Source organism: Gobio gobio, assembly GCF_949357685.1.
Source record: "Gobio gobio genome assembly, chromosome: 2".
Classification (NCBI taxonomy): domain Eukaryota; kingdom Metazoa; phylum Chordata; class Actinopteri; order Cypriniformes; family Gobionidae; genus Gobio; species Gobio gobio.
The window spans coordinates 70,196,619-70,306,198 of record NC_137098.1 but is presented as its reverse complement, the minus strand read 5'-3'; the positions used below and the strand labels follow the sequence as shown (position 1 = coordinate 70,306,198).

At 43.7% G+C, this 109,580-nt stretch overlaps 1 protein-coding gene across 1 annotated transcript; it reads right to left on the bottom strand.

Moving 5' to 3' along the window:
* Positions 1-16,481: 16,481 nt before the first annotated feature.
* LOC307120715 (uncharacterized protein) lies at positions 16,482-84,988 on the bottom strand. Its single transcript, XM_079807858.1, has 11 exons — positions 84,943-84,988; positions 69,845-69,899; positions 56,515-56,584; positions 45,115-45,239; positions 44,832-44,922; positions 44,487-44,593; positions 26,427-26,516; positions 26,272-26,339; positions 25,621-25,698; positions 25,429-25,483; positions 16,482-20,685 (listed from the first exon to the last, which is right to left on the bottom strand). The coding sequence occupies exons 2-11, from the start codon at positions 69,857-69,859 to the stop codon at positions 19,654-19,656; spliced, it is 1,731 nt and encodes a 576-aa protein (XP_079663984.1). The 5' UTR covers positions 69,860-69,899; positions 84,943-84,988; the 3' UTR covers positions 16,482-19,653.
* Between the last annotated feature and the right edge of the window lie 24,592 nt (positions 84,989-109,580).

Sequence of the window (109,580 nt, the reverse complement as noted above, 5' to 3'; positions counted from 1 at the left end):
AAGTAGACAAGACAACAATCTCCTACTTGGAAATTTCTTCTCTTTACAAGCCATTTCTGCCGTTCCTGTAGCTGAGGTAGGTATTCCTTTAGGCATCTCCTCCAAAACAGGTCGGCCATATAGTGTACTTGTCGCCATCTATGATGAATGTATATGTCTTCCTTCAGAAATAAACCAGGGGGTAAAGATGGTTGGGTTCTCAGGAGTAGCAGATGATTGGGGGTTAGAGCCTCTAGATCGTTGGGATCCATCCATAGATGATCTGGTTATAGGACGGCCATTGATAATTGACTCCACTTCGCACAAAAGCGTATGAAGACCCTCTTCATCTATACTCTGCCCTCTTAAGAATTCATAATCTTCCTCTCCCAGACACCTCCATGATGAGATCCAGTAGGAGGATTAAATATCCATTTGATACTCTTCTGGATTAGAACGTCATTGATCTTATCAAGGTTTCCAGTTTTTTATGGCTTCTCTCAATTCTCGTTCAGCTCCAACAAAGTTGGTTCCATTATCTGAACGCAACTCTTATACTTGACCACGTCGTGCTATGAACCTTCGTAAAGCGTGAATAAAAGAATCGACATCTAATGATGCAACCACTTCGATGTGTATGGCTCTTAAAGACAAACAGGTAAAAATGACACCATATTGCTTCACAGTACTTCGTCCATGTTTGATCTCAAATGGACCGAACCAATCAACTCCAACTCGAGTAAATGGTGGTTCATCTGGTGAGACTCTACTTGAAGGTAAATTTGCCATCTGCTGGCAACCTGTTGTTCCTTGAAGTCTTTTGCAGATTACACATCTTGAGAGAATTCTCCATATAGCTGAACTTGAATAATGCAGATCCTTTGACAGAATTATTGGATGCTTCGATTCTTCAGGCATGACTGCATTATCCAGACGTCCATACATTCTTATTACACCTGCCTCAAGTACTGGATTGAGACTATACAGAGGACTACTCTGCTTGACTTCTTCACCTCTCTGTAAAGATATCAATTCCTCTGGGAACCTCATCCTTTGAGAAAAGCAGACAATCTCCATTTCACTTTTGTCTAGCTCCTCTACTGATAGATGGCCTTCACACATACTGGACCGTAGTTTACGCATGGTTTCATCAATGGTAACCTTCAGTGGTTGATTAGATTCAGTACAATCGAAAGATTCCTTCAGTTGTTTTCTCTTCTTACTTAGAGCTAGAAGGATTCTCTTCAGCCTAAGAATCCAGGCCACACCCTTTTTCAAACGTGTCCATGATGAGTAATGATTGATAAGCCGTGCAACAGCATCATCTTTCTCCTCAGTTTGAAGCAGTAGTGTGTTAACCCCGACTTCTCGCTTGATTTCTGGATCTTGAACCGAACTCCTTTCCAAATCAATTGGGTTGTTTGGCCACTCTTCCTGTGATCTAGTAAGAAAGGGAGGGCCAAATGTCCACATCTGCTCCTCCAGTAAAATATCCACTTTTAGCCCCCTTGAGGCAAAGTCAGCAGGATTGTTGGCAGACTCTATATATCTCCACTGAGCTGTGCTGGATGCTCTCAGGATCTCTGACACTCTGTTGGCAACAAAACACTTAAATCTGGAAGATTCATTTTGAATATATTTTAAGACAGCAGTGCTGTCAGAGCAAAACACTGATTCTTGTAGCTTCATCCTTAGATCCCTTTTCCATAGCCTGTCCATTTGGCTGGCGAGAGTGGCAGTTGTAAGTTCCATGCGGGGAATGGTGGTAGATTTCACTGGTGCTACTCAAGCCTTATCCATCAAAAAGGCAGAATGTACAATGCTCTTACTGTTATGTAGAAGCAGGTAGGACACAACACCATAGCCTTCTTCACTGGCATCAGAGAAGTGATGCAGCTGAGGCAACGTGACCTCTCCAAACTCTACAGGTTTCAAACATCTTTTCTTCTCGAATTTCTCCAAGCCATGAAGGTCTTCAAGCCAGTTTCTCCATCTCTGTACATATTTAATGGGTATAACACTATCCCATCCAATCCTTTCCCTACAAAGATCTTGAAGAATCTTCTTTGCAGAAAGAACTATTGGAGACAAAAAGCCAAGAGGATCATACACTGCACTAATCACAGAAAGTATTCCTCTTCTAGTAAAAGGTCTGTCCTTGATTACTACTCTGAATTTGAAGGTGTCAGATTTGGCACACCACTGTACACCCAGTACTCTCTCCATTGGAAGCACATCATGGTTCAAGTCAAGGTCTTTCACCTGTTCTTCTTCTGGTATGGCATTCAACACACCACGACTATTGCTCATCCATTTGGTCAGATGAAAACCACCTTTAGCACGCATTGCATGGAGATCCTTATATAGTTGGATCGCATCAGATTCTGTGGGAACTGAAGCAAGACAATCATCAACATAGAAGTGATTTCGGATTACCTCTGCTGTCCTGCAATTAAACATGTCTCCATGGTCCTCTGCACATCTCCTGAGTGCATAATTAGAACAACTTGGGGATGAGGAAGCTCCGAACAAATGTACAACCATTCTGAATTCCTCCAAGTCCTTACCCAAGTCACCTTTTGACCACCACAGAAACCTCAAAAGGTCAGAATCTTCTGCAGGAACCTTTACCGGATAGAACATGGATTCAACGTCAGCCATTAAGGCGACAGACTCCATTCTAAATCCTGTAAGGACACTTATTAAAGTGCTTGTCAGGTCTGGTCCCTGAAGTAGTTGTCCATTCAGTGATACTCCCTGGAAGGAGGCACTACAGTCAAAAACCACCCTGATCTTTTTCTTTTTTGAATGGTAAACCCCGTAATGCGGTATATACCAAATTTGGCCATCATGCCTTTCGAGTTTCTCTACAGGTATCTTTTCCGCATATCCTTTGGAAATGACCTCTTCAATGAAAGCAGTATAATCTGCCTGAAACGTTGAATGGTTCCTGAATTTCCTATGGAGGTTCAAAGCCTGTTGTTCTGCAAAAATTCTGTTGTTTGGAAAGACCACATCCTTATTCTTAAGCGGCAAACCAATGCTGTTATGACCATCTATTATTCTTAAAGACTGAGACACAAGATCCATGAACTGATTATCTTCATTAGACATCCCTACCATCTCAATCAGGGCATTTTTCGGGAAATCAGTCTTAAACTGTTGTTTTCAAAGCTCATCCAATTTTGAGACAGAGATCCTGTTTACAGTCACATGAGGTGGATCATTACAGGAAGTTCCATTCTTTTCCATTCCTTTGAGCGGTCCATTTACCGTCCATCCAAGTATAATTTTTACCGCATATGGTCCGTTCCTTTGGCTAAGAACAACCTGCCATGGCTCCATTGCCTCTGGTACATTTGCTCCAATCAAGAGTTCAACTCCTGATTCAATTGAAGGTAAGTGTAGGTGATTCAAGTAAGGCCATCGAACAAGATCACTCTGCATGGGAATATTAGAATTGGATACTGGCATACTTTTCTGAGTATATATTTCAGAAAGTGAACAATAATGTATCTGGTCCAATCCCGCCACTTCTAGATCTTTAAAAACATAACTGGAAACCAATTTATCCTGATTCATTATTTTAAGCAGAATATTCACTTTTTTACCGGAAAGGTTCAGTTTATTCATGAGACTTTCCGTACAGAAGGTCGCTGAGCTGCCCGGATCTAAAAAGGCATAAGTTTCCACAATCTTGTTTCCATTTTTAGATTTAACACATACCGGAAGAATGGACAAGGCACAAGCATCTTCACCGGCCCCGGTAAGACTACTGGACTGAACTGAGATCAGAGCACTACCTACTGCTTGCTTTGGTTCCTCTGATTTATCTCGCTGGAGGACATGAAGGATGCTGGGATGTTTAAAGCCACACACTTTACATGTAATCCGTTTCTTACAATCTCTGCAGATGTGGCCTATACCTAGACAGCCAAAACAGATTCCTTTCTTCTTCAGAAAATATTTTTTTTCTTTATGGGGTTTTTTGGTAAGCACAGTACAGGAATTCAAGAAATGTTCTTCGCCACAATAAAGACAAGACAAACCTTTGTTCGTTTTCCTAGTGTCTTCCAATTCTGCTACCGAGACAGTGGTAGCGAAACTACTTCTGTTAGGCTTAGAACGGATCAAGCTTCTACCTCCACCAGGAGGAGCCTCTACAATTTTTCTAAATGTCTTTAAATGTTTTTTGTTCATTACGGCTTTCCTGCAAATCACACGCCACAGCTCTCCATTTGTCTCTGAGCTTAAATGGCAACTTGGAAATAATAATTTGCATGTTAGTAACCAAGTTTAACTCTTTCATGTAACAAACGTCCTCCATGGCATTACAGCAAGCTCTAAGACAAAGAATCTTGTAAGGCCTTTGTATCCTCAGGTTTTACGAACTTCCAAGAGAGCACTTTATCCATATATGCTAAAGATATTTGAACTTCATTTACAAAGTGTTCCTTGAGTAAGGCTTTGGCCTTCAAATAACCCTGTGTAGAAGCAATATGTTGACAGCTTCTTACAAGTTGTGAAGGAAATTTTACATTTAGATGTGTTTTACTATTAGATGTGTTTTTATTTCATCTAGATGTGGTTTTAACTCTTAGAAGTGTTCATTTTACTTAGAGGTGTTTTTACTTAGATGTGAACCTTAACCTTTTATTCCTAGATGTGTATCACTTGTTAACATTGAACTATTAACATTGAACATGTATTTGTACTAATCATTATTAAAGAAATATAACCAAGCTTTTAGAAATGCATATATTAAGTGCAGGAACATATTGTTCTGAGTGACAGAGTACTCAGTTGCAAGGAAGCTGGGTAGTGCAAGAGGTCAAGATGACATATCGTACTTTAAGTGTGACAAGTATGTGCGCGGCTGTAATTAGACTAGGAATAGACAGGATACGTGAAAATAATGTAGCTTAAGAACAGGAACTTCTGCAGACATGGGTAGTGTGATGTCTAGTTAGAATTTATGCTGAACAGGGGTTTTGAATAAAGATGTTTCCTTTTAAGGCAAACAAGATTGGATGCAACCCACTCAGGATGTATGAAGGGTATATAATGTAACCCCGGAGAGCAAACTTTGCCCTTCTCATGACAGACATTCTCTGTATGTGAACTGCCTATTTCTTGCAAGAAATAAAATCATGTTTGATACTTTGACTTTTCAAAGGTTTGAATTTGTGTTCCTTCCTCCTCATTCTTCGAATAGAATTATTTCCACAACAAAGTTCTCTTGGTTGACCTCGGGTATACTGCTCAAGAAAATAGAAACAGTCACCATAATTATTTACCCTTCTTTCCACAATCTCCTCAAACAATTGTACTTAGCTTTGGTATAGCAAATGATCTCCATCAAAGGATACAACATCTCTGTTAGGAAGTAATGAAATATTGCGTTGCTGAACCAACATGGCAGTGATGTCATTTTGTTTTTCCATAAGACGCAATATACTTTGTTGTTCTCCATCAATTAATAATGGTCTTGAAACAGATGCATCACAACTATGATTGCAGGGTAACTGCCCATTCATTGCTGTAGCTGACTGTACTGGTGTTATGTAACTTGTAGCACAGGAGGCTGAGAGCTGCTTTGTAGCGCGGGATAAGGCTGAGAGCTGCTTTGTAGCACAGGAGGCTGAGAGCTGCTTTGTAGCACAGGAGGCTGAGAGCTGCTTTGTAGCACAGGAGGCTGAGAGCTGCTTTGTAGCACAGGAGGCTGAGAGCTGCTTTGTAGCACAGGAGGCTGAGAGCTGCTTTGTAGCACAGGAGGCTGAGAGCTGCTTTGTAGCACAGGAGGCTGAGAGCTGCTTTGTAACACAGGAGGCTGAGAGCTGCTTTGTAGCACAGGAGGCTGAGAGCTGCTTTGTAGCACAGGAGGCTGAGAGCTGCTTTGTAGCACAGGAGGCTGAGAGCTGCTTTGTAGCACAGGAGGCTGAGAGCTGCTTTGTAGCACAGGAGGCTGAGAGCTGCTTTGTAGCACAGGAGGCTGAGAGCTGCTTTGTAGCACAGGAGGCTGAGAGCTGCTTTGTAACACAGGAGGCTGAGAGCTGCTTTGTAGCACAGGAGGCTGAGAGCTGCTTTGTAGCGCAGGAGGCTGAGAGCTGCTTTGTAGCACAGGAGGCTGAGAGCTGCTTTGTAGCGCAGGAGGCTGAGAGCTGCTTTGTAGCGCAGGAGTCTGAGAGCTGCTTTGTAGCGCAGGATAAGGCTGAGAGCTGCTTTGTAGCGCAGGAGTCTGAGAGCTGCTTTGTAGCACAGGAGGCTGAGAGCTGCTTTGTAGCGCAGGAGGCTGAGAGCTGCTTTGTAGCGCAGGAGTCTGAGAGCTGCTTTGTAGCGCAGGATAAGGCTGAGAGCTGCTTTGTAGCACAGGAGGCTGAGAGCTGCTTTGTAACACAGGAGGCTGAGAGCTGCTTTGTAGCGCAGGATAAGGCTGAGAGCTGCTTTGTAGCGCAGGATAAGGCTGAGAGCTGCTTTGTAACACAGGAGGCTGAGAGCTGCTTTGTAGCGCAGGAGGCTGAGAGCTGCTTTGTAGCGCAGGATAAGGCTGAGAGCTGCTTTGTAGCACAGGAGGCTGAGAGCTGCTTTGTAGCACAGGAGTCTGAGAGCTGCTTTGTAGCACAGGAGTCTGAGAGCTGCTTTGTAGCACAGGAGTCTGAGAGCTGCTTTGTAGCACAGGAGTCTGAGAGCTGCTTTGTAGCACAGGAGTCTGAGAGCTGCTTTGTAGCACAGGAGTCTGAGAGCTGCTTTGTAGCACAGGAGTCTGAGAGCTGCTTTGTAGCACAGGAGTCTGAGAGCTGCTTTGTAGCACAGGAGGCTGAGAGCTGCTTTGTAGCACAGGAGTCTGAGAGCTGCTTTGTAGCACAGGAGTCTGAGAGCTGCTTTGTAGCACAGGAAGCTGAGAGCTGCTTTGCTTATTTCTTGCACCTCTTGTCGAATTGTTAACAGGCAGAGACTGTGATTCAACATGTGTGTCAACTTGAACTGATGCAACTGCCATCGAAATTGAAGAAATAATTTCATAATTTTCTTTTCTTTCTTTTCTTGCTTTCAAATGAATACTTTGTTCTGATGCAGCAGACCTGTACACATTAGCTTTAGCCATAGACAGAGCTATTTTTGTTTGAAGATACATTTTTTCCTTCTTTTTCCTTAAACGCTATTCTTTCTCTTCCACAGCATGCTTCTGTTGCAGCATTTGCTGACTGGCTAATAAAGCCGCCACTTCAGCTTCAGCTTGAAGACGAGCAGATGATGTAGATGATCTACTAGATCGTGAACCAGAAGAGGAGCTCACTTTATGTGATTTTTTGCATTTGCATTTGCATTAGAGGTTGCAACAGGCAATGGATCATTTAAAGCAGTTTGCACTTGAGCAGCCATGGTCATTGACTGTATTCCATCTATTGCAGAATGAGATGACAGAGGACATTCATTACTCTGTTCGGACGCTACTGCTGTAGTTTGAGTCAGTGACGTTGTCTTACATTTAAGATCACACAGCCATTGCTCCACATCTTCTATAAACCCTTTGTTGAACCGTACAGTTGAGCCATACCATTCATTTAGCTTAATTTGTTCCTCAACAGGAAGTAAGGGAATCACATTCTCATGCAACACATTGACATCATCTCTTAAAAGCTTCAGTGTTTCCAGTAGAGGACGAACCTTTGATGAATTTATCATTTTGCATAAGCTTTTTTGTTGAAGCAACCACATCTTTTATTTTGTTCACTTTAGATTTACGGTCCCTCAGAAGCGATTCAACCTTTAACTCCAAAGCCTTTGCGGTGAGCTTACACTCCCATTTGCTCTCCATAACCGCGTCACCATCATCCTCATCCATTTTCCTTCATCAAAGAACTCAACGGCACATACGACTCCCAAAGCAATCCGTTCAATCACATGCGAGAATGCACAAATCCCAACGCTGCATGTCACGCAAGACATAAACTACGTGCTTCCAGTCTACCGTAGTTTATCCAAACAACAGACGCTCCACGTCAAGCACAACCAGCTATAACTCCTCCAACCGACCGGCAGCAAACAGCATAACAATAAACTGATTCACATACCGGTTCAAGTGCTGTGCATCTCGTGTCCATTTCCACTTGCAATCCACAACTGCTTCCCTGTACAGCGCATGAATGGAATCTCTTTGAAACGAAGCGCTGGTTTCTGTTGACTAATATTAGCGGCATCCAATAGCCACATAGTGGTTAGGTAGCGGGCTCGTGACTCTTTCGCACTCGGTCATCTTCACATTAAAGGAAGATGATTTAGTTTGCCTTTTGTGGTTTTATTTTAAGCACATAAAAAACATGAGTAGACCGGTACAGATATGGTCAACAGAAAGTTGGCCCCGCTACTCGCCCCTTCCAACCATAACAAACAATTCCAAAATAGGAAATAATAAAGGGAAAACGGAAGTGATCACCTATGCCCACGTGACTGTGAATAACCAATGAGAAATAACAAAGAATCAACGCACTTACATAATTATTATTATTTAAAATGATTATCCGGCTAACTGAGTTAGCGACGTACGAAGAACGGACACCCGGAGTAAAAATAATCATCACAAACATCTAAATAGCTAAAAATCCAACAGTTAATTTGAACTAAAATATACTTTTAGTATACACACAAATTTTCTGTTTAAGATATGCATAATATTTTTATTTCAAACAACATATGTAAGGACACAAATACTCAGTATATACTCAATATTATTCATAATTTCGACACAAGTTGGACACAATTAATCATACAAATAGGAAAATATGTTTTCCCAGCATTCTTTGCCACATATTTAATGAGTTATTTTTGAGTATTTGTGTTTTACTATATGGGAGATCTGTTACCTTTTAAGATGCATACTGTTTAATTTGAAAAGCAATAGTGCAGTGCTAGATGTTTTGCTAGTTACACATGTATACAGTATGTGCTTTTAGTGGATTTTAGTTAGTTAAATTGTTTTTTTCAAATTATTTGAGTTATCTCTACTTCAGTTTATCAGTTGTATGGGTCATGGTATTAAAGGTGCCCTAGAATGAGTTGAAACAATATTATAAATTGTTCTCTGATATCTACATAGAGGGTATGTGACTTATTTAAGGGCAAAATTGTCCAGATATGGTTTTACAGGTCCATTTATAACCCTATAAATTATCCCTAGAATGAAATGGTCTGTTTTTGCCTTATTTGGAAGGGTCATGAATATTAATGTGGAGTTCTGCTCTGATTGGCTGTTTCTCTGCGCTGCTAATTTCAGTAGCTTTAGTGACAGAAACAAATCTACACTGTTCGTAATGAAAATGGAGAGATTATGCATCCAACCTTATGTTTGATGTTTCTGACAAAGATGCAGATTGAGGAACAACCAATTGTTTAGAGATTGGAAATGAATGCTTCTGAGTGGTAAGTTTGGTCTTTATTTTCAGTAAGACTTGCAAAGCATAACGTCAGTACTGTAACTTCAGCCTACATGTGAACTAGCATATAACATTAACTTTACACGTTAACTCATAACGTCAGCAGTCACAACTTTGTTTTTAGCATTGCAAAAATATTATAATTATAGTAATGCATCACCGTTTGATTTTACAATTGTAACGAAAGTCCACTGGAGGCAAGCTTCAGAACCCATGTGCAGTCTCTTTAATTACAAACTCAAAATACAAAACATTAAACAAAGACTTGGCAAGGCACGGCACGGCACGGCAAGGCAAGGCAAGGCAAGGCAAGGCAAGGACACTCACCAAACGTGGGTTACACATTCACAATAACAGACAAGGACGCATGGCAAACATGAGGGCTAAAATACACACAGACTAATGACAAGAAAAGTGACACCTGTGAACAGTGATTAAACAATGAACCAATGACATGACACAACACAAGATCACATGAGGGCATGGGAAATCACATGACAAGACCAGGAAACCTGACAGAACATGACAAACTTAGAAACATGACAGTAAACATGACATTGAACATGATAAACTAGATGCCTTGTCAAATGACTATTGTTTCAACTGAAGTGGTGGAGAAGGTGACGTTACCTAGAAGGATTGAGTGAGCTGCATCTAAACTAATGTAGTTAGCTCCTGAGTTATGTGTTGTTGATGAAATATAGGAGTATAATTCTATCCGACAAAAGGGATTGCCATATGTATCTATGATTGTATTTTGTAGATTTATATGACAACACTGGCAGGAAATAATATTAACCTTTGACATTTGTCATACTGTTATGTGTGCTACTTGTTTCCTACTGCCCTAGCATCTTGCGTTGATATTATTGTTAATGTTGTCTCACTAAGAAACTGTCAATTGAATCAGAAACTGTTTAGACAGTCAAAAAGTGGATAAAATCACTACTTACTGCTTGCGGGAATATAGTTTGAATTGCCGCTTCTCCAGTATCAGATGCTGAGCGAAGCCTGTTTGATATTGTCTCAGGTTAGAAAAACTGTCCGTGGTGAAATGGGCTGAGCAAACGAACAACTTTGAATTAAATTGTCGCGGTATCCGGTTATAGATAAACATCAGCCATGCCTGTTGACAGTTTTGTTCTGTGGGAAGGGTATGAAAAGTCCTCACGTCTCCTGCACAGCCTGGAACATAACATTTATTTCTATGATCTGCCATGTTCGCTGTCCTCGTGTGACGCTTGTTCATAATACCTGCAGAACTCCCGATGATTCGGCTGTGCAGTTCCTCCTGGCTTTGAACATGTGCTGGCATGAATATTCCTTAGTTCATTAATGATCCTGACTGTTGCGTAACAGTTGGTGTTATGTTGAGATTCGCCTGTTTTTCAGTGGTGTTTTTCACAAACGAGATTTACATATGAAGGAGGAAGCAGTGGTGTTTGAGACTCACTGTATGTGATGTCCATGTACTGAACTCTTGTTATTCAACTATACCATGGTTAATACATTTTTTCATTCTAGGGCATGTATAGTTGACTATAGATGATAGTTATGAAGACATGATCATGTTGTAGTATTTTAAAGGCGGATGCTAACCGCTAATCCTAACTTTAGCTATTTGGCTTAAATTGATTTGGCGTGTGCCTGTAATTACTAGTGACTGTTTAAGTTCATGTCTCAAACACATTTTTAATCTTTACTTTTTTGCATTGTGGATGAATAACTTATCTTCAATAAACTCTTTATTTTGATGGTGTCTCTCTGTTTCTACTGGACCAAACCGTCCATCTCTAACATGCTCTATAAGGTCAAAATGTTCTCAAATTAAACAAAGCAATAATCAAAACTCTATAAACCACAGCAGTAAGTCAGTACGGTGACATGAGGACATCTGTTGAAATGACACTGTTATCAAGCTCATTTGATCAAACAAGATGGACGTTTTCAAGAAAGACAAATCAACTGACAACATAAACGGATAAGACTTACTGATTTATTTATATGAACAATATCAATTTACAAACTTAAATAGGGAACAATAATATGCATATGAAAATAGACACTAATTACTTGTAATTAAATAATCTACACTTGTTTATATAAGCCTATGGTTCATGTGTAAAAAAAACTGCATATTTAGTACCACAAACAAAAACATAATCTTAAGAGGTGTTGCAAGGAGGAAAAAGATAAAAATAAATAAACAATAAAATAGATAAATAAAAAGAAGCATGTACACAATCTTAGAAAGAAAGAGACTCATACATGACTTCATACAATTCACCAAGGGATTGGTTACCTTTGGATAAGTATTTTATCATGATGTTTTATCATTTATCATGTCATGAATATGAAGGAGTTTGTATGCATGTTTATGACAACTGTCATTAAGTGTCTTTCGCTCAATTATGTCATTTTTTTAATGCAAAGATGACATTATTTGAGATGTCTTTGTTATGACAACTTGATATAAGCCAATACATCATAACCTGTCAGTAGGGATGCTCCGATCAGGATTTTTGCAGCCGATACCGAGTACCGATTTCTTGTTATGGTGATCGGCCGATACCGATCCCGATTCCAATGCTTCACTAATTTGTAAGCTCTCTGATCACTGTTAACCTTTTTTCAGATAAAAACAAAAAAAAGATGTTGCCTTTATTATATTTTTGTAACATTGTTATGGCAATTATTATGTAATGTAACTATTGTTTTAACAGGGTACTAAATAATCACAAAAATTATTCATTATACAGTGAACATTTTAATTGTAATCATTAGCATCGTATCACTTACCAAAAACCCCCATTACTATAATGGGCTTTTAGATGGTAGTGTTAGCATCTGCTATTAAAGCAGCACTAGGTAACTTTTCAACCTTTATAATATATTTTCAAACCTCTTGTGATGATACATCGACTTACAATAGGTTGAATGACACGTCTGCCATAGCCTGATGGGGTCTGTATCGTTTTTAATCGTACTTTTTGAGAAAAAAAAAGAACTACAAAATTCGACTGCTTTACAGCATATACGTCACTTCCACCCCCACCCCCACTTCCTTAAACTCGGACGTGCGAGAAAAACTATCATTTGTTTGCCGGATGTTATAGTCATGGCCGAAGCAGCACAGAAAAATAAGAAAGCAAAAGTTTTGTCGGAGGAAAGCAAAAAGAGGAAACGAGAAAGTGATGGGATTAAAGGCAGGACGAGGATCAACATTGGCCAGCGTTTGCTCGTTGGCGTGAGCTGGAGGAGGAGGGGCTACATTCTTGCAAGTAAATACATAAGACGTACAAAATCATATTTTAGGATACCTAACATGTCTGTGATATTGGTTTATTTGTCTTGCCTCAAGCTATAATGCAAATCGATTTTTCAAATTTGCAGATTCATCTAGCTTGATATTATAATATTGACAATATATGGTTATTACCTACCACTCAAACATTGAATTGAAGTATCATAGATTCTGTAAAACGGGAACCAATAGACTAGGCTACTATAATGACGCTGGCTTGTAAACGTGAGCATCGCGATCATTTGGTGTTTGAAAAAAATAAACCCCATGAAATGATATTCATATGACATGCTGAAACATATGCCACTGTACCTGGGATGAAGACATTTCACACGCGACACAAGCAGAACACCTGCATGTGAACTCCATAGACAGGTGAACTCCTCCTGCAGTGTTCAGGGCTATCATAGTTGTCATGTCAACAAATGCACGTGCGATGCATCCACTGATGAAGGATGACAGTTTACGGCAGTAGTAGAGGACAATACTGTTTCCCAACTGTAGGGGGACCCGATAGCAAAAACTACCTAGTGCTGCTTTAATTTGAATAATGCTTCAATTGCTTGAATTGACTGGTGTGAATGACTTAGCCCACATAAACCTGCCTGTTAGCATTCCTGAATTGAATGTGATGCTACTTAATATTCTTAATCTGAATAATTGAAATTCCTACTTAAGTAAAAGTATAAAGTATCCGTAGCCATAAAATGTGTGTTATAAGTCAAAAGTAAAAGTATTTATGAAGGGTTTAATGTACATGATTTTTTATTTTTTAATGTAGTGAAGTAAAAGTAAAACGTATTCATCATAAAATGTACTTCAGTAAAGTAAAAGTACCTATAATGTACCTACAATAAATTCTGATATAGGTGACAAGATGCCTGTTAGCATGATGTTAAATGTTTTTTTCTCTCTTTTTTTTCCCCTTTTTTCAGCATTGGCAGTGACTGGGGCAAGACCACGTTTGAGGAAGAAGCACTCACTGCCACGTCCACCAGCCAGGTTCATCAGCCCTGAGGATATCAACAGAGTTGTGGACTTCATAAAAAACTATGCAGAAGACATTGCCATCATGCTGCCTGGCCGACAGCCTGGGTATGAGGATTGGCATGTGAAGTTGCTGCCAACTCATGTGTCCAAGGCCTCAGTGTGGCGTCTCTACGTGAAGTCTGCTAAGGAGCTTGGTATGTGTAAACATTGATTTAGAATCGAGTGCTTATAATGTCAAATAATGCAAAGCACTATTAGCAATTACAAAACAATTAACCATAAGCAATATCTGTTTTTCAGGTGAGCGTGCAGTTTGTAAAACCAGCTTCAAAGCACTGTGGAACGGACTTCTCTGACTCACCACTTCTGTAGACTCCCACATATCAAGAGTTATCAGCACTTCAGGTACTTATATTGAAACTTTCACATTGTGTACATACAATATAATATAGAAACAACATACACATGACAGTATTTTATGAGAAAATACTTTGCCATGTTTAAAATGTCTTATGTGCTTATTCTGTCACAGCTTTGACGCCAAGAGACCAGGTGTGGTGCTTGCAAAAACTCACCGTGATGCACAACCTGTCGAATATCAGCTACTGCACAATGGAGCAGATCTGCTCCCTATCGACGGTCTTCCTGTCCTGGCCCCACCTGGACTGAACATTGACAGGCAGACCTATCTGTATGAAAAAAATCAGGCCATTCTGTGCAGACGAGGCAAGAGACATCACATGCCCAGCGCCAAGGGCCACAACACAGAAGAGACCACAGAAGAGGATGCGAATGTGATATCATTGACTGTGTCACAAAGACCTTTGTCTTATGCTGCTATCACCAAGTAAAAGTGGTACTTTTGGTACATACTTGGATTCATACTCATATACTGTATATCAGGGGTCTCCAACCTTTTTTCATTTGAGTGCTACTTTTTAACAATGAAAGTGGCTGTGAGCTACTCGCGTAATACAATAATTAAATATCGTAAATAATGTCTCATAACTCTCATATTAACAGGGTTCCCACGGGTCCTTGAAATCCTTGAAAATGTGTGAATCTGAAAAAAAACATTTCAAGGCCCTGGAAAGTTTTTGAAAATAAACATACATACATACAGGTTCTTGAAAGTGCTTGAATTTATTTTGTGCAAGAAATGTTCTGGAAGAAATTCCATATTATTCTCTCCGGTCCGATAATGTGTTATTTCGCCAACACTTCGTGGACTATGCTTGATTTACGTTTGTCACTTGCATTTATGCATTACATTAAGTGTTTCCCGCATGAGGAACTTTGTGTTGTACATTGCCATGATGTTCACACGCGCACAAAACTATAAGGTACCTCAGCGTTTCACAGACACACTGTGAAATATTGCAAAAATAGACTGGTTACATGAGCCTAAGCTCTTTTCAATAAAATCTGTAAACTTCCATCCATTAGCCCAAAACCGGATGCTAATGGCTTGGTCAAAAGGAATTTTTTGTGTAAGCCTTTTCAGCATTTTGGTGAAGTTCTCTTAATTTATTGAAATCTCGTTTTAAATCTCCATTAATAATTTTATCTGACTCCAATTTTATGTGACTCCAGAAAGTGTGCTACATTTAGAGTTTATCAGCTGATTTTAAGATTAGTTGCGATTTAATTTAGATCGTTGATTTTCTTTGTATCTTCCTAGTTTTCAAATTCGTTCATCAAGAGACCCTAAATCGCAGAGAGACATGACGCGTCCGGACCGCGCATTCCCGAGCACAAAATGTATTCTGATATTAGTCAGAGGATGCAGAGTGAATATTTTACCTTTAAGTGGTTGCACATGCTCACTCAACAAAAAGTGTAATTTTAGTAATATTCACGGACTACAACTTGCCAATCCAGCGATAGTCAGGAATCGGAATATTGCGGACGCTGCGCCCCATGCTTCAGTCGTACCGTCATCGGTATGATCTATCATAACCCTAGATTTTGCGGTAATAAAGGAGTATACATCGATCCATACTAGAATAATGATTTCAGAATAATACAAGATAAATCAAGATTAACATTTATTTTGGCCAGACAGGAAAAGTAAATAAGTAAACAAGAATCCATGGTACACAACTGATCAGCGTAAAAGCATAAAACACAATTGCAAAGCAATATGAAAATAATTTAAAAGAGTCATCTTGCCTGGCTCATAGTCTACATGCAGTGTGTGTGTGTGTGTGTGTGTGTGTGTGTGTGCCCCAAAGACACTGACCCCACCACATGGGGGTTCTGGCTACAGAATTTTCTCCCACTGAAAGCTCTGTTACCCTCCCTTAAATACTCCAACTAGAACAAAAGGATTGTAAATATTTGCAACACCCCCACCTGGTTTTGGGGGAGAGGATCAGATATCTTTGAAGAAATTCCTCAAAAGGAGAACTGAATTCTCATTAGTTTTCAATCTTTCTAATACTACCAGTGACTGCAGTGAAACTGAGACCATTTTACCATTCGCACTGAGACCTTTAAAAAGACATCAAACATGAAAGGGATAAAACAATAGATTTACAAGATACATCATCACTGGTATATCTGCATTTGGTGACTTGAAAACAGGGCAAAATGGGGAGGGGGGAGAAATGTTTGTCAGGGTGGTGTCACACAGTTTCTGTGAGATCTTCTCTCAAGATTAGTGACTTTTATTGTTCTATTGTCGGGGTGTGGATCTAAGATTTTATCTTAGCAGCAAAACCGATCCTTACAGCTTCATTTAACTAATTTGCAAAAACAACAGACTCCTTTTTAAATTTGCTTAATGTTTATTAAAGACAAATTTTACATTAAAATTCTAATCCAGTGAGGTACAGTATAACAATAAAAAAAACTAATTGTGTTAAGATGATTAATTCAAGAACAATTAAGAATACAGTACAATAAATGAATACAAGTATAGAGGAATAATAATTTTCAAAAGTGTAGCAGATATACATTTATCTGAAGTAAGAAGAATATTGTCATCTATTGTTTATATCAGATAACCAGAATATTTATTTTGGAATTAATTTGATTCATGTTTGACGTTTATACAAACCAACAAATTACTAAAACATAAGTTTAAAACACACCAAAAATGTATGCATAAACAAACAGTAACAAAAAAAAAATGAATCCATAAAAAACATATAGCTACTAATGAGAGGTGAGTAATCTTGGCCAGATTTACTAAACAGGACAAATTAGCATGAGAGTGGACATTTCTGTACATGATCTACTGACAACATGCAAATAAAAGAACACAGACACAGCCAGATCATTTCCATAATGACCAGCGCAATCTACCAGTTAGCGTCTGGTTTAAGATGTGCTTTTTTTTGGGTGGTAAATAATGCTACAAACACCAGTAAACCGACAAGAAAGCCTTATTATTATCATGTTGCATATGTTTAATGCAAATTAATAATCGCAGGTGTGCTGTCACTCATTCAAAAATATTTCAAATTAATTACCAGAATCAATTCATCCATTAATTATCAGAATGAGGTTAAGAACAAAAAAAAATATGTATGCACTAGTTCTGTCAATCGATAAAAAATAAAATAAAATAATGAATTGCTAATTCATTCTGTACATTGTGTTTTTACTATTTTTATATTGTAATAATTTCAGTTACTCTCCAAATTAATGTAAAAAAACAACTTAAATACAGTATTGATCTGATAAATATTTAACATTTTGCAGATAAAATTTGAACTATTTGTTGTAATGACATCTTTTTATGAAGGCTAGTATCACTGATACTAAAACAGCTACTGATGACTGTGAAATACATTTTTTTTTACATTAATGATACACATTCAACATTACAGTATTAAAAGCTATAATCAATTCTAAGTTAACATAAAACAATCTTCACATAAGCCCATTATAATAAATGTCATATTTACCTGTGGTTTACCAGTCTAACAGAAATTGAAAAGTTGAAGTTAAAATTGAAGCTATCAAACTGTCTGCACTGCATAAATAGAATGACTCATTATTAAAGCTAAAGTTTTCTCTCTTAACTTTATTCTGGGATTAACATTAATGACAGACATCATTAGTCGCTGCTGTAACTTTAGGATCTGCCGAACATGATGCCGATCTGACGCGCCTCTCATTTTCTCATCAACTCTTAAGTTAATTTAAGACGTTATTTAACTAATTTAAGACTGCTCTTGTGAGAGTACTCAACAAAATGGGCATTTTGGCATAATTCTGTGTGTTATTCGTTCAAGTGCGAAGAGAACTCGATTCTGGCGCGTCTTTCAGTCAAGGGGTGCGTCTCAATCTGCTCCCTATTTCAATAGTCAGGGCACTGATCATGGCTTCGAAAACATTCATGAACACGATACACTGATTCACCACCTAGCTTTAGACGGTTCCTGGCTCTTGGCTGTGAAAAAAACGATTGATCTGTGTGAAGTAAATCCCCAAAAGTTATCAGCATCTCCATCCCCTGAAGATCAGGCACACATTCAAATTTAAAAAAATTGCCACCCGAAGAAACGTTACGTCAGCTTTGATAGTGAAATGTCATTAGCTGTCGTATGTCTCGTGACCGATTGCGTCATGCTCAAGTCGTGTGTATTCTTTGAATGAGATATGTATGAGTGCATTCACGGAGCGGCGGGATCATCATTTCAGCGATTAAAACATTAAGCTCAACTCTGTTCTTCACATGAAGACATCGTATGACTTCAGAAGACTTGGAATGCAACATGAGTTAATACTTTTATACTGTTTTTGGTCAGTATTAATTGCAAAAACCTGACATCCGCATCATTTGGCTGCTTATGCAAAGATTATGTTTTTTCCAACCCATTCTCACTCCCAAGGCGTCAAAGCAAATCATGTCTGCTATTACAAATGCAAAGAATTTAATTTGTCTTGATCTGATGCATTGGGCAAACAACTGAAATCAATGGAGCACCTGCGTGTCAATATAGTGAAGCCTGGGGTGCCTCTAGTGTCTTTAGCACTTGACCATGCTTCAGGTTTAGATGCATTAGGAGTGAGAATGGGTTGGAAAAAAACATAATCTTTGCATAAGCAGCCGAATGATCCGGATGTAAGGTTTTACAGACAGACTTTTACAAACTGGATTTGACAGCACCCACAAACGTAAGTATCTGTGTTTATACTAATGACTGATCTGTGATCAGTGATTTCTGATGTGTAACTATTTAAGTTCAGGCAGATTTTCTTTGTCTCAAAATCGTTTAATACTGTTTATGCATCAGTGAATCAAGCCAGTGACTAAACGATCAACATCAGGCTATAAAACTGCCGTTATAATGAATGACGCTGTTATGCTAAACAAAGCTCTTACTGTATTCATATCGATGTTGTGTTTGCTGTTAGTTGTGGTGAAAGCATTTTGTGAGAGAAATAGCGTTAATGACGAGATCACTGCATTCACTCGATCAATAGACTGTCTGTGAACTGAGCGTTCACATCAGAAGCTAAAATCAGGATAGAAAAATGCCTTTTATTTCTAAATTATGACATTTTATGATGTAAAAATCATACTAACAATATAAGTACACCTCAGGAAACATAAAATGATTAAAAAAAAATCCACTTAATGACCCCTTTATAGCATTTGTATAATTAAGAGCGTGATCATATAAATTAACGCTAGCCAAAGGATGCTGCGTTAATTGCGTTACATACTTTTAATGCATGAAAATGAAAAAATGAATCGCCTGCGTTAACGCACTAATTTTGACAGCTCTAGAATGCACATAATTTCCTGTGCGTATAAATACAAATAATCCATGCAATTATTAGTCAGAAAGACCCATTTTCTTATGTATAGTAGATATAGCCTATAGCTTTCTTCAGTATCAGTATCAATCAGTAGAATGTGGCACGAGTCTCTGACTATCATATTTATATGTTTAAACTCTCCAAATCCCAGTCTAATGTATGGCACGCCTAGCCACTCTTATATGCTCTCTTAGTTTCTTTAATTTCCTTTAAGACATCGAGAAGATCTTTATGTGTTTTCCTCATCTGAGCAATGGACTTGAGTAAACTTGACTTGACCTTTTCTGGATCATCTACTTTTCCCTTTCTCATCTGGTGAATGTCTATTGAATCTTTCACTATGAAGGCAACATCAACTATGACTAAGAGTCCACTCAACACGCCTGTGACTGCGGAGACTGCCGCCACTCCTGCTCGTCCCACTCTGGCGGTCTGAGCTGCAATCCTGCCAACATTTGCCAGCAGACCAAGATTCATGAGCTCTGTGGCACACACTGCTCTTCTTTTGTCTACTTTGCATGACGTTTTTACATGGTCAGAGGCTGAGTCACTGAAAAAATCCCTGAACTTTTGGATTATTTTGACTACCCTTCTTAGTGCGTTCAGCGAATCAAGAATCGGTTTACTAACACTTTCAAATTTTTGCTGAATTTCTTCTAGGTTCTCACGTAATGGTTTTTGTTTGACTGTGCTGGAAATGCTGGAGGCAGCACCTGTTACACCACCTAAAACTCCAACTCCAACACCAACACCTGTTACAATCAGAGATGCTCCAAAAGTGAACGGTGCCAAAATTGCACCAACCACAGCAGTGATTCCTCCAGCTGCTCCAATCACTGAACCTGTCAGACTGCCTACACTACATTTACGGTGTATCTCCTCTAGGGAATCTGCTGTTTCTCCCCACTCTTTAACTAAGGTCTCAAAGTCTGTATAGTGCTTGTTGTAGGCCTCATTAAAGGTCTCGATGGACTTCATGAACCTGCGTTCCAGTGCCTCTGGAATTCTCTTGTTTCTCTTCACTGCTTCTCTCAGGAATGGTTTAGCTAGAATCTCATCAGCTGAAGGCCTGTCTTTAGGGTCACGGCTGAGCATTTCTTTGATCAATCTCTGTAGATCCTTTGAGTATGAGTCTGAGATGTGAAGGGATTTTCCTTTATTGTAGGAGGCTTTTATAATGCGACGTTCATCATCATCTGACTGTGCAGGAAAAATAAATAAAAATAATTATATATACAAGGAAAATATGGTTAAAGATCCTAGATGAATAAACACTTGAAAGGTAAATCCCAGCTAACATGGAACGTTCTCTTAACTGTGGCTAACTTTCTGTCAAGGTTCTCTCAATTAACTAAAGCTCTACCAGTAACATTAATGGCAGGTTTCTTCAAAGTTATCTGGTCTTTAATCCTGTTTGGTAACACTTCACTTGAAGGGGTGTGCATAAGACTGACATGACACCTTCATAATCATGACTTGACACATGTCATGAATATGAAGGAGTTTGTAAGCATCTTTATGACAACTGTCATTAAGTGTCTTTCGCTCAATTATGTCATTTTTAATGCAAAGACAACATTATTTGAGATGTCTTAGTTATGACAACTTGACATAAACCAATACATCATAACCTGTCACAAACATGACATAGCAGATTAATTATCAAACTTAAGTATTAAAATATTAAATATTATCAAAATTAAGGGTTACTAATCTGTCAAATTATTTAATAACAGTGTCATGAATATTGTTCTGGACCTAAACTATGGCATCATAGAGCAAATCTTACTAAGTCATTGAAAACTCAGCTCAGAATGATATAGAGGCAGGTCAGGTTTAGCCATTATAATGTGTCTTAGCTAGACTTATCCATGATGTAAAAAAGCACTTAAATAAAATATAAATGTGCGGATGCTATAATGAACTGTTTTTGCAGTGATATGGACCAAACGCTGCATGGCTTAACCCACCATTGTACTGTTTTCATTTAATTTGGGGTGAATCAGTCTCAAAATACAATAAAATATAATTGTATCCATTTGAATTATTATTATTATTGGATGATTTATCTTATTTCTCGAACACCTAATCATATTTTTAAGTTATTTGAAATTGTCTATTATCTGACAAGAAAACATTATGAACTGAAAAATCCATGACGCTGTATTAAGTATTAACATTTAATGACATTTTAATGACAAATTCAAATTGTACCACTGAAAAAAAAGCATGACATTATAATGGCCTCAGTCAACATTAAAACCAACTACATGACAGTTTAATGTTAACCCTAGATAGCAAAGTAGTTTCTTAGATTTGATAATTAATCTGCTATGTCATGTTTATGGCAGGTTATGTTGTCTTGGTAATGTCAAGTTGTCATAACTAAGACACAATTGAGCGAATGAGACTTAATGACATTTGTCATAAACATGCATACAAACTCCTTCATATTCATGATTATGAAGGTGTCATGTCAGTCTTGTGATATGATACACCCCTTCAAGTAAAGTGTTAGGAGAAAACATTCCTAGAACAACATCCTTTAAACATTTAGAACGAAAACTAACTCCGAATGAATAAGGTTGTGTGTGGTAATTACTCGTAAATAGATTATATTATATTTTTAAAATACTCAAAATTAGACTACAGTTAATTTTTGTTTGATTACATATTATTCACGCAATGGTATTAACACTTCTTGTACAGAGTAGTGGTGTAATGCATTGGCCTTTATCAATCATTCAATCATGGCCTCCTAATATTCCCCATCCTTTGAATTGGCTCTATCTCTGTCTCTTTCCTCCACCTATTGCTGGTTTGTGGTGAGCGCAACGGTGCCATTGGTCTGTGGCTGCTGTCACATCATCCATGTACTGGTGATGGGTGAGGAGAGACCCCTGATATGTATATAGTAAAGTGCAATTGCAAATACAATTGCCTCATTTCATCTAATAAATTATATTGATTCTCTCTCATTTTTCCTTTTCATCTTTTTCTAATAAAGAGAGTCTTCCAGGTTTGTGGAAATGCACACAGACCAGTGTAAGGCTGGAATTAACTAGAAAATTCCGTGCTGTTTAATTGGGGAAAGATTACTCCAGAAATCTTGAGCATATTGAAGCATATTGAGAATCAACAAAGGTTTAGATGTTGATGTTTGATTGAAAAAAAGTTTGATAGTCATTCAAGCATGACACTGTAGTTGTCTTAGGCACAGGAATGATGGTAGCAGATTTGAAGCATAATGGTACAACTGCTTTAGAGAGTGAGATGTTAAAAATGTCAATCAGTACCCCAGAGAGCTTGTCTGGCTATCACTAGACCAAGCATATTGAAGTGTGACAAAAGGTTCAGGGCGCAATACTGTAACCAGGTCACCCCTTAATGCTATGCATTCTGTATCCTATTTTCTTGAAGTCAGTTATCCATATTTTATTCTTTACTTCAGAGTAATTTATGTTATGTATGGATTATCTTTGAATTGATTATGTATTTGGCGTTATACATTTACCTGACTGTTAATAAATTGTTACATTTTGATCTATGCTGACTTACTCTGAAATTATTAATTATCTCTAGTAGATTATGAAACAGGTATAATTTCAACAAATGGTTAAACAAAATGATTAAATGTGTGACTAACTATTAAATATAAATGACCAAACAACCAATTGGCATTCTAACCTAAATTCGAGATTATGCTAAATGGAGTCAGATACAAGATGAATTGGAATTCAATCCCTTTTGCCCAGCTGAAAAGACAGAACGCGCAGCGACCTTCACCCGCGAATCATTACCTCTATTGGAACGAATTTCAGCGGCCTTACAAGTCAAAACTGATTCTGTTTTCTTGAAGTTAGTGTAACATTTTTTAAAAGGTTAGTGTGATGTTCCTGAAACATTCTTTCAACTTATTTTTTTACTAACAACTCAACATTCTAGGAACGATGATGTGTAACATTCCAAGAACATAAAAATGCCCAGTTTCCTGAATGTTAAAAGAATGTTATTTAAAGGTTAGTATGATGTTCCTGAAACATTAACACACCTGCTGTTAACAAGCAGAATTACTAAAGGAAATATAAACACAAGAACAGAAGCTACAACTGACTTCTACAAAACACATTCGTGGCTCCTAGCATGCATTGCAGCACAAACAAATTACGCAGCTGAATAATTTTACAATTTATATTTTAATATATTTTGATTGTCAGCATTGTTATGGTTTGTATGATGAGCGTTGCGCGTCTCAACTATTACACAAGAGGTTGTCAATGGTTGAATTTGTTTATTACTGTACTTTTTTATGAATGCCTGCTGGCTAAGTTAAAGGTTAACAACAACAGACTGGTGATCCCAACTCTTTTTTTAGCCAATGTCCGGGCGTTGGACAACAAAATGGATTTACTAAGGCTGAGAATTAATGTGTGCAAGGAGATGAGAAACTGAGGTGTGCTTTTATTCACAGAAATATGGCTTAGTGACAATATACCAGACTCGGCGCTCCAGATTAGCGGCATACTACTTCACCAGGCCGACCGGAGTCAGTTATCGGGGAAGACTTGGGGAGGTGGACTCTGTGTGTATATCAACAAAGGTTGGTGCACTAACTGTTCCATTATTAGCACCCACTGCTCTGTAGCTGTTGAGTATATGACCATCAAATGCTTTGAGTGTACTGACTGGCGGGTCTTCAGGGAAGAGAGATGGATCTGGAGTAGGCATCCTCTGTCACCTGTTACATCAGTAAGTGTGTGGACGATGTTACTACTACCAGAACAATAACTATCCACCCTAACCAGAAGCCCTGGATGACTGCGGAGGTCAGATCTCTTCTGAGAGCTTGAGATACAGCATTCAGGAGGGCGACACAGAGGCGCTTAGAGTGGCAAGGAGAAACTTGGGTACTGGCATAAAAAGAGCCAAGGCTGACTATGCTCTCAGGATACTGGGTCACTTTTCTACGAATGATCCCCAGAAAATGTGGGCCGGTATTAAGAGCATCACTGATTACAAAACAAGAGACACTGAATGCCCTGAAGACCCGTCTCTTCCTGATGCTTTTTATGCTCGCTTTGAGGTATCTAACACAACTCCTAGCACTAGACTCAGTATACCACCTGGCGAGCAGCCACCCAGTGCCTATTGGCTGGTTTAACACAATGACGAATAGAGAAGCGATGGGTCATTGCCCGTTGATCACGCCTCTTGTGGTCTGAGTCATTTGAATTATGTGCAGTAGAAACTGAGCAGACTCCCCAGACCAATGTTCAATCTTAAATTGAGCTTGGTCTGGTGATAGCCAGACACACTTTCAGGGGTACTGATTGACATTTTTAACATCTCACTCTCTAAATCAGTTGTACCATTATGCTTCAAATCTGCTACCATCATTCCTATGCCTAAGACAACTACAGTGTCATGCTTGAATGACTATCACACACTGATCACCATAACGGTGACCTCAAACTAAACTTTTTTACAATCAAACATCAACATCTAAGCCATCTAACAGCTTCTGTAGACATCTGGCATAAATAAAGTCAGTCTGGATAGTAATGTGTGAAGCTGGTAATGCTGTTTGATACATAGATACATTAAATCCTGAGAGATTTAATGTATCTTATCTTCAGTTGATTTTATCTTTCATCTTTATTTTTTTGCAATGTTTGATGCGTTTCTGTTCTTGCAATGTTTAAAATCCACATTTCTTGTTGAAAGAATGTTTCAGGAACATCATACTGACCTTTTAACAACATTTCTCTACAACTTGAAATGCTACAAAAAATGTATGTGTATTAGTATGGTATAGTTAGTTAAATGTTAACCTTATTTATGTTAATGCACAAAAGTTTTCTGGTTTCTAAATTATAAAGATAATTTAAATTTATATTTCAATTGACTAATTGTTGAGAAGGAAAAACCAAAAAAAATACCCACCCACACATCCAGCATGCAGAGATCATAGAGCACCCATCCCAATGACCATATGTCACTAAACAAAAAAAACAAATTCAATGGATAATGAAAAATCTAAAAATAGTGTTTTATAAAATAGAGTAAAACTGCAACTATGGTTTATACTTTAACTAGCATTTATTTAATGTACATTTAAACTTTTAAAAAACAAACCTTTTGGAATTATATTTCTTCTTATGAACTTCTGGGCTGATATAGAGGTCTGAACCAACTACTGATTTTGCATAAGATCTGGAAACAACAACAACAACAACAAATCTATGTAAATGCAAACTGATACAACTCAGAAAGGACTCTTAATGGGGATCTACTGAAACATCAGCCGGAAGAGAAAAAATACTGAAATTCTTGGGCAACAACTAGAACACCAATCACTTAAATACTCTCATACATATATGTGACTCTGGACCACAAATCCCGTCATAAGGCGCACAAGTATATTTGTGGAAATAGCCACACATATTTCAATTTTTTTGGCACCCTCAGATTCCAGATTTTCAAATAGTTGTATCTCTGCCAAATATTGTCCTATTATAACATTAAGCTTATTTACTCAGATTTATGATGTATAAATCTCAATAAAAAAAGATTATGACTGGTTTCGGGTCCAGGGTCACATATTATGAAATATAATAGTTAGGATTTGTTTAGTTATTCCAAACAAAATTAAATGGCATTTTTAAATTAGTTTTTAATCCAGTGTGTAGATCATTTTTGGTTTTGGTAAAAAAAAAAAAAAAAAAAATTTTTTAATTAAATTCCATTCATCATTTGATCCTATTACTTTTTGTTTGTTTTGTTTACCTTTTCAATGCTTTTGAGTGTCCAAAATCTCCTAGATGGACGTAACCATCTTCAGTCATAAAAATATTCTATAGTGACAACAGAAATCTCAAATTATACACATTTGATTTGGTGACAAATGTTTTATTGAGCTTTATCTTTATCTCAGTGTCTACCTGGGGTTTTATATCTCTGTGAAGGATATTCCTCTTCTCATCGTGCAGATACTGCAGAGCCAGGCAAATCTGAACAAACCAGTCAAGGATCTACAAACAGAAGAAACACATGGGGAAAGAAGGAAGCATCACTTTATACTCATAAAAATCTGCATCCTTACTCTAACAAGCTTGTTTGTAGCCTTTCATCACTATGGGAGCTCAGGCCAACATCACAAAGTGAACCAATTATAGGGTTTAGTATGTGGCAGGAGGGGCAATTTTTGCAGTCGTCATTGTAAAAAATGCACTGAGCCACTGGAGCCACTGTGGCTGGCAGTGGCTCAGTGGTTCATGTAGGTTGTCTACAAACTGGAAGGTTGGTGGTTCAATCCCCAGTTCCACCTGACCAAGTGCCGAGGTGTCCATGAGCAAGACACCTAACCCCAGCTGCTCCCGACGAGCTGGATGGCGCCTTGCATGGCTGACATCGCCGTGAATGGGTGAATGTGAGGCAAAAATGTAAAGCGCTTTGGATGGCCGTAGGTCTGTTAAAAGCGTTATATAAATGCAGTCCATTTACCATTGTTATTTGCCGTTTTAGCCTATTATCTGCACCCATGGGCTATAGAAACAGGAATGTACGTGCTGCCTGGTATGCATCACTTTTAGTGAACTTCTGCGTCGTTAACACGTTTCCATCAGTGTTTCCTTGAAACTGGATGCGAGTACCTACGCTAAGGAGAATGCCCTGCTAGTTGTTTGGTAGATCATAACCTGTATTTGGTTATGATAATCTGTCTAATGTCTGTTTTAGAGATGCTGACTTCTTTTAAGAGCGTGCTTACTGTCGTTATCGCTGTTTCCACAAACTGGATGCCCTTACAGAAAGAAAATAAATTTCCCTATATATGAATGATCAATATATAAAATGATATGATGGTATATTTGAAAATATACCAAATACTATATTGTGTTAATACATTCAAATATATTTAATAATAAATAAGGAATTGCAGCTTTTCATATATTGAAAAATATGTGACCATATATTTACTAATATATCATCATGTATGTAATTTTAAATTCAGTAATACATTTCATAATATGTGTGTGTTTGTGTGTGTGTGTGTGTGTGTGTGTGTGTGTGTGTGTGTGCGTGTGTGTTCAGATATGGTACTGCAAGTGTATAATATATGGCAGATGTATTAACTCATGCAGTATAAACACATACACAGAGATAGATGCATAATATAATATTTCTTATATTTCATATTTTCAAGCTAGTTAACAATAGCACTAAAAGGAACACGGCGACTTTTTGGGAGTTTAGCTTATTTACCGTATCCCTCAGAGTTATATAAATCTCAGAGTGAGTGAGTGAGAGTGTGAGTGAGAGTGTGTGAGAGTGAGAGAGTTTGTGTGTGTGTGTGTGTGTGTGTGTGTGTGTGTGTGTGTGTGTGTGTGTGTGTGTGTGTGTGTGTGTGTGTGTGTGTGTGTGTGTGTGTAAATTAATAAAGTAGTTGCAAACTTTATTGTGCATAATCTCATGCTGTATTATCACAGAGCTGTTATAATCAATAATGTAAAATCAACACATCACCCGTACAATTAGAGATTGGTCTCAGAATGATATTAGTATATCAGGTCACTAAATGGTGATTATGTTAATAATGTTAATCAAAACATAATCAACTCCTGAAGTTTTATTTTAAGCAACTGTTTATTTACTGGCTCAGTTGCAATATTAAAATAATTTTGTTAATTTTGGGGGGTTTTGGCTCTTTGAACGATTGACTGAGCTTGATTATTCAATACAGTTCTCAAAGTGAATATTTATCTATTGTGTATTTTATGTGTCTTGGCAGGGCCTGGGGGCCTCATTTATAAAACTTTCCATAGATTTCATCCTAAAAGTCGCTGCTCTATTTAAAGGGGTGGTAAAACACATTCTTTTGAAGGCTTGACTGTGTTTGTGGGGTGCACTGTAACATGTGTTCATGCTTCGTTTTAAAAAAAAAATGCCTTATTTTTCATATATTTGACCTTTATTCTACACTGCTCTGTCCCTCCTTGTAAAACGGTCTGATGCTTTCCGGGTTGTATGAAGCCAGTCCCTCAAAAATACGCAGTGGGCTCTGATTGGTTAGCTGGCCCAGTGTGTTGTGATTCGCTAAACGCCTAGTGCGTATGTCGGAAACGTCACGCCCCTTACCGGAGGCTGTGCTTTGAGAAACAACGGCGTCAATAAAACCATGAGCCCGAATCAGACCCAGAACATTTGAGTGAAGATGATCGAGCAGAACCTGTTCAGTCCTCAAGAGTAAAGACTGCGGATCTATAATGATCGCTACTGAATAGCACTTTAACTTTTGTATTTTTAGAACGATTATAGCCAAATATCTGTCGCAAGAACTAACCCAAAACAAACACTAAGCACTGGCTTTAACTAGTAAGTTAGCCAAATCACACACAGAACCATGTTTAGCAAGCCTGTATATTAACAATACATAAAAGCTCTAATCAAAGAATCATTTACACTAATGTCAGGTTCGCTGTTGAGATTTTAACGTTAGTGTTTGTAACGTTAGGTGTTCGTCGGATAACGTTAAGTATGAATGAGCATTTAACAGACTGGTTTGCAGAACAGCGTTGTCATCTGTTTACTTCCTTGCTACAACCTATTACAGGAAAACACATCGATGAAAAATAAATCAGACTTACAGGTTGTGGCCCGTGAACAGCTTCTGTTTGTAAATCCAGCTTTCAGGACAAGCCGTGGTGCATATCCTGTATTGAACTCGCGAAGTTTGTGGAAGTTTGTGTTGTCCTCCGTGAAATGTTCAGCGCGCGCGTCGTGTATCCACGCACCGGCAGTGTTTTTTTCACGCAGCTGACGTTGTGCAAATCCGGTGTTGAACTCGCGAACTTTGTGAAAGTTTCCCTCCGTGAGATGTGCTGCAGGGAGCCCTGCGCGCGCCTGATTCCCCGCTGACTCAAACACACGTGCATATAACATGCTGTATGTTAAACGCTCTGCAACGCACGCCCATCCCTATGAAGGCTGAACAGAGCAAGTACCCCAGACCTGCAATCCGGATGAAAATAACAGCGTTTCCTCGGCATCGCGGCAACAACACTCCAGCCTACTATACCACAACAGCGCCGCGATACAAAATGGCCTCACCCCCCCTTATTTAATATTCTCGGAGGAGGGGTTTATGTAAATATTGAGCCTGTTGATGTCACCAACCCTGGAGGAATGTGTGTAGTCGCCTACTGGCCGTTTGCTGTAGTTCTTAGAAACTGATTTCTTTAAAAGCAAATATCTCCCTTTGCTTTAAACTTTGAACGTTGTAACTTTGCAGATGTTGTTTATGCTCAAGCAGCAACATTACACGCTAACTAAAGTTAGAATAGTGAAATCGTGGTTTACCACCCCTTTAAAGATGTTTATCAATGTAAGCAAGTATCATTCGGTGATTATTTGTCTCTAGAATATCTGGGCATTGTGCTAAAAGGTGCACCACGCATCCTGCTTATCATTATTTATAGGCCTCCAAAATATTCTCCGGCCTTTATTGATGACTTTACAGAGCTGTTATCAGCAATCTCAGTATGACTGTTTTGCTATTGCTGGGGATTTTAACATTCACATTGACAATGCTGAATCCAGTACAACAAAAGATCTCATGACTGTTCTTAACACTTTTGATTTGACACAACATGTACACGGACCCACACATGATCGTGGACACACTCTAGATTTACTTATCAGTAAGGGTCTAAATATTTCATCAATGGTTATTAAGGATGTAGCACTGTCTGATCATTTCTGTATTTTCTTTGATATATCAATCTCTCCTGCCATTGAAACTAGATCTGTCTCTGTCAAAAAGAGATGCTTAAATGAGAACACTAGTGTGCTGTTTATGAAGGCTATATCTCTAACACCAAGCATATCTGCAGACTCTGTTGATTTTCTCTTTGACTCTTTTAACTCAAAAGTTAAGAGTGTAATTGATGATATTGCTCCTGTAAAAATCAGAAAAAAGAGTGGCAAACAAAAAGCACCTTGGAGAAACTCAACAGCAGTGCAATTAATGAAAAGACAATGCAGGAAATCTGAACGCTTGTGGCGAAAGACAAAACTTGTTGTCCATTACAACATTTATAAAAACAGTCTTCGTGCTTTCAATGTGGAACTAGGCAAAGCTAGACAGACCTTCTGTTCAAATATTATAAATAGAAACATAAACAACACACACACTCTTTTTGCTACTGTTGAGAGACTAATAAACCCCCCCCAATCACATTCCCAGTGAAATGCTCTCAGACAGCAAATGTAGTGAGTTTGCTTTCTTCTTTCTTTTATAAAGAATAAAGAAGCTTTATTTCCTTCTTTCTTGCTTTCTTCTTCTCCGAGAAAATCATTAATATCAGAAATGCGATCAGCACATCCTTGAGTTGCTCTGAGATGAGTCAGATCAGACCACAACCTCAGAAAATTATTATGACTGATTTTGAAGCAATTGATGGTAAAATTTTAGAAGAAACAGTACAGCACCTTAAAACATCAACCTGCGCCCTTGACACACTCCCCACTTCTTTTTTCAAAAGTGTGTTTAACTGTTTAGAAGCAGATCTCCTAGAAGTGGTAAACGCCTCACTTCTTTCTGGGACTTTTCCAAACTCCCTTAAAACTGCAGTAGTAAAGCCTCTCCTTAAAAAGAGAAATCTGGATAACTCCATATTGAGCAACTACAGACCAATCTCAAATCTCCCCTTCGTAGGCAAGATCATTGAAAAAGTTGTTTTTAGTCAGCTGAACAAATTCTTGAACTCGAACGGATACTTTGACAATTTTCAATCTGGTTTCCGACCGCATCACAGCACAGAGACAGCGCTTATAAAGATTATAAATGATATTCGCCTCAATACAGATACAGGCAAAACATCGATTCTGGTACTACTGGACCTCAGTGCCGCATTCGACACTGTTGACCACAACATACTTCTTGACAGGCTAGAAAATTGGGTTGGGCTTTCTGGAATGGTCCTCAAATGGTTCAGGTCATACTTAGAAGGGAGAGGTTATTATGTGAGTATAGGTGACCATAAGTCTGAGTGGACATCCATGACATGCGGAGTCCCACAAGGGTCAATTCTTGCACCACTCCTATTCAACCTGTACATGCTGCCACTCAGCCAAATAATGAAAAATAACAAAATGGCTTACCACAGCTATGCTGACGACACCCAGATCTACTTAGCCCTATCACCTAATGACTACAGCCCCATTGACTCTCTATGTAAATGCATTGATGAAGTTAACAATTGGATGTGCCAAAACTTTCTTCAGTTAAACAAAGACAAAACTGAAATTACTACATTAGGAAACAAAGATGAAATTCTCAAGGTGAATGCATATCTTGAGGCTAAAGGCCTGAAATCAAAAAATCAAGTCAGGAATCTTGGTGTGATTTTGGAGTCAGACCTGAGTTTCAGTAGTCATGTCAAAGCAATAACTAAATCAGCTTACTATCATCTTAAAAATATTGCAAGAATTAGAAGCTTTATTTCCAGGCAAGACTTAGAGAAACTCGTTCATGCTTTTATCACCAGCAGGGTGGACTATTGTAATGGTCTTCTCACTGGCCTACCCAAAAAGACCATTAGAAAGCTGCAGCTCATACAGAACACTGCTGCCAGGATCCTGACCAGAACCAGAAAATATGACCATATCACACCAGTCCTCAGGTCTTTACACTGGCTTCCAGTTACATTTAGGATCGATTTTAAAGTACTATTACTTGTATATAAATCACTAAATGACCTAGGACCTCAATACATTGCAGATATGCTGATTAAATACAAACCAAACAGATCACTCAGATCATCAGGATCAAGTCAACTAGAAATACCAAGGGTTCACTCAAAGCAAGGAGAGTCTGCGTTTAGCTATTATGCCAGCCGTAGCTGGAACCAGCTTCCTGAACAGATCAGATGTGCTCCAACAGTAGCCACTTTCAAATCCAGACTCAAAACACATCTGTTCAGCTGTGCATTTACTGAATGAGCTATGCCACTGTACGTCCGACTGATTGCACCTTATCTTATGCATTTACTCAATGTGCTCTGTGCTTTGTCCGAACTGCTTGCACTTTAATTATGTTTCATTTTAACCCTGTTTTATTTTTAGTTTTTAATTATACTTTTATTTTTTAATTATTTTGTATTTTGTTAAGGCTGTCTGGGTGGAAGAGGTTGAGAGACGGGGGAGCTTAAACAGTTATTGTGGTTCGAGTCCACATAGAGACGGGGGAGCTTAAACAGTTATTGTGGTTCGAGTCCACATAGTTATCCTCAATTTAGACCCCGACGTGATGTCTCTGATCAGGTAAGACATGAATTTGGTTTTGACTACCTGATTAGTGGCATCACTGAATAAATGTTATTGTGGTTCGAGTCCACATAGTATAGCCTTGGACGTGTAAGAGGATAGCCCTGGTGTTCCGGTCCAGGAAGATTTGTCTGTAAGGGTAATGTTTAAATGCACAGTTACCTGACAAATATTTTTTGAGTACTCGCTCTGGTGCGAGGAAGACCCATTTAGATCTGCTCTGGCGGGTAAAACATCTAGAGAACACCCTCAAGTTAGGCCAAGAAGATTTGTCTGTAAGGGTACTGTCTAAACGCACAGTTACCTGACAAATATTTTTAACGTAAACCTGACTCTCCGTTTTCTTCAACCCCGGATAGGGGATTTCATCTATATTTTTATTTCCTTTTAATTTCATTTTAATTCCTTTTATAACTATTATACTATATATATTTTTATTTCATTCACTTGTAACTATTTTAACTTCATTTCTGTGTAAAGCACTTTGAATTGCCACTGTGTATGAAATGTGCTATACAAATAAACTTGCCTTGCCTTGCCTTGCCTAAAAGTGTATGTACGCACAAAAGCTAGATTTTGCATATGCCCCCCAAAAAAATCTGATTTATAAAACCATGTGCATGCCAGAACCTGCACAAACATTTATGTATTTAGCAGACGCTTTTATCCAAAGCGACTTACAACTGAAGAGTACAGGAAGCAATCCGTCACGAAGAGGTGAAGAATGCAAAAAGTCCTTGAAATAGTAAGTTATGGACATTACTCAGAGTCGTCTGAGCCAGAATAGGGAGGGAAAAGAGGAAAGAGAAAAGTTTTATTTTATTTTATTTTTTTATGATGAGATTACCAGCAGTCAAATCACCCTGTAGCTCAAGACTGGTTTCCCACTGAACCTAAGCAGGGCTGATCCTGGTTAGTACCTGGATGGGAGACCAACTGGGAAAACCAGGTGTTTGCTGGAAGAGGTGTTAGTGAGGCCAGCAGGGGGCGCTCACCCTGTGTTCTGTGTGGGTCCTAACACCCCAGTGTAGCAGTGATGCGCGGGTCAATGTATAAACAACCCGCACCCGACCGACGTTTTCAACTAACCCGCCCGCAACTCGGACCGCAAAAAAAAAGAAGAAAATATTGTACCCGACCCGCTTCCTGACCCGCATTTTTTAAAAGTAGTAAATGCTCATCGTAGCTCATTGGGCCATTGAGAAAATGTTTCAGGCCCTGGCGTGGTGCTCAGAGGTGCAGCGGCGAGAGCAGGCAGTTCTTGAGGCGGCCCATCATTTTCCATTTCAGCTCCAGATGCATATTATTGATGAACGCGATGTTTATGTTTCGACCCGGCTTGAAGAATTCATCAGCCCACATTTGGAAAACATTTGGAAAAGTGTGAAAGCCCTTAGGAGCGCAAACTGTTATTTTTCTGAATGCTGTATGATATAGCCTAGTGTTATGTAATACAGGCTTGATTTATTCATTTATTTCGTTTAATTTTCTTAACAATTAAGATGCTGCATGTGTTTATCCAGTCTAATCGAAGTGTGCGTCTCTCCCCCGACTTTCCCAACAAAAATCCCGCCCCCTCTCAGAAAATACATAAAACTGACTTTAAATGCGTTTAAAAGTAGCCTATTAAAATGGTACAATGGCATTGCTCAGTTCAACGTTTTGGGAAATCGGGCATTTTGTCCCGCGGCAGCATTTATTCAAAAGTTAATAACGCTCAACATTCAAAAGGTAAATAAGGATTTATTGACGATCCGACCGACCGTGACCCGAATATCATTAAAAATATTTTTGGATGACTCGTAACCGCGGGTAACCACGGGTGGCCGCGGGCACCCGCTCATTTTGGATCAACCCGCGCATCACTGCAGTGTAGTGATGGGGACTCTACACTGCAACAAGCAGCGTCCTTCAGATGAGACGTAATACCGAGGTCCTGACTCTCTGTGGTCATTAAAAATCCCAGGATGTCCTTCGATAAAGAGTAGGGGTGTAACCCCGTCATCCTGGAAAAATTTGCCCATTGGCCTCTGTCCATCACGGCCTCCTAATCATCCCCATATACAGATTGGCTTCATCACTCTGTCTCCTCTTCACCAATCGGCTGGTGTGTGGTGGGCGTTCTGGCGCAATATGGCTGCCGTTGCATGATCCATGTGGTGCTGCACATTGGTGGTGGTTGAGGAGATTCCCCCCTTCTATATGTGAAGCGCTTTGAGTGCTTTGACTCATGCTACTCGCGACAGCCACACTTCTTATAGCCACTGATAAGTCCCTGAATTTTGGACCATTCTTCCTTGCAAAATGTCTCCAGTTCAGTCAGGTTTGATAGTTTCCGAGTGTGGACAGTCCGCTTCAAACCATTCCATAGATTTTCGATGATATTAAAGTCTGGAGACTGGCCATTCTAGAACATTGTATCTGTCTCTGTGCATGAATTCCTTGGTAGATTTGGAGCAATGCTTTGGATCATTGTCCGGCTGAAACAACCAACACCGGCGTAACTTCAACCTCTTGACTGATTCTTGAACATTGTTCTTAAGAATCTGCTGATACTGGATGGAATCCAGGCGACCCTCAACTTTGACAAGGTTTCCAGTAACTGTGCTTGCCACACAGCCCAATAGCATGATGGACCCACCACCGAATTTTACAGTAGGGACAGTAATTTTACAGCAGGTTCTTCTCCTGGAACGCAGTGTTCTTTTTTCAGCCATACAAAGGGCTTCTGGTTGTGACCAAATAGCTCCATCTTAGTTTCATCTTCCCACAGTACATTATTCCAAAATGATTCCGGCTTGTCCAGATGAGATTTTGCAAACCTCAAACGACTCTGCTGGTAGCAGTACACAGAAAATGTTTTTTTTTCCGCATCACCCTTCCATTCGGCAATTCCTTGTGCAAAATACGCTGGACTGTGGAATGATGTACAATGACACCATCAGCAGCAATATGTTCTTGGGAGGTGGTGTGTGACCATTCTAACCATTCTTTGCCTTTCAGATATCTTTCTTGGCCTGCCACATCTTTCCTTCACAAGGATTGTTCCTGTGGCCCTCCATTTTCTAACTATATTTCTGACTGTGGAAACAGAGATCTTAAACCTTTGTGATAACTTTTTGTATCCTTCTCTTAATTCATATTTGTAGCATCTGTAGGAATTGTGGGCGCAGACACAGTTTAATGAATCTTCCAAATGATTCCGTCAGAAATGACCCCTTTACAAAGCCCTATTCAGCTCCAGACCCCAGGAAATCTACCATCTATCACAAGAGAGACCGAGGCTCCATTCTGCCCGGAGCTACTACTTTTATTTAATAATTACTTGATTGCCTATGAACTTTTGACCAAAACTTAGACAAAGAGGACAAAAGACAAAGAAACAAACCAGATCTCTGTCTATTCAATGACCGGTAAATGAACTCCATGTGACACAGCTAAAACTCCAAGCAAACTCACAGAAACTGTTACATATGAAGTGCATCAAATAATTGATTATTGGACTTGCATTCAAATAGCCTTCAACATAGCTTAGTGTGTTTACAACTGATACACGTGACTATTATGCATGTATATCACTCCCAATTCATGCAATTATGTAACTATTGAATGAGTGGATGAAAAGACACCGTGTTTGATATCTTTGTGTTCGTATGGGTATAATCCAACAGTTGAGCTGAATTAAATCTTTATAGAATTGATCATGTCCTTATAGTAAGAAATTAGGTCTAAATGTACTCTCTGCTTAAGAGCAGGAAACTAAATTCTATAGATAACCCAATTTTATGGGAGGGGTGGAGACACAGTCACCCCTGAAACCTAATTGACCAGAACCCATCCAGGGGATGGGCAAATATTTGATCATATTTTATCAATATTTGTTTTAATCTCAGAACATGGACGAAGAGTGCCGGTTCACAGCCAGTTCAGAGTTGTTCAGTTGGGTTGAGTCCTAGCAGTTGACCAGAGTTGAGTTCTGAACGGAGAGCTCACAGAGACGATCTGACGATCGTGGCAGACCAAGATCAGAGAAAATGGGTTAAACAACGATTTCATTCAGGCCATCTGCTCTTCTCTCACTTTCCTTTCTTTTACTTAAAGTTTATTTTCTTTCCGTTAAGTCTCGGGTTCTGTTAAGTTTCGCCGTAAAGTTTCTCAACGAGTCTCCAACAGCGCGCTTCAGCTTCAAACAACGCCCACAAGACTTCCATCCAGCCGCCAACACGCCACGTGATTGGCTTACCAAGATGTCGATCAAAAGACACGACCAGACCTTCAGCGAATCAAAGACCCGGGAAAACCCCTCTCCAGTGGGGAAAGAGAATTCCCTGTCTGAGAAGACACACAAAAGCAAGTAATACCTCTAGATTCCGAGCTGAACTGGTGCATTAGATCAAATTTAATAACCCTGCCTAAGAAACGATAGGAGGTTAAATTACTGATCAATGGTTTCTTCAGGTCATGTGTCATAAATGCATATATTGCTTGGGATTTCATAATTTCTCTCTCTTAAAACTTATTATTTTTCTCACCTCCTTCCTTTCTGCTTACGAATGTAATGTCTTGAACTGCCGATCTAAGTTACCTGGCTGTTAAATAGTGTTTCACTATTGTTCGGATATTAATATCCGCTGCAGAGTTGATATTTACGGCCCGTTCAAATGAACGCTGGAAGATTCATTTGCTCGGCTGTAAAATAGACTCTCAAAATTCCCTATGAATTCATTAATTCATTCATTTGAGCTAAATAGACCTGTTTCCCTTTAACAGAGTCCCCTTTATAAGTTCTTACATATCCGTGGACGAATAAGTTAAGGGGTAAACATTAATTCTGAATTATTTATCATGTAATTCGAGTCTCTTTCATTTTAATTCAGTTCCCCGTTTGAGTTATTATTTGATCTGACTCATAGTGGCTACATATTGATTAATTATACTATTTTTTTATGTCATTAGGGAGTTCTTTTGAGATTCCCATGTTTCTACTTTCCAGTAGAGAATCAAAGAGAAGCACAACTAGCCATTAGTTGCCTTGAATATCCTTTTTCATGATTGGTTGCACGTGTTTATTGTTCATTGAGCCAATTACATCAATTTTGTGTTGCAATCAATCAGCATTAAGTGACTACAGGTATTCAAATCAACTCAATTGAAAGGGTGGCCAAACTTTTGCACTACCCTTTTTTCACATTTGATTGTATTTCATACAACTCAATACTGCTACACTAAGAATTTTGGTCTGAAAAACATAGCTTTATCAAGCTTTCTCTAGGAACTGAATGGCAAATTACTACAATCTTTTCTTAAAAAGATTGAGCAAATTATCCTGCAGCCTCAAGCCCAAACTTGTGCATAAAATGTATAGGGGAGAGCGGGGCACAACCTAACACTTTTTGACTTTCTCAGTTTGTGTGAATCCACTTGGGTACAGAGAATTATTTTTTTTTTCCCCCACATTAATTCCACACATTTCTAGTACAATTATGTGGTATTGTTTCATTAATACAGTGTTTACTTTTTTCTTGATTTACCCAGAAAGAATGGAAGTGAAATGTGACAACATGCCCTGTAGGTGGGGTACATTGTAAATGAAAGCTTTAGCATAAGTTCTGCCGGGAAGACTTAATTGTCACGTCACTTCAACTTTTTATCTATCCAATCACATTCTAATACTTGGGTATAAAAGATCGGTAATTACTCATGTCTGAGTTCGCAGATTCTGACGCTCCAATCCACCGCCATCCTCCCCACCACCTCCAAGTCAAATCCTTCCCTACATCCACCCACCACCACCAGGATGGTCCCTTCCATACCTCACGGGGGGTCGGCTGCGCCTCTGCCTTCGCATCTTCGCTTCTCGTCATCGTCTCGTCTTAGTCATGGAAAAAAAGGTCGTTGACGAACATATTTAGTCTCGTCTTGTGACACGCAGCTAACGCGCTCATCTTCAATAACGCCTCACGGCCCTCCCTCACGGCTCTCGCGTGCAGCAGTGGCTCAGTGGTTCATGTAGGTTGGCTACAAACCGGAAGGTTGGTGGTTAAATCCCCGGTTCCACCTGACCAAGTGTTGAGGTGTCCATGAGCAAGACACCTAACCCCAGCTGCTCCCGACGAGCTGGATGGAGCCTTGCATGGCTGACACCACCCTCAGTATATGAATGAGTGAATGAGAGGCAATGTGTAAAGCGCTTTGGATGGCCATTGGTCTGTTAAAAGCACTATATAAATGCAGTCCATTTACCATTTAAACTATGGAATAGTGTATTTGACTGATCTTCTATCAACTTATAACCCATTACGATCTTTAAGATCACTAAACTCTGGGCTTCTGGTAGTACCTAGGATATCCAAGTCCACTAAAGGAGGAAGAACGTTCTCATATTTGGCACCTAAACTATAGAATAGTCTTCCTGATAATGTTGGGGCTCAGACTCACTCTCCCAGTTTAAATCTAGATTAAAGACGCATCTCTTTAATCAAGCATTCACATAATGCATCTCATAACCTTGTACTCCATTTATATCAGTGCACATGATTCTTTGCTTAAATGCTTTGAACAGCAGCTACGCTAATTATTTTCCTGTTCTGTTTTATCTCGGGACGCCCATCCTGAGGAAACTAGAGTGTGTCAGCTCCAGTCTGGATCCAGCCTCTTATGAAGACTTCAGATGACCATCACCTGTGAAGAGATGACTCCGACTCCTGCGAGGACTTCAGATGACCATCACCTGTGAAGAGACGACTCCGACTCCTTCGAGGACTTCAGATGACCATCACCTGTGAAGAGACGACTCCGACTCCTGCGAGGACTTCAGATGACCATCACCTGTGAAGAGACGACTCAACTCCTGCGAGGACTTCAGATGACCATCACCTGTGAAGAGACGACTCCGACTTCTGCGAGGACTTCAGATGACCATCACCTGTGAAGAGATGACTCCGACTTCTGCGAGGACTTCAGATGACCATCACCTGTGAAGAGACGACTCCGACTCCTGCGAGGACTTCAGATGACCATCACCTGTGAAGAGATGACTCCGACTCCTGCGAGGACTTCAGATGACCATCACCTGTGAAGAGACGACTCAGACTCCTGTGAGGACTTCAGATGACCAACACCTGTGAAGAGACGACTCCGACTTCTGTGAGGACTTCAGATGACCATCACCTGTGAAGAGACGACTCAACTCCTGCGAGGACTTCAGATGACCATCACCTGTGAAGAGACAACTCTGACTCCTGCGAGGACTTCAGATGTCCATCACCTGTGAAGAGATGACTCCGACTTCTGCGAGGACTTCAGATGACCATCACCTGTGAAGAGATGACTCCGACTTCTGCGAGGACTTCAGATGACCATCACCTGTGAAGAGACGACTCCGACTCCTGCGAGGACTTCAGATGACCATCACCTGTGAAGAGACGACTCCGACTCCTGCGAGGACTTCATATGACCAACACCTGTGAAGAGACGACTCAACTCCTGCGAGGACTTCAGATGACCATCACCTGTGAAGAGACGACTCCGACTTCTGCGAGGACTTCAGATGACCATCACCTGTGAAGAGACGACTCCGACTCCTGCGAGGACTTCAGATGACCATCACCTGTGAAGAGACGACTCCGACTCCTGCGAGAACTTCAGATGACCATCACCTGTGGAGAGACGACTCAACTCCTGCGAGGACTTCAAATGACCATCACCTGTGAAGAGACGACTCAACTCCTGCAAGGACTTCAGATGACCATCACCTGTGAAGAGACGACTCCGACTCCTGCGAGGACTTCAGATGACCAACACCTGTGAAGAGACGACTCCGACTCCGACTCCTGCAAGGGCTTCAGATGACCATCACCTGTGAAGAGACGACTCAACTCCTGCGAGGACTTCAGATGACCATCACCTGTGAAGAGACGACTCAACTCCTGCGAGGACTTCAGATGACCATCACCTGTGAAGAGACGACTCCGACTCCTGCGAGGACTTCAGATGACCAACACCTGTGAAGAGACGACTCAACTCCTGCGAGGACTTCAGATGACCATCACCTGTGAAGAGACGACTCCGACTCCTGCGAGGACTTCAGATGACCATCACCTGTGGAGAGACGACTCAACTCCTGCGAGGACTTCAGATGACCATCACCTGTGAAGAGACGACTCAACTCCTGCGAGGACTTCAGATAACCATCACCTGTGAAGAGACGACTCCGACTCCTGCGAGGACTTCAGATGACCATCACCTGTGAAGAGACGACTCCGACTCCTGCGAGGACTTCAGATGACCAACACCTGTGAAGAGACGACTCAACTCCTGCGAGGACTTCAGATGACCATCACCTGTGAAGAGACGACTCAACTCCTGCGAGGACTTCAGATGACCATCACCTGTGAAGAGACGACTCCGACTCCTGCGAGGACTTCAGATGACCATCACCTGTGAAGAGACGACTCCGACTCCTGCGAGGACTTCAGATGACCAACACCTGTGAAGAGACGACTCCGACTCCTTCGAGGACTTCAGATGTCCATCACCTGTGAAGAGATGACTCCGACTTCTGCGAGGACTTCAGATGACCATCACCTGTGAAGAGATGACTCCGACTTCTGCGAGGACTTCAGATGACCATCACCTGTGAAGAGACGACTCCGACTCCTGCGAGGACTTCAGATGACCATCACCTGTGAAGAGACGACTCCGACTCCTGCGAGGACTTCAGATGACCAACACCTGTGAAGAGACGACTCAACTCCTGCGAGGACTTCAGATGACCATCACCTGTGAAGAGACGACTCCGACTTCTGCGAGGACTTCAGATGACCATCACCTGTGAAGAGACGACTCCGACTCCTGCGAGGACTTCAGATGACCATCACCTGTGAAGAGACGACTCCGACTCCTGCGAGAACTTCAGATGACCATCACCTGTGAAGAGACGACTCAACTCCTGCGAGGACTTCAAATGACCATCACCTGTGAAGAGACGACTCAACTCCTGCAAGGACTTCAGATGACCATCACCTGTGAAGAGACGACTCCGACTCCTGCGAGGACTTCAGATGACCAACACCTGTGAAGAGACGACTCCGACTCCGACTCCTGCAAGGGCTTCAGATGACCATCACCTGTGAAGAGACGACTCAACTCCTGCGAGGACTTCAGATGACCATCACCTGTGAAGAGACGACTCAACTCCTGCGAGGACTTCAGATGACCATCACCTGTGAAGAGACGACTCCGACTCCTGCGAGGACTTCAGATGACCAACACCTGTGAAGAGACGACTCAACTCCTGCGAGGACTTCAGATGACCATCACCTGTGAAGAGACGACTCCGACTCCTGCGAGGACTTCAGATGACCATCACCTGTGGAGAGACGACTCAACTCCTGCGAGGACTTCAGATGACCATCACCTGTGAAGAGACGACTCAACTCCTGCGAGGACTTCAGATAACCATCACCTGTGAAGAGACGACTCCGACTCCTGCGAGGACTTCAGATGACCATCACCTGTGAAGAGACGACTCCGACTCCTGCGAGGACTTCAGATGACCAACACCTGTGAAGAGACGACTCAACTCCTGCGAGGACTTCAGATGACCATCACCTGTGAAGAGACGACTCAACTCCTGCGAGGACTTCAGATGACCATCACCTGTGAAGAGACGACTCCGACTCCTGCGAGGACTTCAGATGACCATCACCTGTGAAGAGACGACTCCGACTCCTGCGAGGACTTCAGATGACCAACACCTGTGAAGAGACGACTCCGACTCCTTCGAGGACTTCAGATGACCATCACCTGTGAAGAGACGACTCAACTCCTGCGAGGACTTCAGATGACCATCACCTGTGAAGAGACGACTCAACTCCTGCGAGGACTTCAGATGACCATCACCTGTGAAGAGACGACTCAACTCCTGCGAGGACTTCAGATGACCATCACCTGTGAAGAGATGACTCAACTCCTGCGGGGACTTCAGATGACCATCACCTGTGAAGAGACAACTCCGACTACTGCGAGGACATCAGATGACCATCACCTGTGACGAGACGACTCCGACTTCTGCGAGGACTTCAGATGACCATCACCTGTGAAGAGACAACTCCGACTCCTGCGAGGACTTCAGATGACCATCACCTGTGAAGAGACGACTCCGACTCCTGCGAGAACTTCAGATGACCATCACTTGTGAAGAGACGACTCAACTCCTGCGAGGACTTCAGATGACCATCACCTGTGAAGAGACGACTCAACTCCTGCGAGGACTTCAGATGACCATCACCTGTGAAGAGACGACTCCGACTTCTGCGAGGACTTCAGATGACCATCACCTGTGAAGAGACGACTCCGACTCCTGCGAGAACTTCAGATGACCATCACTTGTGAAGAGACGACTCAACTCCTGCGAGGACTTCAGATGACCATCACCTGTGAAGAGACGACTCAACTCCTGCGAGGACTTCCGATGACCATCACCTGTGAAGAGACGACTCAACTCCTGCGGGGACTTCAGATGACCATCACCTGTGAAGAGACGACTCCGACTCCTGCGAGGACTTCAGATGACCATCACCTGTGAAGAGATGACTCCGACTCCTGCGAGGACTTCAGATGCACAGCTCTGCATCAACATGCAGCTATGCTACATCTTTTTTCGATATACCCTTATCATTGTTAACAACATGTTTTCTTTACTTCAATGAGCCCATTGTTTGTGCCTTCAATTATTACATTGTTTATTAATACATTGTTAGCTAACTGTGTGATTTGTATATGTACTTTTCTGAAATCCATAACTTGGACACAGTCTCCTCTGAGATATATTCTATTTATGTACTATTTTGGATATACTCTTGGCATGTGTAATCGGTCCTATTCAACCCGCACCGAGCAGGATTCAAACTGGCATGTCCGGCATGTGTACTAAACAGGGCAAACAAGCATTCCCATAAAAGTGCCAATAGGAGTGAAACAAATCTGTGTGATTTACTGACAATGGACATGTAATCCCTTTAAATTAAGGTAGTTATGGACAGATTTACTAAGAGCTTGCACCAGCACAAACCCTCTTTTGGCATTAAAAAAACAACTGTCAGGATTAACTAAAGACACGCAGTAAAAATTAGCACTCAAAAGGCGTGGACAGACATATTTTAGCAGCCTTATTGCATATGCATTTATAGGAGTTTCCCTTTTAGACGCAAAATTTATATTTGAGAGTATTTGAATCATGCAAGGTGTTTTACTTAGGTTTGCGCTTGTCAATGTACCGGTGTTTGTGGCATTATTTACCACCCACAAAAATCCATGCCTTAAACCAGACGCTAATTTGTGCTGCTCTTGGTAGATTGTGTTGGTCATTATGGAAATGATCCGGCTGCGTCTGTGTCCTTTAATCTATGCGTCATCAGTAGATCACACAAAGAACTGTCCACTAGCATCAGCGCTTTTTTGGAATTGTGCTCTCGCGCTAATTTAGTAATTTAGGCCTGTTTAGTAAATCTGGCCCTATGTACTTTTTGTTTGTAGTTTTTAACGCCGAAATAAGGTTTCTGTGGGGTAAATCTTGCCTTTAGTGTTAGTTATTTGTCAAAAAAACTATATATAACCTGTATATTTAAATTTCTGTACATTTGCCCAGAGGTCATGGATGTCTGCAAGACACTCACCTGTTTTTCTTCAAAAATCCCTTTGTCTTTCTGTGTTTCCATCCTCTTGGAAAGATCACCTCTTGCACAATACTCCATCACAATATAAAATAATCCAGATGCTTCATCTAAAAAATAAAAATTCCTGTCAAACATTGAATACAACTAATAATACATTTAGAAGTGTAATCGCTTCATTTCACAGCCAACACCTACAAATTTTTTTTTTTTTTGCTATCCTTCTTCAGTCTCTAAACTGTGTTCGTTGTTAGTTTATCTGTTCAATTTTGGAAGCAACAATAAGCATTTTAACTTTTGAATAAAAGAACATTTCTTTCATCGGTTCTTATTTTCAAACAAACACACCTTCAAATGAATCCACATAAGAAACAATATATCCATGGTCCAATTTCTTCAAGATGTTGACCTGCGTCTGGACTTTGACCAGCTCCTCCTTCTGAGGGGAACAATTTTAATTGTATTTTATTTATTAATTTGTTCTGGCTTTTTAAGAAAAATAAGCACTTCCATTAAAAACAACACATTTATAGCAATTAAAATTGCATCTTTAATAGCAAACAAAATATAATGTTAATATGGTCAATACTTAAGTACATTTTTGATTTAGTAAATGCAGGATTGTACTTACATCTCTGGAATTCATCAGTTTGACCACATAAGGATCTTCATCTGTGTCGGTCACCAGATACACTGTTCCTGAAGACCCTTGTCCAAGTTTCTTCTGTACAGCGTATCCATGTTCTTTTAACACTCCTAAAATAAAGTTTTCAAAAGTTTCAAAAGATCCGCAAAATGTGGATCATACAAATTGCATCTTATTATTGTTTTCATTTAGTTAACTAACTCTGCTGAGATCTTCAGAGATTGAATGTCTTCCTTTATCTTCAGTTGATATTGTAGTGAGGTCATGTGACTTTTTCAACACGTCACTATCATTTAACCCTTATATGCTCTACGTTTTCATCCACTATGGGGTTCTTTTGAGTCTTAATTTGGCCACAACGTTCTCTGTGTTTCAGCAAATGGAATGATTTTTGGTGACAAATCTTATTTTTACACATATTTTGGGAAAATGCTTTGAATATTTTCATAAACTCAACGATACACTGTGGGCAAATTCACTACCCTTTCATTATTGTAGGGATCAGTTTTGCTGCTAAGATAAAAGCTTAGATCCACACCCCAGCAATTGAACAATAAAAGTCACTAATCTTGAGAGAAGATCTCACAGAAACTGTGTGACACCGCCCTGATCAAACATTTCATCCCCTCCCCATTTTGCCCTCTCCTTGCCCTGTTTTCAAGTCAACAAATGCAGATATACCAGTGATGATGTATCTTGTAAAACTATTGTTTTATCCCTTTCATGTTTGATGTCTTTTTAAAGGTCTCAGTGCGAATGGTAAAATGGTCTCAGTTTCCCTGCAGTCACTAGTAGTATTAGAAAGATTGAAAACTAATGAGAATTCTGTTCTCCTTTTTGAGTGGTCTCTTCAAAGATATCAGATCCACTCCCCCAAAACCAGGTGGGGGTGTTGCAAATATTTACAACCCTTTTGTTCTAATGTTCTACATTCTGTAGCCAGAACCCCCTTGTGGGGCTGTGTCAGTGTCTTTGGGCACACACACACACACTGCATGTAGACTATGAGCCAGACAAGATGACTCTTTTAATGGTTTAATGTTGTTAAAACGTTAAAATGATGTTAAAACGTTAACCTTTTAATGTTTTAATGTTGCCTCTGGCTTGGCATGCTCAGTTGGGGACACTAAATTTTTCAACTAAACATCAAAATAAATCTAATTAATAAACTAAATTAACCATATAAACTAAATTACTGATCTAATTATTGATCTAAAGTGAAATGAACTGATGACATCAGCGGTTTCTCCAGAATGGCTATACAGCTGAATAAAATTATGCTGCATTATTTTCCTGTTTAACACTGTAAAGCTGCTTTGAAACAATCTGCATTGTTAAAAGCGCTTTATAAATAAAGTTGACTTGACTTGATTTAAATTATTTTCATATTGCTTTGCAATTGTGTTTTTTAATTTTTTTTACGCTGATCAGTTGTGTACCATGGATTCTTGTTTACTTACTTACTTTTCCTGTCTGGCCAAAATAAATGTTAATCTTGATTTATCTTGTATTATTCTGAAATCATTATTTTAGTATGGATCGATGTAGACTCCTTAATTACCGCAAAATCTAGTGTTATGATAGATCACACCGATGACGGCACAACTGATAATCCGATTTCTGACTATCGCTGGATTAGCAAATTGTAGTTCGTGGATATTACAAAAATTACACTTTTTGTTGAGTAGCATGTGCAACCACTTAAAGGTAAAATATTCACTCTGCATCCTCTGACTAATATCAGAAGTATTCATTTTGTGTTCGTGAACGCGCGTCCGGACGCGTCTGTTTCTCTGCAATATTGGGTCTCTTGATGAACGAATTTGAAAACTAGGAAGATACAAAGAAAATCAACGATCTAAATTAAATTGCAACTAATCTTAAAATCAGCTGATGAACTCTAAACGTAACACACTTTATGGAGTCACATAAAATTGGAGTCAGATAAAATTATTAATGGAGTCAGATTTAAAATGAGTTATCAATAAATGAAGATAACTTCATCAAAATGCTGAAAAGGCTTACATGCAGAATTCCTTTTGACCAAGCCGTTAGAATCAGTTTTTGGGCTAATGGATGGAAGTTTACATTATCTTTGTGGATGAAAACACCCACTAAACTGCTGTAAAAATGTATCAGATAAATATATATATATATATATATATATATATATATATATATATATATATATATATATATATATATATTGTGACAAGTCTCCCGAGCTCTCGTCAGCGTCGCCCTGGCAACAAACACCGATCACCTGCCAGCACTCAGCGTGGACCGGATTGGCACAGCTGCAGGCGATCACCACACCACATAAAGCACCGCACGTGGGAACACCAGGCGGAGCACGAACACTCCATGAAGCAGCGCACTAACCTTTCTCTCTCTCTCAGACAGCAGCCTGTGACACTCCGGCCACCCAGACCCTCTGACGTCACCGCGAGTCACCACTGCACCACCGGGAAGAAGGAAGCACCGCGCACCAAAGACTTCACCTCACTGTTTGTTCACCTGCTCACAATAAACCCACCCTCCGGGGGCTTTTCACCCAGCACTGTGTTGCGTGATTCTTCACCCTGCCACAGTGGTGGAGAATGCGGGCAAGAGCGTGAAGAATCACCAACCATCCCCGGACTTTTACTTTGTTTTTTTTTCCCTGTTTCCCCAGTCACTCACGAAAACCCGGAAGTAGGGCGGCGTTCCTCCCCATCATGGAAGACCTGCTCAAATGCTTAACGGAAGTGAGTGCACGTCAGCAACAGATCGCTGAACACCTGGCAGCCCGTCAAGCATCGATAGAAGAAGAGTTCGCCGCCCTCCACCTCTCCGCTGCCCAACGCGTTCCGCTTCCTGATCCGCGAGTCCGAGCAACCCAGCTGCTACCAAAACTAACGTCTCAAGATGATGTTGAATTATATCTGCAGATGTTCGAGACCACGGCGGTTCGAGAGAGCTGGGAACGAAGCGAGTGGGCGCGGGTCCTGGGACCCCTATTGTCTGGTGAAGCTCAAAGAGCATACTTTTCTCTTCCCGCTGAGACGGCTGATAATTACGATGAACTTAAGAAGGAAATCCTCGGACGTCTTGGGCTATCCGCCATCTCCGCAGCCCAGCTGTTCCATGAGTGGGAGTTCAAGCCTCGACGCCCAGCCCGCGCCCAAGCCGCAGAACTGTCGCGGCTCACACGTCACTGGTTGCTCGAGGGAACACCCACCGCGGGTCAGGTTGCGGAGCGCGTCACCGTGGACCGGATGCTCCGAGCTCTCCCACCGCCCACCCGGCGGGCGGTGGGAATGACAAATCCGGCAACCATCGCCGAGCTCGTTGAAGCCATCGAGTTGGCGGAGGCGGCGATGCACCGGGAGCCTGGGGAGCGAGCGCCGTCCTTCCCTCGGAGGGTGGTCCAGGAGCGACGCACGCCGGAAGGTACCCCGCGACCAGTACACAGGCCAGCGGCTCCCGGCCCCGTGGACGAACCGATGCCCACGGAGGAACCGGCCCCGCCAGCACGTGCATGGTTGGCTGGTTGCAGCCTGCATCAGGACCCACCCCGCGGGGCTCCACGAGCGGAGGTAAAAGTGAATGGACGGTCGGTCCTGGCCCTCTTGGATTCCGGGAGCTCGGTCAGTCTCGTCCAAGCCACCGTCCTCCCACCGCAGAAGGCCGTCAAAGCACAGCTCCCGATTACCTGCGTTCACGGCGACACTCGTCATGTTCCGGCCCGCCGAGTGACAATATCAGCGGGCCCTGGCGCCTGGCCAATCGAGGTTGGCGTGTTAAAAGATCTTCCGGTTCCTGTGCTTCTTGGGCGGGACTGGCCGGGGTTCGAGGAGCTTCTTCGGGCCACCACGCAGCCAGCCAGCCGGGCCGGGAGCCGCCCCCATAGCCGTCGCCGCCGGAAGAGGAGCCACAACACCGCCCTGCTGGCGACAGACAGCGGGAGAGATGGTGAGTCCCCCTCCCCGGTTACTGACGTGTTCTTTGATGTCTTCCAACAGGTCCAGGGAGGGGGCTCGTTCGCGAAGGCCCAGCTGGAAGATGACCGGCTCAAGCATTGCTGGTCGCAGGTCCGGACAGTGGATGGCCACGAGCACCAACCAGCACCCCATCCTCTCCCGCACTTCGTCGTCAGGAACGGCCTGTTGTACTGTGTCGCCCAGCGAAGGGGGGAGGTAAAAGAACTGCTCGTGGTTCCCAAACCAAACGTGGAAATGGTCATGGAGCTGGCCCACAGCCATCCGATGGCCGGCCACCTGGGAACCGCCAACACCATCCAGCGCATCCGGGACCGTTTCCACTGGCCGGGCTTGGATGGAGAAGTGAAGCGGTTCTGCCAAGCCTGTCCCACCTGCCAGAGGACCGCGCCACGAGCACCTCCCCCCAGTCCGCTCATACCGCTGCCCATCATCGGGGTACCTTTCGAGCGAATTGGAATGGACCTGGTGGGGCCGTTGCCGAAGTCTGCCCGTGGACATGAACACATCCTGGTGATTGTCGACTACGCCACCAGGTATCCAGAGGCACTTCCCCTACGGAAAGCAACGGCCAAAAACATCGCCAAGGAACTCTTCCTCCTCTGCACCCGAGTCGGCATCCCAGCGGAGATACTGACGGACCAAGGAACTCCCTTCATGTCCCGGCTAATGGCTGACCTCTGCCGGCTGCTGAAGGTGAAGCAGATCCGGACCACAGTATACCATCCGCAGACAGACGGCTTAGTAGAGCGCTTCAATCAAACCCTCAAGCAGATGCTCCGGCGAGTGGCCGCCGAAGATAAGCCAGACTGGGACCTGATGCTTCCATACGTCCTCTTCGGAGTCCGCGAAGTTCCCCAAGCCTCCTTGGGTTTCACCCCCTTCGAACTGCTCTTCGGCCGCCAGCCACGGGGGCTCCTGGATGTGGCCCGGGAAGCCTGGGAACAGCAGCAGCCGGCACCTCTCCGCTCCGCCATCGAACACGTGAGGGAAATGCGTGAGCGGATCGAGAGGGTCATGCCATTAGTCCGGGAACACCTGACGAAGGCCCAGCAGAGCCAACGGCAGCTGTACGACCGGGCGGCTCAACCCCGCGAGTTCCAGCCCGGCGACAGGGTCATGGTGTTGGTCCCCACCTCCGCCTGCAAGTTTCTGGCGACCTGGCAGGGTCCGTTCACGGTCATAGAGCGAGTGGGTCCTGTCAACTACCGACTGCGCCAGCCAGGCCGGAGGCGTGAAGAGCAGCTATATCATATTAACCTGTTGAAGAGGTGGGTGGGGACCAGAGACCAACTCAGCGCACTGGCCTCTGTCGAGCCCCCGGTCGTGGATGTGGGAACACAGCTGTCGGCCCCCCAGAAGATGGAGCTGGATCATCTGGTCCGTCAGTTCTCTGATGTGTTCTCCACACGTCCCGGGCAGACCAAAGTCATCCAGCACGACATCCGCACACCACCCGGCGTCATTGTGCGGCAGCGGCCCTACCGGGTCCCCGAGGCTCGGAGACAGGCCATCGAGGACGAGGTCGGTGAGATGCTGAAGTCGGGGGTAATCGAGCCATCACGCAGCGCCTGGTCCAGCCCCATCGTCATGGTCCCGAAGCCGGATGGCACCCTCCGCTTCTGTAATGACTTTCGCCGGCTCAACGAGGTCTCGGAGTTCGATGGCTACCCGATGCCCCGAGTGGACGAGCTACTGGAGCGCCTGGGGAGGGCTCGGTATATTTCGACGCTCGACCTAACAAAAGGCTACTGGCAAGTTCCCCTCACCAACTCCGCCAAAGAGAAGACGGCGTTCTCCTCACCCAGTGGGCACTGGCAATATCGAGTCCTCCCCTTCGGCCTGCACGGGGCTCCCGCTACGTTCCAGAGGATGATGGACATTCTTCTGCGTCCCCACCAAGCGTACGCGGCAGCATACCTCGACGACGTAGTCATCCACTCCGAGACCTGGCAGGACCACCTGGAGCGGTTGCGGAGGGTGCTCCTGGAACTCCGGCGGGCTGGGCTAACCGCCAACCCCCGGAAATGCCATCTCGCCCTCGCCGAGGCTCAGTACCTGGGTTTCCGGGTGGGTAGAGGACTGATCCAGCCCCAGCAGAAGAAGATAGACGCCATCCTGTCGACGCCCCGCCCGGAGACCAAAACCCAGGTACGAGCCTTTTTGGGGTTGGCGGGGTACTATCGCTGTTTTATCCCTGACTTCTCCACCCTAGCATCTCCCCTGACAGACCTGACCAGGAAGGGGCAGCCGGAGAAGGTGCAGTGGGACAGCAGCCTGGACAGGACCTTCCGGAGGATCAAGACCGCCCTGACCACGGAGCCGGTCTTGCGGGCGCCCGACTTCAACTGCCCCTTCCTGCTGCAGACGGATGCCTCGGACACGGGCCTGGGGGCGGTCCTTTCCCAGGTCCGCGAAGGTGAAGAGCATCCGGTCACGTACATCAGCCGTAAGCTGACCCCAGCCAAACCAGGTATGCGGCGGTGGAGAAGGAAGCCCTGGCCATAAAGTGGGCAGTCCTGGAGCTGCGCTACTACCTGCTGGGACGCCGCTTCACCCTGATGACGGACCACGCCCCGCTGCAGTGGATGGCCCGAGCCAAGGACACCAACGCCAGGGTGACGCGGTGGTTCCTGGCGCTCCAGGACTTCCACTTTACGGTGGTACATCGGGCCGGGACGGCCAACTCCAACGCGGACGGACTCTCCAGGCTGTGGTCGGCTTACGCAGGTCTGTCAGGGCGCACTCCCCGCCCACCCCTATGTTCCCCAATGTGTGTCTCTAATTATCGTTACAGGACCAGAGCGACGCTTAGGGGGGGGGAGTGTGACAAGTCTCCCGAGCTCTCGTCAGCGTCGCCCTGGCAACAAACACCGATCACCTGCCAGCACTCAGCGTGGACCGGATTGGCACAGCTGCAGGCGATCACCACACCACATAAAGCACCGCACGTGGGAACACCAGGCGGAGCACGAACACTCCATGAAGCAGCGCACTAACCTTTCTCTCTCTCTCAGACAGCAGCCTGTGACACTCCGGCCACCCAGACCCTCTGACGTCACCGCGAGTCACCACTGCACCACCGGGAAGAAGGAAGCACCGCGCACCAAAGACTTCACCTCACTGTTTGTTCACCTGCTCACAATAAACCCACCCTCCGGGGGCTTTTCACCCAGCTCTGTGTTGCGTGATTCTTCACCCTGCCACAATATATATATATATATATATATATATATATATATATATATACACACTCACCTAAAGGATTATTAGGAACACCTGTTCAATTTCTCATTAATGCAATTATCTAATCAACCAATTACATGGCAGTTGCTTCAATGCATTTAGGGGTGTGGTCCTGGTCAAGACAATCTCCTGAACTCCAAACTGAATGTCGGAATGGGAAAGAAAGGTGATTTAAGCAATTTTGAGCGTGGCATGGTTGTTGGTGCCAGACGGGCCGGTCTGAGTATTTCACAATCTGCTCAGTTACTGGGATTTTCACGCACAACCATTTCTAGGGTTTACAAAGAATGGTGTGAAAAGGGAAAAACATCCAGTATGCGGCAGTCCTGTGGGAGAAAATGCCTTGTTGATGCTAGAGGTCAGAGGAGAATGGGCCGACTGATTCAAGCTGATAGAAGAGCAACTTTGACTGAAATAACCACTCGTTACAACCGAGGTATGCAGCAAAGCATTTGTGAAGCCACAACACGCACAACCTTGAGGCGGATGGGCTACAACAGCAGAAGACCCCACCGGGTACCACTCATCTCCACTACAAATAGGAAAAAGAGGCGACAATTTGCACAAGCTCACCAAAATTGGACAGTTAAAGACTGGAAAAATGTTGCCTGGTCTGATGAGTCTCGATTTCTGTTGAGACATTCAGATGGTAGAGTCAGAATTTGGCGTAAACAGAATGAGAACATGGATCCATCATGCCTTGTTACCACTGTGCAGGCTGCTGGTGGTGGTGTAATGGTGTGGGGGATGTTTTCTTGGCACACTTTAGGCCCCTTAGTGCCAATTGGGCATTGTTTAAATGCCACAGCCTACCTGAGCATTGTTTCTGACCATGTCCATTCCTTTATGACCACCATGTCCCCATCCTCTGATGGCTACTTCCAGCAGGATAATGCACCGTCACAAAGCTTGAATCATTTCAAATTGGTTTCTTGAATATGACAATGAGTTCACTGAACTAAAATGGCCCCCACAGTCACCAGATCTCAACCCAATAGGTCATCTTTGGGATGTGGTGGAACGGGAGCTTCGTGCCCTGGATGTGCATCCCACAAATCTCCATCAACATCAATCTCCATCATTTAATTGCCAAGTTCACAAATGATGTCACTGATTTGGGGAAGAAAACACAGAATTTTTACCTCCTATCACAGTCTTGGACATGTCAAAGATTAGAAATAACATTGGCTTTGATGCATTGTTTTTGTGGCTGTTTTTTCCCCATTGACTTCCATTATAACCACATTTTTTTATTGCAACGCCATGACACCATATACTCATGAATTTTTGATTGTTTATGGTTTTCCCTTTTGGGAAGAGGTAAAATTTGTAATTTTTACAGTTGATAACCAGGTGGCACCATTAACCCTTTAGATAGGCCTGTGCAAAAAAATGCTTAGTTTCTGGCTTTTATATGGACTATTATAAGGAGAATAACAGCATATTATTCAGAGTCACAGAGTCACTTCTCTGGCAGGCTGAAGAAAGGGAGTTGTCTCCACATTGGTGGAAAACCACACAAACGCTGTTTCTCCCAATCCACCCAGGTCTAAAATCCTCTGAATACTCCTCATCTTCAGGGGAAGCTAGAGAAGATGATGAGGGTGCCACAACAAAATCAGGATCTGACTCTCCTGAGTCCTGTGGTGTCAGAGGGAGAAGGCAAAATATCCTGCAGCTCGCTGGAGGGGTCAGGCTGCATAATCATCTCTAAATCTTTTGAACAAGTCAAGCCCTTTCTCATGCTGCTTACTGCTCTTCTGGATGGCATGCAAGTGTGTAAATTCACTTGCTTTGTTTTTGTTTAGTCTGCATTTCTCACCATCAAAAGGCAGCAGGTGCATAAATACGCTTACTTAGTTTTGGTTTACTCCATGTAGTTCTGACACACACACACACACACACACAATAATATGCTGATTTTCTCCATATAAAAGTCCATATAAACAGGAGAATAAAGATTTGAAAAACAAAAATGAAGCAAACCTGAAGCGCATCTCTGAATTGGAGGACATAATAAATGATCAGGATTGGTATTGTCGGAGACGGAATCTTCGATTTGAGGGGCTGACCGAATGTGCAGAGGATAATGTCAAGACTCGGGTTATGGAAAGCTGCAAAGCGGTGGTTATCGAAGAAGATCGTAACTTCTTAGCAAACAATGTGGACATTGCTCTTCGAGTTGAAAGACCCATCGCAGACAGCGGCAAGGAACAGAAAACAAAGCCGGTGATAATAAGATTCACTTCCAGAAAAGCGAGGGACCTCACATGGAACAAGATGTACTTCAGAGAGGACCTCACGATAAAAGACAGGGCTACGCGGAATCTTCTTCGGCCTTCGATCGACAAAGCTCAGAAAGAGGGCAAAAGGTCCTTTGTCAGAATCAAGGCAATCGTAGATGGTAAAGAAATTCAAATGTAAACCACTGCTCTCTTTACTATGGGTTCTGAATCCTAAATTACTGTGAAACGTCAAGTCTATTTGCTTTAGCTTTAGGTTATTACTCTTTAAAGCCTTGAACAAATTATTATTATTATGAAGAACAAACGAAATCTTTATCTTTTAGTTAAACCCATTATAATCTGTAACATCACAATTCTTAATGCTTATTCTTTCGTAATGTGAAATTACAACTACAGGAGGTTGTTATTCTTTATTTTACTCAAACTGAAGCAAACAGGATCTCAAGACTGGTTACTGAACTGACTGATTTTCGAAAAGATGGGAGTAAGATTTCCCTCTATAAATTCTCAAAATTTTCAACCTTAATTTGCTCAGTGTTCACCTAATTGTTCTATTGAGTTTTTTTTTTCTTCCTTCTTGTTCGAATCTATGTCAATAACAATATTTTCAGTTAATGCTAGGGGTATACGAGACATGCTACAAAGAAAAGTTTTTTTTATTTTTTTATTCAAGAAACTCATGCCTGCAAAGATGATGTGCTTTTTGGAAGAATAAGTGGGATAGTGACATTTGGTTTACTTTTGGTGCCTCAAATAGGACAGCAGGTGTTGCTATTTTAAAGGACAGGTTTTCAGGGAAAGTTTTAAGTCACAAAACAGATGATCAAGGTCATTGGATTGTTATACTTATTGATATAAACCAAGTTAAAGTGATTATTATAAATATATATGCCACCAATAAAAAAAAAATACAAATGAGTTAACCTTTCAAGACATTGAAGGCCATATTAATAATTTACATTCAAAATTCCCCTGCTGAAGTAATTTGGGGTGGTGACTTTAATACGGTGTTTGATGGAAAACAAGATCAATTGCCACCTAGAGTTCACAATATGGCTAGTGAAATTAAGCAATTTTTGCTTACGACTGAACATAATTGACATATGGAGATATAAAAATCCACAGTCACGTTTGTATACATGGAGTGATAGGGACAGATCTCAATTGCGTATTGATTTTTGGCACATTTCAGAACATATAAAGAGAGAGTTGAATTCGTTACTATTGAACCATCGGTTTTACAGATCACAAAGTTAAATTGAAAATCAAGTAGAATTAGGCATGGATATTGGAAGTTAAATAATAGTCTACTGAAACATAATTATTGTGTGTGAGCAAATTAAGAATTTAATTGTTAAATATTGGCAACAAGCTTCTTTGATTCAAACTTATGGGAAATTTTGGAACAAACAAAATAAGGAAATTTGCAATTATTAAGGCTTGCTACATTGCAGAATGAGTTTGATAATATTTATGAAGAGAAAGCTAGGGGTACTTTTGTGGATGGAAGCAGCAGAAAAAATACTAAATATTTTTTTGGTTTAGAATTTTTTTTTTTTTTAATAATAAATAGGCTTACTAATGATAATCTCAAGGATATTTCTTGTCTTGTGCTACATATATAACCTAGATGTTCAACATTAAGAGTGGATTATATAATCACTCAGTTGTGTTCGTTTCATCAACTCATGTAGTCTCACCAATGTGGGGCCTCCATGGAAACTAAAGACAAAACTGTCTGGGCCCGAGTTAGGAAACCCAGGTGGGCCCCAAATGACTGTGCTGCTGGGATACTGGATTTCAATTATTACTATATTATTTGTGACATCGGGGTATGATTTATATAGGTGATTTGCTGCTTAATGCTGCTTACACAACTGATGTTGCTCAAATACATCATGGCATTTACTCACGCTTAATTAACGGAGATGCTGTGCTCTCATCTGAGGAATCACTGTCATCACTGGAGTCAGGGGGTGTTGTCTGTAGAATATACAAAAATAACAGAGATCAGGAGGTGTTGTAACTGTCAGCTAAACTGATTAGAAATGAGCCACATGGATGAAATACTATTATGCTATTAAAATGCAGCCTCAAAATCCTGTTTACTAATGCCGAGTTCAGACTGCATGATTTTCAAGTTCGTCGGGTCACTGCTCTTTTCACACTGCATGACTATCTGGACCAGCATTCAGTCACTGCTGTGTTCACACTGACCGATGGATCGGAGACAGGAGGTTTCACATTACATGACTGTACATGAGGAAGAATCACAGACAACTCTGTCCTGTCCGAACATCAGAACTGGATCCTGGTCTATAAATCCTCACTAAACCGCCCTCCTCCTATTTAGCATGCCAAATATCTTAAGGGCGTCAGCAACATATCGGCGATTCTCTCTGATCGTGTTAATTCACACTGTGTGATTGTCACTCACGTGCACGAGCACCGATTTACTTATGATTTTGGCCATTTGTCAGAGATTTCGCAAGACCTGGCAGTAAGTCAACATCGGGACTAAAACCGGGCAGTGTGAACTCGACATTTGTTGCCTTTATCTGGTCATTTATTTTCAAAGCAACATTGGCTCTGTCCTAATTGGCACCCTAAACACTTACGATCTTCGAGATATAAAAATAGATAATAGAGAACCGGCCACAGGGTCATGGAGGACCAGTGGAGAACCGGCCACAGGGTCATGAAGGACCAGTGGAGACCGGCCACAGGGTCATGAAGGACCAGTGGAGAACCGGCCACAGGGTCATGGAGGACCAGTGGAGAACCGGCCACAGGGTCATGGAGGACCAGTGGAGAACCGGCCACAGGGTCATGAAGGACCAGTGGAGAACCGGCCACAGGGTCATGGAGGACCAGTAGAGAACCGGCCACAGGGTCATGAAGGACCAGTGGAGAACCGGCCACAGGGTCATGGAGGACCAGTGGAGAACCGGCCACAGGGTCATGGAGGAACAGTGGAGAACCGGCCACAGGGTTATGAAGGGACAGTGGAGAACCGGCCACAGGGTCATGGAGGACCAGTGGAGAACCGGCCACAGGGTTATGAAGGGACAGTGGAGAACCGGCCACAGGGTCATGGAGGACCAGTGGAGAACCGGCCACAGGGTCATGGAGGACCAGTGGAGAACCGGCCACAGGGTCATGGAGGAACAGTGGAGAACCGGCCACAGGGTCATGAAGGGACAGTGGAGAACCGGCCACAGGGTCATGGAGGACCAGTGGAGAACCAGCCACAGGGTCATGAAGGACCAGTGGAGAACCGGCCACAGGGTCATGGAGGACCAGTGGAGAACCGGCCACAGGGTCATGGTGGACCAGTGGAGAACCGGCCACAGGGTCATGAAGGGACAGTGGAGAACCGGCCACAGGGTCATGAAGGAACAGTGGAGAACCGGCCACAGGGTCATGAAGGGACAGTGGAGAACCGGCCACAGGGTCATGAAGGAACAGTGGAGAACCGGCCACAGGGTCATGAAGGGACAGTGGAGAACCGGCCACAGGGTCATGAAGGGACAGTGGAGAACCGGCCACAGGATCATGAAGGACCAGTGGAGAACCGGGCACAGGGTCATGAAGGGACAGTGGAGAACCGGCCACAGGGTCGTGAAGGACCAGTGGAGAACCGGCCACAGGGTCATGGAGGACCAGTGGAGAACCGGCCACAGGATCATGAAGGACCAGTGGAGAACCGGCCACAGGGTCATGAAGGGACAGTGGAGAACCGGCCACAGGGTCGTGAAGGACCAGTGGAGAACCGGCCACAGGGTCATGGAGGACCAGTGGAGAACCGGCCACAGGGTCATGGAGGAACAGTGGAGAACCGGCCACAGGGTTATGAAGGGACAGTGGAGAACCGGCCACAGGGTCATGGAGGACCAGTGGAGAACCGGCCACAGGGTCATGGAGGAACAGTGGAGAACCGGCCACAGGGTCATGAAGGGACAGTGGAGAACCGGCCACAGGGTCATGGAGGACCAGTGGAGAACCGGCCACAGGGTCATGAAGGACCAGTGGAGAACCGGCCACAGGGTCATGGAGGACCAGTGGAGAACCGGCCACAGGGTCATGGTGGACCAGTGGAGAACCGGCCACAGGGTCATGGATGACCAGTGGAGAACCGGCCACAGGGTCATGAAGGACCAGTGGAGAACCGGCCACAGGGTCATGGACAACCAGTGGAGAACCGGCCACAGGGTCATGAAAGACCAGTGGAGAACCGGCCACAGGGTCATGAAGGACCAGTGGAGAACCGGCCACAGGGTCATGGAGGACCAGTGGAGAACCGGCCACAGGGTCATGGAGGACCAGTGGAGAACCGGCCACAGGGTCATGAAGGACCAGTGGAGAACCGGCCACAGGGTCATGGAGGACCAGTAGAGAACCGGCCACAGGGTCATGAAGGACCAGTGGAGAACCGGCCACAGGGTCATGGAGGACCAGTGGAGAACCGGCCACAGGGTCATGGAGGAACAGTGGAGAACCGGCCACAGGGTTATGAAGGGACAGTGGAGAACCGGCCACAGGGTCATGGAGGACCAGTGGAGAACCGGCCACAGGGTTATGAAGGGACAGTGGAGAACCGGCCACAGGGTCATGGAGGACCAGTGGAGAACCGGCCACAGGGTCATGGAGGACCAGTGGAGAACCGGCCACAGGGTCATGGAGGAACAGTGGAGAACCGGCCACAGGGTCGTGAAGGGACAGTGGAGAACCGGCCACAGGGTCATGGAGGACCAGTGGAGAACCGGCCACAGGGTCATGAAGGACCAGTGGAGAACCGGCCACAGGGTCATGGAGGACCAGTGGAGAACCGGCCACAGGGTCATGGTGGACCAGTGGAGAACCGGCCACAGGGTCATGAAGGGACAGTGGAGAACCGGCCACAGGGTCATGAAGGAACAGTGGAGAACCGGCCACAGGGTCATGAAGGGACAGTGGAGAACCGGCCACAGGGTCATGAAGGAACAGTGGAGAACCGGCCACAGGGTCATGAAGGGACAGTGGAGAACCGGCCACAGGGTCATGAAGGGACAGTGGAGAACCGGCCACAGGATCATGAAGGACCAGTGGAGAACCGGCCACAGGGTCATGAAGGGACAGTGGAGAACCGGCCACAGGGTCGTGAAGGACCAGTGGAGAACCGGCCACAGGGTCATGGAGGACCAGTGGAGAACCGGCCACAGGATCATGAAGGACCAGTGGAGAACCGGCCACAGGGTCATGAAGGGACAGTGGAGAACCGGCCACAGGGTCGTGAAGGACCAGTGGAGAACCGGCCACAGGGTCATGGAGGACCAGTGGAGAACCGGCCACAGGGTCATGGAGGAACAGTGGAGAACCGGCCACAGGGTTATGAAGGGACAGTGGAGAACCGGCCACAGGGTCATGGAGGACCAGTGGAGAACCGGCCACAGGGTCATGGAGGACCAGTGGAGAACCGGCCACAGGGTCATGGAGGAACAGTGGAGAACCGGCCACAGGGTCATGAAGGGACAGTGGAGAACCGGCCACAGGGTCATGGAGGACCAGTGGAGAACCGGCCACAGGGTCATGAAGGACCAGTGGAGAACCGGCCACAGGGTCATGGAGGACCAGTGGAGAACCGGCCACAGGGTCATGGTGGACCAGTGGAGAACCGGCCACAGGGTCATGGATGACCAGTGGAGAACCGGCCACAGGGTCATGAAGGACCAGTGGAGAACCGGCCACAGGGTCATGGACGACCAGTGGAGAACCGGCCACAGGGTCATGGAGGACCAGTGGAGAACCGGCCACAGGGTCATGAAGGACCAGTGGAGAACCGGCCACAGGGTCATGGAGAACCAGTGGAGAACCGGCCACAGGGTCATGGAGGACCAGTGGAGAACCGGCCACAGGGTCATAAAGGACCAGTGGAGAACCGGCCACAGGGTCATGGAGGACCAGTGGAGAACCGGCCACAGGGTCATGGAGGACCAGTGGAGAACCGGCCACAGGGTCATGGAGGACCAGTGGAGAACCGGCCACAGGGTCATGAAGGACCAGTGGAGAACCGGCCACAGGGTCATGGAGGACCAGTGGAGAACCGGCCACAGGGTCATGAAGGACCAGTGGAGAACCGGCCACAGGGTCATGAAGGACCAGTGGAGAACCGGCCACAGGGTCATGAAGGACCAGTGGAGAACCGGCCACAGGATCATGGAGGACCGGTGGAGAACCGGCCACAGGGTCATGGAGGACCGGTGGAGAACCGGCCACAGGGTCATGAAGGACCAGTGGAGAACCGGCCACAGGGTCATGAAGGACCAGTGGAGAACCGGCCACAGGGTCATGAAGGACCAGTGGAGAACCGGCCACAGGGTCATGGAGGACCAGTGGAGAACAGGCCACAGGGTCATGAAGGACCAGTGGAGAACCGGCCACAGGGTCATGAAGGACCAGTGGAGAACCGGCCACAGGGTCATGGAGGACCAGTGGAGAACCGGCCACAGGGTCATGGAGGACCAGTGGAGAACCGGCCACAGGGTCATGGAGGACCAGTGGAGAACCGGCCACAGGGTTATGAAGGACCAGTGGAGAACCGGCCACAGGGTCATGAAGGACCAGTGGAGAACCGGCCACAGGGTCATGAAGGACCAGTGGAGAACCGGCCACAGGGTCATGGAGGACCAGTGGAGAACCGGCCACAGGGTCATGGTGGACCAGTGGAGAACCGGCCACAGGGTCATGAAGGAACAGTGGAGAACCGGCCACAGGGTCATGAAGGAACAGTGGAGAACCGGCCACAGGGTCATGAAGGACCAGTGGAGAACTGGCCACAGGGTCATGAAGGACCAGTGGAGAACCGGCCACAGGGTCATGAAGGACCAGTGGAGAACCGGCCACAGGGTCATGGTGGACCAGTGGAGAACCGGCCACAGGGTCATGGGCGGCCAAGGCTCATTGATGCACGTGGGGAGCGAAGGATGGCCTGTGTGCTCAAGTTGCTCAAGAAGTTAATGCTGGTTCTGATAGAAAGGTGTCAGAAAACACAGAGCATCTCAGTTTGTTGTGTATGGGGCGGCATAGCCACTGAAAAAGCACCAACAGTGGCACGTGAGCATCAGAACTGGACCACGGAGCAATGGAAGAAGGTGGCCTGGTCTGATGATCATGTGTTCTTCTACATCACGTGGATGGCCGGGTGTGTGTGTGTGTGGCTTACCTGGGGAACACATGGCACCAGGTGCATTATGGGAAGAAGGCGTGGCGGCGGAGGCAGTGATGCTTTGGGCAATGTTCTGCTGGGAAACCTTGGGTCCTCCATCCATGTGGATGTTACTTTAACACGCACCACCTACCTAAGCATTGTTGAGACCATGTACAGCCTTTCATGGAAACGGTATTCCCTGGTGGCTGTGGCTCTTTCAGCAGATAATGCGCCGCCATAAAGCACAAATGCTTCAGGAATGGTTTGAGGAGCACAACAACGAGTTTGAGGTGTTGACTTGCCAAATTTCCCAGATCTCAATCCAATCGAGCATCTGTGGGATGTGCTGAACAAACAAGTCCGATCCATGGAGTTCCCACCAGAACGTAACAGAACGTAAAGGATCTGCTGCTAACATCTTGGTGCCAGATACCACAGCACACCTTCAGGGGTCTAGTGGAGTCTATGCCTCGACGGGTCAGGCCTGTTTTGGCAGCAAAAGTGGGAGCAACACAATATTAGGAAGGTAGTCATAATGTTATGCCTGATCGGTGTAAATAAGCATGATACTATGATATGGACTAAGTGTATGGTTTAGTGACTTAATTTGGTATCATTATTATTGCTAACTTTTATTTAATATGTAATTTATTTAGTATAAGTATGCATGTAATGTTCAGTGTTTGTATTTCCCCTGTGTGTTTCTATTAATTATTTATTTTTGTTCAAATGAGAAGAGTAGAGAGCATAAATCTGTTGCATAAATCCTTATCTGTCTAGTGTCTGTAAGAAGCACATTGCCTACATTATATTGTATAACAAGTAAAATATACAACTTATTTTTACTTAGCAATTTAAATTCAAAGACTGATTTAAAAAAAAAAAAAAGTTTTTAAAAGTATTGCTATACCACAATACTCAATATGTTGTCCCACGGTGAGTCATTTTTCCCTGTTGCACCTAGACAAATGTGAGGGTTCCCCCACCTGCCAAATCCCACTTTAACCACTGGGTACAGCCCACTGGGTGTGATTCAGAACACAGCCTCTGAGTGCTGACGTTAAACGCCGCTAACTCACAATATATTCCTGTAGGCCATTTTCTCGAAAACGACAAATATTACCCAGAATGCATTGATTGTACAGTATATTACTGTTCCCTTTCGAAAGGGAACTCGCGCTGCGTCAGCTTGACGCTACGGGGAACGCCTCCGGCGTGACAGGTGCCTGAAATTACTATCGAAAAACGTCAATCCTATTGACCGGCAACAGCCTATGATGTCATCAAGGCGCGACCAGGAAGTATATAAGGGCGCCTTGCCAACATGACAGTATCTCTTCGTCTTCAGTGACTGTTTTGCCTGTTTCGCTATCGGGAAGCATCAACGGAGAAGGAATGAAGTGTGCGAAGAAACAGCGACACTTCCGCAAGTGTGTGGATCCATGCAACAGGTACCTTACACCTGATGACACACACACACTCTGCGTGTACTGCCTGGGGGAAGAGCACGCACGGGATGTTCTCGAGGGAGCATCCTGTGCGAACTGTGAGCGTTTTCCCATGAGAACGCTCCGCTCTCGTTTGGCTCTCTTCTCGAGGGGAGAGAGCTCAGCAGCTGTGCTCGTGCTGAGGCTGAGCGGCGGTTACAGACTTGGGGTTCCCAGCTGGATCTGGCTCGTCGTCTGGAGACCGGTGTAGTGTTGGCAGACAACGAGCCAGATCGCGAGGGGCGGACCTCGGAGGAGGAGCAGGATTTGCGCTCCTCCTCCTCGTCCGCTGCTTTTCCATTTGAGCAGAGGATGGTTGAGGAGGCGAATGAAGCGCCTGAGGCTGAGGCTTCTCAACCACCCTGTCCCATGTATGGGGAGCTGTTGGAGGTGATGGAGCGCGCTGCGGGTAGACTGCAGCTGCCTTGGCAGCGCGCTAGGAGAGAGGACGTGCGTCCGGGTAGGCTGGACGACCGTTTTCTCTCCGCCCATGACCAACCAGCTCTCGGGAGCCTTCCATTCTTTCCCGATCTCCACCAAGAGATCGCGAGAGGATGGAAGAGACCTTATTCAGCCCGGATCCATCGACATCAGCGGGCTAATTTCGCTGATGTCGAGGGATTGCCCGAGGCGGGGTACGTGGCGTTGCCGCCCGTAGACGAGGCGTTTGCGAACTACCTCGCCTCCGGGCGGCTATCGACATTAAGGGCTCCCACCCTGCCGTCTGAACCTCTCAGGACGTCTGCGCGCCTGAACGGCAGGGCATACATGTCGGCGGGTCATGCCGGGGCAGCCTTACACACAATGGCGGTGTTACAGGCTTACCAGGCAGACCTGCTGGGGGACCTCGATCAGGGGGTGGGTCTGACCCCTGAGGCGGTAGCCGAGCTGCGCCGGTCCACAGATCTGTCTCTCCGGGCCACCAAGCAAACCGCTTTTGCCATCGGTCGTTCGATGGCGGCGATGGTGGCCACGGAGAGACATCTGTGGCTCAACCTGGCGGACATCGGGGGGAAAGAGAGAACCTTTCTCCTCGATGCCCCGTTATCGCCCTCTGAACTTTTTGGCACCTCCGTAGAGGCGGTGGTGGGTAAGTTCAGGGAGGCGAGGGCGCGCTCGGCAGCGTTTAGGACTTGCATACCGCGGAGGTCCGGGACAGCGCCCAGGCAGTCGGGTGTCCCGCTCCCGTCTCAGTCTGAGGGCTGGAGACAGGGGCAGCGAGCCAGCGTTGCCTCTCGAGCGCCCCCGCCGTGGAGGAGCGGGGCGCAGAAGAGGCGGGACATCCGCAACCGGAAGAGGAAGGAAGCCGGGGCTGGCAACCGGGACCAGCATAGGCGGCAGACTCCGCCCCCGAGGGCGCGGAGATAAATGCTGCTTTTCCCTTCCTTGCTCGTTCTCCCCGGGCGCTTTACATCAGGCCGGTGGGCCTATGATGAGCAGGAGATGTAAGATTCTGACGGCCCGCCTGGCTTGGTTGTCGAAGCGCCCCCCTCAGGTCGGCGGGCGGATATTAGCTTGGTGGCTGGATTGATGCACCGCGAGGAGCGATTGGTGAGTCCCCCTCTACGAGGGTGAAACAATTTCAAAACTATGTTTTTCAGGACTTTTTGACCGTCGCTCCCCTGAGGGGTGCTTGGGGAGATTTTTGGATCATCGCGGGATGTCGCAGGGCTGCAGCTCCCCGTGAGTAGGCTAAGAACGATCTTCTTTGCAACATTATGTGGTTGTGTGTGTATGCCTCACTTTGCTAGTAGAGTCTTGCTGCCTCTCCGTGTTATATTTTCCCACTATGTGGGTTATTAAATTGCGCTTTCGCCCGAGGGCTTGTAGTGTAGAGGACTAGCTGTGTTTTTCCTAGCGTAAAAGTGGGAAGTAGCTGAAGACCGGGTACGCGTTAATGCGCGAGCTGTAGTGAGATCTGCGCCCAGCTCTGCGGGGCTTTGGGGAAAGGGGTTTTTCGGGGCCTCAGTGTGTTATATTAGAGGTAATAATATATTCCTTCCCGAGCCCTGAGTAGATCTAGTGCGGTTTGCCGCACCACTTGGCCTAGGCTTTGTCAAGGATGGGGGCGTTCCCTTCTAATGAAGGTGTTTGCCCCTGGCCTGTCTTTTTTATATAGAACATGGCGTGGTTTATGCATCCTTGTTTCAGCCTCCTCTTATTACAGAGTCGTCCGGCCAAAGCCCGCCCCCTTCTCTGCGTTCTGGGGTTACGAGTAACGCAGTCGGGGTGTTGCAGCAGACAGCGACTTTGCCAGTGGTCGTGGGGCGGAGTGAAGCGTCTTTCGCTGGTTTTGCGATCAGACTTTATCTGCCGTTTCCGCCTTTCAGAGCTTGGTGGCCGCCATCTTTTGGCGGCCCCCGGCCTCTTCCTGGAGGATGTTCGGCCGGTGGGTTCTATATTTTCTAAAAGAAAAGGTATGTTTCACCCTTGCTCTATGTCTCTGCTCCACCTCCTTTAGGGCTCGGGTTGAACTGAACATCGGATAAACCTCTGTGAAGGTTCTGGTCGGATGCTCCCCTGAGGCCCGAGCATTACCAATGGCTGACGCCCTCGCACTTATGGTTGGCCGCTGCATGGAAAGTAAGACAGCCGCCCCGAGGCAGGTGACGTAAGTTGTACTCCCCTCGCTTTAGAGGGTCTTTGTTTAAGCACTTTCGCTGAGTACACTGCTGTTGGCAATGTGATTAGGTCCATGTTTGTAGGCGCTGCCCGAGAGACTGCGCCGTCCTAGGGGCCCTAGGACACGGCGATGCAAGTTGTCCCTAGCTGCCTCTGGGATGGAGCCAGCCCAGGTGCGGGCATAGGAGCCAGCTGGTTGTTAGTAGCCAGCCTTGGCAGTCTGGGCAGTTGGACTTCAGAACAGGTAGTAGGCATCAACCGGCCTCCCTGCAAGGAAGTCTCGACGCCGTGGCCCACGAGTGGGCCCTGGAGGCTCTTCTCCACTGGTGTCGACGTCAGCAGTAACCTCGTCAGCAAAAACTTCCTTGGGGTTGAGTTCCCAGGTGTGAACTGCATTTCCAGGCTTTGTCAGCAGCAGACAGCTGCCGCCAGCCCAGGCGCAGCAGCCAGCCTTCTTAAGGCTGCCCTGAGGGGTAGGCTCCAGGTTTGGTTTACCTTTACTCAGATGGTAGGCCCGATTGGCCTCCCTGAGGGCCTGCTGTGGTCAGCAGGCGCTGCCTGGTCTTCCCCGAGGGGGCACGACTGGCATTGAGTCCCTCGATGGCTGGTATAAGCTGCTAGTAGGCGCTGTATGGCTAGCACGAGTGCTAGTAGGTAGTAGGCCTCAACCGGCCTCCCCTAATGCAGCCGCTGGGGCGGTGACCATGAGTAGCACATTCTGGCTTGGGCGGCTCGCTCTGCTATCAGGTGGAGGCATTGCGCCTCCCTGGAATCGTTCCCCGGTCCCCAGGTTTGGTAACAGATCGTAGCATGGGATGCTATCAGGAAAAGCTGCACAGGGCTTCCCTGTGGGATTCGCTTGGAGTAGTAGGCCTCACGTGGCCTCCTCTGAGGGCACGCTCCTGTCTCGTGGTCTCTGGATAGGTCCAGTCACTGAGCAGAGGGCTGTGATGGAGAAATGCCCGGCATTGTTACAGGTGGTAGGCCTGTTAGGCCTCCCTGATGATGCGAGTCCCTATCTTCCCTGCTACCTCGAGGGCTAGCACGACTGCGATCAGGTTTCAGGCCCGTTTGGCCTTCCTGAGGGCGAGCTCTGCTGTTGGACACGCGAGCAGTCGGCAAGGGTTACCAGGTGGAGGCTCCTCTCGGCCTCCATGGGGAACGAGTTCCCCTGGCGGGAACGCACAACTGGCTTTACGCTGACAGCTAGTGGTCACCCGCTATCAGGCGCCGGTCTCTGGCCGTTCGCGAGACCTGGAGGCGGTGTTCTTACCCTAGCACGACGAAACTTACTGCTACTATGCGGTCCCCACGGGAGGGGACTTTCATAGTTTGCCTACTGCATGGTTACCTACCAGGTAGGCTTATGAGCTCCTCTCGAATGAGGGTCTACTATGAGCTTACGGCCGCTTGGCGCTGGTTAAGGGTTGTAGGCCCCTCGGGGCCTCCCTGGCATAATCAGCCTGTAAGGCCTCTGGCCTCCTAAGCACGTTTTAAAGTAGGTGCTTGGTAGATCCGAGGATCGAGCGGCTAAACTCCCCTCGCTAGCAAGGGTTATATAGCACTTCGCTGAGAGCTGCTCTCCGGGATAACCCGTCTCTGAGATCTGGCTAGTGGATGTCACTGCCTTTTTTGCAGCACCCTAGCGGGATGCCTCTTTGGAGGCGAGTACCAGAGGCTCTGTACTGTACAGACAGGGTTGACCGTATTACGTGTCCCACATTAAGTCTGGGTCACCTGGTCAGGTCTCCCTGGTGGCATTCGGTGAGAACCTCCCGAATAGTGACTGGCATAGGGTTCCCTCGTAGTTCCCTTGCCACGTTCCCTTAAAGGAACCCCTTCTAAGTCGAATGGGCTGGTTCCAGGCCTTCGAGCAGGGCCTGGGAAGGACCTCATGTGTGTGAAGGTTCCTTCTTGGGCGATAGCTTGGGCTATGACCGTAGGGAGCGCTGTCACTGACAGCCTAATGTGACCAGAAGGGGAGTGGTTCAGGCATCTCAGTAGAATTTGCTTGTCTTGACAGTTGTCACTGCCAGTGGGCATGCACTCCCGTCGGCATGGCGGCGTTGGTATATCGTTCCCCGTAGCGTCAAGCTGACGCAGCGCGAGTTCCCTTTCGAAAGGGAACGTCTCAGGTTACGAATGTAACCATTGTTCCCTGAGAACAGGGAACGAGACGCTGCGTCGCTGAGCCATGCCGCAGGGCCTGCCTGCCGAAAACAGTCCCTTCAGACGATTAGATACTGTCATGTTGGCAAGGCGCCCTTATATACTTCCTGGTCGCGCCTTGATGACTTTCATAGGCTGTTGCCGGTCAATAGGATTGACGTTTTTCGATAGTAATTTCAGGCACCTGTCACGCCGGAGGCGTTCCCCGTAGCGTCAAGCTGACGCAGCGTCTCGTTCCCTGTTCTCAGGGAACAATGGTTACATTCGTAACCTGAGACGTTTTCATGGAAAATAGTATGTTACTGTCAGAATTTGACCTTTTCTTACAGCAAAGGTTTAACAGTGTAGGTGGCGCGAGTGCATCTGTTGTATCCTTCCTTTGCCTGAGAAAAGTAGGGCGTATTTGAAGTCACTTTCGAATTGCAGCAGCCTTCGTTGCACCGCTGTGACGCATTTGCACTTCAAATGCAGTCTTCGAAGTGTACAGCCTTCACATTAGGATGCACCCAGAGCCTTTAAATCCATTTTGACCACTCCCAACACCCATACCGATACAATTAGAGGCGCAAACAAAAAAAAAGAGCAGCTTGCTGGACTGTGTATTTTCAAGGAGCGGCTGGCTTGATCGCAGTTGCCCAACTCACAGAAATTTAGACTAATGAATATGTTTTAGTTAACTGGACAATCAAATGCAAAAAAGTTGGCTTAACCAGTGAAAAGAAGTTGGTTCAACAATTGTTGGACCAACCTAGTATTAATTGTAAATTTGATTTGTAATTGCAAAGTTAACAAGCATACAAGTTGCAACAAGTTAACAATGCATTCTGGGTGTATCATGCAAAACTCCTCCAAGGCTCCCAGCATGCATTGCGGCATGAAGCATGTCAGCATTGTTGAGATTAATAGGCTGATTCTTGATGTCTGTGGAGGGCAAAGTGCTTAATGTACACTCGGTTTTAAACCTTAATCAGCCTTTCTGATTAAAACCGTGCTGGATCTTTTCTAGGATCACAATAAAACAAAGTTAATAGTATATTGCTCATATTAAACTCAGTCATAAGATCAGTGAATTAAACCACTACACAATGATTATATTCTTATTCAGCAGCCAGAGAAGCACTAACATTTAAAAGTTGTCAAACTGCCCAACTAAAGAAAACACTGATCACCATCACGGATTTATTTTAATAAAATAAAAAAAAACTGCACAAAAGATCTTAAATTGAGAGACATGTGACCTTACTTAGTTAATTGAGCTGAGTGAACTCAAAAACGCTGTGCAGCAAGTTGCCTATCAATTTTAAGTTATGTCAGCTTTTAGGTTGTGAAACGTAATTTGTATAGTTTGATTCTTCCTCATGTACAGTCATGTAATGTGAAACCTCCTGTCTCCGATCCATCGGTCAGTGTGAACACAGCAGTGACTGAATGCTGGTCCAGATAGTCATGCAGTGTGAAAAGAGCAGTGACCCTACGAACTTGAAAATCATGCAGTCTGAACTCGGCATTAGTTGAACTCAAAGTACACAGTCAAAGTAAGTCTTAATGTGAAATCATTAGTTCATAATTCAGTAAACAAAACATTTAATGTAACAATGTAATGCCACAACAAATGTAATGCCAATGTAATACTAATTCAATTTAAAAAACGACTCGATAAAATAAGTCATATTTATAAATATTCTATAAAAAAATATATAATATTTATTACAATGAAATTATTGCAGGTAAATAATTTTACTCTTCCATATGAAGTTAATGAACAACATTTTAACTCACCGGGAAGGCAGCCATGTCTCCACCTCACAGAAGACTTTCACAATTGCTCGGTTATCTGTTGAACACAAAATAATGAATTACATTTATTTAGAATACTTTTTTTCTTAGCCATTTTTAATATTTAAATATATACAGTGGCACTTTAAGTTTAGATAAGAACTCCAGTCATATGTTTCCAAATACTGCTGTTGAATTACAAATTTATACATTGTTATATCTAGGTTCAAATGTAATAGAATATAACTGAAAACATTATCTATATTTGTGTTTTACATTTTGAAGTAAACTTGAGGAAATTCTAAGGAGATTATTTCAGGCTGTGTAAGTGGTTGAGACATTAAGTCTTTTGTCTCTATGCAATTTCCTGACTATTTAGCATGACAAGTTTAGAGCAATACTGCCTGAGTGATTGGATTAGCATCTATGCAGTTGAATGGCACTGTTATGCTGATTGAATCTGGACGAGGGACACAGTTATGTAGGGTGTGCCCTTTACCTACACAACATATGCATTTCTTTGTTTGAATGTCTCCTCCTCTGCTGTATAACCACTCCCACTAACATGTAGATAAATTGCCTTATTTTGTACTGTTAAAATCAGACTGTTTTCGGACGACCTGCAGCACAGAAGGTTCTCATTAAAAGAATAATTCTGTCTTGATCCGACGTCTCCTGGTCTATTCTTCAACAAACAACTGAAGTTCACAACAGATGGTGCCGTGACCCGGATATAGTTTCCAGCTTCCTCACCTAAAATCCAGATTGAAACTTCAAGCTCAAAGAAAAAGATCTGCCTACGTTCCAGACTGGAATCCAGAGCGAAACTTCCAGCTGAACAAAGATTTTCCAGACTGAATCTTTCAACCAAGGGTTGTGGTGAGTGCTGCTCTATCCAAAAGAACCTTAAAAGACCAGTACAAATTTGTTTATCCTCTGGCTGCCAGGGAAGAGTTAACAGACGGCTGTAGGGTTTGGTTAACTAAGTTATCCTCTGTTATCAAACAGAAAAGATTAGCCTCACAAACTAATAATTGTTCTGTTTGAAATAGGGAAGATTAGCATTTAGCTAATATTTGTGTTTTGTGTTACCCTCTAATTCTGTTTGAAATAGGGAAGATTAGCATTTAGCTAATATTTGTGTTACCCTCTAAAAAGTGTTTTTTAGGGATGAGTTATCCTCTGTTTGTCAAATAGGGAAGTTATTAGCCTCACAAACTAATAATTGTTCTGTTTTAAATAGGGAAGATTAGCATTTAGCTAATATTTGTGTTACCCTCTAAAAAAAAAGTTTTTTTTTTTTAGGGATGAGTTATCCTCTGTTTTTCAAATAGGGAAGTTATTAGCCTCACAAACTAATAATTGTTCTGTTTTAAATAGGGAAGATTAGCATAGCTAATATTTGTGTTACCCTCTAAAAAAAGTGTTTTTTTAGGGATGAGTTATCCTCTGTTTTTCAAGCAGGGAAGATTAACATTTAGTTAATATTTGTGTTGTCCTCTGTTTTTGTCAAAGAAAGTTAACAATAGTTGAGCTGTGTTAACAAAGAAATGATCAGAGAAGTGAGTGTTTGGGTGTGTGGTAACAAAGAAATTCAAAAATGTTTAGGAAGAATCCTAGACTGACCCCCACAACTGAAAAAGGTGGCCTCGCAGCTCCTTTGTGGACAGACAGTGATTTCATATCACAGTTAGGAGTGCAGATGAATTTAATTGTCACCGAGAAGGTTAGACAAAAACTAACTCAGAAATATGAGATCCATCCGGACAAGAATTGGTCGATTGATGAATGTAAAAAAGTTTTAGGAGCATGTATTCGCAAGAACAATGTGAAAGGCATTATTTGTTGTCACAGAGAATTTGGTTTAGCGCTAGCTAGACAACAGTCTCAGCAGATCTTAGAGCTAGAGAAACAGAACGAAGAACTCTGTGCTAGAGTAGCTTCTTTGACTAAGAAATTGAACCTCAACAAAGCTGAAGAGAAAACTGATGTGAATGAAGTTAGTCAGACTGATAACGCCAATCCTGACTTGCAAGCTTTCTTTGAAACAGATGTAGCCATTCAATCAGTATCTGATGTGCCTGTTGATTCAGTGAAATTTAGCGTCACAGCCCCGAAAATTGTTCTACAGAGTCCACCAGTCACAAACCCATCCTCATGTATGATGTCAGCAATGACTGAAGTTTTGTTAGAGGATGAAATGACTCATGATTGTGTTACGGTTACAAACGCAACTACGAATGAAATAGCAGAAACTCCCATTGAGAATGCAGAATTGGAGTTGTTTGTTGAGGGTTCAGCTCAAGTGATTGAAGGTAACATTACAGCAGCTGCAGTGTTGTGTCAGGGAAGGAAAACCTGGAGTCATGTGACACACTATAAAGTTGTTCCCCCACCAACAGGGATAGGGTAGGACACGAATCAGTGAGGAGCCCAGGAAAGAACTGAATGCAACAGGCATTCGGGGGCCAAACCTGCAGCGAAGATTCCCTTGTAGGCATCCCCATCCACTAGTCCATCCTTACCTCACTGTTTCTTTAGGTGTCACAGGAATTAACAAATAGGGAAAGAAGGAACAACAATAGCAGACTCCGATTGAACAGATGAGACAAACCTGATGTTTGCTGTCTTTTAGAACAAATACTGCTCTGTTGTCTTTTGTTTTTCTTTGTGCAGATACCTATTGATGGCTGTCCCCAGATTCATACGCACCGATCCTCACCTGCGTATGAAGCCACAACCTCTGAAGGACAACTAGACCCACTAATGAGTCAACTGTCAAGAAGAAGAAAAGAAAGAAAAAAAAAATACACAACGCAGAGAATGATTTACGGGAACTTCAGTCTTCCATCAACATGATCAAGACTGCCTTGCTACTACTTGCTACTAGTAGCCTTACTACTACAAGATTGCCTTGCGACATCGCACAAAGTGTAGACTATGCACAAACATGGTGGTCAAGGACTCTTGAACAAAATCCAACAAGACATTCTTGATCTTTCAGATGACTGAAGATAATTCTTCATGGTTCGGAAACCTGTAAGGTCAACAAAGATCTCACAAGGACTGTTCCAACCACAAAAGAATATTGCCCGTAATGAACTTCACGGACCCTAGTGGCATGTTTGTTTTCTGTGGCAGCATGTCCTTCGTCACTACAGACAATCAACACAGAGAAAGTGATATGTGCCTGTAATTTTTTCCAAGTTACATGACTAGAAGATGTTAACAAACATAAGCTACAGAATGGACTGATGAAGGTTTAAATTTGTATTATGTGGGAGTTATTAGAACTCCCAAAGGGGGGAATGTTGAATTACAAATTTATACATTGTTATATCTAGGTTCAAATGTAATAGAATATAACTGAAAACATTATCTATATTTGTGTTTTACATTTTGAAGTAAACTTGAGGAAATTCTAAGGAGATTATTTCAGGCTGTGTAAGTGGTTGAGACATTAAGTCTTTTGTCTCTATGCAATTTCCTGACTATTTAGCATGACAAGTTTAGAGCAATACTGCCTGAGTGATTGGATTAGCATCTATGCAGTTGAATGGCACTGTTATGCTGATTGAATCTGGACGAGGGACACAGTTATGTAGGGTGTGCCCTTTACCTACACAACATATGCATTTCTTTGTTTAAATGTCTCCTCCTCTGCTGTATAACCACTCCCCCTAACATGTAGATAAATTGCCTTATTTTGTACTGTTAAAATCAGACTGTTTTCGGACGACCTGCAGCACAGAAGGTTCTCATTAAAAGAATAATTCTGTCTTGATCCGACGTCTCCTGGTCTATTCTTCAACAAACAACTGAAGTTCACAACACTGCACTTTAATTTCAAGTGGGGAAAAAAAAGTTTCCTCACTCTCAGGGAATAGAAGCATTATTGATACTGTTTTTGTGTTGAGCTGGTTGAACTTATGCTTCACTTTATGATTATGGCCTTTGCTATTGATAGGGGAGAGCGGGGCACAACCTAACTGTAAGAGCCATTATGCTTTATTTATATGTCTGTTGTAGTTCCACTGTTAGACACCGGGTGGAGTGTGGGTTTAATGGATATAGGTAGCCAGAGAGGAAGTGAGGTCAGGTGTAATGAGGGAAGCAAACAATTTTTGACCGTGTCAGGAGTGGGTATGAGGAGTACTATGTGTTTGAGCATCGTAACTGTGACAATAAAGGTGATAATTGCAGTACTGGACTGGAAGCGTCATGTTTTGGATCCCACGCGTCAGATAACCCTACAACACCTCTAGCCTAAGGGACAAGATGGTCCTTTGTCCCTACATTTTGTCAAAAATTGCTTCTTTGTGGAGTATCACGCATCGTTTGGAACTTTTTGAACTTTAATGGACTAAGCACTGGATTCTGCTTTGGATTTGGATACAATTGGACGCATCAAGGACCAGTTGCAGCAACGCGAGTGGATGAATCCGAGGTATGTGTAGCGCTACCTTATGAATGACTCTGTGTGCACACATTTAATAGCGTAAATCCAATGCATTGGTTGCCTAAGTTTTAAAAAATTAACGACAAGGTAAATGAATTCAACAACTCTGTGAAAATGAGTGTAAGTAATTATGGCGAAGGTGCTGTGGCTGCTGGTAAACAAACAGAGACTAATGTGCTTACTGAGAAGGTTGTAATGGAGTCTGTGAAAGAAAAGCGTTGCATCAAACTTACTCCAAAGGCACTACAAGAAAAACTGGAAACGTTGCAGAAAACAAGAAGGAGTAAAGTAAATAAAGCCAAAAACTTGATGGTTATCATAAGAAATTTTATGCCTAACCGAGAGTATGAAAAGGAAGTGCAAAGTTCCTTTGAGAAGTTCATTAAACTGTGTGATGAGGCTAAAGAAATGCACAACTCTGTGATGGTTCTTTTGCCCAATGAAGAAAAAGAAAGACAGCAAACATGGTTCAATGGGAAGATGTTAATATACAATGGTTTTATGGATGATGTTCAAAAATGGTTGAGTACCGAGAGTCAAGTTTCATGTTCTGGTGTTGATGACAATGCTTATCAAGATGACATTGAACCAAATGATAGCATTTCAAACATTTCCTCATTTGTGTTAAGTAAACCATCCAGTAAGAAAAGTTCTAGCAGTGTGCGTACTGGAAAATCTTCTGCTGCTTCAGTACGAATCATAGCAGAGGCAGAAAAGGCTGCATTAATTGCACGTGCAACTGCTTTAAAGGACAAACATGCTTTGGAGGTACAACAGGAACAACTAAGGCAAAGACAAGAGCAAATGGATATTGATGCAGAAATAGCAGCTGCTACTGCCAAAATTGCTGTTTTAAATAACTCTGACAACCAATATCCTAAAACCTTTTCTGATGGTATGAATTCATATTGTGAAAAAGAGACTGCAAGAAGTGGCAAAGAAGTTACTCTTAACCCTCATGCAGAGGAATATATAACAAAGAATTGTTCTCAGCAAGCAAGATCAAGGAAGGTGATTCAGCAAACTCAAAGTGCAGATCAAACTGATCTTCATTCTGTGTCACAAATGCAAACTTCAAATGTAATGCAGAACAGCAATGGAACATCAACTTCAAACATCTACAGTATCATGCAGAAACAAAATGAGATCACTTCTCTTCTTGTACAACAACAACAATCCAGCATGCTGCCTCAACGAGAGATTCCTGTGTTCGATGGCAATCCTTTGAAATATAGAACTTTCATCCGAGCATTTGAACATGGAATAGAGGACAAAACCAACAATAACCGAGATCGTTTGTACTTTCTGGAACAGCACACACAAGGTCAGCCTAAGGAACTTGTGCGCAGTTGCCAGCACATGGATGCGCAAAGAGGATATGTGCAAGCTAAAGCATTGTTAAAGGAACATTTTGGCAATGAGTTCAAAATAGCTGCTGCATATGTAGAGAAAGTACTTGGATGGCCTTCAGTAAAATCAGAGGATGTGGGTTCATTGCAGAGTTATGCTGTCTTCTTGCGTGGATGCTGTAATGCAATGGAGGAAATTGCGTACATGGAGGAGCTGGAGATGCCAAGTAATTTGAAAATGGTCATTATGAAGTTGCCGTACAAATTAAGGGAAAAGTGGAGAACTGTTGCATGTGAGCTATTGGAAAGGCACAATCGGAGGGCACAGTTCAAAGATATTGTAACATTTGTTGAACGTCAAGTCAAAATGTCATCTGATCCACTTTTTGGTGATCTCCTGGGTACTCCAACTGTACAACAGAAACCTCAACCTAGGAGTAAAATAAGAAATAGCTTTGCAACGATTGTTAATAACAGCAAGTCAATTCAGTGTTGTGACTCTGATTTAAGACCAAAGTCCAGAGTTGTATGTTTGTGCTGCAAACGTGATCACTTATTGGATCAGTGTACACAAATGCAAGCCAAGATGCATAAAGAAAAGCTGAACTTTCTAAAGGAGAAAGGTATTTGCTTTGGCTGTCTTCGTGTTGGGCACATGAGCAAGGATTGTGATGAGCGCATGACTTGCACAGTGTGTGGCCAAATGCATCCCAGCCTTCTGCATATTCAACAAAAGGAGAGACAAGAGCAAAATCGTCCATCACTAAGTAGTGCGCTTGTTGCCCTTCAAGCATGTGGCCAAACAGGGGCCGGCGATGGAGAATGTGCATTATCAATTGTACCGGTTCAAGTCAAATCCAGTAAAGGACAAAAGGTAATCCAAACCTATGCCTTCTTGGATCCTGCTAGTTCTGCCACATTTTGTTCAGAACACTTAATGCACAGTTTGAAATTAAAAGGAAAGAAAACTAATATTCTTTTGAAAACAATGGGCAATCAAAGGTCTGTTAGTAGTTCTATCTTGACTGGATTGGAAGTGTCTAGCCTTCATAATGACATCTTTTACAGTCTTCCAGAAGTCTTCACTCAGGAGAAAATGCCTGTGTCCAAAGATAACAGAGTTACTCAAGGGGATTTGGACAAGTGGCCATACCTGAAAGGTGTTAAGATCCCTCAAATTCCTGCGGATGTGGATTTGCTAATTGGAGCAAATGCTTCCAAGGTAATGGAGCCCTGGGAGGTTAAAAACAGTGATGGAGAGGGACCTTATGCAGTGAGAACCCTACTGGGATGGGTTGTGAATGGGCCGCTCCAAGGAAGCAAGGACAACAGGAACAAGACTGAATATCCAGGTGTTACTGTCAATAGGATTTCTGTATGCAAACTGGAGGAGATGCTTAGTAAACAGTATAACCACGACTTTAATGAGATTGCTTCTGAGAACAAAGAGATGTCCAGAGAAGATCATGCATTTATGGAAAAGGTAAGCAGGTCAATTGAGCTTCAGGATGGACACTACAAATTGAACCTTCCTTTCAAAATGGAAAATCCCATGTTGCCGAATAACCTTGGTGTGGCTAAACAGCGCATAATGGGATTGAAAAGGAAATTAGAGAGAAATAAGACTTTTCATCAAGAATATAAAATGTTCTTGGATGAAGTCATCAACAAAGGTTATGCTGAAAGAGTACCATTGCATCAGTTGAAACAGGATGAAGGGAAAGTTTGGTACATCCCTCACCACGGCGTCTATCACCCCAAGAAAGGAACATTAAGAGTGGTATTTGACTGTGGAGCTGCTTTTAAAGGTACATCGCTTAATGATCAACTTCTGCAAGGTCCATACCTGACAAATTCACTTCTGGGAGTTCTTGTGAGGTTTCGACAAGAGCCTATTGCATTCATGGCTGATGTGAAAGCAATGTTTCATCAGGTCAAAGTTGCAGCAGAGGATATCAATTTTCTTCGTTTCTTGTGGTGGCCGGATGGTGAGTTAAAGCATGAACCTGTTGAATATAGGATGAACGTGCATTTGTTTGGAGCTGTGTCATCCCCAAGCTGTGCTTGCTTTGCACTACGCAGGACCGCTGAAGACAATAAACCCAACTTTCCAGAAGAGGTTATTGACACAATTCAGGCCAACTTTTACATGGATGATTGTCTGAAAAGTGTAGCTTCAGAGGAAGAGGCTATTTTGATGATCAAAGATCTAACAGAAGTTTGTTTGACAGGAGGTTTCCAATTGACCAAGTGGGTCAGTAATAGCCGTGTTGTGCTACAAACTGTACCTGAAGAACATCGAGCCCAGGGCATAAAATTGATGGATCTGGACAAAGATCAACTACCACTGGAAAGAGCTCTTGGTTTGTTGTGGTGTGTTGAATCAGACACTTTCAGGTTTAAAATGACCATCAAAGATCATCCTTGCACCAGACGTGGTGTTCTGTCGATGGTATGCTCTGTATATGATCCTTTAGGATTCTTGGCACCATTCACTCTTACAGCGAAAATTCTTCTTCAAGAGCTGTGTAGGACAAGATGTGGATGGGATGATCTGCTACCCTCAGATCTTCAAAGACAATGGTCTTTATGGTTGAAAGAACTTGGGAGGATTGCAGACTTTAAAGTCGATAGATGCTTAAAGCCCACAGGATTGGACCAACTTACCAACATTCAGTTGCATCATTTCGCTGACGCAAGTACACTTGGATATGGCACTGTAACATATCTTAGGATGGAGACAAACAAGGATGTTCATGTTACTTTCCTACTCAGCAAATCAAGAGTAGCACCATTGAAGCATGTAACAATTCCACGTCTTGAATTGACAGCTGCTGTACTTGCTGCTCGAGTGGATAAAATGTTGAGGGCAGAGATACAGTTTCCATTGGTGGACTCAGTGTTTTGGACAGATAGTACATCTGTGTTAAAATATATCAGAAATGAGGACAAACGCTTTCTGACCTTTGTGGCCAACAGGATCTCTGCAATAAGAGAAATTACAACACCATTACAGTGGAGATACATACCTACAGCTCAAAATCCTGCAGACTGTTGTTCAAGAGGAATGAAAGCAGATTTGCTGTTATCGAGTGAAGAATGGATCAGCGGACCACATTTTTTGTGGAAACCACAGGAAGAATGGCCAGCACAAATAGTTGATTCTACTCTTAAAGTCGATGATCCTGAGGTAAAGAGGAATGTGAGTGTAAACACCACTGTTGTGAATGATGTGTCAAGTACAACAAATGCCACTCATAGGCTGATTACACACTTCTCAGATTGGACAAAGTTGAAAGTTGCTGTTGCCTGGTTTTTGAAGTTAAAAAGAATGCTGAGGCTACGTAGTCAAAAGCGGAAAGAAATCAAAGCCTCTTTGGATCCAAAGTGTGTATTACCATCATCCAAGAAGATGGAGAAGGAGCTTCAAAGGCTAACATTCTCAACAGCTACACCGAACTTAACTGTGGAGGACCTGACTGAAGCTGAAACGGCTATTGTTGCATTTAGTCAACAGCAACAGTTTGGAAAGGAAATTGCTGCTCTATCATCTGTTTTAAAGGTAAAGCGAGACAGCAAGTTGTATAAGTTGGATCCTGTCTTTCAAGATGGTCTTTTAAGGGTTGGAGGACGACTGAGGAATGCTGCAATGCCTGAGGAAAGGAAGCATCCTATCATTCTTTCTAAGGATCAGCACATTGCCACACTCATCTTGCGGCATATTCATCAACAGTTAGGTCACAGTGGAAGAAATCATATGCTTTCCAAGCTGAGAAAAAGATATTGGATCATTAAAGGTAATGCTGCCGCCCGGAAGATTATATCAAGTTGTGGCCATTGTAGACGTCTTGGAGTTAAGGTGGGTGAACAAAAGATGGCAGACTTGCCGAAAGAGAGACTTAAGCCCGATCTTCCTCCATTTACGAATGTAGGAGTCGATTATTTTGGTCCTATAGAGGTCAAAAGAGGACGCTCCATTGTGAAACGCTATGGAGTTATCTTTACTTGCATGGCAAGTAGAGCAGTTCATCTGGAAGTTGCCCATTCCTTGGACACTGATGCATGCATTAACTCTCTACGCAGATTTATTTGCAGACGAGGACAAGTTGTTCATATAAGATCAGACAACGGTACCAACTTTATTGGAGCAGAAAGAGAGTTAAGAGAAGCACTCAGTTCATGGAATAAAAGCAAGATTCAAAGGGCAATGCTACAGAAAGGTGTCCAGTGGAGTTTCAATCCTCCAGGAGGCTCGCATTATGGAGGAGTGTGGGAGCGTGTGATTAGAATGGTCAAGAAAATTCTGAATTCCATCTTACATCAGCAAACTTTGGAGGATGAAGGATTTCATACTGTGCTATGTGAAGTTGAGGCTATTCTAAATGATCGCCCAATAACAAAGCTGTCAGATGATCCTAATGACCTAGAGCCACTTACTCCGAATCACCTTCTTCAAATGAAAGGCAAACCAGTTCTACCACCTGGACTGTTTGACCAATCGGAGTTATACAGCAAGAGGAGATGGAAACAAGTCCAATATATGTGCGACTTATTCTGGAGAAGATGGACAAATGAATATTTGCCTTTGCTTCAAGAACGACAGAAATGGAACAGGGAAAGGAGGAGCTTTGTTCCAGGGGACATTGTTGTCATTGTGGACTCTTCAGCCCCACGTGGATCCTGGTTGATGGGACGAGTTTTGGAAGTTTTTCCTGATAAGAATGGACTTGTACGTTCTGTGCGTGTACAAACTAAAACCAATATACTTGAGAGACCTGTGACAAAGCTTTGTCTATTGTATGACGGCATGGAAAAGGACTGATTGCAAATACTATGAACTCTAACCAACAGAAGATTGTTTGAATACAGTGTTGCTTTGGACTTATGGCTCTTTGTATTAATATTTTATTGAATTGTAATGTCTATCTGTCATGTACAATTAGGGGCCGGAGTGTAAGAGCCATTATGCTTTATTTATATGTCTGTTGTAGTTCCACTGTTAGACACCGGGTGGAGTGTGGGTTTAATGGATATAGGTAGCCAGAGAGGAAGTGAGGTCAGGTGTAATGAGGGAAGCAAACAATTTTTGACCGTGTCAGGAGTGGGTATGAGGAGTACTATGTGTTTGAGCATCGTAACTGTGACAATAAAGGTGATAATTGCAGTACTGGACTGGAAGCGTCATGTTTTGGATCCCACGCGTCAGATAACCCTACAACACCTCTAGCCTAAGGGACAAGATGGTCCTTTGTCCCTACACTAACGCTTTTTGACTTTCTCAGTTTGTATAAATCCACTTGGGGTTCAGAGTATTTATTTTTCCCACATGAATTCCCCACATGTCTAGTACAATTATGTGGTTTTGTTTCATTAATACAGTGTATACTTTTTTCTAGATTTACCCCGAAAGAATGGAAGTGAAATGTGACAACATGCCCCGTAGGTGGGGTACATTGTAACACGACCAAATGACAGCTTAAAATGTTACCTGATATAATCAAAAAAATATACAAGACAAACTAAAATATTTTGTCAACAAAATACAATTATTAACTTTTTAAAATAAAATAATGCCATTTTTTAATCATTAAAAATATAAGCATTTTTGAGTTTGACAACAAACACATCACTAAATACAGCTATACAGCATATTCAAAACATAATAATAATTAATAATTTCTGAACCTTAACTCAGTCATTATTCACCCCTTTCTCATGGTTTCTCAAAAGAATTCATAAAAGTATAGAATATAATGGCATATTTCTAATAGGGGCTCAGTGTAACGCAGTGTTAACACACACACCATCTGCACAACTGGGATTTAAACCGCGGCTCGTGTCTTCTGCTGTTAGATCAGCATTAAAGAACATCTCAACTGTTAAATAACAGATATAAAATTATGATAATATCGGATTTGTCGTATTTTAAATAAACAAAAAAAACAGAGATGAAAACTAAACTTAAGTAAGAAATGTACTTTTGCTATGGTTAAATACATGTTCAGTAATATCTTCCAGAGATTTTTTTATTTTGGCGCTATTTTTTCTCTAAATAATGTTGATATGACAACTAGTAAATACTCTAAGTTTGGTCATTCTGGCATGTGTGGAAAGGGTTAAAACATGCGCGTTACAACTAACCCCGCGTTAGGTTGTGCCCCGCGCTCCCCTATAGCCTCATTATAGGCAATTATGTTTAATGTATTTTTACTTGTTAAAATAATTTAAGCTCTTTCTCTTTTAAAAGATACAATTTTTGTAAGAGCTGCACTGAAGTTGGCAGTTTGATAAATGCAAGTTAATTCTTCAGTTCAATCTCTGTGTGCTAAAAAGGCACACAGGTTCCTGTAGAGATAGCAATACACATTCTCCTTTTTTTGTCTTCTGTCTTGCTGTATCAAATCTCACCTAGCTTTCCTCAGAGATGGTCCCAATAATGTGCTAAAAGTCAAGTCAAATTCAGTTTGTGCATGATTACGTGATATTACAATTTTTTTTTATATTGTATCCTAAATTGTGGATAATTAAGCTATATATCATATGAAGTTAATTTCTGGAGTGTTAACGATTAAAAGGAAAAACAACAACACGAACCGTACAGAACCGAAAACCGTGACCCTAAAACCGTGATATAAACTGAACCGTGGGTTTTGTGAACCGTGCCAACCCTAATATTTATATATGAATGATACTTAACTCTATTTCATATCAAATAATGTTTTTTTACTAACGCTAATGTCATACATCTTGTGAAGCTTTTTATAATCTTTCTATATTTGTGACAATATCTTGTTAAAAAAAATTCTTAAAGGGTTAGTTCACCCAAAAAATGAAAATTCTGTCATTAATTACTTACCCTCATGTCGTTCGACACCCGTCAGACCTCCGTTCATCTTCGGAACAGAAATGAAGATATTTTAGTTGAAATCTGATGGCTCTGAAAGGCCTCCATTGGCTCAATGGTACTCTACACTCTCAAGACCGTTAAAAGGTACTAAAGACGTCGTTAAAAAGTCCATCTCACTACAGTGGTTCAATCGGCGACAATAGTTTTTGTGCGCAAAAAAACCCTAAATAACGACTTACATAGTGATGACGATTTCAAAACACAGCATCATGAAGCTTCGAAGCGTTATGAATCACTGAGCCGAATGATGATTCGGATCGTGTGTCAAACCGCCAAACTGCTGAAATTTGGCGATTCAAACCGCTGAATCGACTCAGTGATTCATAACGCTTCGAAGCTTCATGATGCTTTGTTTTGAAATCGTCATCACTATGTGAAACTATTGTCGCCGATTCATAAAGTTATTGTAGAACCACTGTAGTGAGATGGACTTTGTAACGACGTCTTTAGTGCCTTTTATGGGTCTTGAGAGTGTAGAGTGCCATTGAGCCAATGGAGGACTTTCAGAGCCATCAGATTTCAACTGAAATATCTTAATTTCTGTTCCGAAGATGAACAGAGGTCTGACGGGTGTCGAACGACATGAGGGTAAGTAATTAATGACAGAATTTTCATTTTTGGGTGAACTAACCCTTTAAAGGGGTGATGAATTGAGAAATCAACTTTTCCTTGAGCTTTTGATATATAAAAGGTCATGGTAATATAAGAACATCCTGTAAGTTTCAGAGCTGAAATCTTCCTTGTTAGTCAAAGAAAAGCTTTTATTGACACCAGGCCCAGAAAACGATCTTGTGTGCATCTTGACGTCATTGTGCAATGAAACACCACCTCTACAGAATAATAAGCACGTCTAATTCAGTAGCCCCGCCCATCGACTCATGGAGCTGTTCGGATCACGCTAGCCAGCAGCAATAAACATGCTGAAGAAGATAGCAAGATATTGTGGAAGAACACAGTCGCTGCATAAGCTTCCTTCGGATCCTAATATTAGGAATGTGTGATACTTCATTTTTAATGAAGTTCCAGCTCACGTGGGGAAGACATGTATGTGTGTTCGCAATTGTTTCATTTAACTGCGGAATCGTTTGTAAACAAGTCTCAGGTCGCAACTTCTTTTTTATTTGTAATACCGGTAGTAGTCCAGGGGCTATGTGTTTTCCAGACGGGCTACCAAAACGGAAGCCTGTCGGCAGGCCGATGAATCTCAAATAGTGAAATAATATTCCTTTCTTGATCTGGGCGCGCGCGCACATGTGTGTGTGTGTGTGTGTGCGTGCGCGGTTTGCACTTATATCGACCTATCGGGCGGGCCAAGTAATACAAAAATAATATTCCAATCAATCACGAGTGGATGAGAAATAAATCATTGTGCTTGTTTGATAAAGACGTTTACGAGCACTTTGATCGAGAGAATCATTCCGGTTGCCGCTTTCAAAACAATCCCTTCCTCATGTGAACTGACAGGAGAGTAGAAGATCATTAAATGTGCTAATCTTATCCAATCCTAGCCGTGGGCGATTACTTCCAAGTCTCCAATGCGGCACGCCCATCAAAACCCAGTGTTCACAAGAGAGCCTCAAAATCAGTGTAGAAAATAGTCTATTACTTATTAGTTATGATGTTTTTGAATGTAAAAACCACACAAACGTCATTAGTTGACCTCAGACAACAGTAAAAAAAAATAAAAAAAGCCAGTTCATGACACCTTTAAATCAAGACGCATTTACTAGATGAGTAAAATGACATAAGATATTTTTTCTTGTTAAAATTAAGTTGTTTTTTGCTTTAAACAAGAAAAATTATCTGCCACTGGGGTGAGAAAAATATTCTTGTTTATAATTGAAATCTTGTTTCTTGTGTCCCAAACAGAAATAAGATTATTTTTCTCACCCAATTGGCAGATAATTTTGCTTGTTTAAAGCAAAAACCATCTTATGTCATTTTACTTATCTAGTAAATGCGTCTTGATTCAAGAAATTTTTGATATTTGGACTGTAAACAAGAAAAAAAATACTAAGTAAGAAGAGCATTTTTTGCAGTGTATACCAACTGAGCATTTGTCAGTACAACACACTATTCCTATTTCACTTTACTTGATTTTTAAGGCAATCAGTCTGCATGCTTTTTTAAAGTAAGTCTAACTAATTAGATTTTAGTGTAGATCAATTATAACGTCAATAAAAATATCTGCTTTACACAACATTACACAGAACAAGCTGAAGTTCTGAAAAAAACATTAACCTTGAACTGACAACTGTACATTAATAAAATAACAAGATGCTCAATGATAATAAATTCATGCATTAGACATCATTTATGAATCTATGGAATCATATGGCTTTGATTTAAGTAGATATTTCTTCATTTGAAGAGGATGCATATTTACCTCGTGCCGTTCTTGAGCTTGTGTGAAGTCTTGTAGAGTCTGATCTGGAGGTGAGAAAGCTGAACTCTCACTGAACTCAAATCAAAATGGCTGAAAAGAGGAAGTTGTGAAAATGCATTGTGTTTCTCGGAAATGCACCGCAAACACATTTCTTGCCATTAAAGGCAGCGTGAAAGTCTTTTCACATCCTGATAGCAATCACTAAGTAGAGTGGTCTAAATGTATAGTGTGTTATTAAAATGTGTACTACAGGCATATATTATTTAACTGTTCTGGAGTCTTTGGAAGTAGAATTCTATCTGTAGACAATGATTGATGGCCAAGACAATGGAATAAAAGTAGATTGTTGAGGAAAGAGAAACAGAAGAACTACAACTGACTTCAGCCACAGCTTTACATTAAAAAGAGATGTTAAAAATAACACGTTGTGTAGGTTTTAACAAATGTGTGTGTGCTCAGTGACAACACATGTTGTGTCAGTTTTAACACATGTAGAGTATGTGTGTGTGTGTGTGTGTGTGTGTGTGTGTGTGTGTGTGTGTGTGTGCTCAGTGACAACACATGTTGTGTCAGTTTTAACACATGTAGAGTATGTGTGTGTGTGTGTGTGTGTGTGTGTGTGTGTGTGTGTGTGTGTGTGTGCTCAGTGACAACACATGTTGTGTCAGTTTTAACACATGTAGAGTATGTGTGTGTGTGTGTGTGTGTGTGTGTGTGTGTGTGTGTGTGTGTGTGTGTGTGTGTGTGTGTGTGTGCTCAGTGACAACACATGTTGTGTCAGTTTTAACACATGTAGAGTATGTGTGTGTGTGTGTGTGTGTGTGTGTGCTCAGTGACAACACATGTTGTGTCAGTTTTAACACATGTAGAGTATGTGTGTGTGTGTGTGTGTGTGTGTGTGTGTATGTCTGTGCTCAGTGACAACATGTTGTGTCAGTTTTAACACATGTAGTGTGTGTGTGTGTGTGTGTGTGTGTGTGTGTGTGTGTGCTCAGTGACAACATGTGTTGTGTCAGTTTTAACACATGTAGAGTATGTGTGTGTGTGTGTGTGTGTGTGTGTGTGTGTGTGTGTGTGTGCTCAGTGACAACACATGTTGTGTCAGTTTTAACACATGTAGAGTATGTGTGTGTGTGTGTGTGTGTGTGTGTGTGTGTGTGTGTGTGTGTGTGTGTGTGTCTGTGCTCAGTGACAACATGTTGTGTCAGTTTTAACACATGTAGTGTGTGTGTGTGTGTGTGTGTGTGTGTGCTCAGTGACAAAACATGTTGTGTGTGTGTATGTGTGTGTGTGTGTGTGTGTGTGTGTGCTCAGTGACAACATGTGTTGTGTCAGTTTTAACACATGTAGAGTATGTGTGTGTGTGCTCAGTGACAAAACATGTTGTGTCAGTTTTAACACATGTAGAGTATGTGTGTGTGTGTGTGTGTGTGTGCTCAGTGACAACACATGTTGTGTCAGTTTTAACACATGTAGAGTATGTGTGTGTGTGTGTGTGTGTGTGTGTGTGTGTGTGTGTGTGTGTGTGTGTGTGTGTGTGTGTGTGTCTGTGCTCAGTGACAAATGTTGTGTGTGTGTGCTCAGTGACAACATTTTGTGTCAGTTTTAACACATGTAGTGTGTGGGCCCTATCTTGCACCCAGCGCAATTGACTTTGTACACCGACGCATGTGTCATTCCTATTTTGCACCCGCGCAAAGCGCGCTTTTCCCTCCACAGAAGCACGTCGCTAAACTAGTGAATGAACTTGCGCTCCCTGGGCGGTTCAGCGCAAAAAAGGAGGCGTGTTCCGGCGCAAACAATCCCTGGTGCTATTTTGCTGTTCCATTAAACAATTGCGCCACTGACCAGAAAAAACCTAGTCTAAAGTCAGTGGCGCGTTGCCCGTTGTTCATTATGCTATTTTAAGGGCGCATGCTTGACCATAATGTATAGCGTGCACAACGCGCATACACTTTGCTCATGTAATCTATTAACACATGAGATGACGGAAATCATTGTGGTGTGCCACGAAGATGTGAAAAAATAGGCATAAATCTAGCTTACAAATGATTCAGGCTAATTGTAATAATTAAGGATAAGACCTGTTTGCCCAATAGTGGCAAGACATATATGTATATAAGGACATCTGACAAATTGGTTTGTCCGTCAAGAACCAGGAAAAAAAATCGACTGAAAAACTGAAAAAACTGAAAGACTGAAAAAAAAAAAAAAGACTGTGAAATCACCTTTACCATAATGTACAACATTACAACTTCACTTCTCTGTCTTTCACTGCTCTTAAAAGAACATCAGTCTCCTCGGCTGTGAACCGCTCCTGGCGTGCGCCTGGTAAATACGCCATAATAATAGCAATCCATAATGGAACTTGCGCACCTGCTTTTAAAGGGAATGTTGGATGACGCTCGGATTGGTTTATTCACGTTACGGCCAAACCACACCTATGAATAATGAAGCTACTTCAGACCAACCCATTTTAGATTTGCGCCGGGCGCAAGAGCCATTTATCCCGCCGGGAAAATAGCAACAGCGCCGAGACCCGCCCACAAAGTTACTTGCGCTTCGCGCTTTGACACTTGCGTTTCAGATCGTTAAAATAGGGCCCTGTGTGTGTGTGTGTGTGTGTGTGTGTGTGTGTGTGCTCAGTGACAAAACATGTTGTGTGTGTGTGTGTGTGTGTGCTCAGTGACAACATGTTTTGTCAGTTTTAACACATATAGTGTGTGCGCTCAGGGTTTAGGGGCAGGGGCAGTGTAAGGGGATAGAAAATACGGTTTGTACGGTATAAAAACCATTGCGCCTATGGAATGTCCTCACATTTCACAAAAACAAACATGTGTGTGTGTGTGTGTGCGCGCGTGTGTATGGACAACACATGTTATGTAGATTTGAACACATGTAGAGTGTGTGTGTGTGTGTGTGTATGTGTGTGTATGTGTGTGTGTGTGTGTGTGTGTGTGTGTGTGTGTGTGTGTGTGCTCAGTGACAACACATGTTGTGTCAGATATAATGGTACGTTGACATTTCAGTGATTAATAATATATTAACTAGTAACTTAATAACCATTTACTAAGGATCTGTTTGATTATTTTATGATATGCTATTTTTGTTAGCATATTACTTAATAATCATTTATGATCGTATAGTCATGATTTGTAAATGTTTCGTTAATCACTTGTAAATAATTTATAACTGGATCTACAAAACATACAAAAAATGTAACATAATTTATTAAACATTTATGAAATGCATAGTCATGTTTTGTAAATTATTAGTTAATTTTTAACTAATCAATTGTAAATTACTTATAACTGAATCAACAAAACACGTAAAATAATTAAAATTCCACGTATTAATCATTTATGAACGCATAGTCTTGTTTTGTAAATGATTAGTTAATCATTTACTAATCACTTGTAAATGACTTGTAAAGGAATTTACAAAATATACATAAAATGTTAGCATATCACTTGCTAATCATTTATGAATGTTTTGTAAATGATTAGTTCATCATTAACTAACCACTTATAAATGACTTACAACTGAACGTTATTATAGTGTTACCATTATCTGTTGTTTGTTGATTTTCAAATATAAAACTTGTTGAAATGTTTTAAGCGTGTGCATCTGTTCTTTTTGAACACTTTCATCTCGTTTGAACAAAACCGTGATAATTTTGATAACTGTGATAATTTGGGTCACTATAATTGTGATGTTAAATTTCCATACCGTTTCATCCCTAATGATATCCCATAAAAAGCTCTAAAATAAATAAAACTATATATTAAAATAAAAAAATAATCTAAATTTATAAAAACTTAAAGATTAACAGGTGTTTTTTAGCAGCCAATCACAATCTCTTTTTCAATGTCTTTTTTCAAATGCTGCTTTCACCGCTTTTCACTTGTTATTACTAAAGCCCAATTTATACTTCTGTGTCGAGTGTACGCTGTAAGCTGTGTGTTGAATGCGTAGCCTATGACGTACCCTGACGTGCACCTCTCCAAAAACGCGTCAATTCTACACGGACCTCAAGCGCTGGGATTGGTCTGCCAGAACCCCTCCCTCAGGGGCTTTCATGCTCCCTCTGCATGTGTTACTGCATGTCGATGCGGACAGTATAAATTAAAATTGATGCATAGCTCACCCCGTAGAGGCTACGGCGCAGGTCCAACGCCGAAGTATAAATCAGCCTTTACCAGAATGACTTTATTTCTGTCAGACGTCTACAGATGCTCCTATTGAGATTGACAGGATTTGGAGTTGGTGTTGACGATTCATTGAATGTTTCATTTGGTCATGATGGTGATCATCTGGTCATCATGATGGTGATCAGTGTTTACTTTATTTGTGCTCTTCACCCTTGACTCTTTAGCATTATTTTTTCTCTGTTTGCTGAAACTTTGTGTTTATTTTGCACATTTGAAGCAGCAGAAGTAACCATGAGAAAAATATGATGAGATGATAATATTATCATCATGTAGTTTTGTTAAGCTCAGCCAGAGTTTAATATCTGAAATATGACTTACTTAAATAAGGTTTTTATTATTGTGGTTCTTCAGAATGAGATTAGCATGTTGCAATTAGCTTAAATTAGTTTTTAAAGACAATGCATACAGGATCTTACAGTCTACAGTATCAAACAAACAGACACACACACACACACACACACACACACACACACACACACACACACACACACACACACACACACTGCAAGAATCAGGACATGAATCTTACCAATGGGGACAAACCAAAAGCTTCATGCTGCAATGCATGCTGGGTGCCACCATAGTACAAAACTCATCCATGACTCCCAGCATGCATTGCAGCATGAAGCTTTTGGTTTGTAACCATTGTTGAGATTCATGTGCTGATTCTTGATGTCTGTGTTTGACTAGTTTCTGTTGCATCTCAAAACTTAATAAAATAATTAATCATTTTTCATATTTATATTTATAAATTAGAAATCATTCTGCACTGCTGGATATCATGATGTCGTTTCACAAGACCGTTATAACTAACAGCACATAAATAAAATAAATGCACATCATCCATATACTCAAAAATATGATCAGATCAGTATGTGCTGATTATGACATCATCAAGAAACATCTGATCATATTTTCTCTTGCCATAACAAACATATTTGATTAAAATACAGTTTTAGCAGCCAGAGAGTAAGGGTCAAGAGCTCAAATAAAGGAGCCATTAATCACGATTCTGGTGACTTTAAATGAAACATTCAATAAAACATCAACATCTAAACCTCTGTTAATCTCAATAAGAGCTTGTGTGTATAGATTCATGATGTCTAAAACATCCAGGTAATAAAATGTTCAAACAAACTCTTTATTAAACATCATTGGACTAAACACAAGTCATCAATACTCTTCAGTGTTCATCCAAACACAGGAAGTTACAATTACACACCTACTACAGTCACATGTAACACATTTCTGACATAAGTTGTGTAACTATAACACATTAGTGTGTAAAAGGTTTCAACACACTAAGAGGAATAACACTTTAGTTGAGTTACAGAAAATGTGTAGAGCTTATATAAACACAGAGATGTGTTAAGAAACGACACAGGTTGTGTGTTAAATTTGACATGTGTTGTCCCTGAGCACACACACGGCATGTGTTAAATTCTACATTACGTGTCATTTTTAACTCATCTCTTTTTTACAGGTTGTTTTGTTTTTATAAAGCAAGAAGACACTCACCATCAATGTTCATTGTACGCAGTGTTTATGTTGTCAAACAAACAGGCCTGTGTAAATAAAAGTTATTAATATGCAATGTTTTATCAGTTGCTACATTTTAATGTAATTCAAAGTGCAAACTCGTTTATCTGTTATTTCTTCATGATCTTTTCTCAAAAGCAGCATCATCGATGAGGTCTTGAAGTGTGAATAATTGAATAATGTACAGTCCAGTGAGTCTGTCCAGTCATTGAGTTTAAATCATTGTCTTGTGCTTTGTGTGCACATGCATTCTGTACTCGACTATTGATTACATGGTTAATAATTTAACATCTGCCCCGTTCACTTTATTTTTAAAATGACATCTGAGTATGTATTTACCTGACACAACATGTGTGTTAAAATGACTTACACATTTATTGAGTTAAATTTGAAACCACGTGTTGTCCCTGAGCAAACACACCACGTTTTAAAACTAACACAACATGTGTCATTTTTAACACAACTCTTTTTAGAGTGCAGTTGCATGTCTCCAAGTTTTGCAGTGAGGTGGCCTATATATATTTCAAATATATATTGTGCACATTTTAAAATAATTATATTAAATGAATATAAATGGAGACTGGGCCACAGATGAACAACAGAGTAGATAAGAGTAGACCTGGTACATATTGCCAAAGAAGCTGAAGCATCTGTTAAAACCCATGACCGGATTCTTGCAAAAACGTGCAATATCGTAAAAGAGAAACTAAATGCAGCAGAAAAATACCCAACCACAGAACTGAACGGATATCCTGTTGACACAGAACAGATTATAGATTAAGCGTTTGTGATTAAGCGTTTGATTATACTCAAACAGATGTTAACTTCACAAAATTTGTCATTTTTGTCTAAAGTATAGCATACAAAACTGTATGTATTAAATTTTCCGCTTGAATTTATGAAATGAGTCATGAAATGAGTTAAGTTAACAATTTATTTATTAATAGATCAAATGTTTTTGAACAGTTCCCTTTGCTTTACACTGTTAAACCTTGCTGTAAAAAACAGCCACATTCTCACAGTAACATACTATTTGCCATGAAAACAGTAATATACTGTAGAAACAATGTATTCTGGGTAATATGTTTTGTTTTCGAGAAAATATAGGACTATACTGGGAGTAAGCATCGCTCAAAGTGAGATATACAGTGGGTATGGAAAGTATTCAGACCCCCTTACATTTTTCACTCTTTGTTATATTGCAGCCATTTGCTAAAATCATTTGAGTTCTTTTTTTTTCTCATTAATGTATACACAGAACCCCATATTGACAGAAAAACACAGAATTGTTGACATTCTTGCAGATTTATTAAAAAAGAAAAACTGAAATATCACATGGTCCTAAGTATTCAGACCCTTTGCTCAGTATTTATTAGAAGCACCCTTTTGATCTAATACAGCATGTGTCTTTTTGGGAAAGATGCAAGAAGTTTTTCACACCTGGATTTGGGGATCCTCCGCCATTCCTCCTTGCAGATCCTCTCCAGTTCTGTCAGGATGGATGGTACTGTCACGGTTCAGGAATGCATTGCTTTCTTTTGTGTCTCGTGTCTCTGTTTGTTGTGTTGGTATGTGCTGCATGGATCCGTGGGCGTGGCCGGAGCAATCATGCTCATTATTCTATCATCGGCGCCAGCTGCGAGTCATTATCACTTGCATTTATACTCACCGTTTTCTCCTCTCCTTTGTCAGATCGTTGTCGATGTTGTGTGCTGTCTGGTGTCCTGAGTTCCCTGTTCCTGTTCCGTTTGGATTATCGTGTGGTGTTTGTTCTGGGATTCCTGTTCGTTGTTTCCTGTTCATCGTTTCACGCCGGATTTCACCCACATCACCATCGCGTCACTCTTCACCAGCACAGATACAACCTGTTGATCATCGAGGTCCCTGCGTCACCTGCCAGCGGTGTTGTCTGTCCCCAATTTGTCCTGTCTGACATTAAAAACTGAGTTTATTTGCACCTGCATTTGTTTCCTCTTTCTGTGATCATGACAGAACGATCTGACCCAATGATGGAAGCAGCAGGCGAAGCTCCGATGACTATGGAGTCATTTGTTCACAGCAGCCTTCAACGCATGGACGCACAAGAGGAGGGGCTCAGCAACACTAGCCGTGCGGTTCAGGTTTTGGTGACGCAGGTGTCCGGGCTCACCCAGCAGCTTCTACAACTGCGAGCTCCCACTGCGCCACCCACACCGTTCGTTCCTCCCACACCATCAGATCCACTCTCCCAGTCGGAGCCTCGTCTACCAGTGCCTGAGAGGTATGCCGGAGAGCCCAGTTTCTGTCGGGCGTTTCTGACTGGATGCTCCATGCATTTTGCACTACAACCGAGAACTTTCAACAATGAGCGATCCAAAGTCGCATTTGTTCTTTCGCTACTGACTGGGAGAGCAGCACTCTGGGGAACGGCGGTGTGGGAGAACCAGGACCCATGCTGCCAGTCGTTCCAGGCACTCTCCGCCGTCATGAAGCGAGTGTTTGACCGTGCGGTCTCCGGAAGAGAGGCGGCGAGGGTGCTCGCCGAGCTTCGTCAGGGAGAGAGGTCTGTTTCGGATTACTCGATCGAATTCCGGACTCTCGCGGCGGAGTGCCAATGGAACGACGAGGCGCAGTGGGATATGTTCCTGCATGGGCTGGCTGACCGCATCCAGAAGGAGATCTACACCCTGGACCTGCCTAACACCTTGGATGGACTTATTGATTTAGCACTACGAGTTGATGCTCGACTGTCAAGAGTCGAGCGACGCGTCCTTCCCAATCGGGTTTTTAGAGGAGCAGAGAGTTCGCGGTCCAGCGGTACGGATGTGGTCAGCCCTACCTACGATCACGAGCCCATGCAGGTAGGGCGAGCTCGGCTTTCCCGGGAGGAGAAGGAGAGGCGGAGGTCCCAAGGCCTTTGTCTATACTGCGGCGGAGAGGGACATTTTCTGAACATGTGTCCGGTAAAAGGCCACGCCCGGTAGTAACAGTGAGGCTACTATCGGGTGGGATCTCCGCCGAGAAGACCTCATCGACATCTACCCTCCTCCCGGTTAGACTAAGATGGTCAACACACCAGCACGACTGTCAAGCACTATTGGACTCCGGGGCGGAAGGTAATTTTATGGACCACACTCTCGCACACCACCTTCAGATTCCCCTTCAGTCACTTCCTCAGGACATTTCTGTCCACGCACTCAATGGTCAACAGCTTCCCATGATTTCCCTATCCACTGGACCCGTTACTCTCATTACATCTGGTAACCATTCGGAAACTCTGTCATTTTACATCATGGACTCACCTCTTGCACCCATAGTACTCGGACATCCCTGGTTAACTCAACACAACCCCAAAGTAGACTGGATCCGGAGGTCCATTACGGAGTGGAGCACCAAATGTCATGAGTCCTGTCTTGTCTCTGCCTGTTCGTCTGTTCCGTTGTCTGTGTTACAGGAGAAAGCAGTGGATTTGTCTAACGTGCCCGCGGAGTACCAGGACCTGAAGGAGGTGTTCAGTAAGTCTCGAGCTGCTTCTCTGCCTCCGCATCGTCTCTACGACTGTGCTATAGATTTATTGCCAGGTAAATCTCCGCCTAAAGGCAAGCTTTATTCACTTTCGGTTCCAGAAAGGGAGGTCATGGAGAAATACATTTCTGATTCGCTAGCAACTAGGTTCATTCGCCCTTCCTCTTCTCCAGCGGGGGCGGGGTTCTTTTTTGTGGGGAAGAAGGACGGTTCTCTGCGACCTTGTATTGATTACCGGGGGTTGAACAACATCACGATAAAGAATACTTATCCTTTACCGTTGATGTCTTCAGCTTTCGAGAGGTTGCAGGGAGCGTCAATCTTCACAAAATTGGATTTACGTAATGCTTATCATTTGGTCCGCATCAGGGAGGGGGATGAATGGAAGACTGCTTTTAACACCCCTAGGGGGCACTTTGAATATTTGGTCATGCCCTTCGGGCTGTCCAACTCCCCAGCAGTCTTCCAGGCCCTCGTCAATGACGTGCTGCGAGACATGGTCGACCAGTTCATATATGTTTACCTGGATGACATATTGATTTTTTCTTCGTCTCTCCAGGAACATGTGCAGCACGTTCGACGAGTGCTTCAGAGGTTGCTGGCGAATGGGCTTTTTGTCAAGGCGGAGAAATGCGAGTTCCACGCACAGTCGGTTCCATTTCTGGGATACATCATTTCGTCTGAGGGAGTATGTATGGACCCTGAGAAGGTTAAGGCTGTGGTGGAGTGGCCAATCCCAGATTCTCGCAAGGCCCTGCAGAGGTTTCTGGGATTCGCCAATTTCTACCGACGTTTTATTCGTAACTACAGCCAACTAGCCGCGCCTCTGACTGCCTTGACCTCCCCCAGAACGACGTTCAGGTGGACTGACGCGGCTGAGGCCGCGTTCACCAAACTAAAAGACCGCTTTGTTTCGGCCCCCATTTTGATAGCCCCTGATTCCTCACGTCAGTTCATGGTGGAGGTCGACGCGTCAGAGGTGGGGGTAGGTGCAGTGTTGTCCCAACGTTCTTCCACGGACGAGAAGATGCACCCTTGCGCGTTTTTTTCTCATCGCTTGTCACCTGCCGAACGTAACTATGACATTGGTAACAGAGAGTTGTTGGCAGTCAAGTTAGCGTTGGAGGAATGGCGTCACTGGTTAGAAGGGTCGGGGGTACCTTTTATCGTCTGGACCGATCATAAGAATTTGGAATATATTAGGACGGCTAAAAGATTGAACTCCAGGCAGGCTCGGTGGGCATTTTTTTTCGGTCGTTTTGACTTTACTCTCTCGTACCGCCCGGGTTCCAAAAACATCAAACCCGATTCTTTGTCGCGTATTTTTGATCGCTCCGAACGCCTGGTTACTCCCGAGTGCATTTTACCTGAGACCCTATTTGTCTCCACACTCACATGGGAGGTCGAATCGAAGGTCAAGAAGGCCTTAGAAGGGGTAACGCCCCCGGTCGGTGGCCCACCGAATCGATTATTTGTGCCGGAGGGATTACGGTCAGACGTTATTCAGTGGGGGCATTGTTCCAACGTAGCCTGTCATCCAGGAGTGACTCGTACGAAGTTTCTGGTTAAACAACGATTCTGGTGGCCACTTATGGCCCGGGACATTCACAGTTTTGTTTTGGCTTGCTCGGTTTGTGCCATTGGTAAGTCTTCCAATCGACCCCCAGATGGGTTACTCCAACCGCTGCCTGTCCCTTCGAGACCCTGGTCCCATATCGCACTAGATTTTGTTACCGCCCTCCCGCCCTCCCAGGGCAACACGGTAGTTTTAACCGTGGTGGACCGGTTCTCGAAGACGACTCATTTTATTCCCTTGCCCAAATTACCCTCAGCCAAGGAGACAGCGGTGGCCGTCGTGGATCACGTCTTTCGGTTACATGGCCTCCCGATGGACGTGGTTTCCGACAGAGGACCCCAATTTGTGTCCAAATTTTGGCAAGAATTTTGTAGATTGCTAGGGGCAACTGTTAGTCTTTCCTCAGGGTTTCATCCCCAGAGCAATGGTCAGACCGAGAGAGCCAACCAGGATCTGGAAAGAATGTTGCGGTGTTTGGTTTCCAAGAATCCTTCGTCTTGGAGTCAGCAACTGTCTATGGTGGAGTACGCCCACAATACGTTACCAGTGTCATCTACGGGCCTGTCTCCGTTTGAGTGTAGTGTAGGTTACCAGCCACCTATCTTTCCCAGTCTGGATTCCGAAGTCGCGGTCCCCTCCGCCCACGCCTTCATCCAGAGGTGTCACAACACCTGGACTAGAGCCCGTGAGACTCTACTCCGGGTGGGGTTGCGCACCAAGGCTAAGGCCGATCGCCACCGGTCAAAGCCTCCCGTATACGTCGTTGGTCAAAAAGTGTGGCTTTCTACTAAGAATATTCCTCTCCGTTCCGTCTCTAATAAGCTCGCACCCAAATTCATTGGCCCGTTCGCTGTCACCAAGATCATTAGTCCGGTGACAGTCCGCCTCAACCTTCCTCCAGTGTACAGGAGAATTCACCCCGTGTTTCATGTATCTAAGATTAAGCCTGTGTTTCGATCAGCAATTAACCCGCCGGTTCCGGTTCCTCCCCCGCCGCGTCTCGTAGATGGGGAACCTACGTTTTCGGTAAATCGTATTCTGGACTCTAGGCGGAGGGGACGCGGAGTCCAGTACTTGGTGGACTGGGAAGGTTACGGTCCGGAGGAGAGAAGTTGGGTCCCTACGAGAGACATTCTGGATCACTCCCTTATTGATGATTACAATCGACAGGTAAGGGAGGCTGGGAACGCCAGGAGGCGTTCCTAGGAGAGAGGGTACTGTCACGGTTCAGGAATGCATTGCTTTCTTTTGTGTCTCGTGTCTCTGTTTGTTGTGTTGGTATGTGCTGCATGGATCCGTGGGCGTGGCCGGAGCAATCATGCTCATTATTCTATCATCGGCGCCAGCTGCGAGTCATTATCACTTGCATTTATACTCACCGTTTTCTCCTCTCCTTTGTCAGATCGTTGTCGATGTTGTGTGCTGTCTGGTGTCCTGAGTTCCCTGTTCCTGTTCCGTTTGGATTATCGTGTGGTGTTTGTTCTGGGATTCCTGTTCGTTGTTTCCTGTTCATCGTTTCACGCCGGATTTCACCCACATCACCATCGCGTCACTCTTCACCAGCACAGATACAACCTGTTGATCATCGAGGTCCCTGCGTCACCTGCCAGCGGTGTTGTCTGTCCCCAATTTGTCCTGTCTGACATTAAAAACTGAGTTTATTTGCACCTGCATTTGTTTCCTCTTTCTGTGATCATGACAGGTACAGCCATTTTCAGGTCTCTCCAGAGATGCTCAATTGGGTTTAAGTCAGGGCTCTGGCTGGGCCATTCAAGAACAGTCACAGAGTGGTTGTGAAGCCACTCCTTTGTTATTTGAGCTGTGTGCTTAGGGTCCTTGTCGTGTTGGATGGTGAACCTATGGCCCAGTCTGAGGTCTTAAGCACTCTGGAGAAGGTTTTCGTTCAGGATATCCCTGTACTTGGCCGCATTCATCTTTCCCTCGATTGCAACCAGTGGTCCTGTCCCTGCAGCTTATTTCTCACCATCTTGCAGTCCTTCAGGTGTTTTTTTAGCAAACTCCATGCAGGCTTTCATGTGTCTTGCACTGAGGAGAGGCTTCCGTCAGGCCACTCTGCCATAAAGCCCAGACTGGTGGAGGGCTGCAGTGATGGTTGACTTTCTACAACTTTCTCCCATCTCCCGACTGCATCTTAGCCACAGTGATCTTTGGGTTCTTCTTTACCTCTCTCACCAAAGCTCTTCTCCCTTATAGCTCAGTTTGGCCGGACGGCCAGCTCTAGGAAGGGTTCTGGTCGTCCCAAACGTTTTTAAAGGTCCCATGGCATGAAATTTTCATTTTATGAGGTTTTTAAACATTAATATGAGTTCCTGAATATTGTCCCCAAGTGGCTAGAAATTTTGATCACGGTAAACCGAGTTGTGGCTGTCTTTCTCTGCCCTTGAGAAAATGACAGCTCAGACGAGCTGATCTGGAATTTTCCTGTTATGAAGTCATAATAGGAACGGTTCCCTCCCTTTCCTCCGCTCAGAGAATTTGGCACGCCCATGCAAACGCTATATTTGTCCTCGAGAGATTATGGCTTGTGAACGAGTGAACGCTGGCAGTTTCTCAGTGTTTGGATATACAAATGAAAACAGAAGTCTTTTTTTCAGTTCCTTCTGATCTGTGATCAGTGATTTCTGATGTGTAGCAAATTATTCAAGTTCACACAGAACTTTATTATTCGTGCACACGCTGCTGCTTCTCTCTCTCCCGACAGAATTTTGTTCTGGTGTCTTCGTGTTTTCTATCTTGTTAGTCCATGTTTTTGTAAGTCCTCGTCGCGTCTATCTGTTCTACAATGTGCATACAGTCATGAGTTTCTGCTCAACATCGGCAGAGTCACATCTTTAGAGATAAACCTCACGCACGCCGAAGCTCAAGCTGCACTGACCGGTCGGCCTTCAACATCCCCGACCCCCAGTACTGCATCTGGCCCACAGCGGAGGCACCAAACGCGGCCCGAGATTAAGCAGAAGGGGGGTAAGCGTGAGCATATCCGGGCTAGCCAGCTTTCCCCACAATAAACTGGATTACATTCGATTACTGCTGTTGTGTCTTGTTTGCGCTGTTTACTCAATGTGTGTCACTGACACTTTTCATATGATAGGAAAATATCTAAAAATAATGCTATAATCGACACTTACTCGTAACTCTTTCATCTTGACAGCTGTAATGGTACATTGCATGTGTTACAAAGTTGGTAGAATGATGATGAAGACGGACTCGGTGTGACTGAGACTCGTGTTTATTCAGAACTCTCAGATACAAACACAATAAACTCGCGCTGACAGCGCTTTCACAACTCAGTAGTTACTATAAATAACTTTGTTAGCAATCGCTCCGTCTCTGGTCCATTAGTGATGTCCGGTTCGCGAACTAATCATTCTTCTGAACCGGTTCTTTTTAGTGAACCGAATCAGTTCACCAAATCGGACTGAATCATTCTAAACGGTTCGCGTCTCGAGTCAGCGCTGATCCATAATTTACTAAAGTTACTTTATGACATGAGTGACAGTCCCTCCGACTAGAAATAAACTAATAACCTGAAGTATATGCTGTAACTACAACAGTTCACTGAACTGAGACGTGCTGAGAGAACTGATGTGAAGTGAACTCAGGTCCATCCGTCTCTCTGGCAGGCTCATGCCTCGTAGACCTCGTTAAACCACACCTCCTCCGCTACAAGATCTGATACTCATTTCAAATGCGTGATGTCAGCCAATCACAACAGTGGGCGTTTTTACTGAAGTCTCACAGCAGACACGCCTCTTGAAACAGGGCATTCAGCCACAGGGCAAACATCAGTATAGAAAAAATGCCTTTTATTTCTAAATTATGACATGTTATGATGTAAAAATCATACTAACAATATAAGTACACCTCAGGAAACATTATAAAATAATAGAAAAATGCCATGCCATGGGACCTTTAAGGATTATGGAGGCCACTGTGCTCTTAGGAACCTTAAGTGCAGCAGATTTTTTTTGTAACCTTGGCCAGATCTGTGCCTTGCCACAATTCTGTCTCTGAGCTCTTCAGGCAGTTCCTTTGACCTCATGATTCTCATTTGCTCTGACATGCACTGTGAACTGTAAGGTCTTATATAGACAAGTGTGTGGCTTTCCTTATCAAGTCCAATCAGTATAATTAAACACAAATTAAGGTGTAGAACCATCTCAAGGATGATCAGAAGAAATGGACAGCACCTGAGTTAAATATATGAGTGTCACAGCAAAGGGTCTGAATATTTAGGACCATGTGATATTTCAGTTTTTCTTTTTTAATAAATCTGCAAAAATGTCAACAATTCTGTGTTTTTCTAAAAAATAAATAAATAAATAACTTAAATGATTTTAGCAAATGGCTGCAACATAACAAAGAGTGAAAAATTGAAGGGGGTCTGAAAACTTTCCGTACCCACTGTATATATATATATATATATATATATATATAGACTTAATTGTATCAAACCTGTCAAACATTAATCTGATACAAGACCAAAAGCTCCGGTTCTTGCAAATCACGTCGCATTATGAAGACAAAAAAAAAAGGAAATCTCCCTGATTTTCCCTGAAACAGAACTGACCACACCCTGCATGTCCAGTTTTTGTCATGTCTACTAGGAGGTTAGAAGTTCATCCTTTTGAGAATTGCATAAATGCTTGCAGTGACAGTAACATTCTTTAAAAAGTTTTTCTTCGTCTGACGTTTAGGCATGTTAACGTTATGATACGATGTAGCCAGCACGTCGTGGAGGCTTGTTTTCGTTTTTAACCAATGATATATCAGATATTTATTTGACACCACTTTCAGCCAATCATTAGTTTGACCAGAGATCTTACGGCATTAGACGCTATGGGTCCCAATAAAGATTTTAGAGTGGGTTTTATTGATTCAGCGCGACTCCAAAAAGGAGGACAAATGAGTGTCCGGCTTGAGGCTGCACCGGATGCCGGACAGGGAGCTTAAAATCCGGACTGTCCGGCCAAAATCCGGACGTATGGCCACCCTATGAGAGCAGTCCCCCTAGCCCTAGAAACCTTCCTCCAGAACCTGGAAGGACACCATGTCTTGGTTGGGACAGACAACATGGCAGTGGTGTCCTACATAAATTGACAGGGCAGACTGAGGTAGGGCATCTATATAAAGGCTTATAGGTTAGAAGTTAGGGATAAAAATGCTTAGGGATAAAAAAAACAAACAAAAAAAAACTATATGAGGTAAATCTGGACATGGTGATGGAAAAATATGAGATGTAGGAAAAAAATATATATATATTTCAATGCTTTTGCTTTCGCTCACAACACTTTTGTGTTCTTTGCGAGTGAACCCAAAGATTCTTGGGGAAACAAGTTTTGCAAGCAAACTCAGCTTCTCGAAAAATGGCATATGCTTGCAACTATGTATATCTTTATCCTGTTGATAAAATAAAAATGAAATATAAAATAACATAGATGTTGTTTGCTGTTGTTAATTCATAATTTATGACTACTATAAACTCAAACTACAAACCTTAAAGTTGTCAAAATTCAATGTCAAAATTATCATTCAATTGCATAAATCAAGAAATCTTCTTTAAATTGCTTTGAGCCCCAGTGAGTAGCATGTTGAATTTGTGTTTGCAACCTGTATCAGACAAGTCCCCCCCAATAATTATAAATGGCCAAATTGTCCCCCCCAATATTTGAAATTCTTGCACTGCTCTGCTGCACTTCATTATGTAGCGCTCTATATCTTGTTGTTAGGATGACAAAAAGGTTTACAAGTTACATTTTAGTCTGGTTTGTCTCAGGGCTCTAACAGCGCCCATCAATGTCAAAATGATTGAGATGCCCAATCAAATCAAAGTAGGCGGGGTTTACATTCTCTTTTGGCTCGTGCAGTGCACAGTCTTCACCAGTGTTGTCAAGTCTGCTGTTTTCCCGCGGAATTGGACTACTTCAAATCTGTTGCCGTGGGCTGTTTTTCCATGTCCACGGGTTGAAGCGACCCCAATTATGTAAAATTTTCCTTCGGGAATGCAAAATTTAGCAGGCAACCCATGCCAAAAAGACACATATTTTACCCCCCAAACGCGTTACCGGAGAAACGCGATTAGGCTTGTTTTGGGCTAGTTTTGAGTAGCAATTGTGCAGATTTTGTCGTGAAAACCTGGCAACCCTGGTCTTCACACACAGACGAGCGCGTCAATCTATCGCTTAATGCCGTTGCGGAGAGAGTCTATTCTTTCCGGTGAAATCACAAAATATAATGCACACAAATGTGTCCACGCTCTTAATATACAATCATTGATGAACATCTTTGATTTTAATGAAGAAGAAAAGAAAAAAACTATATGAGAGCGGATTAGAACCCGGAACCTTTGACACGCTTTACAAAAATTCTACCACCAGACCACTGGGGAATTTGAATTTCACCAGCAAATCTATGTATTTATTCACTAATGCAAAGAATCTCGGGACTAATAATATATTTTACGCAAATTAATGAAAAATATTATTTGCAAAAAGTCCCAAAAGGATTGTTTCCCAACTAGAAACAGACCTAGAATTCCGTTCTCTGTTCTGTTTCTTTATGCTTTATAAAAATAAAAATAAATTGGTCCCCCCCAATGTTCAAGACATGGTTACGGCCTTGCCTTAGGCATAAAGGCTTCCTCAACACTAGAGTCAAAGCTGCATGCAACCTCCAAAACTAACACCTCACTGAACTCATTAATCACAACAACATCTGGTGTATTAGCAGACACATGTGAGAAGGTATCAGAGTTACTATTGCAATGCTGACATTCTTACATTGCATACATTCTTACTGAAGGTGAAAAATTATTTGATATGTCTTTCGCTACAAGGTCCACTATTCTGTCGTGGAGTGCTGTGTACATTCCCTTGTAAGCATGGCAGCCGTTCAGGATGTGTGGCAATGTTTCAGTGGTGTGTTCTGTGGTGAGAGGCAAACAATGAGGGTTGTGGGTTGTGGGTTGTGGGTAACCAGATAGAAAGGTTGAGTCTGGTAGGAAGAACTTGATAAATGAGGCTTGGCCGCCCATGACCCTGTGGCCGGTTCTCCACTGGTCCTCCATGACCCTGTGGCCGGTTCTCCACTGGTCCTCCATGACCCTGTGGCCGGTTCTCCACTGGTCCTTCATGACCCTGTGGCCGGTTCTCCACTGGTCCTTCATGACCCTGTGGCCGGATCTCCACTGCTCCTCCATGACCCTGTGGCCGGTTCTCCACTGGTCCTTCATGACCCTGTGGCCGGTTCTCCACTGGTCCTTCATGACCCTGTGGCCGGTTCACCACTGTTCCTTCCTTGGAGAACTTTTGATAGAGACTGACCACTGCAGACCGGGAACACCCCACAAGAGCTGCAGTTTTGGAGATCAGTCGTCTAGCCATCACAATTTGGCCCTTGTCAAACTCGCTCAAATCCTTACGCTTGCCCATTTTTCCTGCTTCTAACGCATCAACTTTGGCAAAATATTCATTTTCTGCCTAATATATCCCACCCACTAACAGGTGATGAAGAGATAATCAGTGTTATTTTCTTCACCTGTCATAATATTATGTTATGATGTTATGCCTGAGTGGTGTGTGTGTGTGTTTGTGTGTGTGTGTGTGTGTGTGTTTATATATATATATATGTGTGTGTGTATATATATATATATGTTTGTGTGTATATGTATATATATATATATATATATATATATATATATATATATATATATATATATATATTGTGGCAGGGTGAAGAATCACACAACACAGTGTTAGGTGAAAAGCCCCCGGAGGGTGGGTTTAATGTGAGCAGGTGAACAAATAGTGAGGTGAAGTCTTTGGTGCGCGGTGCTTCCTTCTTCCCGTTGGTGCAGTGGTGACTCGCGGTGACGTCAGAGGGACTGGGTGGCCGGAGTGTCACAGGCTGCTGTCTGAGAAAGAGAGAAAGGTTAGTGCGCTGCTTCATGGAGTGTTCGTGCTCAGACTGGTGTTCCCATGTGCGGTGCGGTGATCGCCTGCAGCTGTGCCAATCCGGCCCGTGCTGAGTGCTGGCAGGTGATCGTTGTTTGTTGCCAGGGCGACGCTGACGAGAGCTCGGGAGACTTGTCACTCCCCCCCCCTAAGCGTCGCTCTGGTCCTGTAACGATAGTTAGACACACACATTGGGGAACATAGGGGTGGGCGGGGAGTGCGGCCTGACCGACCTGCGTAAGCTGACCACAGCCTGGAGAGTCCGTCCGCGTTGGAGTTGGCCGTCCCGGCCCGATGTACCACCGTAAAGTGGAAGTCCTGGAGCGCCAGGAACCACCGCGTCACCCTGGCGTTGGTGTCCTTGGCTCGGGCCATCCACTGCAGCGGGGCGTGGTCGGTCATCAGGGTGAAGCGGCGTCCCAGCAGGTAGTAGCGGAGCTCCAGGACTGCCCACTTTATGGCCAGGGCTTCCTTCTCCACCGCCACATACCTGGTTTCGGCTGGGGTCAGCTTACGGCTGATGTACGTGACCGGATGCTCTTCACCTTCGCGGACCTGGGAAAGGACCGCCCCCAGGCCCGTGTCCGAGGCATCCGTCTGCAGCAGGAAGGGGCAGTTGAAGTCGGGCGCCAGCAAGACCGGCTCCGTGGTCAGGGCGGTCTTGATCCTCCGGAAGGTCCTGTCCAGGCTGCTGTCCCACTGCACCTTCTCCGGCTGCCCCTTCCTGGTCAGGTCTGTCAGGGGAGATGCTAGGGTGGAGAAGTCGGGGATAAAACAGCGATAGTACCCCGCCAACCCCAAAAAGGCTCGTACCTGGGTTTTGGTCTCCGGGCGGGGCGTCGACAGGATGGCGTCTATCTTCTTCTGCTGGGGCTGGATTAGTCCTCTACCCACCCGGAAACCCAGGTACTGAGCCTCGGCGAGGGCGAGATGGCATTTCCGGGGGTTGGCGGTTAGCCCAGCCCGCCGGAGTTCCAGGAGCACCCTCCGCAACCGCTCCAGGTGGTCCTGCCAGGTCTCGGAGTGGATGACTACGTCGTCGAGGTATGCTGCCGCGTACGCTTGGTGGGGACGTAGAAGAATGTCCATCATCCTCTGGAACGTAGCGGGGGCCCCGTGCAGGCCGAAGGGGAGGACTCGGTATTGCCAGTGCCCACTGGGTGATGAGAACGCCGTCTTCTCCTTGGCGGAGTCGGTGAGGGGAACTTGCCAGTAACCTTTCGTTAGGTCGAGCGTCGAAATATACCGAGCCCTCCCCAGGCGCTCCAGCAGCTCGTCCACTCGGGGCATCGGGTAGCCATTGAACTCCGAGACCTCGTTGAGCCGGCGAAAGTCATTACAGAAGCGGAGGGTGCCATCCGGCTTCGGGACCATGACGATGGGGCTGGACCAGGCGCTGCGTGATGGCTCGATTACCCCCGACTTCAGCATCTCACCGACCTCGTCCTCGATGGCCTGTCTCCGAGCCTCGGGGACCCGGTAGGGCCGCTGCCGCACAATGACGCCAGGTGGTGTGCGGATGTCGTGCTGGATGACTTTGGTCTGCCCGGGACGTGTGGAGAACACATCAGAGAACTGACGGACCAGATGATCCAGCTCCGTCTTCTGGGGGGCCGACAGCTGTGTTCCCACGTCCACGACCGGGGGCTCGACAGAGGCCAGTGCGCTGAGTTGGTCTCTGGTCCCCACCCACCTCTTCAACAGGTTAATATGATATAGCTGCTCTTCACGCCTCCGGCCTGGCTGGCGCAGCCGGTAGTTGACAGGACCCACTCGCTCTATGACCGTGAACGGACCCTGCCAGGTCGCCAGAAACTTGCAGGCGGAGGTGGGGACCAACACCATGACCCTGTCGCCGGGCTGGAACTCGCGGGGTTGAGCCGCCCGGTCGTACAGCTGCCGTTGGCTCTGCTGGGCCTTCGTCAGGTGTTCCCGGACTAATGGCATGACCCTCTCGATCCGCTCACGCATTTCCCTCACGTGTTCGATGGCGGAGCGGAGAGGTGCCGGCTGCTGCTGTTCCCAGGCCTCCCGGGCCACATCCAGGAGCCCCCGTGGCTGGCGGCCGAAGAGTAGTTCGAAGGGGGTGAAACCCAAGGAGGCTTGGGGAACTTCGCGGACTCCGAAGAGGACGTATGGAAGCATCAGGTCCCAGTCTCGCTTATCTTCGGCGGCCACTCGCCGGAGCATCTGCTTGAGGGTTTGATTGAAGCGCTCTACTAAGCCGTCTGTCTGCGGATGGTATACTGTGGTCCGGATCTGCTTCACCTTCAGCAGCCGGCAGAGGTCAGCCATTAGCCGGGACATGAAGGGAGTTCCTTGGTCCGTCAATTTCTCCGCTGGGATGCCGACTCGGGTGCAGAGGAGGAAGAGTTCCTTGGCGATGTTTTTGGCCGTGGCTTTCCGTAGGGGAAGTGCCTCTGGATACCTGGTGGCGTAGTCGACAATCACCAGGATGTGTTCATGTCCACGGGCAGACTTCGGCAACGGCCCCACCAGGTCCATTCCAATTCGCTCGAAAGGTACCCCGATGATGGGCAGCGGTATGAGCGGACTGGGGGGAGGTGCTCGTGGCGCGGTCCTCTGGCAGGTGGGACAGGCTTGGCAGAACCGCTTCACTTCTCCATCCAAGCCTGGCCAGTGGAAACGGTCCCGGATGCGCTGGATGGTGTTGGCGGTTCCCAGGTGGCCGGCCATCGGATGGCTATGGGCTAGCTCCATGACCATTTCCACATTTGGTTTGGGAACCACGAGCAGTTCTTTTACCTCCCCCCTTCGCTGGGCGACACAGTACAACAGGCCGTTCCTGACGACGAAGTGCGGGAGAGGATGGGGTGTTGGTTGGTGCTCGTGGCCATCCACTGTCCGGACCTGCGACCAGCAATGCTTGAGCCGGTCATCTTCCAGTTGGGCCTTCGCGAACGAGCCCCCTCCCTGGACCTGTTGGAAGACATCAAAGAACACGTCAGTAACCGGGGAGGGGGACTCACCATCTCTCCCGCTGTCTGTCGCCAGCAGGGCGGTGTTGTGGCTCCTCTTCCGGCGGCGACGACTATGGGGGCGGCTCCCGGCCCGGCTGGCTGGCTGCGTGGTGGCCCGAAGAAGCTCCTCGAACCCCGGCCAGTCCCGCCCAAGAAGCACAGGAACCGGAAGATCTTTCAACACGCCAACCTCCACTGGCCAGGCGCCAGGGCCCGCTGATATTGTCACTCGGCGGGCCGGAACATGACGAGTGTCGCCGTGAACGCAGGTAATCGGGAGCTGTGCTTTGACGGCCTTCTGCGGTGGGAGGACGGTGGCTTGGACGAGACTGACCGAGCTCCCGGAATCCAAGAGGGCCAGGACCGATCGTCCATTCACTTTTACCTCCGCTCGTGGAGCCCCGCGGGGTGGGTCCTGATGCAGGCTGCAACCAGCCAACCATGCGCGTGCTGGCGGGGCCGGTTCCTCCGTGGGCATCGGTTCGTCCATGGGGCCGGGAGCCGCTGGCCTGTGTACTGGTCGCGGGGTACCTTCCGGCGTGCGTCGCTCCTGGACCACCCTCCGAGGGAAGGACGGCGCTCGCTCCCCAGGCTCACGGTGCATCGCCGCCTCCGCCAACTCGATGGCTTCAACGAGCTCGGCGATGGTTGCCGGATTTGTCATTCCCACCGCCCGCCGGGTGGGCGGTGGGAGAGCTCGGAGCATCCGGTCCACGGTGACGCGCTCCGCAACCTGACCCGCGGTGGGTGTTCCCTCGAGCAACCAGTGACGTGTGAGCCGCGACAGTTCTGCGGCTTGGGTGCGGGCTGGGCGTCGAGGCTTGAACTCCCACTCATGGAACAGCTGGGCTGCGGAGATGGCGGATAGCCCAAGACGTCCGAGGATTTCCTTCTTAAGTTCATCATAATTATCAGCCGTCTCAGCGGGAAGAGAAAAGTATGCTCTTTGAGCTTCACCAGACAATAGGGGTCCCAGGACCCGCGCCCACTCGCTTCGTTCCCAGCTCTCTCGAACCGCCGTGGTCTCGAACATCTGCAGATATAATTCAACATCATCTTGAGACGTTAGTTTTGGTAGCAGCTGGGTTGCTCGGACTCGCGGATCAGGAAGCGGAACGCGTTGGGCAGCGGAGAGGCGGAGGGCGGCGAACTCTTCTTCTATCGATGCTTGACGGGCTGCCAGGTGTTCAGCGATCTGTTGCTGACGTGCACTCACTTCCGTTAAGCATTTGAGCAGGTCTTCCATGATGGGGAGGAACGCCGCCCTACTTCCGGGTTTTCGTGAATGACTGGGGAAACAGGAAAAAAAAAACAAAGTAAAAGTCCGGGGATGGTTGGTGATTCTTCACGCTCTTGCCCGCATTCTCCACCACTGTGGCAGGGTGAAGAATCACACAACACAGTGTTAGGTGAAAAGCCCCCGGAGGGTGGGTTTAATGTGAGCAGGTGAACAAATAGTGAGGTGAAGTCTTTGGTGCGCGGTGCTTCCTTCTTCCCGTTGGTGCAGTGGTGACTCGCGGTGACGTCAGAGGGACTGGGTGGCCGGAGTGTCACAGGCTGCTGTCTGAGAAAGAGAGAAAGGTTAGTGCGCTGCTTCATGGAGTGTTCGTGCTCAGACTGGTGTTCCCATGTGCGGTGCTTTATGTGGTGTGGTGATCGCCTGCACCTGTGCCAATCCGGCCCGTGCTGAGTGCTGGCAGGTGATCGTTGTTTGTTGCCAGGGCGACGCTGACGAGAGCTCGGGAGACTTGTCACAATATATATATATATGTATATATGTGTGTGTGTATATATATATATATATATATATATATATATATATATATATATATATATATATATATATATGTATATATGTTTGTGTGTATATATATATATATATATATGTATGTGTGTGTATATATGTATGTGTGTGTGTATATATGTATGTGTATATATATATATATATATATATATATATATATATATATATAGGAAGAGTTGCTATGCTTCTTTTTTGTAGATTTACATGTGTGAGAACAGTTGTCATTCTGCTTGTACAGTCTATGGTTTCATACGTGGTAGACAACAATTAAATGAAGAAGTAAAGAGTATCATTATATTATCTTTCTTGAGCATGGGCCTTTGTTCTGTTTTTCTTGCCAAGTTTGCAAAGGTCAAAAAAGTGCCATTATACAAATGATAATGAATTCAGTGAGATCATTATGATGTAATACATCATTATGATGTATAGATAACTAGGTATTTTATTATTTGTATATAGCATTTGCATGCGTGAGAACGTTTGTCATTCACACTCTGGTTTTTACCACTGTGGTTTCATACGTGATAGACAACAACTAAATGAAGAAGTGAAGTATAGGGCTGTAACATTCTGTGGTCATTTTTTGCTGGGTAATTTTTTTTCTTTTTTAGCCACACTGAAAAATTCTCAGAGTTAACTCAACACTAGCTTGAAGCAGTGTTGCAGTTGATGAGATAATTAAGTCATAATGCCAACTTTTTACAGGGGCTCTGCAAGCAATTTTGGGCCCTATGAAAGAATATGAGGTTGGGCCTCCTACCGTACCAAATAGGGGTGGCACGGTACAGGGAAAAAAAACGAACCGTTCGGTTCGCTTGTCTCGGTTCGGAGTGTGTGCGTCGCACGGTTTGACGCATGCTCAATGTATCCTTGTGCATATATAACATGTTGTATTTAAGTAGTTCACATGATAATTGTAAAATTTAAAAGTTAAGATATGCTTCTAGTTTTAATAATTTAAACATGCCTTTGAAGTTTGGGCAAAAACTTCTAGCAGTGTTGTGTTTTTGTGTATTTTATTTTATTTTTTCACAGCGCTGGATGTCATAT

Excerpts from the sequence above, each read along its gene's own strand:
- LOC307120715 (XM_079807858.1), bottom strand. Across the intron at positions 44,923-45,114 it reads AACTGATGAATTCCAGAGAT|AAGGAGGAGCTGGTCAAAGT; the intron begins GTAAGTACAATC and ends TGTTCCCCTCAG. Across the intron at positions 26,340-26,426 it reads ACAGAGATATAAAACCCCAG|AATATTTTTATGACTGAAGA; the intron begins GTAGACACTGAG and ends TTGTCACTATAG.